At 44.1% G+C, this 121,896-nt stretch overlaps 1 protein-coding gene across 2 annotated transcripts; it reads left to right on the top strand.

The window, feature by feature from the left end:
- The first annotated feature begins 675 nt into the window (after window positions 1-675).
- On the top strand, window positions 676-116,867 carry Rfx4 (regulatory factor X4). 2 transcript variants are annotated; one of them, XM_048349486.1, is made up of 19 exons: window positions 676-731; window positions 4,114-4,130; window positions 7,878-7,964; window positions 22,223-22,283; window positions 35,756-35,879; window positions 53,759-53,820; window positions 57,603-57,816; window positions 59,511-59,588; window positions 64,202-64,365; window positions 69,877-69,977; window positions 72,032-72,090; window positions 76,424-76,568; window positions 80,007-80,101; window positions 80,887-81,004; window positions 89,284-89,403; window positions 89,712-89,873; window positions 104,053-104,215; window positions 106,803-106,941; window positions 115,252-116,867. In XM_048349486.1, the coding sequence occupies exons 1-19, from the start codon at window positions 676-678 to the stop codon at window positions 115,522-115,524; spliced, it is 2,238 nt and encodes a 745-aa protein (XP_048205443.1). In that variant the 3' UTR covers window positions 115,525-116,867. The 2 variants fall into 2 exon arrangements, with proteins under 2 accessions (XP_048205443.1, XP_048205451.1); XM_048349494.1 differs by lacking the exons at window positions 676-731; window positions 4,114-4,130; window positions 7,878-7,964; ... (1 more) ...; window positions 35,756-35,879; window positions 53,759-53,820 and adding an exon at window positions 55,716-56,181.
- The last annotated feature ends 5,029 nt before the right edge of the window (window positions 116,868-121,896 follow it).

Raw genomic sequence — 121,896 nt, 5'->3', positions numbered from 1 at the left:
GAAGTTCTTAGGATGGTCCCCACATACTCAGACCCTTCCTGACCCCCTGACCCATTTTCTGTTCCTCTCTAGCTCCTCCGAGCCCTCCCCTCTTCCACACTGGTTCCCCCTCCCCCCCCCCCCAATCATGCTGGTCTCCTGGCTCCTTCTCACACACTCCAAGCTCACTTCTGCCTCAGGCCTTTGTACACCAACCCCCCTGCTTCAGATAAGGCTTCAGTGTCCCCCCCTCCCCCAACCTAACACAGCATCCCCATCTCTATCCTGTGTTCTGGCATTCATAACACTCATGCTTTCTGAAGTCATCTCACGTATTTCTTTGGTCAGTTCCCACCCTCAAATTTCATCTCCCTGGGAGCAGGGATCTTATGGGTTGTGTTCATCACTAGCTCCTTGAGCCTGGCTAACAGTAGGCACTAAATCAATGTTTGGTGAGAGAGGCAAGAAATAAAAGCAGGGACACGGTGGAGCCAAGCCCTTTGGCAGGGCCCCTTCCTGGAACCCAGTGGCACCTGGGGCAGGGCTTTTGATGTTACCGTGGCAACCCCCTGACCTGAGAGGCCTCTGGAGAAGTCAAAGCTGCTGCCTCCTGGGGCCAGCCTCCCAGCCTCCCGTGCTCTTGTGTATTTTCACCAGCAGGCAGCCCAGAGGAGATTGGAAAAGGGCTGGGGGAGAATGATCAAGAGGAAAGCAGGCCCTGGTGTAAGAGGTGACAGGAGGCCCAGGCCCCAGTGGGGGTGGGGGGGGCTGGAGAGGGAGTGGCTGGTTCCATTTGGTAATGACCCACTGGTGGGGCCCCAGGGGGAGGGAGTGGGGCCAAGCCCTCCTTGGTAACCACCAGTACAGTGTGTCAACTCTTGACGTAGTGTTTCTTACAGCTGTTAGGTTCCTAAAATAGCCCCAGCACAGCGCTCTGACTGTTGATATAAAGAGCAAGAAGAATGCCTTCTATTAAAAACCCAGTGACACGTGATGTCAGGTTCTCTTTAGATAGGGCATAAGACCTCCTTGTTCTCAGCCGTTCCTCAGGAAGAAGACTCTTGCCTCTCACTCGCCCAGTGCTGCAAACCTCAGCTCCCTGCCACTGGCGAGGCTTTCCTGGCCTGGTGGGCGAGGTCTTTGCAAGATTGCTCCTAATTCATTCCTCTTCCTGGCTCCCCCCACTCCTGAGGTCATGGGTCATGTGAACTCTTCACCTTTCCCAGAACCCACCAGGCCTTTCCCAGCATTGGAGCTGTGTCTGCGACAGCAGCCATTTTGTTAGGAATGCCTTGCGTTCCTCCATGGAGTCCTTCAAGGAGCAGAGGAAACACCACCCAGTCTGTGAAGCAGATGGAACCGAGCTGGGAGCTGTCTTCCCTAGGCCCCCACAGCACCATGGTTAATGCCTGGCACTCTTGGTTCTTGGTTTCTGTGCTACAGGACAGCATGGCAGCCTTATAGACAGGCAGACTTGACCTGAGTTGACCTCCTCTCTGGCTGCGTGGCTTTGCATGCGTCTCCAAGCCTCCATGTCCTTCAGATATCAGAGTTACTAAAAGTCTTGTTTTGGTTGGTCTGAGTAGAGATGAGGCCTGTGGAGCCAAGTGACCATTCCATGTCTGTCCCTGCTCTCAGCAGTGGGTTCCTGGTCGATGGAGATGTGGCTCACAAAGCCAAGCACCCCAAGTGCGTTACTTGTATTGTTTTAGTTCATCATTGGAGGAATCTGGAAGGTTGGGATTTCAGAAGGTTCAGAACCATCTCAATGTGATACTGCTAGCAAATGGCCAGGCTGGGATTGGAAATCCATTTGTTCTAGCACCAAACTCCACATTCTTTCAAGGCTGCCTCCGTCTTAATTTTTTTTTTAACCTTGTACTGATTGTATTGCCCTTGATAACTTGTTATCAGCCACGTGGTCCTTAAACAGGTCAAAGGTGATGCTGGGACAGGATAGGGGTCTTTTGCCCTAGTGTTTCTCTTTCCCTGAGTCTTTGAAGGCCTTCCTCCCTCACTAGACTCTTTCTGCTTAAATTCTTTCTTCTCTGAGACCTTTCTGGTAGAGGATCTCCTTCCTGCCATTCTCTGATAATTCCTTCTACTTTGCTTTTCTTTTTGTCCTTAAAATCATGGCTTCCAGCTATGTTCTGGGCTCTTGGGGAAAAGATACTAAACAAAGGTGATAAGGCTATAAAAACTTACATAAAAGTGTGAGGAGAATAAATGATAGAAAATAAATGAACAAGGCATCTTTACGTGCTGTGACTCAGACTCAACAGAGACCTTTTGCTGGAATATGTTAACTTCTTGTCAAATAGTTTTTGTTTCTATCCTTTGTTAGACCTGTATGCCAACAGTACTTTGATAATTCTTTGCAAAGTGAATGAATAGATGGATGGTTTAGGCGATCTCTGTGAACGTGTTCTACCTAACTTTGAAGGTGTACCTGGCTTTTGATAGTCATTTCAGTTGGCTCTCCTTGCTAGACCAAGTAGTTGGTGAAGTACCACTCTGACTTTGAACGACCTTGGACTTGCCACATCCCCAAGGTGGCCACTTCTCCAGGTTCTTTGCTGCTGCCAAGGGAACAGATTTCCTGAAAAAATCTGAGCCCATATGTGACTCTCAACCCCATTCTAAACTGAGAACGCCATTGGAGATTAGTTTCCAAGTCTTCAAAGTTGAGAAGACTAAAAGAAATGCCTATAAGGAATGTCAATTAAGCTACCTAAGCTGACGCAAAAGTCTACAGACATTACCTGTATCCTCCTTCCTGCCCACCACCCCAGGAGAACCAGGTGAAAGGCTGATTCACAGTCCAGGAGCCTATTCTCACAGCTGTTGGCAAATCCTTTTGGGCACTTAGTACAAGTTTAGTTCTTACTAAAAGGTCAGGTGACTTTCGTGGATGTAGAATGAGGCTCTTGGGAGCAGGAAATAATCCAAGTGTGAGATGACTACTGCTTCTCCTGGGTCCTGCGCAGTCCTCAGAAAGCTGTCAATGTCAGAGCCATGTTCACAGCCTGCCTTGCTTTCAAATTTCTTCTTCAAACCCATTTCCATATCTACACATAGAGATAGTAATATACACCCCATAAAACTGAATATTGTTTTTGAAATAAAAACCAAGTGAATGCATCCAACAAGATACATTGTGCACAGTGTCTCTGAGATCAGGCACAGGTCTAGCAATAGAGTTCCAGATGGAGAACAAGCTGGGCTGTGAAGGTTCACACCTAATTAGCCTGCGGAGGCAGGAGGATCACAAGTTCAAAGCCAGCCTGAGCTAGCTACTAAGATCCTGTGTCAAAAACAACCATACCAAAACAACAACCAAAGATGTAGGACAGAAATGAAAGGTCTTGGGCTGGGGATATGGCCTAGTGGCAAGAGTGCCTGCCTCATATACATGAGGCCCTGGGTTTGATTCCCCAGCACCACATATACAGAAAATGGCCAGAAGTGGCGCTGTGGCTCAAGTGGCAGAGTGCTAGCCTTGAGCAAAAAAAGAAGCCAGGGACAGTGCTCAGGCCCTGAGTCCAAGCCCCAGGACTGGCCAAAAAATAAAATAAAATAAATAAATAAATAATGAAAGGTCTTGCCTTCAAGAGCTCAGGAAATAGTGCCTATCTTGCTCTAGATAGTAAGCAAAGAACAGAAGCCAGTCTTCGGTGGTAACCTGTGTTCTTCTGTAGGCACTGGGACCATGGGTGCTTGTTCATGGTTCTACACAAACCCAGATTCTCCTTAGCACAGCTTCTTGCGTCTAGAAAGTGCCTCACAGACGCTTGTTAAAATTTGCTTACTTTATTTAGAAAATTGCCTTTCTATGTGGGGACTTTCTTTGCCACAGCAATGTGCACAGGTCCACTGACATTCATGTATTCCTTCACATCATATGCATCACTACAGTGACTTTTACTGAGGTCAGGCTGTGGGAAATGTTTATACCAAGCACTAAGGGGAAACCAAAGCAAAGAATTCAATGGGCTCAAATCCTAAGATATTTAAGTTCTAAACGGAAGAGGCTTTTATGTGTGACGATGAAAAAGTATGCGAGTGAACTGAGAAAAAATTACCATGTGTAGGTAGAGTTTTCACAGTAGTTCAGGCAGTGATTGACGGTGCAAGGAGAAGGAGAAATTCTAGTTCACAGTTGGGGCAAGAGTGGGGTCATGACCTGAATTTAAGTGCTGGTCCTGCCTTTAGATGTGTGATTTGGGGTAAGTCACCTAATCTCTCAGAACCTTAGTTCTCTTTCCAAAATGTGTCAGTTAATAGCATCTACCTCTAGGCAGTGGGCACAAGGAGCCAGAGCATGATGTAGGTGCTATGTTTGTACAGTACCTTGCTCATAAGAAAGGTCATCCTTCTTATGGCCTTTATTATCATGAACTCACATAATATACAAAAAAACAAGGCAGAGGAACAAAGATTCATCTGAAATTCAGTAGACACGGCATTCTGGTGAAGGAATTCTTGACTTCTGCAAGACTCATATCTGTGATGAAAAACAGCGTTTCATACACACAGAGTTCACCTGACCTATGAGACATGGGCTGCGGTGTTCCTTGCTGAGGGCACCAGGAAGGAAGAGGCAGATGCCACATGTCTCTATGGGCCCAGGGCTTGTGGCTTGCTTGGGTAATGAAGTCAGTCAGGTCTGGACGCTCAGCATCCATCCGGGAGCTAGGTGTTCCCATAGGCACTAGAGGACACCCAGAAGACGGTGAATTGCATCGCAAAGGAGTGGGCGAGATTTCTTCTGGGAGGCACCAAACCAAGTGAGACTCTTGGATCTGAAAAATGGAAACACGAGGGTCATTTTCCTCATCTGCCATGCGCCAGTCAGACCAAATTTGCTTTTGGTTGGCAGTGGAACAAGGATTAGAGCGGCCTATGTAGGGGTTCAGGGTGGTGGAGAGAGTTCCTTGATGAGATGGCTTCCATCTTTGTCTCATGATATTTCCTGCCCTCTTCCCTCTTGAGGCCTTTTGCTTTTTTCTCCCTCCAGTGTTGGGATGGGGCAGCAGGCAGGACAGGCTCAGCCATTGGGAAAGGCCTTACCTGACTTGAACTCTCTGTGGGTGGGTGCTGTACTCTCATGACCCCACCCGACACCGGGAGCCCGCGCCTCTCTGAAATGTTGTGAGATCTTCATTCATCAGGCGTTCCCACCATTAGAACAATGCTTCGAAGGACTCTAATGCCAGCAGGCATTTGCCTGAAAGGAAGTGAATGTTTCCCTCAGTGTCCTGGTCTCATGAAGATGAGTGTGTGTGAGTGTGTGTGTGTGCCCATGTGCATGTGAGAGTCGTCAGGTGTGTGGACCTCTTGATGCTGTGTGGGGTGTGGTTCTCGTTCACCATCTCCCGTGGCTATTGCCAAGGGATGTGCTAGGACAGGTGTGAGAACATCTGAGTGGAGACCTTCTGGATAGTTCTAGAAAGGATGCTAGAACTTTGTAATCAGATGTACTTTTGGATGTAATAAGTTGACAAATGGCCACCTTGCACATCCCAGCTTCAAAAACATCTCAAGCTGCTTGTATCTATGTGGTGCATTTGAGATCTGGCATTTTAATGTTTTCAACTTCTCTGCTCCTCAATGCTTCCTTGGAAACACCAGGATTTCCTTAGGCTTTAAACAAGCTGGTCCTTGTTCCTCCCCTTGGATATTTTCCCCCTACTTATTTACCATTTGGGAAGCAGCTTTTAAAAGAACAGTTTGTTGAAACATGAAATATGAAACAAAAGGAGAATGTCATATTTCTCATGGTGTTCCTGTGGGCTTTGCTCCTCTCTGTATAACAAATTTGGTTTCTTTTTAAAAGTTTTCCCACTAAGGTGTTAGCTGGTTGTCTTTTCTTCAGCTCTTTGGATTATAAGAAGTCATAGTCTTTAATCCTTCTAAGCCTCAGTTACTTTCTAGGAAAAATAGAGGCTAACATCCTGAGAGTAGTGGGGGTAAACCCAGATGAGGACCCATATGGAAAGAGCCTGGCATGTAAAGCTAAGTATGTGTTTAATAAATTCCAGCTCACATATTAGAAAGAAAACAGGCTTGCACCCCAGATTTTTAGGAGGCAGAGAGATAGGTGGGTCATAAATCCAAGGCTAACCTGGGCTACACAAATAACAAATAAAAAAGAACAAGAAAAATGAAAAAATAAAGCAACAGGAAGAACTCCCTATTCGTCCTATTGGTTTTTTGTTGTTGTTTTTTTGCCAGTCCTGGGGCTTGAACTCAGGGCTTGAGCACTGTACCTGCCTTCTTTTTGCTCAAGGCTAGCACTCTATCACTTGAGCCACAGCGCCACTTCTGGCTTTTTCTATATATGTGGTGCTGAGGAATCGAACCCAGGGCTTCATGTATATGAGGCGAGCACTTTACCACTAGGCCATATTCCCAGCCCAAGAATTCCCTATTCAATACCAGAAGGCTATAAATCTGGTTAGTCCTTCCATAAGACTATGTAGTAGGCTCATGTAATAGGGCGCCAGCTGAGCAAGCAAAGTGAATGACAGCAAGAAGCCCCTGAGTTCAAGTCCCAGTACTCACACACACAAACAAACTTAGGAGCAAAATATTCAAAATCCATGTCCGCATCAGTGACATATACAAAGGAGCTCAATAATACAATAGCACAATTCTGCCTGCTCAACAGTTAGGAGATGGACAAATAGGATGCCAATGGCACTTCACCTTGGCAAAGCCCTGAAGGCTGCTTTTGGATCAGGGTGTTAGGAGGGCTGTAGCTTGAGAATCGGTATGAAATGGGAGAAGTAGGTTACCTAGTCAGGCGTAACTCAGGCTGTGACCTGAAGTAGCTTGTAGATACTTGAGCAGGGAGTGTTTAACAGGTTCCTTGCGGGGGCGGGGGGGGGGGGCTGGTTCATCTTGGTGCTGTTTTCTGCATTTGTCTGAAGTTCCTTACAGAGGAGATGGAACACACACAAACGCTGCACTGTGCCCAAATTGTCCATGAATACATTCCTTACATCCGAATACCTTAGTGTCGGTTGTGCTTAGTACTTAATGATTGAGCGATTTCATGGCACAATGAGGTTAGACTTGCTTCATTTGAGTCAAAGTCACTCCAGCTTCCTATCAGAAGGAATAACGGATGATAGTCCCCACACCGCTACCCTACCAAACTGACTCTAAAAAGACTCTAGGAATATTTTTGAATGTATCTGTAAAAGCTGCTTGAGAGGTGGCTCTGGTTCCTATAAATGACATGAAAGCTACAGATAGGAGATTTCCCATCATATTGGTTATAAGTATCTCCCAGTCAATGCCCAGGTGGTAGAGTTTGATGCTTGTCAGATACTGCCTTGTGGGGCTCTATGACCAGAGCGGGAAACTCCAACAAAACTACTCACTTAGCTACGCTTAAGGTGACCGTCCTTGGCTGAATGGATCCCTGAAGTTGGTCAGATTGTCTGTCGTTCTTCTCCACGAGTTTCCCCAAGGTTTCCGATCATTTGGTTTTCTTTTCACTGGAAAATAAGATTCTGCTGTTGATACACAAGTTTGCAAGTCCTCAGTAATGATTCAGTTGATCAATATTTGTTTTGCAAGTTACTTGTCAGAAAGTGCATCTTCTTGGCAAAGAAAGATAACCAATCCTCAGCTGTCAGATTAAGGATACTCCAGAATAGGTAGAATTTGACCAAGAAATGACTCAGGTACGCAGGTGTGGGGTGGCAGATGCCACGTGGCCTCCCAACTACTCAGCAAAACCTCCCCAGCAGTGGGGTTCATGGAGCTTCATGTATAGTCCAGAGCCAGTCTGGGCCCAGGTCCCAGGGTCATGGATGAATCCTGGGGTTCCTGTCTCCCCATAAACATGACACCTCTGTGATTCCTTTGTGTGTTTTGTTTTGTTTCAGAGAGCTGGATTGAAAGATGTCTCAATGAAAGTGAAAACAAACGCTATTCCAGCCAGGCATCTCTGGGGAATGTTTCTAATGATGAAAGTAAGTGCTCGGAACTCCTTCCTGACATCCCGGAGGGGAGGGTGGTACTGATGGATGACTATGCGGGGGCCAGGCCACCTGAAACGAGACCCTGTCCAACCATTCACCAAACCCTCCGGACACTCCCTATAACGCTGTGCAGAATCCAGTAGAATCCAGTCATGTGGGCGAGGAAATCAAGGTCAACGCCAAAACTTGCTGTTGATAGATGTAACCTGGTATGTGTGTGGTGGTGTGGGGGGCGTGTCTGCCAGGCTGTGTCCCACAGTGATGTTCTAGCTGGGCAAGTGAGGCCCTAGTGATAAAAACCGTTCTCCATGGTCACACTGATGTAAGGTCATGAACGTCCTCGCTATTGAGAGGTCAGCAGGTCTTCTTTGGATGAAAGATCTGGAGTCAGCCACAGATGGGAATGTCCTTGGATGCCCTTCCCTGTGCTGTGCGAGGCGGGGCTTATGAGAGCTCAGGATGTGAGGGCAAAAGATCTCTTGAACTACTGTTTGTGTTTTAAGCACTAAAAAAAGGGAAGCGACGTTTTCTTATTACAAATGTCATTTCCAACGGGTCAGAAGGGTCTTTTTCCTTTAGGTGGTAACATATATGGCTTTCTCCAAGTACTAGCCTGGGACTTTCCCTCCACACCCCTAGGATGTTCCCGCCCCTAGGATGTTTGCTAAACAGGGACAGCTTCCTTCTGGCACTATCAGCCTCTCATCCATGTTCTGCTGCCTTTCATAGAAGTGAGATAAACTGAACACGAAGCGCCCAGGTTGGTGATTTCTTTTAATATGTCAGATCTACCTGTGGAATCACCGCCATCCAGAAGAGATAGATAGATAGATAGATAGATAGATAGATAGATAGATAGATAGATAGACAGATAGATACAAATAATACATTTCAGATATCTTGGGTCTCTCTTCCTTGTCAATAACTACTGTCATGACTTTTAATACTGTAAGTGGGTTTTCCTGTTTTTGAAACCTTATAAGGAATTGTAGATGCTATATTCTGTGTGTGTGCGGGGGGGAAGGGGGAGCTCTGTGTTTGCTGGTCCTAGGGCTCAAACTTGAGGCCTAGATCCTGTCCCTGAGCTTTGTTGCTGCTCTATCACTTGAGCAACAGCTACTTACGGCTTTTTGGTGGTTAATTGGAGATGAGTCTCACAGCCTTTCCCTGCCCAGATTGGCTTTGGACCATGATTCTCGGATCTCAGTCTCCTGAGTAGCTAGGATTACAGGCAGGAGCCGCCAGCACCCAACTGTATGTGGCTTTTGTTTTGCACCAAAGTTACATCTTTGTAATCCATTCATAGTTCTGGTTCTGTGCTGTATGGTATTTTAATGTATGGATGCATACAATTTACATGTCCATGTAAATATTAATGGCTATTTAAGATGTTTCAAAAATATTCACATTGTTTTAAGTTTTGTTTTATTGTGGCAAAATAAAACATAATAGAAAAATGTACAATTTAACCATTTTTTAGTGTATATTCCCTGGCATTAAGTCTATTCACCTTGTTATTTGACCATCATCACTATTCATCTCTGAAACTGTTTTCCTCTTTGATAAATTGAAACTCTGCATGGATTAAATCCCCATTCTCTCTTTTTCCAGTCCCCAGAAGCTACAATTCTGTTTTCGGCCTCTATAACTTTGACTGCTCTGAGAAATAAGTGAATTATTACTTATGGAAATAAGGGAACTCACATAGCATTTGTCTTCCTGTGACTGGATTGCTGCACTTCAAGTTGACTCATGTTATATTGTAGCAAGAGTCAGAATGTCTTTGCTTTATAGGGTTGTATGATGATGTATCTTTATCCATTCATTTCTTGATGAACACTGGATTATTCCTTCCCTTTGGTCACTGTGTATACTACGACTGTGAACGTGCAGATGCGAGCATCTGTTCAAGTCCTGCCTTTCAGTTCTTCTTGGATTCTGTCCACCATTCAAATGACTAGGCAAGACACACACACACACACACACACACACACACACACACACACACACTCACTCATTCAATATTCATTCATTGAGAAATGGCAAACCTGTATCCCAGAGTGGTTACACCATTTCACCATTTCATGTTCCTACTAGCAGCACAAAGAAGTTCCAGGTGCTCTGTATCCTGTCCATTACTCACTGTGTTCTGTTTTTTTTTTTTATATATGTTTTATATCAGTTATCTTGAAGAGTATGGTGTGGGGTCTCATTGTGGGCTTATTTGTGTTTCATAATGATGATGAGTTCATGGGCATCTTTTACTGACCATTTATCTATCTCCTTTGGAGAAGTGTCCTTTACTAAATTTTTATCAAGTAGTATTTTTTTTAATTTTTTGTTGTTGTTGAGGTGTAGGATTTCTTTATATATTCTGGATATCTGTTTATTATTGATATATGAAATTATAAATCTTTTTTTTTTCATTTCATGGGCTACTTTTTCACTCTGTTGAGTATGTATTTTAATGTGGTTTTTAATGTTGATACAGTTCTACATCAAACTCTTCAGATATGTATTTTATGTTCCGAAAAGAAATACTTTTGTTTGTTGCCTCTGACTTTTACAACATGCATCTAATATACTTTCACCCAAGTCATTCCATACTACTACTTCTTAACCTCCTTCGTGTTCTTTCTTTTAGCAGTTTCACTGTACTATTTTTATAACACATACCCTTGTCACCCTCTTCTTTGTTACCGTCTCCTCTCCTCCTTTCCCTGATGGTTTCCCCCATCCCCCATCCACCCATCTCCCTTTGATAATCATGTCATATGATTGTCATTTTCAGGTTTAGATTGTTTAACATGATTATCTCCAGTTTCATCTATTTTTACTGCAAAGGATGCATTTTCATCTCTTACAGTTGAATCATACCCCATTTTCTTTATCCAGTCACTGGTTGTTGGCCACCTAGGCTGGCTCCATAACTAGCTATTAGAACTAGCACTGCCATGAACATGGCTGTGCAGGTGTCTCTCTTGTATGTTTACATTTCTTCAGATAACATGCCCGTGGATGGATAACAAGATAATTTTAGTTTCTTGAGGAAAGTCCATACTACTACTTTCCATAAAGGCTGGGCTAATTTCCATTCCCACCAACTGCGCATAAAAATTTTATTTCCCTTACATCCTCACCAGCATTTGTTGTTGTTGTTGTTTGATAATTCCATTCTAACTGGGGTAGGATGGAATCTCAGTGTGATTCTAATTTGCATTTCCATCATAGCTTCCTGTAGCTATTGGTCATTGGTACTTCTGAGAATCGTCTGTCTCCTTCACTTGCTCATTTACTAATTGGTCTGTTTGTATGTTGTTCTGTTTATATATTCTAGGTATTAACTCTGTCTAGTGAATACAACTTAAGAATGAAAACAATGTAACTTGACCCACTGTGGTCATGTTAAAATAGCATCCCACTGCAGGGTCCTACAAGTGAAAGTTTCCCATCTCTTAACCATTCTGCTCGCTTAGCCTGTCTGAGCATATGATCCAGGTTAGGGTCTTGTAACTTTACAAAAGGGTTACAGAGAAGAGGAAATGCAGGTAAGCTTTATTTGAATAGTCTTTATAGAGGGGAAAAAGACTAAAGGAGTAGCTGGGCCTTATCTACTGGGGAGAAGAAAAGGAGGAAGAGGTTGAGAACGTTTAGGGTGGAGAAGCGCTCCTTGCCAGCCCCATCTGGGGAAGCTGACTTGAGCTCCTTGAGCTGGGGAAGTGTCTTAGAATACAGGGCAGATTTTGACTGAGGGGAGTCCTCCTGAACTGCTTTTATTCTAGTAATTCATTTTTTATAATGTTTGTGATGGAACCTGGGCCATGCACACTAAGTGCTCTTTTGTGTGTGTGTGTGCTGGCGGTACAGGGTTTTGAGCTCAGAGTCTTACTAGGCAGGTACTCTACCACAAGGACCACCCTGCTGCTCCCTTTCACCATTGGTTATTTTCAAGATAGGATCTCACTCTCTTCCTCATCCAGTCTGGACTGTGAACATCCTATTCTTGCTTCCCGTTGTCCCTAGCTCCTAAATAGTTGCTTCACACTTTACTAGATACAGCATCGGTAGTCTTGATCTGGTGTCTGTGGTGGGCCTAGTTCCGGCTGGGGTCTGGGTGTTGGTTATGATTTAAGACGCCTCACCATAGTCTTCTTGGGTGCTCTCTTCTGCCTCTAATCTGTCGTCAGGGCTTGCCACTCGGCCCTGAGGTCTGTCTGTCTGTCTGTCTGTCTGTCTGACTGAGCCTCTCCAGCCCACTTTCTCCTTCCCTGGCTGGTGAAGAATGAAGTGCTCCCTTAGTTGTGCTCTGAGCCCCTCTATTCCTCCCTCAGTTACTGTGGGGTTCATAGTTCCCTGGGACGAAGGGATAGCACAGACCATCTCACCAGCATCTGCCTACTGGCATGCACTAGGCACTCGAATTATCCATGAAGCATATGGATTTTAGAGAAACAAGTAGACTATAAAGCTGAGCCGGACAATGGAGATTTACCATTTACTTTCCATTTGGGGCTCCCCATCGCCACCTAACCATTAGCAGTCATTTTTCCTTTAGATGCCTCTCCCTAGTAAGATTGTGTAATTTGCTCAAACTTGAATGTACAATGCATTCGTATCTCTCTGTGTGTGTGTGTGTGTGTGTGTGTGTGTGTGTGTGTGTGTGTGTGTGTGTGCTGGAGCTTGAACTCAGGACCACGTACTAGTGCTTGTGCTTATGCTTGGCTTTTTCCAATCAAAGCTGGTACACTATCATTTGAACCACTTCCAGCTTCATGGTGGTTAATTGGAGATATAAGAGTCTCTCAGATTTGTCTGCCTAGGCTGGTTTTGAACCTTGATCCACAGATCTCCATGTCCTGAATAGCCAGGATTACAGGCACAAGCCAACAGTGCCTGGCTACATTCCTATGTTTCAAAACTCAATATGCTTTAAAAAGAACTCCTTGAGAAGTCTTTCACCCCCGCTTCCTTCTCCCATTCTTTGTCCTACTCTAACTGCCCAGTGCCAAAGACTTCTATTTCATTATATATTGTTCCAGAATTTCCTTATGACAATGAAAATACGTATGTGCCAATCACACTGGCTCAAGCCTATAATCCTAGCTACGTAAGAGGCAGAGATTGGGGAGTAAGGTGTGCCATCAGCCCAGGCCAAAATAAAGAGAAGTTGCTGAGACTCTACCAGTCTCCACCTCTGGTTGTGCACAGTGGGCTAGTCATTTCTGGAGACAAAAGGATGCACAAGGAAGGGGGAATCACAGCTGAGGTTGGCCCTGGCATATAGTAAGAGAATAACCAATATCAAAGTGGACTGGAGGCATGGCTCAAGTGATAGAGCGTTTGACTAACAAGGGTGAGGCCCTGGGTTCAAACTCCACCCCCCCCACTTCCAAAGGAAGTGTTCTCTTTTACTTCTTTCTTATATGCACGCATGCACATACACACAGAGGAAATAGTACACGACATTCATCATGCTGTGACTTGCTTCTTTGACTTATCAACCTAGGAGTGTTGCATACCAGTAAGAATACATAGAGCATCTACATTTTTATTTGTCTTAATCTATTTTTATAGTTGGGTAGTATTAATTGTCCCAATCAAGTGACTATCTGGGCCTTTGGCAAACTTCTGCTGTTAGACCCACCTGCCACCAATAACTATGTGTACATCAGTCCATTTGCATCTAGAAGCAGCCGGAAGACCAGTTCTCAGACGCGAGGCTGCTGGGTAAAGGACATTTGGGGTCTCAGGAGAATCTATCAATTGACCCCTACCTGAAGAGGTAAAAGGATTCCCATTTCCTACAGCTTCCCAGCAAAGTTGTATGGTTGAGGATGGGATTTTTGCCCATCTGATAAGTGGCAGGTGGAATCTTGTTGTACTTCTCTTTTCTTTGATTAAGACTGATGTGTTTTCCACCTTTCAGGAGCATCTGTATTTTTTTCCACATCATCTTTCACGTGTTTTGTCCACGTGTCCCCTGGGTTCTTGGTCTGTGTCCTCCTGGTTTTTTGGGTGCTCTTTCTCTGGTGGATTAGTGAGATCTGTGTGACTCAATTCATTTACAATGAGTTTTCTTCTCCTTCATAGAGAAATTTTGAAATTTTCATGGAGTCAGATTTTATCACCATTTTCTTTTTCAGGTCCTTGCATTTTATATCCAAGTGAGGTCTTTCCCATGGGGGAGATTATGAAGGAATTCACTCAGAGGAGGGGAGGGGAGCAGGTGTGCCCACCCCCCTTGGAGCAATGCTGGCAACAGTACAGTTTTGTTTGGGACTTAGCCCTGTTCCCACGGGGAGAAAGATTGACTGCCAACAGCCAGTGCCCACTGCCAAAGGCCTGGGTGGCAGATACCCTGAGCATCAGCTGGTCCTCTTAGCAGGGGTGGGGATGGAGGTGGATAAGAGGAAATAAAGCCTTTGGCAGCTCTCTCTTCCGAACAGGTGAGGTCTGGCCAGGTGCGGTCAGGTCAGTATAATGAAAGGAAATAGAATTAGAACTTTGGAGTGAAACTCAACACTCACATACACTGGAAGCTTTCCTGGGATTTGGAAAGAGGTAATTAATTTTTAGAAACATTCTCTGTCCACATTAAACTCTGCCAAACTGGCTCAAGGCAGGAAATCTTCTAGAATAGATCTCCGAATACAGTGAAATCAATCAGCATAAAGGTTGAAACATTAGGAAGAAATGATTAGGCAGATGATAGATTCTCTAGAATCTTCAGTCCATCACTATAGAATGAAAAGAGAGAGAGAGAGAGAGAGAGAGAGAGAGAGAGAGACATGAAGAGAGTGAGGCTCAGAAACGTAGAGTTTGAGGATGTTTTGACATCCACTATCCTGGGCCCATGCTTTTATCCCCCACTAACTGTGTGGCCTTGGGCAAATTGCTTTCTTCTCTGGACCTCAGTTTCTTTGTACAAGGAGAACATAGTCATAATCAGAACATAGTCATAATCAGCCCTGATATTGATGAACACCATGCATAAACTGTACTTGACATCTCACATGAGTTAAATCTTTCTAGGGCAGCTGTGGCATGTAAATCCCAGCACAGTGAGCACCAGTGAGCTTTCAATAAATGCCCCCCTGTGAACCTGTGTATTATAACTCCATATACTTGCTGAGGACAGATCGAAAGTGTGTGTGTGTGTGTGTGTGTGTGTGTGTGTGTGTGTGTGTGTGTACACTACAGCTTGAAGTCAGAGCCTGGATGCTGTCCTTTAGCTTTATCACCCAAGGCTGGCTCTCTGTGCTACTTGATCTACTGTTCCACTTCTGACTTTTTTTTGAGGGAGGGTGGTGTAGTTCATTTGAGATAAGAGAGTCATAGACTCCCCTACCTGGGCTGGCTTTGAACCACAGTTCTCAGATCTCAGCCTTCTAAATAACTAGGATTACAATATCCTTTTGGTGAAATCTGCCTACTGAAACTTAACAACCAAGTGATGGTATCTGGAGGTGGTACCTGGGGAGGGGTCATGCTGATGGAGCCCTTCTGGACAGAATCAATGCCCTTGGAAAAGCTTGGTTGCCTTACACATTCTGTCATGGAGAGAACAATAGACAGCTGTCCATGTATGAGCTAGAGTGTCCTCACCAGAGAAGATGCCAACAGCACCTTGATCTTGGACTCTTCAGCCTCCAGGAACAAATTTCTAGTATTTTACAAATAGCCATCCCATCTATGGCATTTTGTTATTGCAACCAAGCACCCCATGTGCAGTGACAACACCCCACAATGAAGAGCAGCCTGGGGGCTATGGGAACCCGGAGTGATTACCCTGTCCTGATTCAGGGCTGGCCAGGCCTGGCCCCTAGGCCATCACTGGGATCTGGGTGACAGTGGTCACAGTGTAGAGGAACACTGCTACAGTGTATATCTTATAACCAGGGGTAGGTCAACAACTAATCCCTTACAACAGCCTGTACTATTGTATTCCTATTGTGCAGGTGAGGAAACTGAAGACTAGAAGTCTGTTCTAGTTCAGGCAGATAGTCATTGATGGCGCTAGGATCTGAGCCTGGAAACTTGGCCCCCAGAGTCTGGGAAGACAGATATAGAGACTAGAACCCAAAGACTCATCATCAGGAATTGGCCTGAGACTTCAGTGTGTTCAGTATCATAGCCACAAAGGAGGAGCAGGAGGGGAGACGAGGCACCGGGAATCACCCCCAGAGAGGGGCTTCCTAAGCAGATGCCAGTTCCCTGGCTTTGGCAGGACCAGCAGGTGGACATTGGAAGGTGACTGTTTCTTGTATGCTGTGGATGAACCAGGAATCCTGCTGGCTCGGGATTGAACTTTACAGGATGAATCTCATTTGGTTTGAGGCATTTCTGCTCACTAAAATGGAAAGGCATTAGGCAGGACCATTCCTGTCAAGTCCTTAAGTGCCTATATCAACCATAAGTCTATGCCACTGCCTCAAATGAGCTCTCTGGCTCCTTTTTTTTTTTTTGTCAATGGCTCCTGCTTCTTCTTCAGATCCCAAACCAGGCTCACATTCCACCTTTGGTGTTGTTAGATCATCCTGGACCTGCCACCTGCAACACTGGCTCCTGGCTTGCACTTTCTTTGCCGATAATTTAAGCTCAGGAGAGCCAAGGCTCTGACTGCTTTTTCTTAGCCACTAGTACCTGGCTTAGAGCTGGGATGTAGAAGACATTCAATGGCCATTTGATGAATGAGAACTTGGAATCATCAATAGAAGAGTAGCTCTGAGAGTGACATGTGTTCCCCCTTTGAGAGATGGAGGCAGGGCATGCAGACCCTAGGCTCCAAGTCACCATGGTCCAGAAGGTAAAAGGAACTCAAAAAGCAAGGGTTCTTACTGGCTTCCAGAAGACCAATTCTTATCTAAATAGCATCAGTAGTCATTTTATTAAGCAAAAGAACCATCAGTCTCCATTTACTTACTGCATGACCTCGTGCAAGTTATTCTGCCTTGCCAAAGCTATAAAAATGTAGAAAACTGTTTTTTGGGGGGAAGGGTCAGTTGTGGGGCTTAAACTCAGGGCCTGGGCACTGTCCCTGAGCTTTTGTGATCAAGGCTAGTGATCTACCCTTTTGTGATCGAGGCTAGTGATCTACCACTTTAAGCCACAGCTCCACTTCCAGCCTTCTGTTGGAGAGAAGAGTATAAGAGTCACACAGACCTTTCTGCCTGGGCTGGCTTTGGACTTTTTTGTTTGTTTTGAGGTAGGATCTTGATATGTAGCTCCAAGTGGTCTTGAGCTCATGATTCTCCTGCCTCTGCCTCCCAAGTGTTATTAGCATTACAGATGTCTACCACCATGCTCAGCCTTTGTAAAACTTCCTGTACTATTGGGAAGAATATAGAGACAGCGTGGGAAACAACTCACGATACCTAGCTTAAGTACTTGAGCAAAGAATGTTTGTGTTACCACAGTATTCTTATAAAATGGTATTTTAAAACTGATAGTGTTATATTTAATCCTCATAAATATGCTAGTTGTAAGGTTTAACGGTCATTTTCTAGAAAAGAGCTCTCAAGCCCTTTTCTTTGGTACATGAATCAAATGGCTGCTCCAAGTCCCACACAGAGTTAGGGACAAAGCGAGAACTCAAGCCCAGAACTGACGGACTGTCAGCCATTTCTCTTTCTATCCTTTGGGTCTGAAAGGAGGCCGTTGCAGAGCAGTCAGAAAAAGATGTGACACAGTGGAAAAGACCATCCTGGCAGAGTGGGAGGACATGGGTGGCGTCTCCGAGCCAGGGCTTCCTCCTTTTGGAGCATGCAGATAGGCATTCTGTGACCTTGAGTTCAGATACCCCAAAAGGGTCGTAAAGCTTCCACAGAGCAACTCAGGGATCAGCCGCTCCCCTCCAGCTCTTCTGACTTAGCTCACTGCACCTTGTGAAGACCTGGGCGCTAGCAACTTTGCTTCTTGGGAAGGTGACACAATTGTCTTCATCCTTGTTTGTCTTTCTCTTGTCTACTCCATCCGACTCCTGGCTTCCAGCCCATTTTCCTGCCATCTGGTTCCCATCTCTGGCTCATACAGAGACTCAGCACCCGTACCACTTCTTCCAGGAAGCCTTCTCTTATTGGCCTGGCTTTCCTCTTTGCCTTCCCCTGCTTCTCAGCACTGTTGGTCTTTCCCCAACCAAACTCAAGGATGAGAGTTTAACTCCTTGATCCCACTGTCTAACTAGCACAAAGTCAGTAAAGACATGCTGGACTAATTAATATGATTACTTTATTTCCTCCTGAGGTGCTGGGGATCAAATCCAGGGCCTTACCCATACTAGGCAGGTGCTCTGCCAATTGACCTACATCCTCAGACCACATGTGACGCTTGTAATAGCAGGGCATGACCTTGTTGCAGATGGAGCAAAGTGAACTCAAGGAAGCTGAGTGGTTGGCTTATTCATTTAGATGCTTATCAGAACCTAGGTTCTTTGGCACCTAGACTTGATTGACCAAAATACTGAAATTCAAAGGAGCAAGAAGAAAATACCCCCCCCCCGCCAACAACCCAGCAAGTTTTAGGAAAAAACTGTTAATCACATGTCAGCAAAGGCTAAATAAAAGTATATTTATCTACTTTTTATTTAAGAACAAAAGTATAGAGCCAGACGCTGATGTCTCATGCTTGTAATCCTAGCTACTCAGGAGGCTGACGTCTGAGGATGGTGGTTCAAAGCCAGCCCAGGCAGGAAAATTCGTGACACTCTTATCTCCAATGAACCTGTAAAAAGCTGGATGTGGAAGTAAGGCTCAAGTGGTAGAGAGCTAGCCTTGAGCCACAAAGCTCAGAGACCATGCCTAGCCCCTGACTTCAAGCCTCAGGATCAATACACATGCACACAAAAATATAACTGATCAATGTTTTATTATGATTTTATAATTAGTACAGTTTCTAGTGGTGAATGGTGAGATCAACCAACTGAATATTTTAGATGGTTTTTAATATTGTTGCCAAATGAATGTACCAATCAACACTGTAGGGGACCCATCTGAATGTCAATTTTACCCTGTAGACACCAGCACTGAGAATTATCCTTATTTAAGTTTGCTTTGATGCTATTTGCTTCTTGGTGGACAAGGGAGATTGAACATTGTTCTATGTGATTATTTGCCTCCATTCTTGTGAGATTCATGAGTTCATGCTCTCTAGGATGCTGCCCTTACAGACTACAGATGGCAGATGTAACTACTTAAGTACCAGGGGTTGGGCACTATGGTAGGCCCTGGCACAAGGTGATAGTTAGAAGAGATGGATGTGTACAGAAGTAATGACCCAGTGGCTAGACTGAGAAACAAACAATGGGTTGGAGAATAAAGCTGGGGTTCGTGGTGCCTGACTTGACAAATATTGGGGAAAATGTCAAAGAGATGGTGTCATTTTGTTCCTAAGCACAAAAGAATGAGATATATTTAGAAGGAGCATGAACAGTGTTAAGTTCATGAGGTACTTTGACATTTTGTCCCTGAGAACACTTGGCATCCGTTTCACTTAGGGAATATCACTTAGTGAGAACACCCAATGGGAAGAGGTATATCTTTATTAGTCCAGGAAGTAGTGGTGTCTCACAAAACAAAAACACAAAAACAGTGTCAGCCATATGGGGGAGGGTTCATTAGAAGCAAACAGGACTTCCGAACTCCCAAGTCTTTCTTCATTTTCTCTTTCTTCCTTTGTCTTTGGATACCCCCTCTTCTCAATGACTGTGTCCTTTTACAGCTAATAGGACGCCCTGGCATCTGCCAACGAACTATTCTACTTCAACAGAGCTCAAACTCTCCATGGAAGCAGACAGAGGGATTCTCCTTAAGTGTGATTGGCCAGCACTAGGTCACTATTCCACCTAATCCAGTCAGTGGCTTGATGACATAAAATAATTACCATAACTGGATTAAATCAATCCCCATGCACCCATTTTTTTCTGGGGCTGAGCAAAGGAGTGCTCCTTAAACACAAGATGTATAATTACTTATTTTTTAAAAAATTATCTTTAAGTGGTTGTACTGAGGGGTGTCAGTTCAACAAGTCTCTTTATACATAGAAAGCATCTTGATCCATGTCCCCTTTGCCCCGTCCTTCTTCCCAGTTTCTGTCAACCTCATCCATTCCTTGAAGTTATCTGGTTCCATTTCACAAATGACATAGAGTGCAATAATAAAGAAGAGGTGAGTACATATAGTTGTTGAATGAGCAGCAGCAGTTCCTGCTCCAGGGTTTGCCAGCAGGATTATTCATAAGAATTATATAAACACCAGTCAATATTACTGGAAGTATTGACTCAACCCTATTGAGCTCATTTAAAATGTTAGGAAAAAAAATGTCTATGTGAGATACAGCATCTTCATTTTCTTCCAGTTTTAGTTTTGATTAATTTACATTGGTTTCATGAGCACTAATTTATTTCTGTATAAATTTCAGGACAGAGATTGAGTTTGCTGATCTCCTTGATGTGCCTCTTAAATTGTGTTGGTCATATATTTTGAGGAGTATTGAGGATCAAAATCCAAGGCCTTGTACATGCTGAGCAAACATGCTACCACTAAGCTGCTATTTCCCTAGACCTTAGTTTCTTTTGAGACAATGTAGCCCAGGCTGGCCTTGAACTCAAGATCCTCCTGTCTTTACCTCCCAGGGGCTGAGATTCCAGGAGTATTCCATCACTCTTGATTAATCATTTTCTTGTATCATTTATCTTGAGCCAAATTTCATGGACCAATAAATTCTGTTTTATGTTAACTATTCTTATCAGTCTTCATTAGGAATAGAGCAAGAAACAGATTATATGTAGTTTTCAGTTCATCCATGATAAAATTGTGAGTAATTGCTGTTCGGTAGGCAAAGATTAATCTATGGTTCAAATTGTTGTATTGAAGAGGCCAGCCAATGAGGGCCCTTGCGGGTCAAATTTGGCCTACTGCCTGTTTTCAGTGACTGAAAGCTAAGAATGTTTTTTACAGATAAGCCTTGTCCATCTGATAATAGGAAACACTAACTGAATCCCAATGAAGAGAGCACTTGCACTACCTTACCTGCTTCACTGGCTCACAAAGAACATCTTAGCCTGTTCAGATTGCTATAACAAAATGCCTTAAAGTATATTTATTTCATACAGTTCCAAGAGATGGAGAGTGTAGGACGGACCAAGGTAGTAGCATATTTGTGGCCTGTCAAAGCCCTACTTCCTGTTCCTAGGAGGCCCTTCTTTCTGTATTCCCACATGGCAGAAGGGTGAGGTGGGGAAACAGAGAGAGAGAGAGAGAGAGAGAGAGAGAGAGAGAGCTCCATGTCTTCTCCTTTGTTTTTCTTTATGTGTGAAGCTGTGTGCTTGGTGGAGTCTTTATTTCTATTTCTTTTTAGGCAGATTCTGGGGGCATGAACTCTGTACCTTGTATCCTTTTTTTTTTTTTTTTTTGCCAGTCCTGGGCCTTGGACTCAGGGTCTGAGCACTGTCCCTGGCTTCTTCCTGCTCAAGGCTAGCACTCTGCCACTTGAGCCACAGCGCCGCTTCTGGCCGTTTTTTCTGTATATGTGGTGCTGGGGAATCGAACCTAGGGCCTCGTGTATCCGAGGCAGGCACTCTTGCCACTAGGCTATATCCCCAGCCCCTTGTATCCTTGGTTGGCTTTTCTACTCACAGCTGGCACTCTGCTACCTTGAGCTACCCTTCCACTTCTGGCTTTTTACTGATTCATTGGAGATGAGTCTCACAGACTTTTCTGCCCAAGCTGGCTTTGAACCTCAATCCTCAGATCTCAGCCTCCTGTGTAGTTAGACTTAAAGGTATAAGCCACTAGTACCCAACTATTATTATTTATTTTTACAGTAAGGGCTCTTACTTCTACTCACAAGGGTTTCACCTTCATAAGTTAGTCATTACAAAGGGCCCACCTCCAACCCAATACCATATTGTTTGGGGATTAAATTTCCACATATGAATTGTGGAAGGTCACAGACCTTCAGTCCATAGTAGTAGGTGAGTCAATTCATTCTTAGGGCGCAAACCATAGATACCCAGTCTTGCTTCACCTGAAGACAAAGAAAAAGGAAATGAGTTAAAAAGTAAAAAAAAAAAAAAAAATTGGTAATAGAAGTTTGATGAGTCTAGCATGTTGGAAAAGCCAAAATATCAATTGTCTCAAAGTATCAACATTTGAAAGAAATCTTGTCTTTTTGAAACTATGGAGAGCTGACAGGCCTTTAACTTGTGCCTTCTGTTTCCTACTGAAGTTAGCTCCTTTTCTTTCCTTTAACAGATGAGGAGAAAGAAAATAATAGAGCACCCAAGCCCCACTCCACTCCTGCCACTCTGCAATGGTAAGTGATGACAGACTCAGAGCCTCCAGAGACAATAGCACTTGGGTATTTTGATGTTATGATAACTCGGCGTGCAATAACCTATGTGAGATCTACTCATTTTATAGCTATATACAAGAATGCTCAATTTAGATGTTGACTGGAGATTTGCATTTTCGTATTTATTTTTATTTGAGGATCCTTTTTTTCCCCCCATTGTCAAGTCATTGGCCAGAACCAGATACTACATGAATCTTCTTGAGTTTTAATAGAACCCATTATTGCAATTAATAATGGGACAACAAATCACAGGAATGGAGATCTGCTCACCCTTACCAATAAGCTCGGAATCAATTCATAATTGATTATAATTAATTATACTGCACTTCTTTTTAACAATAATATAATTAACAAAAATAATCTACTAGAATAGCTCCTTTTTAATAGTTGATGTTCCTAGATTTGATGAAATAGTTAGTGATGTTTGCGTATATGCCCTCATGTTTGATACTTAAAGGTAAATTCTCTTCTAAGATCTTGATTTGGAAATTAGGTTGTAGCTTTGAACTGCAGTGTTCTCTCCTGAGATACACATGGCAGAAGACCTTGGCCACTCCAAGCTCTAGCAGAACAGCAGTTAAAGGAATTTAAAAAATGAAGAGCCAGGGAAAAAGGAACTTCTATCTATTCAATGCCAGCCTCAGGCATTTCCTGTACACATACTTCATTTCAGTCTCAGAATTCAGTGATGACGGTGTGCCCATTTTACAGAAGATGAAAGTAAAGCACAGGCAAGTTAAATCATTAGCCTAAATAATGATTGGCCTGGATCTCTTTAACTACAAATCTCATGCTGAGGGAGAGAGGAAGAGAGAAACCAGCAAGGGAAGACAGAAGAGAGAACAGAGTAGGAAAGGAAATGGCCGGGCAGGCAGAGGTGAGAGAGACATTTCAAAGTCAGCTTGCTCTGCCACAGAGCAACCTTTCCTTCCAAGACTCCATTTCCAACCTTGTGCCTGTTTCCACCACTGTCCCTGGGGTCTTTCTCATGGCATGTGCTGCTTTTGACCTCATTTAAAATTCAACATGGGCCAGGTACCCGTGGCTCATGCCTGTAATCCTTGCTACATGGGAGGCTGAGATCTGAGGATGGTGGTTCAAAGCCAGTCCAGACAGGAAAGTCCGTGTGACTCTTATCTCCAATTAACCACAAGAAAACGGGAAGTGGTCCTGTGGCTCAAGTTGGTAGAACACTAGCCTTGAGCTGAAGAGCTCAGGGAAAGTGCCCAATCCCAGAGTTCAAGCCCCACAACTGACAGAAAAAAAATTGGCATGGACATCCCAGATCAAATCTCCCCTCAGCCCTCCTCAGATACTAAGACCACAACAAATGAGGCAGGAGGCATGCATGGAAAAGACTTTGAAATACAAGGAGATGCTCTGGTTAATAAGCTGAACAAGGTGTTCACTTTAGAATAAAACATTTGAAAGGGATTAGAAGCAAATGACCTGTGGACATCTTTTTTTTTTTTTCCTTTTTTTCCCCATGACTCGATGGCATCTGTCTGGCTACAGAGGTGCAAGTCTTGGGCCTCAGGCTAACTCCTGACTCTCCTACTTACCAAGCTGTGAAACCTTGGGGCAAGGTTCCTAGCTCCTCTGAGCCTCGTTTTACTTGCCTGTGAAATGGGGATAACAACAGGCTTATCCTGAAGATGAAAATGGAATTCTTAGTCTGGCATTGGGTGGATGGTAGGCCACAAACCCCTTCCTTGTGAGCCCTCAGAGAATGATCCAGAGCTGGACTTTGTCCCCTCTGGCGTATGAACCCCAACTTCTCCTTCTGTGGTATATTATGCTCTCCCTAAATATCTTCTTCTAAACACAAGCAGCCCCGATCGTCCCAGAAGAAATTTCATCTTCCAATGCACTAGGTCAGACAGCGGATTTTTTTTCCCCATAACAGAATATTTGCTTTCAATGGGAAATCAGATTGGAAACATGTACAGTTTAGTCTTATTATTATTGAAAAGCATAAAGTTGTTCAAAGAGACTGGGAATGCCTAGTGGTAGAGTGTTTGCCTAGTATACATGAAGCCCTCAGTTCGATTCCTCAGTACCACATACACAGAAAAAGCCAGAAGTGGCACTGTGGCTCAAGTGGTACAGCACGAGCCTTGAGCAAAAGAAGTTCAGGGGCAGTGTCCAGGCCTTGAGTTCAAGCCCCAAAACTGGCAAAAAAAAAAAAAAGTTGCTCAAAGAACATCAAATTGCCCTCTGCTGATTTTCTTTCTATTATGTGTAGAAGTTAATTTTAGTGGTTAATCTGAGAAATGTTTGCAGAGCACCTACTGTTTGCTCTCGGAACTCAGTGGTGGACAAAATAGAACCAGAATGGGCTGATTTGGAAGAATAGGTGAGTGTGTGTGTGTGTGTGTGTGTGTGTGTGTGTGTGTGTGTGGCAAGTACTGGGACATGAACTCAGGGTCTGGATACTATTCCTTATCTTGTGCACTCAAGGCTAGTGCTCTACCATTTGAGTCACAGTTCCACTTCTGGCTTTTCAGTGGTTCATTGGAGAGAAGAGTCTCATAAGTTGTCCTGACAGAGCTGGCTTTGAATTTCAACCCTCAGAGCTCAGATCTCAGCTCCTGAGTAGCTAGGATTACAGGTGTGAGCCACCAGTACCTGGCAGGAGCACATTTCTCAAGGGTGAATAAATAACAGACAGGGAATGCATTCACCAGCAGGGAGCACTGGGCTTCCTTGGGACACTGCTGAAGTGAAATCTCCTAGTCAAGCAGGGAAGGTTTCTCCCAGGATGATGTGACGAGAAGTCCTTCCTGACATCATGACCCATGGAATTCCAGGCCATTCCAGACAGGTTTCAGCTGCCAAAGCCCTGTGGTTGCAGGTTAGACTTCCTACACGTATTTAGCATGTGCAGACACAGGGGAAGATGGGCTGTGAGGAGACTGTAACTCAGGCTTTAGATAATCCTGCAGGGAAGTTCTGAGGTCAAATGATGCTTCAGAGATGAGCTTAAATGAGACAATAGAAACCTTTAGTCTCCCCATCATTATTGGATATAGGACAATGGTGTGGGTGCTATTTGGAGATAGGAGGTTCTCTTGGTCTTCTGCTAAGGAGAATTCCCATGGAGGGACTTCGCCACAAAACCTCATCTCCCAGTCCTAACAGACTAACGGGCTCACACCTCAACATCTATGCCTTCCTCATTCAAGGTGCCTCACAAAAGTGCCCCCTGTGGTCAGAGCATAGTAAGTCAGTATGCAGCTGACCTGGAGGAGGTAGACAGGAGAGGGTTACCGAAACAGGAAGAAGAAAATGTGGTTTTCTTTCAACTTAGATGGGAACAGGGTTATGCTTAAAACTATGCTAGAGGACAAAGGTCTCCTTTGGTAAAGTTCCCCATAAATAATTACTTTAGAACATGGCTTCAGTGTAAAAACTGTTTCTCAAAGGGAACTAAAGGTTCCATTTTATAGGGAAGAGTGACATAATTTCCAATGTACCCCCTTTTTGCTGTGGCTGTCTGGAAGCTCAGAGATCAAGCTGAACTGATTTATCAGCTCTCTGATGGATCTCTTTTTTTTTTTTAACTGTCTTCTTTCTTTGACAGTTGTCCAATTGTCAATCTTTAAACATTTAATTGGCTTTTAAAAACAAGCCAGGATGGAAGCAAATGTAATAAATACATGTTTTATTCATATAAGCAACCTATTTTTATGGAATAAAATTGAAACATTTTGATTAAGGCTAAAGTCCATTCTTCACTGTAGTATTTTTGCTTAACTCTGTACTAATGAGATATGTGTATGTGTAATGTGTACGTATGCAGGGGGGTGCATGTGTGTGGCGTGGTATGTGTGTATGGTGTATGTCTGTGATGTGTGTGGTGTGTGTGGTTGTATGGAAAACATGTATGTATGCATGTGTTTATAATATTTCCAGTGCACTTGCATGCATATATGTCTATAGGAGTTTTTGAGTTGTGTTTTATTAATTTATATTTTGTAGGATTTTTGTTGTTGGTGGTGGTGGTCATGGAGCTCCAACTCAGGCCCTGGGCACTGTCCTTGAGCTCTTTTGCTCAAGGCTAGCGCTCTTCCACTCTGAGCCACAGCTCCAGCTCCACTTCTAGTTTTCTGGTAGTTATTTGGAGATAAGAGTCTCACTAGGATTGCTTCTCTACAACAAACGCATTTCTGAGGAGGCTTCCGTGTGCTTTACCTTGTCTTCTGCCCCCAGGGACAGCAGACCAACTCAGGACAGTGGGAAGAAGTGGGGAGGGCCACGGAAGGACCTGGGCCCCTCCACCTGCAATTGCCCTGGGGGGGATCATCTTGGGTTAGGAGCTTCTCTTCCCCCACCACACCATTCACTCCCTCCCCTCCCCCCTAGAGACCAGACCAGCTCCGAAGACCAAATGATAGTAGCCAAGCAGCCCAAAATAATCAGGGTCACATGATTTGGAGGCCCAATTCAGCAGGAAACAGGCAAGTAGTGTCAAATGCCTCCTGCTGGGGCTGGGAATGTGGCCTAGTGGTAGAGTGCTTGCCTCATATACATGAAGCCCTGGGTTTGATTCCCCAACACCACATATATAGAAAATGGCCAGAAGTGGCGCTGTGGCTCAGGTGGCAGAGTGCTAGCCTTGAGCAGGAAGAAGCCAGGGACAGTGCTCAGGCCTGAGTCCAAGCCCCAGGACTGGCAAAAATAATAATAATAATAATAATAAAATAAAATAAATGCCTCCTGCCAAACTCTTTCCATCACTCTTGGTCATGAAGGGGGTGTAAATCCCAAGTCACTGGGGATGGTGAGTGCTGCAGAAATCCCTGGGGCACAATAACCCCTGTTCACCCTGAGGATTTCAAAATGGAAGGCAGCCTGTTTGGCCATTCTGACTGTGCCCATCCTGCCCGTGGTCTGCCTCCTGCAAACCCCACTGCCCTCTTCCCAAGCCCTCAGGGCCCTTCATGGAGGGGATATCCCCTCTCTGAAATTCCCAGAAGAAACACCCCTTCCCACCCTCAAACAAAGATCCAAGTGTTGGTGTCTCGGTAGAGTAGCTTGGGGTAGAAGGTGGATTTGAAGCTCTGGGTGGTTGGTGTATTGTCAATATCTCAAATGAGCATGAAACCAAATAAATGTGGTATTTCTTTAAAGTGTCTTTGGAGGCCATAGATAGGAAATGAGGCTCGGCCCTGTGGCAAGGAAGTGTGTGGATAGATTAGATCAGGCCATGGACTCTTAGACCAAACTAGCTGGATGTCCCAGGATCCTGAAGATCTGAAGTCACTTCTGACTTGACTGTGTAGTCAACAGCAACTTCGCTATTTGCTTTCAAAATATGAGCCAGGCTACATGGTTCCAACAAGGATTTAAAAAAAAAAAATAGTAAGAAGGACCAGAAAACACCCAATGAGAAGCAGCTTGTGATGGAGAAGGCAACTGAATGAGAACACACAGAGGTCACTAAATGGCTCAGGAGAAGGACCTATATGTGGGAGATTGAGGCTCCTATTTAAAAGAAAAACAGACTGGGTGCCAGTGGCTCATACCTATAATCCTAGCTATTCTGGAGGCTGAGATCTGAGGATTGCGGTTCAAAACCAGCCTGGCAGGAAAGTCCATGAGACTCATCTCCAATTAACCACCAGAAAACCGGAAATGGTGCTGTGGCTCAAAGTGGTAAGAGTACTTCAAGATAATTTTAAAAAGGAAAATCACTTCAGTGTTTTGGGGGGTCACCAGAGCTCCAGGCTGCTGGCCTCCTAGCTCCCCCACAGAAGCGTTTTAACCTTGAGGGTGGGCCTGAAACCCAGCTTCGGGGAGGAGAAAACATCCAAGGTGAGCCTTAGAAGCGCGAAGCATGGCGGTGGAGGTCATCTATAGTGGGAGGAAGGCCGCGGGACATATGTGGGTACAAGGTAGCAAGACAAGTGAATGGCTTCACAGCTGAAGACAGAGGTCTGTGTGGGGAATAGGGTGACAGTAGGCTGGAAGGGTTCTCAGAAGTCAGATAATGGGAGCCATAAAGGCCCAGGAGAGGAAGCAATGGAGGCAGTCTTGCCCTGATCGCTTAGTAAGTCGTTATCATCTTGGATCTCTAGGATAACTCAACAATAAGTTATAACTCTTGGCACATTCTTTTTTTTTTTTATCTCATCTTGGCAAAATAGAGGAAAGGTGCTTCCACTTTTAGACATGTCTGCCGAACAGGAAAAGTGGGCACTTTGCCCTGGCATACGTAAGTCCCAGGCTAAACAGGAGGGGAAATTACACTAGGTGTGAAAGCATTTGTTCTTCATTGGAAAATGCTGGTGCAAAGCCTTAGGAGGCCACGAGCTGACATCTTCTCTTCCCAGGAGGTCTTCTTAAAAATGTCCGTCTCCAATAATGAGCTGGTAGCCAAGTTCATTATCTCTCCTTAACAGGATGGGCTCAATTCAAACATGATCAAATCATTCATGGAAAACAGGAAAATAGACCAAGTTGAAGATTGTGTGTGCTTGTGTGTGTGTGTGTGATCATTAAAAAAAAAAATCCAGGTATAATAGAGTATTGTTCACCATGGCAGACTAATGATGTTCTGTATGAGAGGAGGAAAGGGGAAATTTCATCATTGGATACGAAGAGAGATAATTAAGTGCCTTCTCTCTGTTGTGTCTTGGTTAGGGGAGCTGGCATTCCAATTAGCAAACTTGAGTGCATGGACCGGAGCTCTGGATTTTGTGAGGTGGCTTGTGGACCCGTGTCATGATGCTATTCCTGTAGAAACATATCAAGCATTAAATGTGTCCTTCCACGCCAATTACATCTTTTCATTCATAGAGCCTATTAAAATGCTTCATAGTCATAACTTGGACACATTGAGGCTCAGGAGTTCTGGTCAGTGGGACAAAACATGGGCAGAAATGCAGTCACAGCGCCAGGAGGTGCTGGCCTTTGACAGGTAGCTGCTTAATGAACTCAGCCTGTGTGAACTGACTTACGCCGTTTGAGTCAAATAGTTTGTGGTTGCTAGGAGTTTCTCTAATGTGTATCTGAACCATGATCTTGTATGTTAATCTTGATCTGTTAGTTAGATTTAGCAAGCAATCAAAGCACAAGAACAATAAATAGGAACTCACAAGGCTTTACACATCAGCAAGGAATGAAGAAGCCAGTATTTACCTGGGACTCTGTTCTCCAGTGCCACATGGTGTGTGTTTGTGTACGTGTGCATGTGTGTGTACATGTGCTGCGTCTTGAACTCCGCTCTTGCTTGGCTTTTTTCCTAAAGGCTGGCACTCTACCTTTTTTTTTTTTTTGGCCAGTCCTGGGCTGTCAACTCAGGGCCTGAGCACTGTCCCTGGCTTCTTTTTTGCTCAAGGCTAGCACTCTGCCACTTGAGCCACAGCGCCACTTCTGGCCATTTTCTGTATATGTGGTGCTGAGGAATCGAACCCAGGGCCTCATGTATATGAGGCAAGCACTCTTGCCACTAGGCCATATTCCCAGCCCGGCACTCTACCATTTGAGCCATATCTCGCCCAAGTTGGCTTTTTGAACCTCAATCCTTATATCTCAGCACCCCCAGCTTCACGTTGAAAAGCATTCTTCTGGCTCTATGATCTATGTGTCTTTGGTTATTTCTTTTTCTTCCAGTCCTGAGGCTTGAACTCAGGGCCTGGGCACTGTCCCTGAGCTTCTTTTGCTCAAGGCTAGCACTTTGCCACTTGAGCCACAGCACCCTTCCAGCTTTTTCTTCTGTTTATCTGGTACTGAAGAATCGAACCTAGGGCTTCATGCATGCTAGGCAAGCACTCTACCACTAAGCCACATCCCCAGGCCCGTCTTTGTGCAGAGCTTGCCACTCACCCAATCAGCCGAGTTGGGAGCTCAAGGCTTCCCTGGGCCTCCCTCTCCCCCACACACGGCAATGACACTCACAATCTGGGTGTTATCTCTGCCCCCACGGCTACTGCTCCAGCTCACGCCATCATTTCCTGCTTGAGTTTTTATAGTGGCTCCAGACTGCTCTCACATGCACATCCACGCACTCACACGTTCATTCAACCAGGCTTTGCCAGTCTACTGCGGCCACCCACCATAGCAGCAGAGTGGCCTTTGCAAATTAAAAATGGACCATGCCACTCCCATGCTTACAAAAACAAAAAAACAACAATAATCGAATTGAGCCAGAGACCAGGGCCTCACACCTGTAATCCTAGCTAATCAGGAGACTGAGATCTGAGGACTGTGGTTCTAAGCCAGCCCAGGCAGGAAAAATCCACAAGGCTCTTATCTCTAATAAACTACTCCAAAAAAAGATGTAAGTGTCACTGTGGCTCAAATGGTAGAGTGCTAGCCTTGAGGAAAAAAAAGGATCTCAGGGACTGTGCCTAGACCCTGAGTTCAAGCTCCAGGACCAGCACATGCGTGCGCATGCGCGCACACACCCCCACCCCCACCCTGGAATTGAATATCACTTTATTGATTGGTTGGTTGATTAACTGATTGGCGGCACTGGGATCTGTAGTCAGGGCCTAGTGCTCACTAGGCTGGAGCTCTTCCCCTGAACCACACTCATAGCCATTCTTGCTTTATTTCTTTATTGGATAGAATTTCACCTTTATGTTCTGGGTTGACTTCAGATCTCTTCCTTATCTCTGCTTCTCTTGTAGCTGGGATTACAGGAGTGCACTACCACACTTCATCCTATTTATCATTTTATGGGATCCTAGTCAGGATGAATTTTGTGTAGCTTAAAAGCACATTTGTTCAGTCTATCCAGAGATTTCTTCTGGCCACAATCAACCTTAGGAAATGATTAATACACACAAGCAAAAGGATTCTATTTGCTCTTCTGCACTGCTTATTCTATAGAAATCCCAACAGCCCTGATTATTTGTGTCTCTGCATGGGATTGGACAGGTAGCCCACAGTACTGTGGCCTAAGGTGTTGAAATCAATCCTTTAAGGATATTGCTTAAGGGAACTCTCCAGATCCTAAGATGAAACCTAATGAAACTTGGTAGGATTGATTTTTGTTTTGTTTTGTTTTGTTGTTGTTGTTGTTTTGCCAGTCCTGGGGCTTGAACTCAGGGTCTGAGCACTGTCCCTGGCTTCTTTTTGCTCAAGGCTAGCACTCTGCCACTTGAGCCACAGCACCACTTCCGGCTTTTTCTATCTATGTGGTGCTGAGGAATCAAACCCAGGGCTTCATGTATTCGAGGTAAGCACTCCACCACGAGGCCACATTCCCAGCCCCAGGATTGATTTTTTTCACTTCCTTTTATACTCAATGCATTGATGAGTAATAGAACATAGTAAGCTTTAATTTAGTGTTAGTTTTGTTATCCACAACATCATTATTACCTTTACTGTTGTTGTTAGCTATTATTCCTATGGCATTCCAGAAATAGGTGGGTCTTCTGCAGAACTCTGAGTCTTCATCTTGTCAATCTTCTCTTAAAACCACCTCGCCGTCTTCTGAAAAGCATATTTTGATAGAAAATCCTAAGTGCTAAGCCACATTCTTTTGTGTCATATTTAAAGATGCTCTGAAGGGAATAGAGGATCAAAGAATATATTCTAAAGAAAGATAATATGAGGACACTCACCAAATACTTTTTGAAGAAAGGAGAGAAGATGGGTAGATTGGTTGTAAGTACATGGTGTTTGTGTATAGAAAGATCACAATGAAACCCTCTAGTATTACAAATGTATGCCAACTCAAAATGTACTTATTTTTAAAAGTTACTTCTCAGGCTGGGGACCTGTGCCTCATGCCTAGAATCCTAACTACTCAGGAGGCTGAGATCTGGGGAGCATGGTTCGAAGCCAGTCCAGACAGGAAAGTATGTTAACTACCCAAAAGCCAGTAGTAGAGCTGTGGCTCAAGTGGTAGAGTGCTAGCCTTGAGTGCAAAAGCTAAATGATAGCATCTGACTTTGATTTCAAGCCCCAGAACACCTCCACCCATTACACGCACACCCCCCCCCCACACACACACACTTTGTTCCCTGACCTCCTCTCCCCCACGGGGATCTTTTAGATAGTCATTGCTGTTTTTACCCAGAGGGCCTTTCATGTGCCATGCCAGAATCCTCACAGGGGTTTCCAGTGAGACAAACTTTCTTATTTCTTGGCTACATTAGCAGATGAGTTATACTTTGTACGCCTCAGTTTCCTAATGTAAAAAAATAAACAGGTATAACAATACCTACTTCATGTGATTAGTTATATATTTTTGAGACAGGGTCTCGGTATAGATCCCAGGCTGGTATTAACTTGAAATCCTTTTGTTTCAGCCTCCTACGTACTAGGATTATAGGCATGTGTCACCTTGCCTGGCTTTTATATGGGTATAATGGGGATCAGATGAGATCATGGTCTCCCAGTGCCTGGCACATAGAAGAACTCAACAAATGGTAGCTGTTGTTCGTTATTCCAGAATTCTAATCACAATCCTCCTGGCAACCTTGTCTATTCACTCATCTCTGCTTCCCACCTTCAGCCGTACCTATAGTTAGCAGCTTGTAGTACTGAAATAGTCTTACTTCTTGTATATAAAGTCCTCAGAACAGACTACAAAGTGAATTAGGTCATAGGTCAGGTCTTCTGCCAACACCAAGTGCAGGAGGGAAGACTCTGGCCTGTTCCAGGGCACATCTAACTCGGGCCAATTGTTGTCATGTGGGAATATGGGTTCAGGGCTGCCAGATCTCAGCTTTTTCATAAGAAGCCAGAAGCCTAGATTATTCTTAAAACCGGAGCCAATCCTTCATGCCAAACAGAGCGTGTCTGTGAGACCCTAGCTTGGAATAGTAGTCTTCTTACTCAGATGCCCCCTGGAGTCCCAGCCTAGATTATTGCTATGGATTTCCCAGGCCACTCTTTCAGAACAACAGTGCTGTGGGTAGCAGTTAGGTCCGGGTGAACCTCGCAGGCTGGTTTTCACTCATAATGGACCTGAAGCTTAGACAGGCCCTAGAACCTTGTCTGTAGGAATCTAGTATCCCACAAGGCATGTCGAGTTCTGATTTGTGGAGTTGAGGACACATGCACTAGAACTGAAGCCCTTTCAAGACACAAGGCCTTTGTTTCAGTCATCGCTGTTTACTAGTAGTAATAGTAGTCAAGACTGTCAATACAACACTGCCCGGCACTCAGCAAATATTGGTGGGATTAAAGATCACCCCTATCTCTACTGTCTATCTACCAGGAATTTGTTCATTTGTGCAAGCAAGGACCATCTTGGATCACCTAAATAAATGCTTGCACCAATAAATAGCAGTTGAATAACTGAAGTAATCTATTGAGTGCCTAGGGAGATATGAGACCTACAGGATTCAGAGGTGACTTAGATAGCATCCCAGCCCCAAGTCACTCAGTCACCTGCAAGCATGTTCCCTTTCTCAAATCAGGGAGGAGCGGAGGCAGCCTTTGGGAGTACTCAATACCAAGCCTATCACTTACCAGGTTCTTGCGGGTTGTGTTTATACCTGAGGTTGGACTACGAAGTGACTGTGCTCCTTCCTGTCAATCTCATGTTGGAATGAGCTGACTGAGGGCTGCCCTTTCAAGTGCCCACCTCCGGAGGCTATGTCCTCATTCCACTTGAGTTACGACAGTACTGGGCCACTTCTTTGCCAAGTGCTTTCAGAGTGAGTTTGAAGCCACTTGAGGACATTTATTTCATTGCTGCAGCATTATGCTTTTTTTTTTTCTTTTTACCAAAAATTAAAAAACAAAAAAAGCTTGGTGCGTGGTTACTCATGACCTTACCCCAAACTTGGCTTTGAGTTACTTCCTAAAATAAAACTCATTATTGGAGGAGAAATGTTTTCTGTTGGCTAGTTATGGAGCCGCATGTATGATAGGCACTGAGGGCAAGGCCCAAAGAGAAGTTGCCAATTGGTCAATGTGCCACAGCGGTTCTGTTGGAAAAGGTGTTTAACTTCCCATTGCATCTGTGCACCATGTTGGCAGAATTCATTTGCCTACGGGGCTGGGAATACGGCCTAGTGGGGCAAGAGTACTTGCCTCATATACATGAAGCCCTGGGTTCAATTCCCCAGCCCCACATATATAGAAAACGGCCACAAGTGGCGCTGTGGCTCAAGTGGCAGAGTGCTAGCCTTGAGCAAAAAGAAACCAGGGACAGTGCTCAGGTCCTGAGTCCAAGGCCCAGGACTGGCAAAAAAAATAAATAAATAAATAAATAAATCATTTGCCTACATTCTGGTGTTTCAGGTAAAAAAAAAAAAGGGACCCCAAACTATATCCTGTTTCCTTATATATCCCCAATATGTAACACAGAATCTGGACAGATGGGTGTAGAATCATTAACCCTAATGAAGCAGAGAAACAGGAGATTCTAAAATAATCAAGGTCAGCTCATTCCTGGGGTCATAGTTAGTAGTTGTCTAGCTGAACAACGTCTCCTTGTTTATTTGTTTGCCCAGAGCACCAACATGCTCCTAGATGTTGATACCAGCAATCTTTGGCTTCTTCCCCTGGCTCCGCCAAGACAGCACAGTGGCTCATGCTTGTAATCCTAGCAACCTGGAGGCTAAAATGAGGAAAATCTCAGTGTGAGAACACTCTGGGCAAAAAGTTTGCAAGGCTTCTCATCTTAACCAATATCCGGGCATAGTGGTACCACGCCTGTCATTCTAGCTATGTGGGAAGTTGACATCAGGAGAATCATGGTTCCAGGCCAACCTAGGCAAAAAGTTCCTGAGATGCCTCTCTCAACAGAAAAAAACCCCAACAATTGGACATGATGATTCCCAGCTAGGGCAGGGAATGTACATGGGGGGCGGGGGGGGGGGCGGGGAAATCATGGTCCAGGCAAAAAGTGAGACTTGCTAGGCGCTCCTGGCTCACACCTGTAATCCTAGCTATTTGGGAGGCTGAGATCTGAGGATTGCAGTTCAAAGCCAGCTGGAGCAAGAAAGTCCCCATGATACTCTTACCTCCAATTGGCCACTCAAAAACTGAAAGTGGATCTGTGGCTCAAAATGGTAGAGCTCTAGCTTTGAGCAAAAGAGCTCAGGGATGGTGCCTAGGCCCTGAGTTCAAGCCCCACAACTGACAAAAAAGGGGAAGGGCCTCTACAAATAGATGTGTGCTTTGAAGCTTGGTGGAGTGGCATACCTGCAAGATCCTACATGCTTTTTGGAGTTTGGAGGATCTGATCCAGCTACCACATGGCCAGAGCAAGGACAGCACAGGTAGAAGGACTGAGAGTTGAGCTGGAAAAGCAGCCTGGGGCAAACATGGACCTCTAACTCCATCTATGTGGCCGTGGGTAGTTTTTGTCCCCTGTGGCCCCAGTGTTCCTGGGCCTAGGAGTAGGAATGTTCTGGAGGAAGGTTGCTATGGCTGAGGCCTTCCCAGTGCCGAGGGGGACTAGAGGGTTGGTGCGTTCTCACATGGGGTGCAGTTTTACTAACTGAGGTTTCTTCCCCCAGGCTGGAGGAGAACTACGAGATTGCGGAGGGCGTCTGCATTCCTCGCAGCGCGCTCTACATGCACTACCTGGACTTCTGCGAGAAGAACGACACCCAGCCCGTCAACGCCGCCAGCTTCGGGAAGGTGAGCCCGGTCCCCGCGGGCGCGCGCGCACACACACAGAGCCTCAGCAGGCTGAACCTGAACACACACACACGCACACACACACTGCAACAGTCTGATCCTGGACACACATACACACAGGTGTGTGCATACATACACAGGCTTAGCTCCTGGACACACACACGCATACACACAGTCTTATCAAGCTGAATTTGGACACACACACGTACACAAATGCATACATGCAGTGCCTTAGCAGGTGGATCCTGGATGTACACACACATACACACACACACACACACACACACACACACACACACCCACCCCTTCAGCAAGCTGATCCTACCCTCTCTCCAAACTTCGAGCCCATTCTTTAATCCGTGTGAGGTTGGGGGGTTAAAGGTGTGGCTCAGTTGTTAGAGTGATAGCCAATGAGAGAAAGAGGCAGGGACCCAAGTTCTAGTTTGAGTCTCAGACCTACAAAAAAAAAAGAAAAAGAAAAGAAAAGAAATTCATGTGAGGTTTTGAAATCACCTTAGTTTCGGTTTTAGAAACTACCGGAACAAATGATTTAGTAATCTTGCTGCCATATTTTGCAGCAAACATTTCAAACGACCATAGCAAAGCAACACCAAACCAAATATCAAAACAAAGTAAGGCCAGAATACTTGGCAATGCTTTTCTGGACAAACTTGAACCATTTGAGAAGAATGATCCCGCGTCTCACGCAAGTCTCCTCTGCCTCTAGCTGCAGTGGACTTTTGACTCTGAGAGACAGCTACCGAACTCTTTGTAGTATGTTAAGTGTACGCCTGTGAGCCCGACACAAGCTCTTGACGTGGAAGCCTTGGATCAACTAGGAAATGGCCCTGGTCTGTGACATTGGGGGTTTGGGGTCTTCCGTTTGAATGATCTGATTTATAATATCCTACAGCCCTGACTGTCCTGTAGCTACCTTAGGTAAAAATATTTTCTATATTTAGGGCTATGTGTACCAAACAAAACCAGTAGGTCTGATCATTACTATTAGTAGACCAAAGAAAATGCTTGGAAGATTTTTCTTTTAATCTTTTTCCCCCTGGAACTGGAATTGAACTCAGAGCCTTGTGCTTGCTAGGCAATTGCTCTACGACTTGAGCCTTTTTGGCATATTTAAAGTTTGTTTTCCAGATATGGTCTTGCACTGGGCTAGCTTCAGACACTGAAATACTCCTACCTCTACCTACTAAACAGCTGTGATTATGGCTGTAAACCACTACACTCAGCTTGTGTTTGAAATAGAGTCTGACCTCAAGTTGTGATCCTCCTGTCTCCAACTCCTGAGCAGCTGAGATTACAGGTGTGGAATACCACACTTGGTGGTTGAGGGCATTCTTTATGCCTGAGCGCTTATTTACTTAATTGCTAAAAATCTAAACTTTATATCCCAAATAACCAGTTTAACTTGAGTCAATACTTCTAAACTCTTCCTTCTTTTATTCTTTTTTTTTTTTTTTTTTTTGCCAGTCCTGGGGCTTGGACTCAGGGCCTGAGCACTGTCCCTGGCTTCTTTTTGCTCAAGGCTAACACTCTGCCACTTGAGCCACAGCGCCGCTTCTGGCCGTTTTCTGTATATGTGGTGCTGGGGAATTGAACCCAGGGCCTCATGTATAGGAGGCAAGCACTCTTGCCACTAGGCCATATCCCCAGCCCCTCTTTTATTCTTTTCTCTTTGAAATTTTTACAGTATCTGCTATCAAGAAATAGGCAGGTTTGTTCTGCAGGATAATAACAGTTTTCTAGATGCAGATGTAATAGAGCCTAAGCAGACAAGGACCGGTATAGAAGTCACAAAGTTTTCCTTCTCAGATTCCAACAAGTAATTCCCATAGGAGAAAACAGAGCGGGGGGCGGGGAATCCCCAAAGTTCAGTGTTAGGCCTCAAGAACTGACTTCATTCAGTAAGTAGAGAAGACACTCTATGCTGACTGAGATGAAACATGGAAAGTAATGGTTCATTCATGATATCTCTCCAAAGAGACAAAGAATTTGGAGCCAGGTGTCAGTGGCTCACCCTTGTAATCCTAGCTACTCAGGAAGCTGAGACTTGAGGACTGTGATTCAAGGCCAGCTTGGGCAGGAAACTCTGCAAGACTCCAATTAACCACCCAAAGAGGTGAAAGTGGAACTGTGGCTCAGGACAGCACCCAGGCCCTGATTTCAAGTCACAGCATGGCACAGACATAATTTGTTTTTGAAAATTCAGTGGAGGAATCATCTTGCTATTTCATTTACTTATTTCTTCAATCCCTTCATTTGGCTAAGATGTTAGGTAGTGGTTGGAGGACTCAGAAAGGAGCTTGGTATAGGCTCCACCATGGAGAGGTTCATCCCAGCAGGTGAAAGGAGGAAGAGCTCCTCATGACCATCTGTGATACCAGAGCTACATTAGGTGTCTCTGGTGCTGGACATCTGACAGTGTCACCCACAGTGATGTCACTCCCATGATGCCTGCTCTCTCACGGGGGCCACAGAGGAAGAGACAGATAAGGCCTCCCAGGTATGGATGGAGGGGATGGGCTGGTTGACTCTCTTGAGACTCAGCTGCCCTCACCTTCCTTATGGGGAGTTGCAAGACTCCAGGGAGATGATATTGGTAGAGGAGGAAGGTACTTAGTCATCCAGTACCTCAGATGTTTAATAGTACGCCATCACAACCATCTGTGTTGTGAAGTATCCATGAGATGTGTGTGCACAGACACAAACAGCCATTCATTGGCTTTGATTCTGAAAGAAGGAAATCTCACACCATTTGGAAGAACTCCAATTTGCCCGTGGAAAGATCCTCGACTCCCTTTTTCCTAAAAATACCTCTGTAACCTTGCTGTCAAACCCAGAGTGCCCTTGATCTCATGTTCTATGCAAAATTGGTTGTCGTTTGTCATTAGCACCCACAATCCTATTCTCATGTAAGCCCCAAGCTGGCTCCAATATTTCAGGAGATTCCTGGGAGCTTGCATCTTCAGGGTTGCGTGGACTTGGGGCGACCTCTCTTCACCCCCATGATCTTCAAAACAGTGGTTATCACAACTTTAGCTTACTTGAAGTTTCATAAGACAAAGGTTGGGTTCCAGCAGCTTCACTGACCATGTTTCTGATACACGATAGCCACATGTGACTAGAGGCAGCCATATTGGACAGTGTCCCATGGCCTCATTACAGAAAGTTCTATGGGGCACCCTTATACCACAGTGAGCTAGGGATGGAATCCAGTATCCTCTCTCTACTTTCCCCCAAAACAGCCCCTCAGGAAGTCCCTGGGATCCTGGTAGGCTGAAGCTTGTAGAAGGGGCTTACGTGCCACAGAAAGACAGGGGCAGATGCCCCCTTGAGAGATATTCTTCGGGCTCCCACCTCAGTGCAATGGGTGTTTAATGGTCCTCAGCTAGTTCCCACAACTGGTGCCAGCCCTCTGCCTCCCCTCTGCCATCTCCCTCTTCTCCCTCAGTCTTCCCTGGGACAACCCCCATCAAGCCTTCCTCTCTCCTTAGATCCTTGGTTTCTGCTGACACCTTTGCTCACAGAGATGTCTCACTTTCCCCCAGTGAATTTTTTTTTTTCAAAATAGTTTGCCAAACAGCGAAGTTTCCTCCCTAAGAAGAATTACTGTGCCAGCTGCTTCCAAAACAGTCATTTAAATAGTCATCCAAATTCAGCGCCATCTTTACAGCAAATGCCAGGAAATACTCTACTGCTGCTATTAAAGGCAGAAGTATAAATGCTCTTGGCAGCTGCCTCTGCCATCCGTTTTCAAATGCACTGGAGTTGGGACTGTCCTTCCAGCCTCAGAGGACAGGCCAGGTCTGCGGAGGGTTTGCACACTGAGCTTGTTGAATTGAAATCCCAGACACATTTGCCTGTCCTGAGGCTCCAGCCTGTCAGCTGCCTTCTCCTCAAGAGAAAGGGGCCGGTTGTTCTGCGAAGCCTTGGGTGAAATTGTGGACAAGCTTCCTTTGAGCAGAGCCATCCGCACTTATGATTCATCCATGAACTTTTAACTCACAGCAAACAAGGTTCAATGTTTCAACTTGCTTTTTAGAGAGAGGGGGAAGAACTGATCACAGTCTCTTCTCCAGCTTGTAAGTGGGCTGAGGGGAGGCAGATGTTAGAGATAAGGCCGTCCCCAGGGGGTGGCCTGGCCGAGTGGGGACTGTTCTAGATAAAATGGATGGCAGCAATGACTTTGCCACAAGTAAGATCTGAAATGTAATTCCTCTTCCCACATCAGTGGCCAAGTTCAGCATCACTGGCTTCCAGTAAGGTACTATTGACTGCATCCCGGAATTAATTTACAAAGTGAATGCTAACGCTTCCAGCTGAACTGGCCTGATGCCTGTTTTGCTGCTGGTTGCAGTAATGGAAGGTCACCCTGCTTGAAGCCACTGGGTTTTTCTGAGCTCTTCTTTCCTCATCCTTAGAATATCATCAAATTGTTCCAGGAATAAAAAGAGACAGTGCTTATAGGAGCCTTGTTTGAACTTCTAAAAGTGATCTATCCATGTAAGAAATCTCCATTATCTAAAGTTGCCTCTACTCCATGCCACTTCTTCTATTTCTTTATTGTGTCTGGTCCTTCCCTTCCCTTTCCTCCCCTCCCCTCCCCTCCCTTTCCTCCCCTCCCCTCCCTTCCCTTCCCTCCCCTCCTCTCCCTTCCCTTCCCTTTCCTTGCCTTCTCTTCTTTTCCTTTTCCTTCCCTTCCCTCTCTTTTCCTTCCTTTCCCTTTCCTTTCCTTGCCTTCCCTTCCTTTCTCTTCCCTTCCTTTCCTTTCCTTTCCTTTCCCTTCTTTTCCCTTTCCCTTCCCTTCTTTTCCCTTTCCTTCATTTCCCTTCACTTCCCTTCCTTTCCTTTCCCTTCCCTTCATTTCCCTTCCCCCCATGCCAGTAGTAGGGCGTGAACTCAGGGCCTCACACACTCACTTGCTTAGCTGGTGCTCTACTACTTGAGCCACGGCTCACACCCAGCTTTTGGACAGTTATTCTAGAGATAGAGTCTTGTAGACTTTCTGTTCTAGCTGACTTTGAACCTTGATCCACCAGGTCTCAGATGGTTGAGTAGCTAGGACTACAGGCATGAAGCCCTGGTGCCCAGCTCCATGCTTGGGTCATCACTGCTTGAATCATCCACCATATCTGTGTCTGTGCTTATGTGTACATGGAATACAAATGTATTTATGTACCACACACGGTAGCCATCTTTCTCCCCTGTTGTTCTAGGCTTCTTGGATTGAAAAAAATAGCACATGTATATCATAAATACTGTGTATATTATATAACATACATATATATGATATACATTATATATGATCTCTTGTATCATACTATGTACCTGCTTTGTTTAGCCAGTCTTCATCCCTAGAATGCAGGATCCACGGGAACTTGCTTATTTATCAAGCATCTCCAATTCCAGCACAGTCCCTGGCACTAAATAAATCTTAAGGCGTGTTAGGTGATTTACATTCACATTATTTTTACATGTGTAAACTTGTCTAACCCTCATGAAAACCACGTGAAATTGGCGTTGTACCCATCTTCCAGTAACCATTTTCTGAGTGAGGATGAACTAGCTGAGGTACAAAGATCCGCTGATGTTGGAGAGCTGCCTTCCAAGGTCGCTGCCTTCCTGCCCACCCCCCGCCCCGAATGACAGTGGAGGAAAACCCCACAGGCTGAGTCCTGTGCACAGTCCTCCCCTCTGCCTTGTTTGGATCATTACAACGTGTTCTCAGCTAGCAGTTCAGTGCAATTTCAAAGTTTGATCTGGGCCAGGCACCAGTGGCTCACACCTGTAATCCCAGCTACTCGGGAGGCTGAGATCTGAGGATCAAAATGAGAAGGCAGCCTGAGCAGAAAAGGGCTTGAAAAAAAAAGCTCAAGGACAGCACTCAGCTCCCAAATTCAAACCCCAGTACTGTCATTAAAAAAAAAATGTTGGAGCTTTTCTCTCTGTGCCTCAAGTCTTGCTCTGGAAAAGAGGGGTGCACTTGGTTCTGTCTCTCCTTTTCATGTTTCTCTGGGGTTGGGAGTCAGATGATGAGAAAGGGAAGTGAAAGGGAAAAGACCAAGAGTCATTTGACCCACGGGGGATCTTGGAAGGTTCCTGCCAGCTGTCACCGTCCTTTGCTGGGACTGTCATCTATTTGAGGGAACAGTCCCACTGGGCTTTCGTGAACCCCAGAGGATCTCTTCTCATGCTGGGTGAGGGACCCCTGTCTCTTGCTCATGCTGCGCTGGCCCCTCAGGTGACAGCGAAGTCACCCTGGACTTCTGTTCTTGCATTGGAGGTTGTGGGCCCGCTCACTGCATGTGTGGGGTTCCAAGCCGAGAGATGCTCAGAGGAGCCCCAATAAATGAGGCTGGCAGACAAAACAATCTGAACTCACGGAAGCAGACACTTGCTTTGCTTCCAGGTTTGGTTTCTGCCAGGTCTAAACTCCCTTCCCTCACCTCGTGGCAGATTTGGTAGCATTTTGGTTTTTGATTATGAAAGCAAGCATTTTGTCAACCATTTAGATGCTCCTGACTGTTTAAAGTTCAGTCTAGTCTTCCAGTTAAAATCTACAGGCTCGCATCTACTTCAAAACACTTCTCTGTGCCATCTGGGTTCAGGTCAGCCCAGTGTAGATGGGGACCAAGGAAGAAGAGGGGGGCTGTGTTCTATGCTCCCCAATTTAATTCTGTTTTGGCCTGGGATTGGAAATGACATGATTTCTGTTCTTTTAAATATGTTAAGTTGTGGTTTATAACCTAGAATGCAGTCTCTCTTGAATATTTCATGAGTTTGAGAAGAATGTGTTACCAAGTTGTTGTTGAATAAAATCTTCTATAAATGTCAATTGTATTCAGGAGATTCATGGTTGCTGGTTTTCTGCTGCTGGATCTGTTGATTTCTGAAGGAGGGGTGATGAAGTCTCCAGCTATCATGTAGATCCATAATTTCTCCTTGTTGTTCTGTTAATTCTTATCTTATGTAACTTGATCTGAATTATGTTTTCTCAGAGAATTGACCTCTTTTTCATCATGTATTTTTTCCCTACATAATTTTCCTTGAAATCTATTTGGAATTAATATAGCTACTCCTGCTTTTGATTAGTCTTAGCATGGTATTTCCTTTGCCATCTATTTACTTTTCATTTGTATGTCTTTACATTAATTCATTGATTGTTCTGAGGTTTGAACTGAGGACATGGTACTTGCTAGGCAGGTGTTTTACTTCTTCAAGTACAATGCTTTTGAAGACATTTGTTTTTGTGTCTTGTCTTTGATTCACCCCGTCTAATTGATACAGGGAAGCACAGATGTTAAAATGATTATTACTATACTTGATCAATTTCTACCACATTTGTTACTGTTTTCTGTTTGTTGTCTTTGTTCTTTGGATGCAATTAAGCATTTTATATGATCCAATTTTCCTTTCTTCCTTTCATTCATTCTTTCTCTTTTTCCCTTTCTTCCTCCCTCCCTCCCTTCCCTCCTTCCATCCTTCTTCTTCTTCTTCTTCTTCTTCTTCTTCTTCTTCTTCTTCTTCTTCTTCTTCTTCTTCTTCTTCTTCTTCTTCTCCTCCTCCTCCTCCTCCTCTTCCTCCTCCTCCTCCTCCCCCTCCTCCTCCTCCCCCTTCTCCTCCTCCTCCTCCTCTGCCTCCTCCTCCTCCTCCTCCTTCTCTCTCTCTCTCTCTCTCTCTCTCTCTCTCTCTCTCTCTATCATTTTAGTGGTCACCTTAGAGTTCATAATATATAATCACACAAAAAATTTCTTTTAACATTCCTTGTGAGGCAGGTCTACTGGAAACAAATTCTCACAATTCTTTGTTTGCTTGAGAAGACTTTGTCTATACTTTATTTTTAAAGGGTAATTTTTGTGGTATATACACAGAGATCTAGGTATATTTTTCCTCTCCATAGGTTAAATATGTCATTCTATGTTCTTCTAGGCTTCATGAATTTCAAGGAGAATTCAAATGTATTTCTTATCTTTCTTCCTCTATAGAGAAAATATTTCCCCCCTATTAATTTTTGGTGTTGTTATTTATTTGTTTGTTTGGGGCTGGTCCTGGGGCTTGAACTGTGAGTCTGAGCACTGTCTCTGAGCTTTTTTTTTGGCCAGTCCTGGGCCTTGGACTCAGGGCCTGAGCACTGTCCCTGGCTTCTTCCCGCTCAAGGCTAGCACTCTGCCACTTGAGCCACAGCACCGCTTCTGGCCGTTTTCTGTATATGTGGTGCTGGGGAATCGAACCTAGGGCCTCGTGTATCCGAGGCAGGCACTCTTGCCACTAGGCTATATCCCCAGCCCTGTCTCTGAGCTTTTTTACTCAAGGCTGACACTTACCACTTGAGCCACTTCCAGCTCTTTGGTAGCTAGGGCAGGCTTTGAACTGTAATCCTCAGATCCCAGCCTTCTGAATAGCTGGAATTACAAGTGTGAGCCACCAGAGCAGCCCTACAGGTATTTTTTCCCATGACTTTTGTTCATTGTCTTTGATTTTCTATAGTTGGAAATATGTGTGCCTAGGCATAGGACTTGTTCTTCTCCTCCTTCTCCTTTTTTCCTTCCTTCATATTTTTACCTTTACCCTGATGTTCTTCATGATGATTTATGCTTTTTAAGTTTAATGTGTGATATTTATGATGGTTTATCCTGGTGTTCTCTGAGATTGTGTCTGTCATCAACTTTGGGGAAATGCCTGGCCAGGACTGTCTCAAAGATTTCTTGGGTTCCTTTTTCTCTGCGTACTCCTTCTGGCATTGCTCTTAACGCGTATTTGTACCTTTTATAGTTGCTGCACCGTGCATGAATGTCTTGTTCCATTTTCTAAAATGTAAAGTCTTTGTTTTCTTAGTTATTTATTTTGCAGAGTTTCTACTTGTACACCCCAAGGTCAGAGATAATTTTATAAGCTGTGTGCAGTCTTATTTTGAAAGGCATTCTTTAGTTTGGTTATGGTGTTGCTGTTTTGTTTCTTTTTAAAACCTTTAACATTTCCTTCTGGTTCTTTCTTAGAATTTCCATCTCTCTGCTTACATTGCCCTGCTCTTGTCTTCTGTCCACTTACCCATTAGGGCCCTTCGCAAATTAATCCAAGTTGTTTGAAACTGTAGTCTGATAATCACAACATTCCTGTTTTCTTCCTAACACTTACTCTGCATCTTCAAATTATGTTTTATGCTTTTTCTTTGGTCTGACTTGTACACTTTTCTTGCTCACTGGACATCATGTACCAGGTGAAAAAAACTACTATAAACAGGCCTCTGCAATAGTGATGGCAAGATGTGGGTACGTGGTCAGCTCTCATCCTTCAGTAAGTCTCTACCTGTAGACTCTGAACTCCACAAATGTTTCTCCATATCCCTCTCATCGGCTCCAGTTGAGTTTATAACATGGATAACAAGGATACATAAATATTTATGTATCCTTCATATCCCCTCCCCTGGCCAGTGGGACCCTGATAAGAACCCCCACAGACTGAGTCCTTCCTCACTTCTTAGCATTGAGAAACATGAGAGAATTTTTCTATGTTACCCAGTCTGGAAACCTGGTGGAGCTCCTGGATGTTAATCTCGCAATATCCTGTGAGCTCCCTATCACTGGGTCTCCCTGGTCTTATTTTTAACTCTTCCACTTGTCCACGCTGACCCTCCAGTCACTCCAGGTTGGCTGACCTGGTTGACCCAGTTGTCATTCCCATGGTGGTTTCCATTCACGAGTCTCTGTTCCAGGGAGCTGTGACTCCCTGTATTTGCCTGTCTCCCTGCTCTTGAGGGACAATGGTTTATTCTATGTTCTTTCCTGTCTTAGAGCTTAAAGAATTGTTGTAGCTTTTTAGTTTACTTGGCTTTTCACTCCTTGTTAGGATTTGAGTGTCTGACTTCCGAGCTTCGTATGGTACAGAACCAGAAACTAAAAATAGAGATGTGATTTCTATTCTCATTTAAAGATGAGCTATTCAACTTGGAGAGCTAGGTTGTTGATACCAGATTTCTGGTCGATGTAAAGGAGTTGAATACTGGAACCTTTTCTGTACAGTGAATCTTAGGTAGAAATCTGATGGCATACCAGTTAGTAATTTTGTAGGGAATGTGGATGAACAATGTTCTCCCACTCTAAACAGTGGCTTACATAAACCAGGAGAAAACTCAGCTATGTTGAAACAGCTCCATAAAGGTACTGGAGGCCCAGGTTCCATCTTTATGCTCTGCCATCCCTAACAGACTGCTTCTAATTTCCACGTCACTTCATGGTGTAAGATGGCTGCCAACTCCAAAGGCCTGTTTCAGACAAGAAGTAGAGAACAGAGAGTTGGGAGCTTAAGGTCCTAACCAAGTCATTCCTTTCAGGAACTTTCCCAGTGTTTTCCTTTATCTCTCTCGCTGGCTTCTTATAGCTCTCAGAAAGGCAGGAATATATAATCCACACCCCCCCCCCCCGGGAAAATGTGTGTGAGTATGAGTGTGAGTGTGTGTGTGTATGTGTGTGTATGTATTCCTCCACTGTAAAATAAAATCCAGGATCCTGCAGAATGGACTGATGCTCCTTACTAAGAGTGAGATTACATCCAGATAAACCCATCATAAGTAGAACAGACTGTGAGCTGAAAATGCATTTGCTACACATCATCTATCATACATTACAACTTAGCTGGCCTACCTTAAACACCTTATTAGGTTAGTCTATAATTTAGCACTAGCATCTAACACAAAGCCTATTTGACAATCAAGTACTGAATATCTCACATAATTCACTGACCACCCATATGCATGAAACACTGACCACACGGCATACTTTGGAATCCTAGTTGTTTACCCTCATGACTACATGGCTGACTGAGAGCTACCACAGCCCAGCATCACAAGAAAGCATAGTTTATCTCAAGCCCAGAAGGGGTTATGATGGGAGGCTAGTTTCTATTGCATATATATTTCATTGCACTGCTTTCAAGTCAAAAAAGTGTGAGTTGAGCCTTCACAAATGAGAGCTCACCAGAGTGCTTTCAGATTATGAGTCTGAGGTTCAGTGTGATTCCTACAACAGTGTGAGGATGACGGGACTTAGGGTCCACAAGTTGAACTTTTCAGGAAAGGCAGCTTAATGAATAGGCACAGTTATGGTGTACATCCATGAAGAGGACACTGAACCTCACAATCTAGCTCCCCTGGAAGTTTGCTAATACCTCACACAGCCTTAATTCCATTCACGACTGTAAAACTGCAAGCAGAATAAGAGAATTCATTCATTCTTAGAATTACAAATTCCTGTGGATTTGAATGGATTAAAAGGACTTAGGGATGCGTTAGTGCAATCTTCTCATTTTCCAGATGACTAAAAAAATCAAGACCGAGAGAGGGTAAATGGTTTCTCCAGCTCATGCATTTCCCTGTCATGCAGAGGGGTTGCAAGGTGGGTGTCGACAGACACCTATGAGAGGCAAAAAGACTTACAGGGATGCTGGGTGACAGGTGTTCTGTAGTTGTGTGAGTTAATAGTTTGCCTTTCTTTCCAATGGGGACTTGAAGTCATTGTGGGTGGCTCCTCCTTCAATACTTGGCTCCTTACTCCTTGCTGACACCCTTGAGTGGTGTAAGTATAGGAGCCAAGTGTGTTTGGGGACCTGGATTTCAGCCACTGGAACAGACACAAGGATCATTAGAGTTCTCTCCTTAAACTGCATTGCCTTCTTCCTCGATAGCCCCTCTAACTTGCCTACCCCTACCTCCTGCCCTGACTAAGGTATGTCATCCGGGATGTGACAGGAAAGAAGAGGAGAGACTTCCGCAGGCCTCTTTACGGATCTTCCTTTCTTCATTTTCAGAGGGAAATGATTTATGATACCGTAGTTCCCTCTATACTAATATTTAGCACGCCTTTTCTTATCTTTTAGCCTGTGTCATGGAGTGCCCATGTCAGAACATCTGATTTCACACCAGATTTCATACACTGTTCATTAAGATTTTGTTTTAATGTAGTGTAGTGTGACAACTCTGAGGTTAAACTGTGTGGATTTGAATCTCAGCTCCATCACTTCCCAGCTTCATGAACTCAAGATAGCATCTTAATAGCTCTGAGCCCCAGTTTCCTCATCTGTAAAAGACAGTCATGACCAAAACCACCCGAAGAACATTCGAGGTCACAAAAAGCATTGCTTCACACACTGCCTGGTGAACACAAATCTTCAATGGCTGTTGGTGATAATTAGGGACTTCAGTTCATGCAGCCTTCCGTACAGTGCAGTACTGTTCCTTTAGTACAGCACGCTTTTAATCCATCATCACTAACAAATCAATGTTCCAACCCTTCTAGGTACTCTCCCTTTTGCGAACAATTTTGAGAACAATTGTTCTAAAAATGTCCCACATCATCTTTGCTGCCATCCTCACCCGCACCCTCTTATTACCGTCTGCAGAACGATTCCATTTTAACTTAACCTGCATCTTATGTAACTCACCTCCTTCTAGCTAAATCAGTTTGAAACGACTGTATTTGGGGATAACGTCAAGAAAAGAGACACAATCAGGAAGCTCACGCACAAAGTGGACAGCTTGCTGGCTTGTAGGTGTGTTTGTCAGTCAGAAATGGATGAAAGAAGCTGCAGGAGTAGATTCCTGTAGGTCCTGTAGGACCACTGGCCAGAGTCTATGGATGTAAGCAGCGTCTATCACCTTTGATCCCCGTTCTCATCTATGAAACCACCACCACCACTCTCTCCACCAGTGTGGTTGGGGTAAGACATAATCCCAAGTGTAACACCCATTCGTGCACAGTGCCCGGCGAGGCTGGGGTATGCCAGTTCCTCTTCTCGCTCTTCCCTTCCTCGCCTTCGAGGAGGACTGTTGTTCTGATATATCATTTCAGGAATGCTTGCCTCCAACTCCTATTTCCTTACAAAACTGCATCTACCAAATGACTGGCCATCCTCTAAGCCCGCGAGCCTCAGAAAGGCAACCTCACTACGTTTCCAGCTGCTCCCCGGACCCCGGGAGCCCCCAGCTTGGTCTGCCCTGGCTGAAAGAGAGAAGGGTGGGATTCACGAGTAATTAAAGGGCATTTGGAAGGTTGGGATGTTGCGGAATGTTAGATCGGTAGCTAGAACAGCATGTGGTGTTCTTTAGGCAGGCTTCATTGAATCCATACAAAAACAAGAAAGAGGGGCTGCCTGCCTGTCTGCTCATTTATCAAACAGCAAAGCTCAACTTTCACAGCTCCACAAAAGTGTTTTACTGTTTGCTGAGTCTTGCTCCAGAAATTAAAAGCTGAACGGCTTTTCGCGAAGCTGAACTGGACCGTGTATTTTGGGAGACTCAAAACGAAACGGTGCCAGGCTTTCAGATTCAGACACCAGTTGATTATTTGCTGAAAGGAGAGGAGAATAATTTGTAATTTGCAGCCTATAAGAAACACTTTTAAAAAAAATGAAAAGAAGCCAGCCAAACCCCCTTCCCACAGGGTTTTGTTGAGCCTGTGAGAAGGAGGTGCCATCTGCGCAGCCCTTTCTTTGCTCCTAGTGGGAAAAGTCCTGACCTCCGCGGGGCCAGTGTGATAGAGCTGGGCGGTCTCCCATCCCCCACCTCCACCCCCCACCTCCCACCTACCCCCCCCCATCGCCTTGCTCCATTTTATTTTATTCTTTTGGAGGAGGAGGTGGGGGAAGACTTGGCAATCAAATGTTTGTAGGTTAAGGCATTTTCATAACCAGAATCAAAGATCCTAACCATACTTGGCATGGGGAAATGCATCTAGATGCCACCAACACCTGCAAACTGGAATGAAGGAGGATGATCTGACAAATCCATACAAACCAGATTGTAGAGGCCAACTCTGTGAGCAAAGAAATTGGGCTGGAAGAGGACAGTAACCATAGGAAGAGGTAAGGGCAAGGGAGAGGGTGCTATGGACAGATGCAGACCCCTCCCTCCCTCCTCTACCCCCCTCAGCCTGGGCAGTCCTACTGAGGCCTAGCTTTGTCCTGCTTCTCACGGGCGAAGCCCAGGAGGTAAGCCCCAGTGTGCCCATTCTGCAAGTCCTCTGCTCCTGCTAGGAGCCTAGCACATCACCTGGGCATCCTTTTCAGAGACGAAGAGATCGGGTGCTCAAGTGGGAGAGAAAAAACTCAAAGGTCTTTTCAGCCCTTGCAATTTAGCACATAAAAAAATGTGTAAATGCCCTGCTATACCTATGGAAAGCATTTGGCAAATGAAATAGCAGTCATCAAAAATGATTATTATTAAATGCTGTATTATTATTATTTTGCTAATACGATGCTAGGAACAACTTCAGGGGCCAATAAAAGAGGAGTGGATTCATTCTTGCATTTATTGAGTCAATGACTGAATGTACTTGGCCACATTATTTCCAGCCTGGACTATTGCAGTAGCCTGCTGACTGATCTCCTTGCTTCCATCTTTGCCTCTATGGCCAATTCTCTACCCAGATGAGCAGCTGGGCTCAGGAAGGCTCTGGAAGGCCGACTCAACAAGATTGGAGCGAGTAGGTTAGGACAAGAGGAGTCAGGGGATTTTTCTGTGGTGTTTGACTAACTCAACAGAAAATTGGTGAAGTCATAGAGTTCATTTTTTAATAGTACCCGTTGTGGGCTGGGGATATGGTCTAGTGGCAAGAGTGCTTGCCTCCTATACATGAAGCCCTGGGTTCAATTCCCCAGCACCACATATACAGAAAATGGCCAGAGGTGGCACTGTGGCTCAAGTGGCAGAGTACTAGCCTTGAGCAAAAAGAAGCCAGGGATGGTGCTCAGGCCCTGAGTCCAAGCCCCAGGACTGGCCAAATAAATAAATAAATAAATGTGCCCATTGTATTGATGCACATGCAAGGAGTAGAACATTGTTACCCCCTCCCTTGTTTTTTTTTCTCCCACTTTCCCCTCTACCCCATATTGTAAAGTTCATTTTCAACATATTGTCTTGTATCACTTTTTTTTTTAAATGTAAGTAAATGCAGGCAATAAAGGGAGCCAGGGGCAAATTGATCAGTGAATTCGCAGCATCCATGTCATGGCAGGATAGGGCATCACAAACACACTGGTTATGCATCTTATTTGACTCAGAGAGGCAGGGCGCATGCTTCCGAAGGCTCCTCCCCATTTCCCAGAGACACTGTGGCATGCCTGGGGACACCAGCCCCCAGCCCTGGTGGGAGAGAGGCATCAGGGCCAGCCTGTTTGTTTTGTGGCTGTTGTGGGTTACCACTTGAATAAGCACTTAGCACAGTTGCAGAACTCAGCCAGTCCCCTAAATCAAGTGATAATAAGACTTAGCAACCAAACACAACAATGCTGCTTTCTTTTATGATCTACCCATTCTTTATAGGGAGTGGGGTTAATCTGCTTTCTAAAGAGAGAAAAGAAAAAGAAAAACTAGCACTATAACATTCTGGTAGATCTTTGGTGCTTCTTTCAAGTTTATCTCCAATTCCTTTGTCAGTTTGGACTCATTCTAATAGGAAAATCCTTTCTATTGGCATGCAAAGTGATTTAGTGCACAAATATTACACAAAATCCTTGTAGTTCTGCCTGTACAGCTCTAACAAATAGCCATTTTCGTATTTCCAGGCTTTCTCCTCTCCCCCTCCTTTATTTGTGCCACTCCTGGGACTTGAACTCAGGGCCTGGGCACTGTTCCTGAGCTTTGTTTGTTCCAGGCTAGCACTCTACCACTTGTTAATTGGAGATAAAGGTTTCACAGACTTTCTTGCCTGTGCTGGCTTTGAGCCATGATCTTCAGTTCTCAGCCTCCCGAGTAGCTGGGATTACAGTCATGAACCACCAGCTTCCTGGCCCAGGTTTCCTATTTTTGCACAAACACAAATTACAACTACAACATAAACATAGTTTAAGGTCTACTTATGTCACTTACTATTATGTCATGAATATTTTCTTGTCACCATGTAGGTTTTGTTCCCATCGTTTCAATGTTTGCATTAGTAGTTTCATGAGTCTTTTATCTCATTTTAGAACTCTTATTTTAGACTCTTTCCTTGGAATTAGCAAATTAAAAAAAATATGAGCTGGGAATATGGCCTAGTGGCAAGAATGCTTGCCTCGTATACATGAAGCCCTGGGTTCGATTCCCCAGCACCACATATATAGAAAACAGCCAGAAGTGGTGCTGTGGCTCAAGTGGCAGAGTGCTAGCCTTGAGCAAAAAGAAGCCAGGGACAGTGCTCAGGCCCTGAGTTCAAGCCCAGGACTGGCAAAAAAAAAAAAAAAAAATATATATATATATATATATATATATATATATATATATATATATGAGTTGCCAGTTGCTGGTGGCTGACATATGTAATCCTAGCTACTGAGGAGGCTGAAATCTGAGAATCCAGATTCAAAGCCCGCCCAGGCAGAAAAGTCCATGAGACTCCTATCTGCAATACTTAGAAAAAGCCAAAAGTGACTCTGTAGCTCAAGTGGTAGAGTGCTAGCTTTGAGCACAAAGAGTCTCAGGGACAGTGCCCAGGCCCTGAGTTCAAGCCCCAGGATAAGCAAAACAAACAAACAAAAAACCAAGTGTCCTGCCTATAATCCTAGCTACTCAGATCTGAAGATCTCAGTTCAAAGTCAGCCCTGGCAGAAAAGTCCACGAGACTCTTATTTTCAATTAACCACCAAAAAGAACTGGAAGTGGAGCTGTGGTGCAAGTGGTAGAGTACCATCCTTGAGCAAAAAACCTCAGGACAGCACCTAGGCCCTGAGTTCAAGCCCTAGGACTAGTACAAAAAAAAATAATAAATAAGCCCACAGGAACAGAAAAGAAAAAGACCCTGGTGGTAAAAGGAAATGAGTTATCAGAACAGTGCATAATAACGGATGTTTAAAAAAGTTTATTGAGCATTTTCTAAGAGCCAATCTCTACAGCAGACTATTTACATGTATTTATAAAATTTCACAAGGATGCATTAAGGTAAAGTTATATCCCCATTTTAAAAAGAGGCAAGCTGAGTCATTTGAATGTGAACTGACATGCCATGCGCCGGGGCACGCCACCTAAGTGGCTGAGCTTGGATCAAATTTAGATAGTCTAACTCAGAAATTCTCACACTCAAGATCCACCCCCCCAACTACCCTGCCTCCCCTCAAACACCAAAGATAGCAGCCCCTTGGTGGCTTTCCACTCCAGGGGACATCTCTGTGGTCTCCTCCAAGTTTCTTGCAAGCCTGTGTCCTCTGTACACAGGGCAGTGAAGTCCATGTAGAATGACTTCTCCCCATGTACCTAAGTACCTAGCCCTGTACACAGTCCTGCCTCTCTCAGACCTTGCCTCCAAGACAGGAGAAACCCAAGCCAGCACTCCCTGAGAAAGTGATCAGGACTAAGTGATGAGAAGCCATAAAGCAGGGGCAGGTGAGGGTGGGCAAGATGGAGGATTGTATGCGCTGCTGGGGCAGAGGGACCTTGCTCAAAAGCCTGAAATGGCTTAAGAGAACAGTCCAACCTGAGTGACACTGCAGTTCCCTTGGGAACAGGGCAGGAAGGCCTGGAGGTTCGAAGAGCCCTGTCACAGAGGCTAGGGGAAAATGTGTGTGTGTGTGGGGGGAGGAGTCCAGATGTGTGACAGAAGCCATTAGAGAGTTCTAACTAAGCAAGAAGTGGCATATTCTGGATCAGGTGATGCTTTCCTAGGTTGTAAGGAAGACAGAAGCTCAAAGCAGCCAAATGAGACCACCACCCCTCATCAAAGCTACCATCAAGCCCCCCCTTCCTCCTGCCTCCCCAGCAACCAGGGCCTGACTGACAGTCTCCTGGAAAGTCATGGAAGCAGAGGCCTTAGGCTTTCTTACCTTCTTCTGATTGCTATTTATGAAACTCACAGCATCTGGGCTTTTCCGGTCTGGTAACCAATTCTTGTGTTGACTTACAGATCATAAGACAACAGTTTCCTCAGCTAACCACCAGAAGACTCGGGACTCGAGGACAGTCAAAGTAAGCATTGGACAGCCTGCGACCTGTACTGCCTACATCAGCTGGGCCTGTAGGCAGGTGGCTCCCAGGCCATTCGCCTTGAGCTCTGTCCCAGGCTTGATGGGAGGTTTGTGCCTAGAGGGAATACGGAGGAGCTTTGTGACCACTGGGTCCCCTTTCTCAGGACCCTTGCAAGAAAGATGGGCCATCCAAAACCCCAGGGCCTTTGGACCAGCTGCTTAATGAAGTATGATTTTGTGGGCCACCCTGCCTTCAAGGAGTAGTTGTTGTTTTTTTTGGTAACATAATCTAGGCATCATTTCAAGGAGCACATTGTGTCTTCTTGGACTCTCTCCAAGTTCCTTGGCCTGTTCTGCTGAGCAGACTCCACTCTAGTAGTACCCAGTTGGCCAGAGGGCCAGTACTGATTCCTGCCCGGGAGATGGGTGGGAAGGTCCCGTTCCATCTTTGTGGTAAACAGGGCTTCCCCTTCATTAGCTCCATCAGCCAACCAACCAACCAGTGTTGGCTTTATACTTTCTGCATATCAAGTTATGTCTATTGGGACCATGCTGGTGGGTAAGACAGACAAGACAAAAAAAATATCAGATTTCCAACAAAAAGAGTTGTGGTAGAAACTAATAAGAGGGTTCCAAAGGCCTTCCTGTGGAGGCAAAGGCCATGTGGACACTTGTCTCTGAGGTGTGCCTCAGAGATACATGAATCTCTGCCTATCCTGTGTAGGCACCATTGCCATCTGGATTTCTAGGACTTGCCTCTAGGGATATTTCAGATGCTGTTGGATGTTAATAGGTGTCTTGTGAAAATGGGGAAGTGGCCTTGAAATTGTTGTGAATGTGAAGGTAAACAGCCTGCTTTCACTGCAGAGGACAACCTTTTATTATGTTAATGTACACAGGGACTCCACTAGAGGGTGCCTGATTATGCAGCATTTCTAAACCTTTTGACGGAGTTGCACAGGTCAGCTCATCGATAACTAAAAACCACCCTAGAAGACTTAGAAATCTCTCTGAGGATGTTCTGAAAGTATGCCTATCATGTCACTTTGCCAGCCCTGGACACTTCACTTTAACCCTCTACGCAGTACATTTGCAAGATGGGTTTGGCTTTGGGAAGGTTAGACAAAGAAAATGGGTGATCAAAAGGGGAAAAACCTTTTGTGGTAAAGTTCTGAAAACTTGGTGTGTGTGTGTGTGTGTGTGTGTGTGTGTCTGAAGCTATTGGGGCAAATACCAAAAGGATTTCAAAGAACATCTTGGAATAAATTCCTAATAAGTTCTCAAGGTGACTTATCTATAGAAGTAGCTTCATATATAAAGAAAATAAATCTGCTTTTTGTTTTCAACAGAAGTTTCAACCTTGATAAACTTACAGAGGGGGAAAAAAAAAGAGTCTGCCTTCCTTGTTTGCTGATGAGAAGACAGGCAATTCCAAATGTTGGTTGAACAGATGAAGGGCTAGATGGAAAGGATGGGAAATGATTTTTTTGGTACAGTTTACTGGTCTTTGAAGAATCAATCTCTAATATATTGCTCACTTCCCCCCCCACCTCCCCCCAAATGTGTAGGAATAGTAGAAAGGAAAAAATAAAACTCCATTACACGAATTTGGAGAAAGATTGCTTTTGTCTGTATGAGAGAGCTTGTTGGTTTTGTTTTGTTTTTTTTCTTTAACCTCCTGATTGGCAAATAAGGCAATGCCCTCTTTAAAAGTTCTGTGTAATCAGCGGTACCGATTCCTCTCTACAAGGCCTCTCTGAGGTGATTCACATCTTCAGCTAACCAAAAGGCAGTGAGATCTAGACTCCAGCCAGCAATCTGGCCTTCAGGAGAAACTCCCTCAGCAAATTTACCTTGGCAGAAGACATGTCAGGGATGGCTAGTGAAAGAGTGTTGACAAGCCTGGCAGAACAGAAATAGGAAAACTCAGAGGAGACCGGGGCAATAACTTTACTGTAATTGCCAATTTTAGCAACATTGCTGGCTAATCCAGAAGTAGTCTGGTCTGGATAAATTAGGACTATTTGACCTTAAGAAGCTAGAAAGGGGAGTTGATTTTTTTGTTTTTTTTTAAAGCTAGGGAGGCATGCCATAACTGTCTCCCCATTGGAATGGCATCTCTAGAGCCAATAGAACCACCCCCTCCCCCCTCCCAAAGAGTGCGGCTCGGATGGAAAGGCAGTTATGTGACAGTTGGGAAGTAGAAGGCCCAGACGGCAGATATAGCCCAACACAAAGAACTTTCTGATCACTGTATCCGCTGAAAGATGAACTGGGCTGCCTTTGGAGGGCCTGAGTTCTTCATCCCGGGAGGTGTTCAGGTGGAGGCGAGTTGCCCACTGAGCAGAAACTTCACAGAATGGTATCAGCAGTAAGGGGGGATTGCCGAGAGGGAAGGAGACAGGGGTCCATCTTTTTCCCTTCCTGAGAAAGCCTCTCCCAGGGCTCAAAATGCTTCCTCATTTGCCTGCTATTGTCACAATCACCCCATCCCCATGGGCAGAGAAAAGCAGTTAATGCGCTAGGCAGAGTGTCTCAAAGAGAGAGGACCATTCATTTCATTAGTATTGCCGTGGGACTGGGGAAATCTACGCTGAACCTACTAAATTGGAATCTTGGGGTGGGGGATTGAAGGGTGCAATATGTTCTGCAGGTGATTCTTTTTGTTGGTAAAGTTGAGAACCATTGGTTTTGTCGTTAAATGCATATAACAGGTTCAAATCCTGCCTCTACTACTTATTTACTGAGTCATCTTAGGAGTTTTATTTACATTTTCTAGGCTCTGGTTTTCTTGTGTATAAGTAGGGATAATAATTAGTTCTGTCTTCATGGGGACTTGGTGAAATTAAATAAGATAATGTGCGCAAAGCCCTTGAGTCACCACAGATTTCAAATTGATGTGTCTGACAATTACCTGTGAGGTGATTTTGATACTGATGACGTGGGCCCCATTTGCAGAAGTTCTGAATCAATAGCTCCCAAGAAAGGGCCTGGTAACCTGTATGTTTATTAATATCTACAGGTAATGCTGATCTCCATCCTGCTGTATTCATGTCACTGTAGTCAAACAGACCTACAGCCGAGACTACTATGGTGCTAACTGGCTTTAAGACCTAAAACGAATTAGTTGAGCCTTCTTGCTTCTCCATTTTGCCATCTTCAGAAGGACTACCATATTTCCCATCTCATAAGGCTATTAATTATTATTTTCTTTTACAAATAAATGCGTATGAAGCACAGTTCTTAGCACATAGCAAGGGCTCAATGGATTTCAGCTAAAGTCCTGACAAAACACATGGCTTCCTATGAGAGTATTGCTATTATTAAGCCAGTTTTGAGTAAATACAACATTGTAGTCTTTGACATTCAACAATATGGTTCTATGAGATTTCACATTTGTTGATTAAATGCATCCCATCTGTGGGTATCCACTAAAGGGGCACTCAGGTGCTGTTTCCTTGAGATTGCACTTCGGAGACACGGAGATCAAGTGCAAATGGAAATTCTTTTTTATCCCTTCTCTGCAAAGTATTTGACTTAACATTTTCTGTAGGAGGCAATTTTAGTTATTTTTACATACCTGATTGATGGTTGGCAACCTGGAACTTTGGTTTAATTCTAGACTTGAGAGATATCAAGCCTTATAGAAGAGATATTAACTCTTCAAGCCCTGGATAGGAAGTGTCAACCCTCGCTGGGCAACAACACCTCACTCACAACTCAGGAAACTCGCCAAATAATGGTCCATGTGGACCCCTCTCTCACCTTTTCTCTGTGGCCCAGGTACCATTACTATGGCATAGCGGTGAAGGAAAGCTCCCAATATTATGATGTGATGTATTCCAAGAAAGGAGCTGCCTGGGTGAGCGAGACGGGCAAGAAGGAAGTGAGCAAGCAGACAGTGGCATATTCACCACGGTCCAAACTTGGAACATTGCTGCCAGAGTTTCCAAATGTCAAAGACCTAAATTTGCCATCCAGTCTGCCTGAGGAGAAGGTAACCATGCCCAAACTGACTGCCGGGGTGTGGGAGGGGGGATAGCTTCTCTCTTTCTCTCTCTCTCTCCCTCCTTCTCTCTCTTTCATACAAACATGCACATGTGCTTTTACTACAAAACAGTGACTTTAAAAGTAGAAAGATATAGTTAATAATACTGTATCGGTATTAGTTTAGTAGTTATGAAAAATGTACATACTAGTGTAACATGTCAACAATAAGGGCAACTGGGTGTGAAGTATATGGGAGGCCCCTGTGTTATCTTTACAGCTTTCCTGTCAATCAACAATGACTCTAAAATATAAAAGCGTATCTATCCCTATCCTATCTATATCTACCATCTCTATTTGTAGCTGGCATCTGTCTGTAGACCTTCCTTATACCTGTCCTGGGCTATAGCACTACCTCATTCCATGAGAGATGACTCCCTCCTCACTTGATTGCTTTTTACACAAAGTTCACTTTCCCATGTGCTGTAGGGGAGTTGGTGACAGCTTAGTCTCGCTGATGAAGAAGACTTTTATAACTAGGATAAATCAGGTAGTTTTTTAATCAGGGTATTTGGAGCAAATTAGCAGAAAAACAAACCCCAGGAAGTTTCCTTTAGAGTTGGGTAGCACTCTACTGCACAGAGCTCTCACGCCCTGGGCTTTCTGCTGAGCCTGCCTATTGTGCTAGTAGCCTGGAGGCCATGCAGAAAGACAAGTCCTGCTTTCAGGACGCTTGCAGGCAGCTGCATGGGGGAGGCAAGGTTTGTATGAGCAAACCTGGGAGACTTTTTTTTAAATGCATGTCTAGGGCTGGGGATATGGCCTAGTGGCAAGAATGCTTGCCTCCTATACATGAAGCCCTGGGTTCAATTCCCCAGCACCACATATACAGAAAATGGCCAGAAGTGGCACAGTGGCTCAAGTGGCAGAGTGGCTAGCCTTGAGCAAAAAGAAGCCAGGGATGGTGCTCAGGCCCTGAGTCCAAGCCCAGGACTGGCAGAATAAATAAATAAATAAATGCATGTCTACCTCTGACAGGAAGAAAACGAACCTGTTTCTGTATCTAAGAATCTAAGAACTAGAATAAATCCCCCCTCTTTTTTTTTCTTTCAAATTTGCTTTTTGGGTCAAAAAAACTTCCTTTAGAATTCCTGGATAAATGGAAGGGCAAGAAGTATTTTTCCATGTTCTTTTTTTTTTCTTCCTCTTCTTTCTTTTTTCCTTCCTTATTCCTCTGTGTGTGTCTCTCTCTTTCTGTCTCTCTCTCTCTCTCATTCCTTCCTCCCTCCTTCTCTTCCTTCCTTTCTGTTACTTTCTTTTTTTTCAGGGAATACTAAACAGAATCTAGAGAACTTCCAGATGTTTGTAGTGATTTGGGCAGAAGTATTTCTTGTTATACATAACACCCTGAACTTTGAAGTTTTTAGTATCTTAGCCAGTTAGGGGGATTTCGTCTGCTCAGCCCTCCTAGTTCTATGTTGCCAGCTAGCACGCAGGGTGCTGGACACAGAGCACCATTTGAGCCACCTCTCTTTCCTTGGAGCCCTCAATCTTAGGGTGGAAAACAGGGTCAGGGAGCAGAGGGTAGGTGGAGTCCACCGCCCCCCTCCACAGAGAATAAATGACATGAACACTGAATTCCCAGGGCAGCTGTCATATGTTTTAATGTCTGCCTTTGTTGTTGACCCTCCACCCCCCCCACAGGTTTCTACCTTTATTATGATGTACAGAACACACTGTCAGAGAATACTGGACACTGTAATAAGAGCCAACTTTGATGAGGTAGGTCAACAAAACGTTGCGTTGTGAATACTCTGTATTAAAATATTCCACTTCACACTTGTTCCTGCCAGGTGCCGGGCCTGGTGTCTGGAAGCCCTGGACTCTCATTGGCTCACTTCATCCTGACAAGGATCCCATAAAGCAGTTTCTATCTTCACCCTCACGTCACAGAGCTCTCTCTCTGTGGGTGCCTGGCAGGGAGCTCGGGCTTTCCTCGACTTCACTAGTGAACTGAATCCTGCCCTTCTCAGCACTCCAGGCAGACCATTTTTCCATCAGATCGTTATAGAGTCAGCGTAGCCAAGTCAAAGCTTTCTTAGAGTTGTGACCCCTCCTCTTTCCCCAAGGGCCTCCCCATTGGTGCATTTGGATCTGCTTTCCTTCCATTCCCAAGGCCTCATCCACATTTCCACCCAATCCTGCCACATCCTAGCCTTCATTAGGTACACATAATTTTAAAAGCCCATTTCATTTAAAAATTTTATAGTTTAATGAAAGGAGGAAATGAGAAGGGATCTTTGAGGCACCTGTTCAATAATCTCTTGCCTAAAATGCCTTCCAGCGGGTGGCAAACACATTTTACCCTATAAACCAGAAGCCTTGTGGTGGCACAATGCTTTTCAGGCAAAAACAGCAACAGCAACCACAGCAAAACCGTGAGACTGGACATGGACTTGACTTGAGGGAAGACAGTTATAAAAGCCCATAGTTGTTGGTGGAAAAGATCCCAGAGATTTCCTCTTGTGTTTGTTTTGGGAGAAAAAAGGATGTTGTGAGAGGAAAAGGATATAAGGTACAAAATCCTCTCCTGCCATAAAATTTCGGCCTTTCTCTGGTGGTGTGTCACAGCTACGTATGCTGAGTCCCTACTCTGGCTGGTCATAGACACAGAGCCAGAAGAAATAGCAATGTATTAGTAAAGGATTATTCTTTCTCTAACTTTTACTCAGGTGTCCATTTCTCTGTGTGTGTGTGTGTGTGTGTGTGTGTGTGTGTGTGTGTGTATGATGATGATGATGTAGGGGGATTTTTTTGGTCCTGAGGCTTGTGAATTATGCCCTTTGTCATGTCTAGTCTAATCTTTCCACTCTCTTGGCATGGCTATTTGGCAGCTATCTTAAGATGGCTGACCAACAAACACATGGCTCCTTCTACCCAAACAGAAAAGAATGAAGGGGGATATCTTAGCTAAGAGGAGCATGACTTTCTCTTAAAGCTGAAAAGTCATTAGCAAATGGAGCCATCTGTTATACCTTTATTCACCATTTAAAGGTCTCTATGATTGGTTGCAGTTATAACTTAGTATCACACTAAATTATCTTATTATTAGTCTCAACCACCACAATATAAGCCCTGTAGGCTAGAAACGTCGTCTATCTTGTGTACTACTACATCCTGACCAACCATATTATAGCATTAGGAGTTCAGTATTTGTTGGATGCAGGAATGGTAGGATTGATGGGACATATGGATTGGTGGGTGGGTGGGCGAATAGACAGGCATAAAAATGCCACTGGCATAACATGCAAGTAAAAAGAATATGAATCTCTATGTAGAATACTCTCTGTAAAATTTTCTCCAGACAACATTGTACAATGATCTGTGAAATCCCTTAGTTTCGTGTGTGAGTCTTAAACCCACCACTTACTAGCCTGTGACTCAATCTCTCTGAGCTTTAATTTTTTTGTTGTTGTGAGAAAGACACTAATTATGTTTACCCCAGAGTAAAACTGGGATAGACATGAAATTGTGCATGTAAAGTATCTGATGTGTTACAACATAATAAATGGCACATATTTTGGCAGTTATTTTAATGACAGCTTTCTGACAATGTAGCAGCTGGAAGCTGCTAGATATTTTCCCACAAGTTAATATATTAGCAATAAACTTGGACATGGAAATGAATTAGAAAATTTGCTTAGAAAGCAATTTCCTTGTAACTTTATTGGGCCAAAGGCAAAGGGGCTGAGAGTTTAGAAGACTGAACCAGATAATGCAGAAAACTTTTAAATAATCATTGTCTATCACGTGTCTTTGATTTCTTTCTTTTCCTTTTCTTTTCTTTTTTCCAATTATGCTTGCAAGGAGTGAGGAGAACTAACCAGAATTCTTTCTTCTGTCTAATAATAAGTTTCCATTTATTAAATGCCTACACAATGCCAGGCATTTTACATAAGTTATCTTGTTTCATCCTAATAATAGGTCAGAACCATTATCTCCTGTTTTATAAAAGCTGCTAACTCTCAGGTATTGAGACCTGAGCACCAGACTTGATTGATTTAACATGGCCACATTAGAGCTTTTCATTTTCAGCCCCAAATCTGTTTTTCCCAAGTTGGAGATTGCCACTGCCTGTCACCTGACTTCCCAAGCCACACACTTCCACACTTGCCCTGCACCCATGGACCTTTCCTGTTCCTCAGGAGGTGATGTCAGCCGTCCCTCTGTCCCTTTCACTCGCAGTCTCCACGTCTCAGCTTTTGATCTCTGCATTCTTCTCCTTCCTTCCTTTTCCTTTTTGCCCGGAGAAGCTACACTATTGAACACCAAAGGGCAAGGAGAAGGAAGGGAGGTCAAAACTGGGCAGTATTTTTCTAGAAAATCTGTAATCACACAGGACTGCTCAAGTCTCCCTTTGCAACCCGAAAAGGCTTCTAACACACAGATGACTGCCAAAAACGCGCATCTCCCACAGATTTGTTTTATCCTACACAGCAGCTGATCTTTTCCAGACTTTTTGCTAGAAACTGACGGCTTATATAAAAAGGAAGGGGTAGGGCTGCATGCCAGCAGAGCCAAGAAAGGCAGATAAAATTGGATTCTTCCACCTCTTAAGAATCAAGTGAGCAGAGCTGCTCACTCAGAGCGGGAAGAACAGGCAGGATGATCCAGCAACGATGCTGAGGCCCATCCCAGGGACAAGCTGGGATCGGGAGACAGAGGAGGGTCCTCTGCAAGGCAAGCACCTTGTCCAAGGGTGCTGGCCATCTCCAAGCCCAGGCCAGGCCAATGGTCAGCCACCAGATCTCTTCAATGATGGAGCAGGACTTCCATGGGGAGACAAAAGCATCCCAAATACTTGGGGAAGTATACTGACTTCTTGGCCCGAGTTGTGACAGTGCTTTCCTGAAACAGTGATGATGATGATGATGATGATGGGGGTGGGGTGAGGGGAGATGGTGAAAAAGCAGCTAAGTTCTATTAAGCATTAGAATGTACCATGCCTTGTTTTTAAGTACATTTAAACAATCTTTACCAAAACCTGTGCCTTAACTACTGTTTCTACCCTCATTGTACAGATGAGGAAACGGAGGCATGGGAATATTATATTCTTTCAGTTGATTGTGGGACCAGTCTTTCCCTGGAGTTTCTTTGTTCTGATTTTCCTATCTGGGTGAAAAGTCGACACATATTTTCATTATCTTGGAATAAACAGGGTATATTGGGTATCACGACCTGTAGAGCTGGCTTTCACTCACACACTGGTCAATATTGTGGCAATGATCCTTTCTCCCTAGGAAGTCTGAGGAGCATGCTTCTCTCCCCATTCCTGTCCCACAGATCTGTGTCCCAGGCTTACATGGGGGAAGTGCAGGCAGGCTGGCATGGGGACTTCTATTCACAGGAGGCTGATTTCAGGTGGGCCATGTCAGCATTGGGCAGGGCTCCATCTCCCCGGACAAAAGAAAACAAGACTCTACTCCTAGGAGGGGCCTGAAGGCTGCTGCAGGTCACCATGGCAGGGACAGAAAGCTGGGGAGTGACCATAAGTCAGGGAGAGACATGGGCCTCAGGGATGAGGTAGGATTCCATTTACCAAGGGAAGAACAAATGGACACGAGGCTGATTGGTGGAAGGATCAAGGTAGACATAGACTCTATCTTGCTGATTCCCTGACTTGCTGTTTGACTTTGGGCAATTCACTTACTACCTCTGTAAATGGAAGCAGTGTTAGGAGTTCCAGAGAAGAGAATCTGGGTGAAATATCTGGCAAAGAGAGGACCTCAATAAAGAAATTTCATGAAGTTATTGAGACCAGCCAAGTACCAGACTGGAGACAACAAATTATCCCACAATTGATCAGGAATGATTTGGGGGAGCTGGGATTTGGGAAATGGTACCTATGGGGCTCAAGTGTACCTATCTTGGGGAGAATACATTAAAGTGTTCCCCAGCCTTTGGATGGGCTACTCCTCCATGTTAGCGGAAGTGTATGTATTTGGAGATGTTGTTATATACCTAGTTCACCATGTTCTATTTTCTCTCACTTTGCTTACCTTGTCCCGTTTTTCTATCTCCTCTTCTGCCCTCTAAACACACACACACACACACACACACACACACACACACACACACATGCTCCCCTCCCCCTCTTGAACTACACCACTGCAGTAAGCTTTGAAATGAGCTGCTCCAATTCTAAGCAAAGGAGACCACAACAGCCAGGCCACGAGTGTCTCACACGCACGTGCAGGAGATGATGTGGGGGAGAAGGAGCTCCCTCCAGCACCCCTGGATGGCAGAGGGGAGGGGCCTGTTGCAGCTGGGGGCCCCCTGGTTCTCATTGGGAGGACCCTACCTAAACTCATGGTTCTCTCTGTGGGTCTGTACAGGTTCAAAGTTTCCTTCTGCACTTTTGGCAAGGAATGCCACCCCACATGCTGCCCGTACTGGGATCCTCCACGGTGGTGAACATCGTCGGCGTGTGCGACTCGATCCTCTATAAGGCCATCTCCGGGGTGCTCATGCCCACCGTGCTGCAGGCGTTACCTGACAGGTGGGCACGCTCGTTATCATCTCCCCTTGTGTGGAGACCCAAGCCTTGATGCACTTCCTCTTCTCTTTATAGTCATGCATTGTGCCTTACAAAGATCTTTAATATCGGACATTGGACCACTGGTTCAAAATTCGAGAGGTAGAGTACAGTGCACAATGAACACTCTTCCTGTCCTGTTCCTGTTTCCCGGACAGCTCTGTGCTTCCCAGAGCATCAAATACAATCCTACTTGGGATCAGCCTTACCTGCTATGCACACATAATCAATGTATAGAACACACTATTTCCGATCTCTCTCTCTCTCTCTCTCTCTCTCTCTCTCTCTCTCTCTCTCTCTCTCTCTCTCTCTCACTGCCATCTTTATATTTTGGTGTGTAGTGCTGACCAAATATGCTGTTCTGTGACTTGCTTTAAAACAAGCCCATTTAACACTGTGTATTAAAAAGGATAGTTTCATCGCCACCATGCTATAAGATGGACTGACTCACTGGGACCCTCCCCAGGGAGGGAGGGTAAAGGAGTCAGGAGATTGGGAGATAAGAGTCTTATGGACTTTCCTGCCCAGTCTGGCTTAGAACCTCAATCCCCAGCTCTCATCCTCCAGAGAAGGTAGTATTATAGGTGTGAGCCACCAGTGCCCAGCTTAAAGTCTTGCTTTTTTTTTTTTATCTGATCTGACAATTTTCCTTTATAGTTGCTTTGTCTAGACCTCTACAATTAATGTAATTATATGGTTGAGTTACATCTTCCATCTTGGTGTTCTATTAACTTCATTGGTTCTTTCCTCCTTCCTGCGTCTAGTTTGGAGTTATGTTTTATCCATACATTTATCATCTTATCTTGTTACTTATATTTTTTAAACTAATGGTTACTTTGGGTTTATGCACCCATGACAGGTTAAATATACTTTCAAATAGCATTAAACCTTCATATAAAGGGTCAACATCTTAGGACAGTATACTCTCTATCTGTCAACCTTTCTTTTGTGCTATTGTTGCCATTTAGTACCTGTATATGCTGTAAACTTACAAAATATGATAACAATGTTTGCCTCTGATAATTACATTTGATAATTACATTTCAGAGTGATTCAAGCTATGGAATCTAATCTTTGATATCTATGTTCTTTCCAATGATTTCTGATCTTCTTTTCTCTCTCTCTTTTGGCAGCCCTGGGATTTCGAACACTTGCTAAGCTAGCATTCTATTTTAGATGGAGTCTTGCATTTTTGTCTAGGCCTCCACAAAGCTGGATTATAGGTCTACTCCATCACATCCAATTTATAGATTAAGAAGGGGTTCTTTTTAACTTTTTGTTCAGGCTAGCCTCAAAGCCCAACCCTCCATACCCTCTGCCTCTTGTTTAGCTTGGGATTCAGGCATGAGTTGTTGTGCCGGGCCTGATCTTCATTTATTTAAGGAAATTATTCTTATCTTGTGATATCATTATCCTCTGCCTACAGAATTTTGGTTAACATTTCCTGTATTGCAAGTCTGGTGGTAATGGATTTATTTTTTTTCCTCTGAAACATATTTCAATTCTCTTTCATTTTTGAAAGATACTTTCACAGGGCTTAATATTGTGAATTCACAAGTTTTTGTGAGTGGGTGTTTTATTTTGTTTTCAACATTTTAAAGATTTCACTCTAATACTTTTGGTGGGCATGTTTGTTCACACATCTTTTTTCTCTGTGTGAAATGTGCTTTTTGTTCTTGATTGCCCTAAAAAAAGTTCTCTCTTTGGTTGGCTTCCAGCTGTTTGGCAATGATATATCTAAGAGTTTGATCTTATTTTGAGTTCTGATTAGAGTTTTGTGAGTTTCTTGGATCTTTGCTTTAATATATCTTATTATGTTTGGGAATTTCCCAGACATGTTCCTTATTTCCTCTCTTTTCTTCTTCTGGTATTACAATAACAAGTACTTTAGAACATTTGATATTGTTCCATAACTTGGAGGCTCTGTGTGGTTTTTTTTTTTTTCTCAATGAGTTTAGGTTGGGTAATTGTTGTTGAACTATCTTCTAGTTCACTGATTCATTCCTTGAGAGTCTGGTAATGCTGATGGCTTTGTCTCTTAAGAGTTTTTTTTTTTTCTTTTTTTGCCTTGATTTTGTATGCCTTCCAATTTTGATCGACTACAGAACTGTTTAAAACAACAGACACTGAAGCATTGATGCCCAAAATGGGTATATCTGTTCTCCTAGCTTTGGATGAGAGTTGCTGAGTAACTCTGCTTAAGAATTCATTAGGTTTGGGCTTTGTTGTTGCTCTGCTTGCCTTCAGTGTATCACCAGATTCAAATTCTTCTGAGGTCCTTGTGTTTAGGTGAGAGCTTTCAGACTCCCTGCCTTCCCCTTACTTTTCTTGCTCAGCTTATCTTTCACCTTCTTTGTGTAACCACTACAGTTGGTGCGTGTTGCCTCTTTGTTAGGACTTAGGATGGCACCTACTTCACACAGTGAAAGAAGTTACATGTGAAGTGTTTAGTGATTGGAGCTTATTAACAAGTAATGCTATTATCACATTGGAGCTGTTGTAACAGTTTCACAATGGAGGTCATGTGGGGACCTGGAGTGCTCGGTGAAGATGCAGGAGAAAGTCTGAAGCCAGAGTCACCTTCCCAGAAAGAGAGGAAAAGGAGTGTAAGATGAGAGGAGGCTGGAGGTCAGGGTGCAGGCTGCCCCCCACCCCCAAGGAGGAGGGAAGGTTAAGAAGGGAGTGGCAGTCAACCTGAGCATGGCCCTAACAGGAAGTAAGGGCACTAGAAGGAAGAGATCAGCCAATCAGAGTACAGAGCATTCCAGGAACCAATAACAAGATGTCCCTCTTGGAGTAAGAGACTATTAAGCCATTGAACAAGACCATGTTCTTTCTCTCATATATTATGTGGACATTGTTTGGATTTTTGACTATACCATTGACAGAAATAGAGCAATTTGAACACAGGCTGATTTTTACATGATGTCACAGAATTATCATTCATTCTGCTAGGTGCACAAATGACATGAGGATTTCAAATTTATGCACATCTGGGTGCATGTATACACACACATCCTTAAGCCTTAAATTAAGAATGTACACTAAGCTCCTGTGACTGGATAACACTGTGAGTTTGCTGAGGGCATTCCAGAAAAGAAAAATGTGGCATGTAATACATTTAAGTAAGTAAGCAAGCAAGTCAACTGGCAAAATATTGCTAATTGTTGAAAGTGAGTCATGAGTGTTTAGAGCTTTGTTTTATTATCTTATCTGGGAGTATATTTGAAATTTGATGATAAACAAGTTTAAAAGCAAGCCTTCATGCCTGGTAGAGTGTGGGGTGGAAATAGGGCACACAAGAAAAGAAAGCAGGCTGGATGGGAAAGCAAGGGCTCCCTTGGTCATGTTGAGTCTGACCTGCCCTTGGGAGAAGCGTCATCCACCCAGCCCAAGGTATTAAGGTAAGGGCAGGTTGTGACTGAAGCTGAGGGCAGGAAGAGATTTCTGACTAGTGGAGGAACACACTTTGTGAGAAGCAGGCCCAGGATTAGACCTGAGGAACTGGAAGACATAATGGGCAGCTAAAGGATGGCAAACTCTGTGACTGCAAGAACAGAAGATCGAGGGCAAAAGATGCCAAAGGAAGCCAAGTAGGGGGTTCCCAGAGGAGGACGAGGGTCACAGACTTGAGCCCTGCCAGGATGTCAAGCAAGACACTGCCCCAAAACATTGCTGCGTTGCTATACTGATGGAGCTGGCTTCCCCAGGGACTGCTGTGTAGACTGAGGGACAGAGTGAAGCAAGGAATGATGGGAGTCAAGAGGTGACAAAGAGTGTGGACAGCTCTTTGAAGAAATATGCCTGTGGTCCTGAGATCTGAACTCAAAGCTTCATAGGAGGCTGGCACACAACTACTGAGCCATGTCTCCATCCCTTCTTCATTTTTGTGATAGGCTCTCTCACTTCCTGCCTGAACATGCATCTGGACCGTCATCTTCCTCTTTTTAGCTTCCTACCAATAGCTGGGACGACAGGCATGGACCGCCATGCCCAAGTTGTTACAAATTTCTGTCTGGGCTGGCCTAGCACCACGACCCTCCAAATCTCAGCCACTCTGGTAGCTGGGATGGCAGGTGCAAATGTCTGCACTCAGTTACTGGTTGAGATGTGTGGGGTCTTACAAACATATTTCCTGGGCTGTCTTTGAACTGCAAACCTCTCTAAGCTCCAAAGTAGCAAGGAGAATCATCATAGAGTGCATTAAAATAATGAGAGGAAGGATCCAGTAGAGAGGAAAAAGTCACATATACCACAAGGACAGTTTGTGATGGAATGTTCCCCAGAGTGCAGGAGAGGGTAAGATGAGGTTTGGCCTTGAGACAAGAGGAGGGATTATTGTTTGAGTCTATTGGGAAGAAGGAAGATGATTCTGGAAGGACACTGATGATGATTTTTCCTTTGTGGTTATTCTTCCCTGAGAAGTAAGGGTGATACCATTACTGAAACAGAGACTTAGGGGCTTGGAGGCATGAGGATTTGGGGGATTGGAGAGCTAGTCACAGGAAGTGAATGATTGGGGAGCAGACAAATGGCAGGGATGCCCAGCAGAGCAGATGTTGGAAACCATGATCTGACAGAAGAGAGACAGTGGAAGACTGACCAGGGGTGGAGGAAGGGGTGTTGGTGGAGGGCAAGGGGTGTGGGGATGGTCAATATGGAGAGAGGGCCTGGTGTCCAGCATGATCTCACTGGACCTCAGGCTATGAGAAGTTTCGATGGCAAGAGCTCAAAAGTGGGGCTCCATGTCTTTTAAATCTGAACCCCCCATCTCATGGCACAACCTAATTAGTGCTTCTTACCTCAAGCCCCCTCCACTTTCTGTCTCCAAATGGCTCTTCACTCTCCAAATCCACTATGGTTTCAAGGGGTGTTTGCCAATTTAAATATATGCTATTGCTTTCTAGCTCCCCCAGCCACACTTCCCACAAGGCTCTTCAAGAACACAAAGGAAAATGACCTATGGAACTTGTAGGCAAGGACAGGAGAGGGAAACTGGGAGAAAGCAAAGAGGTGACATTGTCAAAAAAAAACAAAAACCAAAAAAGAAAGAAATGTACTCATTACCTGACTTATGAAATGGCAACCCCTTAATAATAACAATAAAATTATATATATATATATGTATATGTGCATATCTATCTATATCTATCTATCTATATCTATACATACATATATATACATATATATATAACACTTTTAAAAACCCATAAAAGGGCACAGTTTACTTGTGGAAATACTTCTGGATGACACTTCACCTGACAATGGCTTTTCCTCACACAACTGTGTGCCGTAGGCTACCAATTCTCAACGAGGCCTGGGCTGCTGGTTGTGTTTGAGCTGCCCCGCTAGCTATATGGTACAGACCAGCAGCAGCTAAACCCCAACCAGGGAAACAAAAACCCTCTAGGGGCCTTTTAGGAGGAGGGAGCACCCAGAGCAGGTACCTAACATGCATCTTGTCTCTCTCTTCAGCTTAACTCAGGTGATTCGAAAGTTTGCCAAACAACTGGACGAGTGGCTGAAAGTGGCCCTCCACGACCTCCCCGAGAATCTACGAAACATCAAATTTGAATGTAAGTACTACATCTGGGAGCAGAAAGAACAAGAGAGCAGCACCAATTGCCAAGTATTTTATTTACATAGGCCGCAATGTCCTGTTGGCCTACAATGACCCAAGTATTGTGCTTAGGAGTTGACAGGCATAAACTCATTTAATCCTTACGGAATGTTTATTATGGGTGGCAAACTTGAAGAGGAATTCAGACTTAGAGAGTGAGTTAGGTACCAGAGATAAGATTTACTCCCAGGTTATCCCATGTCAAATTTTCTGCTTCATTCAACTCCCTTGCTCTGAGAGGCAGAGAAATTTCTCCCAAGTCACACAGTCACCCCAAACTGGTAACCAAACTCCTGTCTAAGTGACCTCAGATCTGAGATTTCCTCCAAGCTCCTCCAAGCACCAAATGGTGGTGGCAGTTTACAGAGAACAGCTTAAAGGATTCACCTATTCGCTTGTCTAATTAGGAAGCCAAATTAATATTTCTCCTGGGGGTGGGGAGGGGGGGAGTTCTCTCTGCGCTGAGCTTCCCCTCACTTCTCAGATTTAGTCACGTCTGAGGAAGCTCTTGGCTGTGATTTTCTGACTCTATGTGTCTGTGCCTATGAAGCCCTGTGTCTGCTCATTTGTTGCCATTAAGCAAGAGGGAAATGATTTTTAAAGCAAAAATGGGATTTACATGTAGATAGGTTTGTGTATATATACACCTACATGTATATAGATATATGTTTCATAAAGGCCTATTTTAATACAGCTTGCTATTCTTACCCAGCGTAAGTGGCAAGAGGAAAGAAAATAGGGCGATCAAATTACCCTCTCTCTGCAGGCCAGGGAACACTTTCAGACTTGCTTTGAGGCCGCCCCGCCGTGCCCATCACCTACTGATAAAGCCTGCTTTATTTCACGGCTCTCAGTTCTTTTCTTTTCTCCCACACTAAATTCCACATCACAAAGTTAGAGAAAAAGTAATTAAGGAGATGGATTAACGATTGATCAGCCTGGAAAATAAGAAGTTCATCTGTTCCACCCCCCCCCCCCCACCCTCTGGCCTCCGCCTGTCCTCCCGTCCTCATTCCTCTACCCCACACATTATTTTTCAAACCAGGCCAGCCCTGAGTACAGATTAGAATAATCCTAGGGAAATTTCAGAGTTGTGTGTGTGTGAGAGAGAGGGAGCAGTTCAAAAACGAAGAAGAATGCTCCATGCCCGGTTTAATTACACCAAGCAAACAAACCAGTTCAAAGTCAGCAGTGAGGCAGTTCCATGGCCTTCCTCCTGTGTGTCCCCCAGGGAAAGTGGCTCTTCCCAGGGATCCCACAAATTTGGAGAGTTTTGAGAGAGACACAGAGAGAGAGACAGAGACAGAGAGAGACACAGAGAGAGGAAACAAACACTCTCCAAGCTCTTAAGACTCAGTAAGAGTGAAGACCTTGAGCCCTCATCTGTCTTATCTGCTCCCAAATCCACAGATACAAGGTCATTTCACTTCAAATGACCAGCATGTTATATTCACCTAGGAAATGAGCCCCTTTCTTAAAGGTAGCTATCATCAAAACCCACAAATAGGCCATAAAGATCACTGGTAGAAATGACAGATGATGCACGCAAAGCCACATTTGAAGTGCACCCTGGGCCCCACCAAGATTCATCAAGGGTCCTATTAAACATACTACTTTTTAAAAGGGGCTTCTTTAAGGCTTTCATCTGATTCCTGTAATTATTGATGGGGAGAAGAGACTGGGCTTGCAATTAGTGAAATGAAAGACAAGTAAATAATTGCTTTTACTCACAGTTGATTAACACCACCATTTCTCACACCTGCCAGTGTGGGGAGTGTGTGACTTTGAAATCAGTCCCCCAACCCAAATAGGAGAGCAAAGAATCCAACACAGGCTTTTGCCCTGGGGTGGGGGTTGGGGGAGGGGCTGCTTACAATGGCAGGAGAGGAGGAGAGACAAAGTCAGGCCAAGTAGGGAAGCTGCTGTTTGAAATATACCTTTGGAAAATCCAAGGTAAGATCATTACACACACAAATATCTCCAACTACTACTACTTTGTTTCTTTTGCAGTGTCCAGAAGGTTCTCCCAAATTCTGAGACGGCAAACCTCGCTGAACCATCTCTGCCAGGTAGCTTTCTTCTAGCATGCATTAAGCTACTGCCAACACATTGCAACATAGTGGGACCTGTAAGCCCCCCCCACCCTCCCCCACCCCCCGCGCCGGTAGCATCTGCCTGGTGCTTTCACAAGCACCATCTCTATAGTTTCGGCACATACAGACAGTCTTTTCTTCTTTTTTTCAGTACTGGGGTTTGAACTCTCTGTTTAACACTTGCTAGGTAGGTGCTCTACAACCTGAGCCATGTCCCCAGGCTCTTCATTTAGGGTCTCCTGTTTATGCCCAAGTTGGCCTGATTGTTATCCTGCTATTATTTATACTTCCTGTGTAGCTGGGATGGCAAGCATGCCCCCCCCCCCCGCCCCCAGCCTTTACTGGTTGAGATAAGAGTTTGTAAAACTTTTTGCCTGGGCTGGTCTCAAACCTAGAGTTCTTCCTGATTTCATCACCCTGAGTATCGAGGGTTATAAACATGAGCTACTTACTGGGCCTGGCTGTATAATCTTATCTAATATCAAGAGTCCCTTAACCATTTTTAATTAAAAAAATTTGTGGTACAAGGGTTTGAACTCTGGACCTTATACTTGCTAGGCTGGCACAACACCACTGAGACATACCTCCAGTCCTGTTTTTCACAGGTTGTTTTTAGGATAGGTCCTTGTTTCCCATAGGGTACACGGGAGCCACGATCTTCCTACTTTAAGCTTCCTGTAGACTCCAGGCACTCATCCGCCTTGTCCAGCTTCCTCCATGAAGAGGAGGTCCCATGGACTTTTCAATCCTCCAATTCTCAGCCTCCTGTCACTTGAGATGACAGGTGTGTACCAATCTGGCCTCAAACCTAGATCCTTCCAAACCCAGCCTCCCAAGTGGCTAGGATTGAAGTATGATCCACATCATTTCTCACATCAGTTGCCCATAAGCCTTTTGGATATCTTCTAAGCTCACAATTTTGTGCTTCTTTGAAATAATAAACTGCAGTTTTCAACCACGATTGACATTTTGAGGGTGCACAGTTTCTTGTGGTACAGCTGCTTGTGCAGCCTTCCCTGTCTCTACCCACTAGATATCAGTAGTTCTATCCACCCAACTTGAGCTATGACAGGCAAGAATGCCATTGCTGCCTGAGTAGTAAAATTGCCTGGGCTGTGTGCCCTTGAGTCATAAGAGTTTTAAACAGATAACAGGATGATTTGCTTATTGTGTCATCTGAAAGAGTTGAAAGCCAGTCACCACCAGTATAATGCATAAAACATATGTTAAGCTGGGCACCGTGGCTCATGCCTGTAATCCTAGCTACTCAGGAGGCTGAGATCCGAGGATTGGAGTTCAAAGCCAGCCCAGGCAGAAAAGTCTGTGAGACTCTTATCTGCAGTAAACTACTCAGAAAAACCTGAAGCAGGCCTGTGGCTCAAGTGGTAGAGCACTAGCCTTGAGCACAGGAGGCTCAGGGGCCAAGCCCAGGCCCTGAGTTCAAGCCCAGCAACAAAGAAATGTATATGTATATATGTATATATACAATAAACTAAATATAATAAACAATATAATATATCATACTAAATATAAATAGTATATGCAAATAATATAATAAACACTTACCAAATTGTGTTGAGGGTATTTTTTCCAGATCAGAACTATTTTTAGCACAAAAATACAAACCTGGAGTATCTAAGGTAGAAGTGGAGGCTTCCACCCTCTTTGTAGTGGAAAAAAGATGGCATTTAATTGTGTTCCTGGATCTTCACAGAGGGCACCTAAGTCCATTATGGCAACCTACTAACATTACCCTTCGACCACTAATGACCTTAAAGCAGCAGCAACTAACTAGTGGCCATAGGCCAAATCTGGCCCTCAGACATGTAGTTCTTTTTGATTTGCATCTGTTCAAAAATGTTGTTTTTGTGTGGTCACTAGCAGTTGAAACTAGGATAACAGCCAGACACTCCCACTGGCAGACTGCCCCAGAGTGACACTGAATTTCTCTCAGTGGGCACCTCCCTCTTATCCTCCCTCTTATCCTCCCTCCCCCCCTCCCCCCCCGTCTCTCTGTCTCTCTCTCTCTGGCTGTCTCTCTGTCTGTCTGTCTCTGTCTCTCTCTTTTTTCTCTCTCATGGTTGACCCTTCTCACTCACTGTGGGGCTTGTGTGGATAGGATTGTAAGATTGCTGATAAGGTGCTGTTAGGTTGTTGGTTGGTGCTAGTTATTCAAGGTCGAAGTGGGAGGGAGGGGTTTCTGGTTAGAGGAGCCTCCTCCTTGAAGGCTGCAAGTCAGGATCCCCAAAGCATGAAAGAATACCTCCTCACACACCTCCCAGTTCCTGCCCCGCCTATAGCACAAAGCACACAGGGATGAGTTGTGGATCAAAAGAAACCCTTCCAGATTCCTGCCAGCTAAAACAGTCTTTGCACCTTGGTGTTGTCCAGAGAATGGGCAGAGCCTGGCAGATTAGTGGGAATCAGGGAAGAACGTGACTCTTAGCCTAATAAAGAAACGCAGCCATACTTTGGTTGTGCCTGCCAGCCTGGCCCTATGGTTCTCCTCTCCATCCTCCATTGTAGAAGGAGGAAAAGGAGGAGACAACAGGGAACACAGACCTGGTTTGGGTGACCCCCCTCTGGGGCTCAGATAGTTTAGGAACGACTTCATCCCTATATTTCACATTTAGGCAAAAGCACCCACCCCCACGCCGTAACCATGTGTAGGGCAAGCATAAGTATGGGAACACTAGCACAGACACACATGCATGAGTGTGTACACACACACACACACACACACCAGGTCTATCAGCTAAACCGCAAAGCCAGGGTATGAACTAGATGTGCTTGAACCCAGAACACTAACCTGTGTATTCTGTTGCTTTCATTACCATGAGAGACTCTATTCATATATTCTAGGCCTCTGACCTTCAAAGACTTCTGCAATTATTTAAGTAGGATTTTCCTTGTGCTTGGACAGTCTGGGCGTAGCAGTAGTTTGTCAGTATTTACCTTTGTCTGGAAATTCATGAGCCTTAGCAGAGTTACATGTCCTCATGTATTGTAAACCCTTTTAACTTTACATTAACACATTTTGAAAACATGCCAAGTCAAGGGAACAATCCTGGATGTGTTTTTATTTGTTTTCATTGGTATTGTTCCAACTTGGCGATGTTGTTCCAAGTATTATTCTACTTTTAAGTTTAAGTCTACTAATCAGGATTTGCTGTGGAAAGTCACAGCTTTAAAAGGTAATAATGTCTCTCTTCCTCTGTCTCTGTCTCTGTCTCTCATACACACACACACACACACACACACACACACACTAACTACTGGGTCTTGTGGCATAGACTTTTTTTTTCTTCATCTCAATTATTCATATTTGTTTCAATCTCTCAAGTTACATAAGAGGAAAACCAAAAAACTAAAGACTAAAATGCTTGACATGGTCAGGCTACTAGTGGCTCACACCTGTAATCCTAGCTACTCAGGAGGCTGAGATCTGAGGATCAGCCCAAGCAGACAAATCCAAGAGAGTCTTATCTTCAATTAACCAGCAAAAAGCTGAAAGTGAGATTTGGCTCAAGCTGTAAAGCACTAACCTTTAGCAAAAAAAAAAAAAAAAAAAAAAAAAAGTGAAATTGAGAATATAATGCCCTGAGTTCAAGCCCCAATATCAGCACAAAAGCTTTAGAATGCATTTGTATGAAATTTCTGGGGCCAAATCTATCAATAGGCCTAGAGATTCACAGGAACATCTCTTCCACCAGTTGCTTCTCAGATACCAGAGGCACATGTTATTTATACAGGCATGCACACAACCCCAACCCACAAGCTCACCCAGTCTTTGAGTTTCATCTCACTGTCTATCCTCTGGCAGGATGGGCTGAGAACAACAGCATTTGGTCTGGCCTAGGCCATCTTAGTAGTCATAAACACTCCATGCAATCCACGGGGCCTGGATTTTCTTGAATTCCAGCATCATCCCTTCCTTTCCTAGGACTGAGTTTTCCTGACTTTCCAAGTAGTTTACCGAACACCACAAGCAGAGCCATTAAAAAGGCACAGAAGAGGGGCTGGGGATATAGCCTAGTGGCAAGAGTGCCTGCCTCGGATACACGAGGCCCTAGGTTCGATTCCCCAGCACCACATATACAGAAAACGGCCAGAAGTGGCGCTGTGGCTCAAGTGGCAGAGTGCTAGCCTTGAGCGGGAAGAAGCCAGGGACAGTGCTCAGGCCCTGAGTCCAAGGCCCAGGACTGGCAAAAAAAAAAAAAAAAAAAAAAAAAAGGCACAGAAGGAAACAGAGGGGAGGGGTTTTGACCTGACATCCCACATACTAATGAGTGGATTGTCCCGGTGACAGGCATCTCGCACGGTGATCCACAGTGCCGACATCACGTTCCAGATGCTGGAGGACTGGAGGAACGTGGACCTGAGCAGTATCACCAAGCAAACCCTCTACACCATGGAGGACTCTCGAGACGAACACCGAAAGCTCATCATCCAGCGTGAGTTCCCGCCAGGGACCAGGGTCCTTCCATTTTGTGTCCTTTCTTTTTAAAGAAAGGAAACAAAAGCATATCTCGGTATATAGTTAAGTGGTATTTCCACTCCTTCTCTTTCTCCTTGGATCTTGCCTTTCTTTGTTATTCCTGCTAAGTGGGCGGATCCAGGTCAGGAGGTTCATTGACCCAGAGGACACATTATCAACATGCCTGGCACATGTGAGCACCATGCAATATCATGCAAAGGACCCTACACACGACCTGCATGCAGGCATCTCCTCCACAGTGACACACAAAGCACGAGAAGGGAAACTTCATGGACTGTCAACCTATAGCTAGCCACCCCCATCTAAGGTTGAGGTGCTTAGGAACAAGATTTCCCTGAGGGGTTCCTGTTCAAGAACGCTTTCCCTTGAAGGCCTCTTTCAAGGCAAATGGAGCATCTGAAATATTTGCCCCCCCCCCCCAATCAGGGCAGAGCTGCTTTGCCCTGTGAGCTCAGCTCCCTCCACAGCAACACACAGCCCACTTTTTCCCTGTGAGGAATGTTAGAGAGGAAAAAAAAATCATTGAAGTAATCATGGCAATTTGTCACCTGTCAACTCTGCCAGCTCCTGTAAACCCGCCGTAAGAGTGATCTCATTTACTCTACACATGAAACCCAGGAGGGCCCTTCTCCTGTCACCTCCTGAGAAACATTCATCCCTACGAGAGCTTTGCCCAGGTTCAAAATGGCGGTAAAGTAGCAGAGATGGGCCTTGAACCTAAGCCTCGTCTCAGCCTCATCCCCAGTCAATAGGGTTGCTTCTGTTGGGCAGAGCAGAAAGGGACAAAAAGGAATGGAACGGAGGCGAGTTTCAGAGTTTCCGGGATCTTTCCAAGTACTTTCCATCATGCTTCCTGTTCTGTTCTGCACTGCCCATTTCCAGTTAGGAAGACCAAGAGAACAACATGGCCCCAGCACCCTAGAAGCATATGGCCACCTCTGATCCACCTGTCATCAGGACCTTCCACTGGGCCAGGCAGGGAGCAGGCATCCAGGAACAAGGGGAAGAATAGAAAACAGCGTCATCCAAGTCCAGTGCCTCTTTTCCTGAGCACCTCTCCTAGGGAAGGAAAGGGTGACACAGCCAAAGGGAAGAATACAATCCACCAAGCTAGTTGAAGGGACATGGGTGGCAGCACCGTGAAGGTCACAACTGCCTCTTTCTCTCCATGAAAGAACTTTCTGGATGCTCTCTTAAAGTTCTCTTCAATTCAGGGCAGAATGGTGACCTAGGAAGTTCTTTTCTTCTTCCTCACTCCTAGCAGACAGATCTGCCAAGTCACCTTCCCATCCCATCTGATCTAACCCTGCCCTGTCCATTTTGTCCCATCCCATCCCTTCTATTATGCACCACTAGCTTGAAATGCATGACGTACCTTAAATTTAAAAGAGTACTTTGGTACTTGCACATGCTATCAGAATGGGTGTTCAGGGATTCTTGGGGCTAGGGTGCCCAACATACCTTGATTTGAGCCTTGGCTCCAGTGTACCTTGGCCATGTTTTCTATCCTTTTGGTGTTTTGTGGGTTTTTTTTTTGTTGTTGTTGTTTTTTTGCCAGTCCTGGGGCTTAAACTCAGGGTCTGAGCACTGTGCCTTTCTTCTTTTTGCTCAAGGCTAGCACTCTACCACTTGAGCCACAGCGCCACTTTCTATACATGTGGTGCTGAGGAATCGAACCCAGGGCTTCCTGTATGCGAGGCAAGCACTCTACCACTAGCCCATATTCCCAGCCCTGTTGTCTATCTCTTGAAGTGGGAGAAGTGTAGAGGGATTCAGTGCTTGTGCACAGTATAGTAGCTCCAGACAGAGTGAAGTAGTTAGGAAGGGGTGCCAGCACGTGGGTCCGGCTATGGCTTGAATCTTGCCTCTGGGCTCCACTGTGAAACCTTTGGAAAGTTACTCATCTTTAAGTTGATCCAGCTATTTCTTTGCACGATATGGAATAATCATAGTACTTCATTTCCCTCAATAAACATCTGAGTGTCTGCTCTGTACTAAGGACTGTTCTAGGTGCTGGGATCAAATAGTGACCACACACACACACCTGGTGCCCTGTGACATTGGTACACCTGGACACTCAATGCAGGACATTAAGAAGAATGTCTGGCACTTGGCAAGCACTCAGCCACATTATCTGTGGGTGTTTATACTGCACCACTATCATTAACCAAAGCACAATAGGCCGGACCCAGCCAGCATTGTGAAGCAAGAAAGAATCCTAAAGAGACATCTAGAGACCTGGGTTCTAGTCCCTGCCCCAGGACTCCTTTACTCTCTGACTTTGAGTGGGTTGGTTAATCTCATTAAAACAAAGCTCCTCATCTATAAAATAAAAAAGATCAACTCAATGGACTTTTGAAGCCCATCCTTATCTAAGCATTGGGACCTTCTGTAGCAGACATGAACGAAGTAAAGCAGAGCAAAGTGGCCTGGCCTCTAAAATGAGAAAGAAACTGTTCTGACCAATAAAAAGAGGAGACGTTCAGGAGGAGATATAAACCATGGATTGAGATCCACTGCTTGATGTATTTAGTATTTGCATTTTTAGTGTATGTGTGTGGGTACCTAGTCCTATGGTTTGGTGTATGTAGCTCCACATAAAATAATACACACACACACACACACACACACACACACGTAAGAAACAGATGTTTCTAATTAGAGGCAATCACCACCGCGGTGTCTTATTTCCTGGGATGCTTTGCTGATTACAAAGTGTTCCACACCCAATTTTCTGACTTGAAGATGCAGACAGGTATGAAGTGGCAGCAGAAATGTTTTCATCTACTCAACGAACATTTATTAAGCACCTACTACATGCCAAGCATTGAGTGGCTGGCTGGCTCACCTGTACTCACTCAGTATGGTTGTGGGTCCAGAAATAATTGAACGATATCACACTTTCCCCATCACCGGGCATGGTGCCCAGCCCAGGCAAGGACTTATGGGAAGAAAAGCTGTGTCATAGATAACGCGCTAGATAATAACGATACCAGACAAAGAATTAGCAAGGACACTTAAACCTAGCTATAGGTAAGAGTAGAGATAATAAGGTAAGAGTAGAGATAATAAAGAGCTTAGAAAGTATAGAAGAGGAATGATTAAGTCAGATGGCAAGGGGCCATATCACCTGGGTCATAAACTATAATCATCAGGATATAGTAACATGAAGAAGGGACAGCCAGATCTTCAAAATGTTCACAGGCACAAGGGGATGAATCTGGAAAGCAAATTTGAATGTTTACTTATTTATAAAGCCCTGAATGTCCAGCTAAGTCTTTGGAGTCTTATTTTTATTTTGTTATAATTAAAATTAGGTTCCTCTGTTCCTTTAAGATGCACCCCTCTTTAATTCCAATGGCAGTGAGGTGAGGTGCTTGTGCTTCCTTTACAGTATATCAAGAGTTTGACCACCTCTTGGAGGAACAGTCACCCATCGAGTCCTACATCGAGTGGTTGGACACCATGGTGGACCGATGCGTTGTGAAGGTTGGTGAGTGGGAAGGGAAGGGACAGCTTTGGGTCTTGCAGTCCCCCTCCTTGGTCCTTGGGAGCCCCCAGATGACACAGAGCCCCCACAATGAGCTGGCTGATGTTCTGTAGCAGCCTAAGGATCTGAGGGTGAGCCTGATTCCAACTCTGGGAGATCAAGGTGGGCCAGGACACAGAACTGTCTCCTGTCTGATTCAGGAGTCAGCATTTCCTTTATGGGCTGTGTCCATTCAGTTGTAGAATATGATTTCATTTTTAAAGTATATCTTTGTTGCTAGAATCAAAAAGTCAAAACCAGGGCTGGGAATGTGGCTCAAGTGGTAGAGTGCTAGCCTTGAGGAAAAAGAAGCTCAGGGACAGTAAGGCCCTGAGTTCAAGCCCCAGGATTTGCAAAACAAAAAAAACAAAAACAAAAAGTCAAAACCATTTTCTTACAGTCTTAAAGACCCATAAATCTTCCTGATAGTCATGGGGCTTGAACTCAGGGCTTGGGCACTGTCCCTGAGCTCTTTTGCTCAAGGCTAGGGCTCTACTACTTGGAACTACAGCTCCACTTCTGGTTTTCTGGTGGCTAATTGGCAATAAGGGTCTCACAGACCTTCCTGCCCAGACTGGCTTTGGACCTCAATCCTAAGATCCCAACTTCCCGAGTACCTAGGATTTCAGGCATGAGCCACCAGCACTGGATTTTTCCTATTATTTTTCAGAGACATTGATAAATGGAAGATCAAAACAACCACTATTGTTTGTTGTTGTTTTTTTAATCACTTGCTTTTTTGTAGGTAGCTGCCAAGAGACAAGGGTCCTTGAAGAAAGTAGCCCAGCAGTTCCTCTTGATGTGGTCCTGTTTTGGTACAAGGGTGATCCGGGACATGACCTTGCATAGCGCCCCCAGCTTTGGTAAGCCCCCCCCAGCCCTCCCCACATCTAAACACCTGTTCTCTGGGCTCCGTGGTGTCATCCCTGGTCTCACTTGCTGTCTCTGAGGCCACATGACACCAGTGTGACATGCACCTGTTCTGGGAGGGATAGTGTTAGGAACTGGAGAGAGACAATGATGGCAGTGCACACTAACGGTGAGGTGGTGAAGTATTCTGCCTGAAAATGACAGCTCTGCACCCAGAAATGTGACCTGAGTTTTAAAAGGAGTCAGTAGCAGTGGCCATGCACCCCTGTCACTAGACGTGCCTCACGGGCTCTGCTTCTATAGGGCCATTTTGCAGACTTCCACGGTTGTAAATGTCTCAAGACTGAACGTGGGGAGAGGCCATGATTTTAGACATTTGCAGATGGACCAAACAGCACTCCTTTGTAGGTTTTGTTTTCATTTTCCACAACTGACATTCGCTTTTTCTTAAACAAAACAAAACAACAACAACAACAAAAAACGCTGTGCTCTAGCTTGATCTCCCTAGAAGAGGTTTGTTTGTTGCCAGTCAGGGCCTGGGTGCTGTCCTTGAGCTTCTTTAACTCAAGACTAGCACTCTACCACTTGAGCTACAGCTCCACTTCCGGCTTTTTCTGTGATTAATTGGAGGTAAGAGTCTCACAGACTTTCCTGTCTGGTCTGGCTTAGAACCATATTCCTTAGCCTCCTGAGTAGCTAGGATTACAGGCATGGGCTACCGGTGCCTGGCTTTAGAAGAAGGTTGTTGTCTTCTATTTTGTTTTGTTTTTGCACACATTTTCCCCATCATCTTCCTGATCCCCGAGATTTTCACTCTTAAGTCGTCACCTTACTTCTTTCTAGTGGAACAGGCTGAAAATGTCCACCCAGCAGTTCTATCTCTGGAGGCAGAAATCCAACCACCAACCTGCTAGAACATGGTTTTCTGCTTTTCAGCAGAGAAGGAAGGATGGGTGTTGAGTCCAGGTCACCATCAGCGAAGTGAGATGTGGGGCTTTAAAGGCATTCGCTGGACATTTGAAATCCTAGGACTTAGCCTCCATGTTTGAGGCATTTCAGTAAAAGGCCATTAGTAAACTTTCTGGCTGATTGTTTCAATTCTCTATTTTACTCTGCAAAGTGGAAATGTGGTTTTGCTTCTCATTATCTGCAATTAATCCCATCAGCTGTAGGTTTTGCCCTAGGCTTAATTTGACACTTTTCCATCTAGGTTTGTTGTTGTTGTTTTTTTTTTTTTGAATGGTGTTGTCAACCCTTTCTCCATTCTGCTGTACAATGAAGTGACAGTACAGTGAAACACACACACACACTCCAAGAAGCATTCTGTTGTGGACTTCTTTCATCTCAGCTCTGAAAGTTCTCGAAACCTTTGTGCCCTGGCTACAGACGGGAATTCTCTTTGAGCTGAGTGTGGAAATGTGCTGGTCCCTGCTACCTGGGCAGTGCCATCAAGGATGGCATTTTGATGATTTCCAGTTCACCACAGTTAGTGTTAGCACATGTTACCTCTTGTTCTGGAAAGATCATTCCTATGTGACTGCTTTCACTTAGATGAATGGTTGAAAAAAAAAATCTTGAGATTCCTTTTTTCATTGCTTCAAAATCAAAGATACACACAAATGCACACACACACACACACACACACACACACACACGCCCGCCACGTGAACATATGCATGTTGCTTTATCAAAACCCACTTCTTCATTTTGCTGATATAAACTAAGCATTCTACAAACAACCTTCCATCAGACCAGGAAAGCACTTCCCTTTGCATTACTCTGGGCAATTCATTTTTACAGAGCTAACAGTCAAAGGGGGGGAAAAAAAAGGAAGTTTGGGTAGTAGAACAATGAGAGTTTTTGCCTGGGTTGAATATATGACTAAGAAACATGGTTCCACAAAATGGGCTTATCTCTTTTGGAAATACACACTGTTTTCGAATATACTGCCAACCCAGGCAAATGGCAAGGAACAAAAATAAACAAACAAACAAGAAAAGGAGAGATATCAATTTGATTTCAGTTCTGTGATCGTTTTCAACCTTGAATGAGTTGAAATAATACCTGTCTCCAAGTCTATTTGGCAAACTATCTGAAATGGCCCAGCTCATCTGCCTCATTGTTGGGTTTTGCAGCTTGGGGTGCTAGACAAGTTGAAAGAATTTGCGGCAGACAAAAGCCCAGCTCCCCCTTTCTCCCTGTATGTGTCAAAGACCCAGTTGGTGGCTGTGTTTGGGTCATGTGCTCCCTGTATGAAAACAGCTAATTAGGAAAAAGAGCCCTCTGTTCCTGGCCCCCTCCCCCAGCCAACAAGGGTCGGGCTCTAGGCTCCATGTATCTCATAACTCCCACATGGCCCTGGGCCGGGTGAATGGCTTGGAGCCTGGGTTGCCAGCATGGCGGGCTGACCATCACAATGGTCCTGTGAAAGACGGCAAGGAGCCCAGGGAGAGATTCGATCACCTCTTCCCAGAACAGCCCCTTTCAAAGGTAGCTGAAGCCTTTCTTCTCCTTAATTCCTTTTCGCTAGTTTCTCCCTAATTCCCTTTCAGTGAAAGAGCCTGCGCTGTGAACTAAAGTAGCCAGACTTTCTCTCTTCTTTGTAAGCAGTGATTTCTAGCAGAATTAGTCGGCAAAGGTAGCAGGGAGTGGACTTTTAGTCTGGATGGAGCTGAGTGAATGGAAGTTTCTATTTAAAAACACACATCACATTTTCAGTTGATTGCTTTGATTTCAGTTTATAGGCTACCTGGGTCATAGCCCTTCATTTGGGATTTTTTTTGTTGTTGTTGTAAAATCAAATGTCCACTTATTTCACTGTTCTGAACATCTGGAAGGGACTTCAGTATAAAGCCGTTTGGGAAGCAACCCTAGCATGGCAGCTGAGGGCGCATGTCTGCACATCACTTCTAGGATTCATTTTTTTTCTGCATGCTTTGTTTTCCAGCCTAGTATCAAAGCTCACCCACTTGGGCAGGGCCTAGGTGGTCTTCTAGCATGCTGCTAGAAGTTTTGTTTTTTGCCAGTCCTGGGGTTTGGACTCAGGGCCTGAGCACCTTCCCTGGCTTCTTTTTTTTTTTGCTCAAGGCTAGCACTCTGCCACTTGAGCCACAGTGCCACTTCTGGCCGTTTTCTGTATATGTGGTGCTAGGGAATTGAACCCAGGGCCTCATGTATCGGAGGCAAGCACTCTTGCCACTAGGCCATATCCCCAGCCCTTCTAGCATGCTTTTCTGTACTCAGATGTCCTGATCTGGTTCTCTATTACGCAGAACCAGCTAAGCTGCAGGGCCTTTCTGTTTCCAACGTCACTCAGGGCCTCACCAAATACCAGGAGGCTGGAACTGCCTTCCCTGTATTCAGGAGAGGAAGCAGAGACACAGGGAGGAGAGAAAAGGGGCACAGTGTTGTGGGTGCTCTTTCTGTTCCACTACCCGGCCCCTTTTGCCTTTCTTAAGCTGAATAACAATTCTAACAAGACAACACTTAGGAAGGGCCTAAAAGACTTTGGACATTCTATTAGACACCTTTTCATTTACTTCTGCTATCTATCACGAGTCCCATTTCTGCCCTCCCTGTGTCAGATGAGGATGTTAAGTTGGTGACTTGCTTAAGATTAGACACACTAATGAGCCAAGAAAGGCTAAGAATAATTATAACAAATGTGTATCAAGCACATACTATCATTTGAGCCTCATGATCATGTTACCTTTGCAAAGCAGGTAAAAACAGGTTATCTTTCTGAAAAAATATAAAAAGGAACTTGGAGAACTTTATTTCCCAAGATCAAGGTGACAAGTGGAAGAGCTCTGTTTTAAGATCCTGACCACAAAGTCTATGCTTATTTAATTACCACAATGACCCTGGTCTCCGATCAATGACAGACAATTTTTTTTAATCCACATTGGTGGTTTTAAATATATGGCTTAAAATTTAAAACTGCAAAGCGATGAAGGAATAGATTGCCACAAGCAATAACAGATGCCAGAAGACAATGGAGTAATATCTTTTAACTGCTGAGAACAAAAACTGTCGACTATAATCCAAGAATGAAGGCAACGGAAAGACACAGTTATACAAAGACTAAGAAAATTTAGCACCCACAGGTCTTCATTAAAAAAAAAAAAAATCCCAAGAACTATTAAAGGATGCATTTCAGCAAGAACAACAATAAAATGATATAAGTCTGCTATATGATTTTCTGGTAATTATTGCTGTGTAACAAATTACTGCAAAGCTGAGTGGAATATTTGATTATCTTCGTGGATTCTGTGGGTTAGGACCACATGACTGTTCTGACAGTGAAGGCACAGGTCTCAGATATAGTCTACCTTCCTTTATAGCCCCTGTTGGCTCAACCAGTAGTCACAGGCCTACCAAGCTTTAAAGAGGTGGCACAGATCTCTCCTTCCCTGATTTTCAATGTAAGAAATGTAAAGGAATTCAGGGGTCTATTTTTCATATGAGAGAAAAATGTGAAATGGGTAAATAACTTTAATTGACTTCTGATTGTAATTTTTAAATGAACCTTTATGTGTGTTTTAAGAAGGTAAAACCAATTTGTAGGAAAAAATGTAACACAATCATTGAAGAGAATGCTCAAGGAAAAGTTAAAGCATGTCAAGGTCTTTGGTTTATGTAATACTCAATAACTTCAGACTTTGTTGGGAACTTTCATTATTTGATAAATCAAGTGATCATCACTAAAAGAATAGAGTCATACTCTACAGAGGAAAAAATAGAAGGATATGAAAAGTTAAGTGATGGCAAGAAGTGAAAAGATAATGGAAGTTTAGAAAATAAATGGTACATCAAAAACTCAAAATACAATGGTAGCAAAAAATTAATAATCACAGCAAATGAAAAATCGTCTTCCCTCAAGAAACACTGGATAAAAATATTTTTACAGGTACATTTTCTTAGACTTACAAGAAACATAATTCTTAGTTTTTTAAAATAAACATGAAAATGTGAAAAATCAGTGTTTAAGAGAATAATAATGAGGAGTGAAAGCAATCATTCTTGCTTCTTTATGTAGCTAGTCTCAATTTCAATACTGCCAAGAACAGTAAAGAATAAAATTGTGACTGAACCAAACTTTTTTTGATGGATGAAAGCTTCTAAATAAAATACTTGCAATGTTTTAAAATAAAATACAGTGTCAACTTTTAAAAATCGTGATTTAATAGGGCTATGCTAAAAATTTAAATATGATTCAAGATCTGAAAAGCTATGAATTAACATAGTAAATTAATAGAGGAAAGTATAATCTCTCTAGGTACAGAGGAAAAAGCATTTGATTGCCATTTAGCTCTCAAGTATGACTTTTTTTTTAGAAAACTCTTAGCAAACTAGGAATAGAAGAGGATTTGTTTAATATTAAAGAATATTCTCAAATCTGTAATATGCATTATTTTAACTGGTGAAATTTTATCATATTTCCCATTTAAGTCATGAAAAAATGAATTCCTTCTATCTAATAAATGAACAAGTACTAGAGATCTTGGCCAATCAATAAGATAAAGATTGCTAGGAAAACACAAAATTGTTTATGCATAGATGTTTATGCATAGGATTGCTGACAAATGAAAGCTAATTTGCAAACTAGATTCACAATAGCCATTTCCAATAGCAACAGAGACTAAAAGGTATGGAGAAATAATTCTATCAACACGTACTTTAGGATCTTCAGGATGAAAATGTAAAGGCTATTGAACTATTTCATGTTCATGTTTGGAAAACTTGACCTCAAAAAGATGTTGATTCTCTTCAAGCTAATTTATTAATTCTATGGAATGTCAGCCTAAATTTTAGGGGTGTTTTTTCCCTTTGATTTCAATAATCTCAAAATACATATGGAAAAGCCAAAGTAAACAAGCAAACACATTATGGATATAACAAAGAGCAAGGTATAGATCTTGCTTTCTTGGCGGTCAAGTTTATTATTCAGCAATCAGTGCGGTATTCTAGCAGTGATGGACAAGGTTAATCACCCCTACTCTGCTAGATCATTTCCTTGTTGTTCTAGATTTCCAAATAATGTCCTCATGCTGCTATTGCTCAATTTGTCATTTGCAACTTAAGTTTTCTCCTTGTACCAATTCAGCTCGGTGGAACTGCAACTATCCTAGGGCTGACAACATTCAGGTTTTAAATTTCTGTCTAGCAAATAGATCATAGATAAAGCAAAAATATAAAAGCAACAAACAGGGAGAATGGATTTTACAATGCATGGGAGTATCAAAGAGTAAAAATACAGAATGCATAATATACCAAATACCACCAATGACTGACGTATTTCAAAGACAATGACTCCGATGACTGGGACTATGGCTCCTGTGATAGAGCACCTGCCTAGCAAGCACAGAGATCTGAGTTTGAATCCCAGTATCACCAAAGAGAAAAAATAAAAAAGACAAATACCCCAGGAGAAAAATGAGGAATGAGTTTGAGTAAACAGTTCACAAAAGAGGAATTCTGAATGGACAACAATTACATGAAAAGATGAGTGATTAGGGCAAATTAGAATGACAATAGTCTATATCCTCCCAACTGTCAAGCATTAATTGTATATAATTGTATATAATACTGGTAAAAGCATAAACCCCTTTGCTGAACCATTTGGCCCTATCCTCCTAAGACTAAGGATGCAAGTTCCCTTGGACCTATCGACTCTATTTTTAGCCCTAGACCCTAGGGAACAGAATTTTTAAAATACTCATTGCAGCCACGTTCCAATGGTGCAGTGTGCCTCCAACCCACATTTGTAAACAGGAGAATGGATAAAATGTGATCTATTCAACGAGTGTCTATTGAACTAGAGTTCTATGAGCCCACGTGGGTGGATCTAAAACACGCAAAGATGTCAAAAGCAAGTTGCAGGATGCTGTTTAAACTATTATTCCATTTCTATCAAGTTAGAAAACAATGGCATATGTTATTTGTGGCTCAATAAATACCTGTAGTGAGAGTATAAAATTCAGGATAGATTTAAGGGATTAAGGAAGACAGCACTGGACGGTTTTGTCATTTCAATGAACATATCTGATGGAAATGAAGTGACATGTTAAGATATTATAAAGCTAGATGGTAAGTATATAGATGTTTATTTTAAAATCCTCTAGTTCCCTATAAATGTTTGAAATTTTTCATAGGAAGAAGGACATTTTCAGATTCTGTAAAACCTAGTCAACTAGGTTACCATATCATAAGAAAAAGTCTCTTTAGGCTTTATCCTGATCTCTTTTTGCTTCACAGGTTCTAATGATCACAAGCTCTGTGACTTTTTAGGAAAGTTATTTAAAACTCCTGAGCTTACCTCATTCACTTACCTCATTTTATTAACTGAAAATGATAATGCCTTCTTCTTAGTATTGTTGGAAAATTCAAAGAACTTCACCCAGTACACGCGGTAGAGTTAGTCAATACTCTCTCATTTGACTCATGCATCTGACAAATGTTCACTGAGCTTCTACTAGGTGCCTGGCACTGCTTGGTACGGAATGGTGGACAAGACAGATAAAAAAAAAAAAAATCCCTGCATGTAGAGCTTACAGTCTGGTGGAAGGAAGCATGCAATAAAGATTTTTTTGAAAGTGTTAAGTGCATGGCTTAGTAGATGGTAACAATGCTAAAAACAGACATACAGCAGAAAATGTTAGCCTCTCTCTCTCTCTCTCTCTCCCTCCCACCCCTTCCCTCTTTCTTGCTCACCAATCTTTCTGTATCTCTTTTGCATGTTCCTTTCTTCTACTTGGCACTGCCCCTGCGGCCATGACATGCTGGCACTGAGCTACTTATTGCCCAATAACGTTGGTGATGGATTTCTGTTCACTAAGGACACTGTAGCTACTGTGAAGTCAGGGACTGAGCTTCATGCATTCTTCATGCTCAGAATACACAGAACAACAACAAACAGGGGACAATAGCTCTGTAAGCACTTGTTCAAAGGCTGATTGCAAATTAAGGGATAGATTGGGGATGTAGAGGATTTCCAAAGTAGCTGCCTGTACTAATTAGCCTGACACTATTTTTTTTAATCTTCTAGGGTTTTCTGTTCTTATTATTTCATAGTTTGTTTCTATCCATGTCAGTTTAGAACAACACCCCTAGCAAATTATTTCTTCATCATGGATACCTATCACATGGAAATCATTCACAATGGAGTAAACAAGTGAAACTCTAGACCACATCCCTGGAGAACACAGGTGCATGTGCTGTTGACTGAGTGAAGAGGGACATAGTAGTTGTCATGAGTTTCTTTTCTCACCAGGATCCTTTCACCTAATTCACTTGATGTTCGACGACTACGTGCTCTACCTACTAGAATCTCTGCACTGTCAGGAGCGGGCCAACGAACTCATGCGAGCCATGAAGGGCGAAGGAAGCACTGGTAAGCCAGTCTTTCAAAGGGAGCAGCACCATTTGTCCATCTGCATCCTTTACATCTGCACTGTGCTTCCTTAACGGCTGTAGCCCAAAGAGTTTCATTATGGTGGCATGAAACCCCAGGATGTCTTTTTCCCTCTTGTGCCTATGGCGATGGCCTTCAGTGCAGTGATGGTCACAGGAAACCATCAGAGGCTTGAAGCAGAGAGGGACTGACAGGACACAGATTACAAAGTATTTTCAAAGTCCTTTAAAGACTCCTTTCCTTGACACATGGCTCTAAGAACCCACCGTTTTCTTTTCTATTCGTAGCAGAAGTCCAAGAGGAGATTATCTTGACAGAGGCTGCTCCCCCAACCCCATCCCCAGTGCCATCATTTTCTCCAGCAAAATCGGCCGCATCTGTGGAGGTGCCACCTCCCTCCTCCCCTGCCAGCAACCCGTCCCCCGAGTACACTGGCCTCAGCACTACAGGTAATGCAAGGGCCTCAAAGCTGAGGGTGGGGAATGGGTATGGAAAACAAGACCAAAGGGTAATGCCAAAACTTAGTATCATCGTGGATTTGTAGATGACTTGCTGATACTGATTTATTCACTGTTATATCTTCCATCTGCTGCTATTTTCAAGTTGGTAGATTAGGTACATGATAAAATCTGTATACTGAAATGATCAACATGATATGAAGTTAATACACAGGTGTTCTTATGAATAAGAAAGAGAACTCATCATGAACCAACAATTGAGCAGTTTCTCTGGGAGGATCAGGCACAGACAGAGAGCCACGTGCTAAGACATGGCAACCCTGAGCGGGGCAGGGATTGTGAACAGAGTTGGTCATGAGCCAAGCTAGAGCTGTTCTACCCTTGGCTATGAGACTGATGCTTCTTTGGGGCTGCTCTGACAGGAAACCTACATAGTCCAAGGTGTGCACAGAATTCCTAAGGTTAGTTCATAGCCCAGAGTCACCCAAGTCTATGTAGGAACCCATATCCAATAGAACTGAAAATAGAGACCCAGATATTTGTATGTGTCAGCATTCACACCACCACTAGCCAAAAGATGGGACGATCCTGAGTGTCTGTTGTTGGGAAAATGGATATACAAAATGTGGAATATTTACTCTTAAATGACATCCTGACATATACAGCAATGTGAATGAACCTTGAAGGGCTTAGGCCTTAATCTAAACACAAAGAACAAATATTGCATGATCCCTAGAAAACTCAAATTTATAAAGACAGTAGAAAAAGAAGGAAAAAAAAGACAGTAGAATGGTGACTATCAGGGGCTGGAGGCAGGGAATACAGCAAAGAAGAGACACCACTGACAAACGTGCATAAGTAGACAATTTTGTGTTTTCCTAACACAAAGGAGCTAGCATTTCAATTAGTGAAGATAGAAAATTCTGGAGATAGATGAAGATGATGTCTGCACAACACAGCAAATGTACTTAAAATGCCAATGATCCATACACTTAAAAGTGGTTAAAATGGCCGGGCATGGGGGCTCCTGCTTATAATCTCAGTACTGAAGATGTAAAAGCAGAAGTATAAAAAGTTTAAGGTCACCCTGAGCTACATTGGAAGACCCTGTCTTAAATATGCAGACACAATAGTTGAAGTGGTATATTTTACACGACGTGTATTTTACAATAAAAATCACCAGAGTGATGGGGGAAGCCCAACGACAGGAATAACAAACTCAGTCCTAGGAGTGTTTCTGCCCAGAGGAATGATTTTGACCAGGCAACCTGAAAGAACTGGCATGATGAGAACTAAGAAAGGAAATCGGACCCACAAGTCAAAGCCTTCATGAAGAAATACATCATTCTTGAAATAAATTGAACAGGACACGAGATCTAAGTAAAAGAAAAAATTAGTGAACCAAAACAGTAACTTGGCTGGCTCACACCTATAATTCTAGCTACTCAAGAGGCTGAGTGAGGTCTGAGGATTTCAGTTTGAAATTTGCCTGGGCAGGAAAATCTGTGAGACTCTTATCTCTAATCCATCACCAAAAAGCTGAAGTAGAGCTGTGGCGAAAGCAGTGGAGGGCTAGTCGTGAGTACTTAAAGCTCAGGAACAGTGTACAGGGCGTGGGACTGGTACACACGAAGAAAAATCTCACCAACTGGAGGAATAGCCTGATACAATAATACAAAGACATAAAGAAATACTGAGCACAGAACTATGGATATAGTGGTAGAGTGCTTGCCTAGCACATGCAAATCCCTGAGTTCAATGCGTAGGGTGGAAAAAAACATGGCCAGAGTGTCTATAATACCAAGTATGACATAAGCAGATACAATCAGAGGTTCCAATGTTCATTTCTAATTAATGTTCCAAGAAAGAATAGAGGGAAGATGGAGAAGTAATGGCTGACAGTTTTACAGAATAGGAAAATCACAAGACTTCTCAGACTTTCACAGAATAAGTGGCAGGGGATGGAGGAACAAAGCTCATCTCTAAACTAAGAATACCTAAATAAATCTTGTTAGATCGCTCAAAAGAAACACAGATAATCTTCAAAGACACCAGACTGATAATCAGACTTCTTAACAGCAACCTTTTATTCAATAGCTGAAGCAGTTATTATTTAAATACATTGAAGACATTGAATCTATAACCCTACAAATGTATACATTTTATGTGAACATACAGAGATTACTATGCCAAGGCCTTGCTACCAGGAAGTAGCACAAGATAAAAGAATTACAACAATCATAATGGAAAAGAGAATGTGGCATGTGCAATCTGCAAGGTATGAATTAAGGCTGTAGAGCCCCTAAGGAAGGAGATTCCATCTGCTTGGTATCAGAACAACCCCCACCCACACCCCCAAGACTCCAGTCTTCACAGAGTAGAGGGTTTGGTAAGGCTGTTATACTTAATGCATTATTTTCTCATCCAGTCCGACTGTATTATCGTCCCATTGCATAGGCCTCAAATCTGGGAGTCTGCTTCAAGCCTCTCATCTCCCTCAATCCCTTTCTTATGCATTATTTAGGATAGGCTAAGGTGCTATAACAAGTAGATCCAAATATATAAGGAATTAAGGAACAGAAATCTATTTCATGGTTGAACACAGTACTGGCAGAGTACTCTATCCAAACAAGCTCTCTTTAGTGCAACTATTGAAGTACTCCTTCCTTCCAACAATAGGCTCCACCCACACCCCAGGATGGGCTTCTCAAAGCAGGGTCAACAGACCAGTGTTGCAACCTCTCCTCAGATCTATGAGAAAACCTTATATAAGTGCCTCTTTACCTACTGGTCTGAAAACTCTAGGGGCAAGTGATTCTTACTGTCACCAGGTAGACTACTATCTTCAGGTTGTATAAAGTCTGCAGCCACCTGGCAGGGCAGCAAGGGTGGTATGGGGGAAATCCCATTCTCTTTCAAGCCTGAGGTGATACACATCACTTCCACTTACTTTTCATCAACAAGAACCTAGTCATGTGGTCTCACATAGCTGCAAGAGAGGCCAGGAAATACAGAACAGGGGCACCAGCTAGCAAAGGGAAACAGATCCCAGGGAATTCTCCATCAAACCTCCCAAGTCTAGCTGTCTAAATCTAAACCAATCCATTCCTTCCCATCTCACATGTGCTCTCCAGTTCAAGCTCTCCTCACCTCTCAAAACAGCCATGGTGACTCTCAGCCTCCAGCCACCAGCTCACCTCAATCTGTCCAACTCCAAACTGCCCACTAAGTTACGTTGGTGACACTCCTTAGAGTGCTGGTATCGCTTACCAGGCATAAGAAGAGGAATTTTGATGAACAGACTGATTTTATTCACAGGAAGCAAAAAGGGAAAAGAATTTAAACACTATTTGCAGCTCATCAGCCACTCAGGGGTTCTTCTGATCTTGGAATTGTCCTGGATCTCTTACTTTCCTCAGGAAAGATCCAGAAGAGTGAGAATAGCCCAGAGGCATTTACTTGAATAATCCTAAACATCATTAGGGACATTCGCTATCTTTCTTCCAAAATAAACAGGGACATTATACAACTAAATAGACATTATGAAACTGGAAACAATGTGAGTCAAACTCTTCTCACAGTGTGGTAACATATCAAACAAGGAGATTCTCCGGAAATATGAGAGAGGATGGAATGGGTGTTCAGGAAGGTTCTCATCCAGCCCAGTGAGTGAGTCTGGCTTTCTTCATAGCAATTCCGAGGCCTCAAGGAGGTATGGCAGGTGGGATAATAGTAAAGGCCACAGGAATATCATAAATGTGCATTCAGAGATTTCCATGCAATGTGTTCGAGTCATAAAAGTAGCTTCTTAGAAATACAAATGTGAAACAGGTTCTCGTCAGATGATTGTAAGCTTTGAAGATTTTGGCACATTCCAGCTTTGTTCTCAGACTATCTCCAGGGGGTATTAAAAATGTCATCCTACATAAAAAACTATGTATAATATTTTTCTCAAGTACCACTTGTGAAATAGGCCATGGCTAAATGAACCTGGATCTTGGCATGATATGGGTCACAGTCTTCCAGGAAACAAAAACATATATAGTTTCTCAGACATGTTACAAAGCACAAATTATTTATTTATGATCTATACCTAAAACTAGAAAATGTATTTTGTAGTAGACTTCTTAAATTTGGGGATTTGTCCATACCTTCTTGGGACAATACTGTAAATTGGAAAATGATTATATAACTCTTACAAAATGCATTTACCACACTTCCTTATTTTCTCAAAAGAAAAAGTTAACATATGGCTTTCATGCCCAACTAATTTTTATTTCTACTTTCAAATGATTGTTTGACTTATATCCCACTTACTTTCCAAAAAGTTTCTAAAGCATTTTACAATAAAAACAGGAAAAGCAATGTTTTTTTTTCCCTAAAGGATCCAAATCAGGAAGCAAGAAATATAGAAAAAGGTAAAGAGGAATTAACTTTAAAAAACTGTTGCTAAAAATGCTTTTTAAAACTTTAGGTGAACTTTTATGGGATCTAGTTTGCTTTGTTAGGTGTCCAGCATACCTCTGAGCATGATCAAATGATCAAATGATGTATTGCCAGGTTTGACTAGTTGCAAGTCAAGGCCAATCAAGTACCTGTGACTCTTCAACAAATCAATGTCTCCCTTTGGATAGACACTTCCTTATTTTTCAGTTATGAAAAGGAGAACACTATCAAGTCCACTTGGTGAGCACAAAGCAAACCTTAGTCAATTGCACATAACCTTTTTGGCATCCTTTGATACAAGGACTAGGGAATATAAATCAGTACCGATAATGAACTGCAACTCATTAGGAAAACAGCCACTCTGCTTCTTCATAACTATGTCTAGTATGTCTTCATGGTGTACTTTTTCATTGTTTTTAAGGGAACAAGGAGGAAAGAAGGGGGAAAGTAAGGGAAAGGGAAAGGGAAGACAGGAAGGGAAGGGAAGGAAATATCAGGTACCTAAAATTGAATCCAATATATGGTCAATATTGATTGGATTTACTAATGTCCCATGGAAATGCAATGGTAAGAGACCAGTTCAGGGAGTCTGAGTTCAGGACCAGTGGGTTCACATCTGTAATCCTAGATACTCCAGATGTTGTGATTTAAGGTCTGCAGTTCAAAGCCAACCCAGGAAGGAAAGTCCATAAGACTCTTATCTCCAATTAGTCAGCAAAAAGTTGCAAGTGGAGCTGTGGCTTATGTGGTAGAGTGCCAATCTTGAGCAAAAATAGTTAAGGGAGAGCATTCAGGCTCTGAGTTAAAGCCCCAGTACTGACATTAAAAGATAAATAAAAATGAGACTAGTCAAGGGATTTAGACAGATTTCTACAAAGTAAAATCCACCATTATTTTCTCTTCCTCCACCCCCCCCCACCTTTTTTTGAGCTCGTCACCAACCTCCTAGCCAGGCAAAGTTCAGTCACCTTAACTGTAGGGGAAATGGTCTCTTTTTCCTCCTCAAGAAGCTTGTCAAATGGGCCAAATGAACATGACAGAGGGCATTGAAAGCAAAATGTTAAATTCTGTCTCTCTCTGGGCTGGGCAGCAGAAAGGCTCTAAAACTCTAGTTTATGATGTCATTTTAAACATTCCCTCCTTCAGCAATGACAATAAAAGTTAACTATTAAGCTCGAGGCTTCAGCTTCCCACTGTGGGTTCCTTGCCACACAAAACCAGCAAATTAAAGGATTGAGATGTTAGCATGCCTAATGAAACAGAGGCAAATTCCCCATAAATGGCCCTAACTGTAGAACATCTGGCCGGCCCAGCTGCCATTTCCCTATAGCAGTGGAGGATGTAACAAAGATAACTGACCCCTGGTCTTTTCAAATAACAAAAGCTCAGTTATTCCCAGGGTGGCTACTCTGAGTGGCCATGGCAGACCTTAGTGACTCATTTACAGTGAATTCCTCCCCTTTCCACCCCAGCTTCTTCATCTTCCTCAAAGGAACAGAATTAGGAGAAATAAGCAGGGGCTTATTGTCCAATGAACCCTTTGACTCTACACCATCAAGTCTTGGTTTGGCATGAGACCTTGGAAGTACTCCTTCATTTGTTCATTTATTCAGGAATTACAGATTTTTTTTTGTCTAATCTGTGCCCTGCCCTGGGAGTCCAGAGACAAAAACCATAAATAGTTGCTGCCCTTGTGGTATTTAGATTCCAGTGGGCAAGAGTCAATGCAGCTAGAAGCCAGTGGTTCACGCCTGTAATCCTAGCTACTTAGGAAGCTGAGATCTGAGGATCCTAGTGTGAACTCCGTGTGGGCAGGAAAGTCCATGAGACGCTTGTTTCCAATCAACCACCAAAAGGCCAGAAGCAGACCTGTGGCTCAAGTGGTAGAGTGCCCACCCCAGGTGAAAAGGACAGCACCCAGGCTCTGAATTTAAGTCCCAGTTCCAACACACACACACACACACACACACACACACACACACACACACACACGCACACAGAGTCAATGAAGAAATAAACTATCCTGTAAATATGTAATTTTTAATATTCACAAGTGCTATAAGTGAACACAATAGTGTATTATGAAAAGTATAAAATGGGACCTGCCTTGGTTGGTGGTCACACAACACCTTTCTAAGGGGGTTTACCTAAGGTTTGAGGAATCCCAAGGAGCCAGCCATATGGAAGCTGGGGGTGGGGGGGGAGGGGAGGGGAGAAGCACACTCTGGGGAGTGGGGACAGCACAGGCCTGAGGCAGAAGAGAGCTTAGCACAATGAGGACTGACCTGTGTACATACCTAAGGGAACAGGAGAGGAAGTTGCAGAGATAGGTGGAGGTTGCACCATAAATCCGCTCCCGCCCCCGCCTCTGGGAACTGATTCAGTCTCCACTCCTGGCCAGTTTTGTCCATCAGATTTTGCCCATGGAGCAATTGATGTATGCTCCTTAACCCCAGCCACCTGAGAATCAGGACAGACAGACGCTGGGACCCGTGAAGATGCAGGTATATATGTATAATATATATTATATAATGTACATATACATATATAATGTATAAAGATGTACACACACATATGTAAAAATCTTTCCCTGTCTCTATCTTGAAGGCTGCAGGAAATTACTTAGTATCATAAAAATCAAACATTTGTTCCAACAGAGCTTTCTACAATGATGGAAATGAGTATTTTTGTTGTTGTTATTTTTATTTTTGTCTAAATGCTAGCTATTCAAAACAAGCCCCCAGCCACATGTGGCTCCTGATTATTTGAGAACTGAATTTTCCACTGTGTTTTACTTTAACTTCTTTACGTTCAAGTGACCTATTAGTAGTCACATTTGGCTACTATATAGAATAGAGCCAACTGTATAATGTAGTCTCAGGAAAGTAAAAATGAGGGCTTAGGTGAGCTAGAAACTTGAGGGAAACATCTATGATGGTTCATAGAATCCCAATGGGAAAAGGTTCAATTTATTTTGTTCAGGCTATGAAGGAAGAGGTATAGCCAGATAACTTAGAAAGTACCGTCGTTAGCAAAAATCTCACCACTTCTGGGCTAGGAATGTAGCTGAGTTGTGGAGCTCTTGCTTAATATGTGCAAGGCTATGTGTTTAATTACCAATACTGTGCACACACAAAAATCAGCAACAACTGGCGATATATGACCAGATCTTCACTGATAAATGCAAGCCATGAAAGGCATTATTATTCCAAATCTTGTTATACTAAATGCTCCACTGCTCCAGAATCTGCACCTTAACATGATCTCCAGGAATTCAAATGCATATATATGTGAAAAATGGTTGTTGTGGAAAAGACTGGAAACTGGGCAGATCTGAGCTCAAATCCTCACTCAACAATATGGCCTGAGCAAGTCCTTTAACTTTGGGGGAGAGGTCTCAATTTTCTCCCCTGAAAAAGGAGGTGACACTATTACCTATCTCAGAAAGTTTCTCTGAAGATGAAATGAGTCAATATATGAAAAGAAACAAACTCCCCACTGCCAGTAGCTCCCCACCTGTAATCCTAGCTACCTGGGAAGCTGAAAATAGGACAATCACAGTTGAAGGCCAGCTCAGGCAGAAGAGTTTGAGAAACCCTTTCTTGGCCCATCACTGGAGGCAGTGATGGTGTTATGGAGTTATCCTAAGCTGAGCTTGAGAGGATCACAAGAAGTCTAAAAGACTTCATCCCAAAAAGGTGGCTAAGTGTGGTGGTGCTTGCCTGCTAACTCAGGTAAGAGAAGCCTAAAGCAGGTGGACTGCATTCCAGGAGTATACATGGCAGAGAGTTAAGTCCCTATCTCACATACAACCAGTGGCACAAAGGGCAGGAGGTACAGCTCAGTAGTAGCATGCCTACCTCCTCGAAAGCATGAGGCCACCACACACGCACACAAAAAAAGGGAAGCTAGCATGAGCTCTGGTTTATGTTGGATGATCATTAATTTAGACAACAAACCATTATTGACAAGCTGTTCCACTTCAAGCTCCTTTCTTGTTCCGTGTCTAAAAACTCCTTCCAAAACAAATAAACCCTGAGGATTAAAAAATGTTTTGTTGAGAAGGTGGGTAATTGTAATCCTAGCTACTCTGGAGGCTGAGATGTGAGAATCAGAGTTCAAAGACAGCCCTAGCAGATTATTCTCAACCCACCAAAAAAAAAAAAAGCTGAAATGGAGCGGTGGGATTAAGTGGTAGAATGCTCAGCCTTGAGCAAAAAAAGCTAAAAGACAGCTCCCAGGCCCTGATTACAAGCTCCGGTACCAGCACGCACGCACACACACTACTTTGTTGGGGGATGGGAAGAAAATGATCCCCTGTTCTCATGTAGCAATTTTTCAGGGCCACAAGCAGCTTCCCATTGGGTATATTTATAGGATTCTAAAGGGTGAAGGGCATCCACCACTATCCTTAGACTTTAAATGAACATGTGGTGTCTAGGAGATTGGAGAACATATGGGAATTAGACAAATAGGAAAGGGTTGTTACTGTCCCACCAGCAAATAAAAAGCATTAGAGCCATCTTAAAAAAAAAAAAAAAAAAGCAGAGATTTTTCTCTCAATGGTTTCCTTCAAAACGCTGCAGTAGCAGCACAATTCTCACTGGAGGTCCCAGGGGTAGGGGAAGGAATGCAAGGGGTGTTCTTTTCTGCTCTCCAGGCAAAAAGGGTTTCTCACCCAAGCCAGTAGGTGTTAATCTGCTTAAGCTTGCCTGAGTGGGCGCGTTAGATTGCTGGCACATGGCCATTTAGGGGTTTTGTTCCCTAGACCACAGGGGCCCATTTTTCTAGGCGTTCCACTCACTTTTTGTTTGATAACGTCTATTTCTAGCCGCGTTTGTCCCTGCAACAACAAATTCAGTAGAACAAAAACTTTACTGAACACCTACTATTTGGCAGACCCTCTGTTGGGAATACAGGGATGAATAAGGGGCAGTGGTTGTGCTCCCTGGGTTCCTCCAGCAGTAACTTCTGCATTCTCTCAGGTGATGCCTGAGATCATTGTGCTATCTTCCCTACTGCTCAAATATAAATTCTTTGGCTTCCTTAACTGCTCCTCTTTCTAAAAATGTGCTGATCTTGCCTACTCCCCTGGGGCTCCAGGGGCTTCAAGGGTTAACTCCTTGCTTGTTATGGCTGGCTCATTGTTTTTCCAGACTTCACACACATGCATATGCGCGTGCGTGCACACGCACTCCAATTCCATTTCCAACGGTGAAGTCTATAATGCATTTCATTAAGGTTTTTTTTTTCTTTTTACAGAGGCAGTGTACATCTAGAATAGAAACATACAGATAAAGAAAACATTTTTTAAAGCATCCTTCCACCCAAAGATAGCCTGTTATAATGAAAGCTATTCGAGTAATACAATTTCACGTGAGGTTTAGGACACAGTCACCTGAGTCATTTTTCCAGTTTCCCTTCTGATCTTCTGGAGCCCTAATACAAGATGCCCAGCACATCAGCCATTATCTTTAGTGAGAAAGGACATGAAGCAGAAGCTAACAGCAGGAAGAAAGGGCACCTTTAGCCATACTGCCAAAGGAGAACAGTGGCTTTGGGGGGGGAAAAATGTATGTTTAGAAGTTAACTGTAATGGACTAAATTACTGTTGGTGATGTTTCCTCCCTATTGTGTCAGTCAGCTTCCCAGTACTGTAACAAATGCTTGAGATAATCAACTTGTAAAGAGACACTGTTTACTTTGACTCAGTTGTAAAGATTTCAATCAGTCCGCCCTATTGCTTTGAGACTGTGCTGGAACACCATGGCAGGAAAGCATGGAAAAGCAGAGCCATTCACCTTGTGACCCAGAGTAAAGAGAGTCAAGAGGACCCAGATTCCCACAGTCCGCTTCAAGGGTATCCTCCCAATGACATAAAAGCCTCCCCCTACCTCATCTCTTTTTTTTTTTAACATATAATTGTATTGTTATTATTAAGGTATTATACAGAGGGGTTCCCATTTCATAAGTCAAGTAATGAATTTCTTTCTTTGCACAATGCCACCCCTTTGCTTTTCCACTCCTGCCCCTGCCCACAAGTTGCATAGTTCATTTTCCATGTAGTATATACTACATACCATGATTGCATTTGTTCACCTGTAATTCTCTCCTTTTCTGTGCTCTCTTTTGCCCCTACCCCCAAAGGAAAAAAACAACCCCAAAATAAAAACAAGCACTACCATCACCACCACCAACAACAAAAACCCGTGTTTCCGTTTCCTGGAATTAATTTCATCAAATACTATGTTCAGTGTTCACAGAACTTACACCTTTGTGTCCCTCCCCTAATGGTATCTATCCTCCTTTAGTTTGACTGTGACTGCCTCGAGTTCTGTGTAAGTTATTATATCCAGTTATATTTTCAGATCTAGCTTCCATATATGACAGAAAACATGCCATTTGTCTAAGCTTGGCTTACCTCATTTAACATGATTTGTTCTAGACCCATCCATTTCCCTGCAAATGACATAACAATGAGTAAAATCCCATTGTGTATATGTACCATGTTTTTATTGATCCACTTATCTACTGAAGGGCATATGGGCTCTTTCCATACATTGTGAATACTGCAACAATGAATATGGATGTGCAAGTGTCTTTACCGTATCCTGACTTGTAGTCATCTGGGTAGATGCCCAAGAGTGGTATGGCTATGTCATTGGCAATTTCTATGTTTAGTTTGTAGAGGAACCACCAAACTGCCTTCCAGAGTGGTTATAGTAGTTCACATTCCCACCAACAGTGCCATAGGGTTCCTTTCTCCTCATATCCCCACCAGCATTTGTTGTTGTTCGAATTCTTGATACTGGCCAATCTAACTGCCTTTAATCCTCTGTTTCCTCATTTATGAACAGGGGCTAATGCTTCTACAGATGTCTATGAGGCATTTAGCCTAGTACCTGGCCTACAGTAAAAGCTTAACAAACGTCATCTCCTCTTCATGCTCTTGGAATCCATCTGTCACTTCACTGAAAGGGAGCATTCCTTACATCTCAAAAGATCTTTCTACAAGGCTCTTGTTAATAACCTAACATAGGGTGCATATTTTCTCTCATACGTAGATCTAAAATTACACACATACTTGAAAATATATACAGTCATAATATATACAGGGGAGGATCTCGATGATCACACTACTGATTGAACAACTAATTTGCTGTGTTGTTTCATGGGGTGGGGAGGCTGAGCAGAAGGGAGCTGATGAATGGAGAGGGGAAGGATGGGTGAATGCAGTCATAATATTCGATAGTACATATGTGAAGATGGAACCAGATAACTGGAGAGGATGGATGGGGTTGAGAGGGGGCAGGGGGAAAGCAATGGAAGTGGTGACACTGATCAAGATGCTGAATTAAAACCCGATTGTACACCTACTTAAAAATAATAATAACAAGCATAGCGAACTGAAAATAGGATTCTGTATCCACATTCCTTCAAGATACCCTGCCGTGTAATCAACCCAGCACTCACCTCCCAACTCTGCCATGTTCAGCGCTGTTTATGGAGCTACCCCTGGTGCTATTTGCAAAGTCTTAGCAAACCATTTCTATTTTAAAATTCATCTGGAAAGACAAAGGAAGGATATGCTGCAGAAAACACACAGAAGCCCGATTTTTCTCTTTTATGTCACTGTGCAATGGCCATCCTTAGTGATTCCTCCAGTTTTCCACATAACTACAAGGGGATGTTATATATATCCTGTTCCTTCCACCCTCCTGAAATGGGTTTATTACCACTATATCAACTATATGTGTGTGTGATTTATTATACAACATTTGGAGAAAAGTGTTATCATTAAATACTTTTTTGAAAATCAAAAGAAAGTTCAAAAAACAACTATTTTAAATTCCTGCACCTGGGTCACATCACCGTGATGCACAGAAGTTGCCAGTCTGCTCAGAGTTTTCATCAGTTGTGTTTAAAGATATTGTGTGACCGACTGAGGGCTTGCCTGCCCTACATTTTGTGGAACAACTGCCTCCCCCAAAAGCAAATGGATCCCCCAAAAGCAAAGTAAATGTGAAATGTGTTTAAGTGCTAACGTGAACATTTGAGATTTGTTGGAAGGTGGTTTTTCTTTAGTGGTGAGTTGTGAGAAAAATGTGGGGATTTGTGATCAAGATTATGTGATAGATCTGGCTTGGGGTGAGCAGTATTCATGCGTACAGCAGTGTTTTTCCTCACAGTCACATAGGCTGCTTCATGCCGATTCAGGTTATGGGTGCTCAGACCTCCAGTACATAAGGTAAACGTGAGTAATTTTAGATGTATCCTAAACATCCATGGTTTTCCCTCAGTGTCTGTCTTCTTGAGACATACACCTAACAGATACAGTTTCTTTTATTTTAAATTTTATCAAGAATTACATTGTCTGATAAGTTTATCTTATTGCTCTTAACAATCTCTTAAATTTATATATAAAAAAACACTTTAACATCTTATAAAATTCTAACCATCCTAAGAGCCTTTAATTTGGTCAGTTTTCTCCTCCCCCCACCCAGTCTTTAGCACTTTTGAGATACCCAATTAAAAGGAAATAAATGGAATTAATAATATGTATGGAATAGGTCACAGCCCAGGTCACTGTCTAATAATCTTCAAAAAGGCCTGGGTAGGCAGAGCCCAATAATCTACTTAAGTTTGCTTAAAGCAATTTGTTGGATCCTTAACACCTGTTGAGTTAAGCACTGAAAAGTTAATTTGCAAGGCTGGCCTAGGCTACCTTGTCCCAAGATGTTTTTTGTCCTTCCCTTTCTCCCTTCCCCCTCTCCCTTCCACCCTCCACCCCCCCCCCCCCCCATTTTTCCTGTCTCTCTTTTTCATTTTTTTCCTTTGGAAAACATCTTTTGGGAATGGTACTAAGGGTTGAACTCAGGACACAGTGCTTGCTCTAAGTAATGACTCAACCACTTACATTGTGGCTCTAAACTTTCTTTGGCTCTAGTTAATTTTGAGATAGGGTCTTTCTTTTTTTCCCAGGCCAGACTGGACCCTGATCTTTCTATTTATTTTTTTCGCCATAGTTAGGACATGGTCCCTCTAATTATTCTTTACACCATAGTTAGGAGGACAGGTATATGCCACCATGTCCAGCTTTTCCACAAGATTGGGCAGGGAGAAGGGGGCGTCTCGTGAAATGTTTTGCGTAGGCTGGCCTTGAACCATGCCCCCCCCCCCCAGTTTCAGTCTCTCACGTAATTAGGATTATAAATACTCATGAGTCACTGGTGCCCACTTAATATTTTCAGTGAATGTCTTTGGGCCAACAGACTGTACTGAGTTCTGAGGAATCCAAATAGTGAGCGATACAGAGAAATAACTCCCATCTTCATGGAGCTTGCAATCTGTGGGATATGGGCATGTATCCAATCATATTCCATTCTCTGTGTAGGATCGCAGATTGCAAGAGGCACCACGAAAGTGCACCCATGTTTAAAAGTCCTGTGGTGTAGAGGTCCTGTGGTATTCTGGAAATAAATAAATAAATAAATAAATAGATAGATAGATAGATAGATAGATAGATAGAAGCTTTTGCGAATAGACCAGCGATAAGGAAGGCAGAGGAGCCCGGAGGACGCTTTCGGTGCCAGCAAGCAGCAGTGCCAGAGAGACGCAAGCCTTATCAAGATGTTGGCTTTCCTCTTCAGGCTAACGGAAAGCCGCTGCAGTATCATAGGGAAAACGGTATTGGTGAGCAATGCCTCTCCATTTGTCCCTGCAGGAGCAATGCAGTCCTACACGTGGTCTCTCACATACACGGTGACGACAGCTGCTGGGTCCCCAGCTGACAACTCCCAACAGCTGCCCTGCATGAGGAGCACCCACGTGCCTTCGTCCTCCGTCACGCACAGGATTCCAGTCTACCCCCACAGAGAGGAGCACGGGTAGGTGCTGCCCTCGGATGCCCAGGGACCCGGCATGCCCAGCCCTGCACATCATAGCTCCATCCCATCGAATACCCCACAACACCCAGTGGTGGGGGAAGACGGAGGGAGGGAGGTGGTAGTGGTCCCATTTTTTTTACAGATAAGATAATAAGAGACACGGTTGAGTAAGGGTGGAGCCCCAGGCTCATCTCACTGCAAAGCCCAATGTTCCTCAGACTTCACACACACCCTCCCCCAACACCTCCCCTGCATGGCCTTCGGTTCACTCTGTGGCCTTCCAAAGCTTCACTCGGGCTGTGCAATGGTGGCTCACACCTGTAATCCTAGATGCTCAGGGGGAGGCTGAGATCTGAGGATCACAATTCAAAGCCAACCCGAACAGGATAGTCTGTGAGACTTATTTCCAATTAAACACGCCCCTTAAAAAAAAAAAAAAAAAAGCTGAAAGTGGAGTTGAGACTCAAGTGGTAGAGCACTGACTTTGAGCAAAAAAAGAAAAGCAAAAAAGCTCAGGGGCTATGCCCGGGCTCTGAGTTCAAGCCCTAGAACTGGCAAAAAAAAAAAAAAAATGTCTGGGCTGGGAATATGGCCTAGTAGTAAAGTGTTCACCTCGTATACATGAAGCCCTGGGTTGGATTCCTCGGCACCACATATATAAAAAGAGCCGGAAATGGCACTGTGGCTCAAGTGGTAGAGTGCTAGCCTTGAGCAAAAAGAAGCCAGGGACAGTGCTCAGGCCCTGAGTTCAAGCCCCAGGACTGACAAAAAAACCAAAACAAAACAAAAAGTCTTTCCTCAAGTCTGAGTCTTCTGCAGCTCCATTTAGAAGTGGCCTCTCTGCCTTTGGGTAGTGAGTCTCTACTCAGGGAATGCTTTGTAACCCTGGATACATAAATCAAACTTTATTTTTTACAAGTCTTGGTAACAAAGTTGCTGTGATGAATAAAGTACAATCCATTTTTTAAAAAGAAAGAGTCTTAGTAGCATTTGCCATAGTGTACTATCTTTATCAGAAGGCACAGGCTTGACCATGTCTAATAAGCATTCTTTTTTTTTTTTCATGTGTGGGTGTGTGCATGTGTGTCCTGGGGCTTGTACTCAGGGCCTAAGAACTGTCCCTGAGCCAAGGCTAGCGCTTTACCACATAAGCAACAGTTCCATTTCTGGCTTTTCTTTCTTTCTTTCTTTCTTTTTTTTTTTTTTTGAGGTAAGAGTCTCATGGACTTTCCTGCTTGGGCTGGCTTTGAACCAGGATCCTCATAGCCTCAGATCTCAGCCTCCTGCATAGCTAGGATTACAGGCGCCGCCAGGGCCCAGCTCTCTAATGAGCATTCTTTTTTTTTTTTTTTTTTTTTTTTGGCCAGTCCTGGGCCTTGGACTCAGGGCCTGAGCACTGTCCCTGGCTTCTTTTTGCTCAAGGCTAGCACTCTGCCACTTGAGCCACAGCGCCACTTCTGGCTATTTTCTGTATATGTGGTGCTGGGGAATCGAACCCAGGGCCTCATGTCTATGAGGCAGGCACTCTTGCCACTAGGCCATACCCCCAGCACCACATGCTCTAATGAGCATTCTTGATGTTCAGAAAAGACGCTGCCATGTGATGCAAGAAGTCTCACCTGCACTCCCAGGCCAGGTTCCAACAAGGCAGCAGTTGGAGAGGGGGAAACAGGAAAACTTCTCAGCTTGCTTCTCACAGTGGCAGTCTGGCATGAGGAAGCAGGGTTGTAGACAGATGCCACAAGTGGATAGGCTGATGTGTGTGTTCATAATTTCCATGTTCCTGAGCTGTCAATAGGCTAGACATTGAGAGCACTTCCCGCACATTTAAAGGGGTTTCAGAGATGTTTGCATCTGCAGGGGTGGTAGCATAATCACCCAAGTGGCCACGGGTCCCTTTGCTATAAGATGTTAAGAAGGATGGTCATGATAATACTAGGCTATGGTTTTAAAGATCTTCACCCATAGGATCCCCAGAATCACCCAGCCCACCATGGTTGGAAATGCAAGGTACAGGCTGTGAGTAACCCGAGATCACACAGCTAGAAAGTGGGGGAGCTTGGCTTAGAACCAAGGCAGCCCCCACAGTGTTTCCCCTAGAACGGGGGGGGGAAAGGGGGGTTCTCAAAAACACACATCTTTCTCCATAGTGGCCAAGCAGAGCCCCCAGTAATGCAAAACAAAACAAAACAAAACCCCACAAATCCCAGAGCGGTTTCTTCTCTTCTTTCCTTCCTTGACTTCAGGATATAAGGTGGGGCCTGGGACTGCAATCGGAGGGTTTCCACCACGAGTTCTGTTTTGCTCGGGGCTGGATTCCATCCCCTGGGCGCTCCAGCTCTGTCCCCGAGGGTACTGAGGGAGAAGGAAAGTCAACCTGGGGTTTAAAAACTTGCCACAACAAGGCCACAGTGTGGAGATGGAAGGAATCAAAACAAAGAAGAAACATGGAAGTTGGGGGCTGGGGCCGGGTGAGGGTGAACAAATAAAGGAGGGAAAGATATGAGGTTGATTTTTGTAAAGTTGTCAAGCTGACTTGTTCTCCCTGTTATGACTCACGCTATGCAACATGCTTGCTGCGTTTTAGGTACACGGGAAGCTATAACTATGGGAGCTATGGCAACCAGCACCCTCACCCAATGCAGAGCCAGTATCCGGCCCTCCCTCACGACACGGCCATCTCTGGCCCACTCCACTACTCCCCTTACCACAGGAGCTCTGCACAGGTGAGTGAGTAGTCCCATTGGCACGAATCACTTGTGGTCCAGTCTGGTTAATGGAACACAATTAATAAGTCCTTTGGGAGACCCTGTGTGAGCCCGTGGTCCCCAAAGAAAGCATGGTGATCTTTTTTGTCAGCACCCTCTCTGCCCTCCCAAGGGGAGCCCTGGCTTAACCCCCAATGGGAATCCTCAGTGGCTGGCCCAGTGGGCGCTGAGCTGGCCAGGGACCACAAACCACCACCTCTGGCTTATCTAGGTAGCTTAACAGGTCTCTGTCAGTCCTCTCCTGTGTTTGCCCCTCCTCACTGATCTCTCTCGGTCTTTTCTACCCAAACCACCCAGAATCTTATCCAGAAGAGTCCTCCACAAATGGACACCTATCCAATAAGTTGCAGCTGAGGTGTCCCTAATTCAGGGTTGCACCTGGGACACAGCGTTGGGCCTTTTCAGTCTTAGACACCAGCCCCTAACTCCCTTCAACTCTGCATCCTGAATGACTCCCCTTCCTGGCTGTCCTTGCCTCAGCACAGGCCTTGGGCTTTTCTGGCCCATTTCTAGGCTCTGTCTCTAAAGCTTGCCCTGCCTCAATCCTCTACACTTCAGCACCGACCACAGCAATCCCTTTCTGGCCCATCATTGCTTTCAAAGTCCAGATCAATTCTTTCCCAGGTTTCCCATTACCTGTGACCTCTCAAGCCTACCCACTAACCTCTGAGGTCCCTTGTCCTTGCTGCCCCAGCCTATGTACAGTTGCCCTGTCAGCGTGGAGCCTTCCCACATCTTTGTAGGCATTGTTCCCCTCTACCTGGGACTTTTCCCACTTATCATTGAAGACAAGCATCTCATAGTTTTCATGGCATTTCCTGTGCCTCCTCCTGTGCCTCCTGTGCCTCTCTCTGGGCTTCCTCTGTCACACTTTCTGTAATCAGCTCACTTTCCTGTCTAGAGGAGACCCCCAAGCTCCTTGAAGGCAAAGAGTAAATCTATATCCCCATGTCACAGGACATGGTGCCCATCACAAAGATCAGCTAACTTTCCCTGGCCACTTAGCATGTGCCAGGCTCTGCACCAAGAGCTTTCCACATCATTTAGATAAGGCTTACCAAAGAGGAAACCAGACTCTGAATAATTTGCTAGAGCACTGGGACCTTAGGCAATCTGACTCCTGTCCAAGCTCACAAACACCCCCTCCATGGCCTCTCCCATGTGGCCTCACGGCTTACTGGGCAGATGAACGTATGGAAGGAGCCATCACCACAGCCCATGGTGTGATAAGCAGAGGAAGCTTGTTCTAGTCTATAGGCACAGGAAGCCATGGCAGGTATTTAAGTCAGGGAATGGCAATGGCAGAAGCTACGTTTAAGAAAGAGAGCTCCCAGGAAACCCCAGTAGGATGAGCCAGAAAGGGACTAGCAGTGACAGGGAGCCCTGGTCTAAAGCGCTTGCAGGAGGTTAGGAGAGAGAGGCTGTAGGATGGAGGCTAGGCCCCACATTGCATCAGCTGTCAGCATACAGACCTGCCTCACCGGAAGGGCGCAGGGGAGAATGTATCCACAATACTCAGGCACTCAGGGCAAACAGGCATCTGTGTTGATTTCCATCTCAGTACCAAGGGGAGCCCTAGTTGAATCCCCAGACAATCCAAGAAGTTGATTCCACTAAATCATCACCTAGGGCATTCATTACAGATCTCCACCTGCGTCACACATAGATGCCAGCTCCGTAGGTGCCACCTCTCCTGAGAGCAGAGTCTGTGCTTCTCCCCTGGATCTGCTGAGTAACTTAGAATGATTGCCCTGGCCCTGGTCATGTGTTCATTTGCTCGTTCATTCATTCATTCCTCATATGGTTTCTGGGTGCCCACTGTATGCAAGTATGGCTCCAGCCCCTGAGAATTCACCAGGGAAGGAGGCAGAGGTAAGCATACTGTGGGAGAGCCTGTATACAGCAAGGGACAACAGCAGCAAGCCAACCACAGGACTGGGCATTATCTTTTCTCCTCAGCCCAGGAAATTTCAAGAGCTGGTTTTCAGGGATGGTATTTTTAAAGCCATTGCCATAAAAAGAATCAGAGGTCTCCCCGAAGCCCATGCAGACCCTGGTGATCAAAGATAGGCCTGCAGTTGTGGGAGCCACAGTAGACTCTAACCGGAACACTATCATTTAATAGTTGGTCTTAATGGCAGGGCTCAAAGACTAAGCCATGTAAACTGCATGTGAAAGGCTCCAGGGGCCTGAGACAGCTTCTCCACCATCATGTCTTGTGACTCTCAGTCATGGGCCTCTGACACCATCTCATACCATCACACAGAGAGAGAGAGAGAGAGAGAGAGAGAGAGAGAGAGAGAGAGAAAGAGAGAGAGGAAGAAAGGAAGGAGGAGGACGAGGAAGAGGAGGAGGAGGAGGAGGAAGAGAGAAATGCTTGTACATGTTGTATTTTATGGTACATGGCTTAGTCTCCATCTATAAAGTAAGGTGGACAGAAGTTAATGAATTTCATCTCTACCCAAATCAGCGAATGAAGTCAGTGTCAAAAATGTCCCTTTCCTAAGGGAGGTCCTGTCTAAAGACAAGCATCTTTAAAAAAGCAAACACTCATACAGCAAGCACTGTTCTAATCATTTTGAAATAGTCTTACTCAATTCCCATAACAACCTCAGGAAGACTGCATTTTTCCTCCAGTTGTTAAACGTGAAGCATAGCCTTAGACGACAGTAAAGCCGTGTCATCTATAATCTGCAATGCAGATTCAAACAGAAATTCTCCAATTTTGAACCACAGCCCCAAAGCTTGTGACCCTGAAACTACCCTGCCCTGGAGGGCAGAAGCTAATCTCTATTACTACTCTAAGTTTCAAGTTATCAAAGAGATGAAGCGTACATCCCCGATAGCTTATTTCCTTCTTCATGGGTGCTTTGGTCTGAGGGGGAGTGCACAAGGGAAAACCCACTGCAGGGCTCATTAGTTTTAGCTCTACAGAGCAGACGTCAAGTTGCCCCATCCCAAGTAAATGAATATCATACTCTACTGTAGAAGACTCCCTGGGGAAAACCATCAGTCTGAATTGAAGGAGGAAAAAAATCACGGACAGGTGGTTAAAGAAACACACTTGTCAATCACTAAATCAACCTCTTATATTGGGTCTATAGACAAGACTCAAGGAGCCTGAAGATGCTAAAATAAAAAAGAAAGGAGAGATACAAGAAAAGAAGTCATTCTTTTTAAAAAATTTATTTTCCTTTTTTTAAAAGTATTTTGTTATCTTTAAAAGGAAGTTTTAGTCTTGCTCTGTTTAAATCAGAGTGCTCATGTTGAACTGTGCTTTCCTCTCTTTCTCTCCTTCGAGAGAGAATCATTGAGAATTACATCTTAGAAAGGCCAAATTCAAAGACTTTTTTAGGCCACACATCACAATAACTATATGAGTTTTGTATACCAAAGAATTAACTTTCTGGCTAAGGGAACATGGATAAGAAAGAGACACAAACTTGCCCATTAAATCTGGAGTTTTCTGCTTTAAATCGGCCATCCTTTGTAGGACTGAAGGGGAAACAAGTTCTACTTGCTTCTGAAGTGTGGCATGACACAGGGTATGGGCTGTGTATACTATTACAATAAAGAACCAAGACTTCAAAAAAGAAAAGAAACGCACTTGTTCATCAGCACCAGAGTAATGTTTGCAAATTATTTTCTGTTAGGTTGCCTTAAAGAAAGGACACATACATCTATGGAATGCAATAACCATATGCATCCCAGGTTTATATGCTGCAAATCATTTTAACTTGTTTTTCAAACATAGAATATCTCTATGTCCTAGCTGATCCTACTTGTTTGCATAACACCAATGACTTCTGGGTAAGACAACGGTATGCCTCCCAGCCCCACTTGAACTCTTTTCCCTTCTGAACTACTGGTGGAAATATTTCTGAGCCACATGTCCATGGAACCTCAGCCCTTTCTGCAGACATGAATGTGCATTGTAACTCTAGAGTTCAAGGCCATTTGACCAACCGGAAGTTGTATAGCTAGGAATATACTTAGAGTGGACCAGACGGTAGTTCTTCATTTCTCATCTTAATGGCCTGGGTCCAACTTCATCAGCCAATCACCACCTCTCCCAGGTTTCCCAACTGCCTGGTCTAAACTAGTCCAGGGCCAGTGGGGCTAAATGTGTGCTTATGATACTATACTTTGGGGATATCATCTTGAGTCAAAGGGAAAACAAAACAAAAACCAGCCCCATTAATCAACCATAATGCTGTAAGATTGCAGAGTATGGGAGTTTGCTGGTTCAAATCCCAGTCATGCCTCTGATTAAATGTGCCTCAGTTTCCTCATCTGAAAAACAAAGATAATTACCGTATCTATTTAATGAAATCAAATAAATTCACTAAGGTTAGACAAGAACCTTGCTCAGACTTCACACTGCTTGCGTATATTATCAAACTTTGTCACAATTAAAATATTATATCTTGTGTGATTATATAATTAATCTGTGTCCCCTCACATACTGGATCTGTGGAGGCAAGGACTAAGTGCTTACCATTAATACTCCCATGGCCTAGCACAGAGCTCAGTGGTTACTCACTAAGTCCTTGTCAATGAAACCAAAGAACAAATAGTTCTTTATTTTGACACCAACTTGCTCTGTGACCTCAAGCAGGTCATTTCTCTTCTTTCAATCTCACCTGTGAAAGGAGAGGCAGCACTATCAAGTCTGTCACTAAGGCCTTTCCTGTCATTAATGGACCACCAGCCTATCTTCGGAAAGGAAGCGTATTAACAATAGCCAGCAACACCTTTTTGAGACCTTACTATATGAAAATTTTTAAGTGTTTTGTTTTTTCATAAGTAGTCATTCTCTTCACACTGACCTTAAAAAAGTTCAGCAGATGTGGACTCCCTGACAAAAGAGTTTTGGAGAACTATGTCCTCTTCTAGAAGAGGCCAAAAGGAAACCTGCCTGGGGCAGCCCCCTGGTAGGCCCTGCGTGCAGTGAGAGCCGCCTTTCATAGGAAAACAGTTTGTACTCTGGCTTGGGCCACCTTTCACCCCTCACTTGAGTAGAGGCCCATTTGGTAAGGGGCAGGGATAAAGGACTCATTCTTTCCTCTCTGACTGTAGGAAAGCCAGCCCCTGGTGTAGGGAGTCAGTTCCCAAAATAGACTTCCTACTAGAGCTCCAAAGAGGCCAAGAGGCAATCGCAGCTGAGATGGACTTATGCCATAGCCACTTGGCGGCAACTTTGACTGTGCTCACACTAATGCACACGTGCATACACGCACAGGCTCACAAGCACCCCTTACACACTGGTCTCAAGCAGTGGTTAACTAGTGATTTTAAAATCATCAGCAACAGCTTGTGATCTGACCCACAGAATAGTAACTTCCTGTCATGGGCCCTCAATAAAAAGAGCCTTTATTGGAACAGGGGACCCCAGGGTGAAAGCAGATGTAAAGTGTGAAAGGTGAGGGGGGTGCCACAGGCCTGCCTCTACCACTCTCAGCAGACCAAATAGAAGCTCCATTGCCGGTGTTAATCACCAGGACAAGGCAGCAGGCATTTTGACCATCTCGCCTTTCAGTAGTCTCCTCACCATAGGGAAAACGAGTCACTGACTCATTTGCAATTAGCTGACCTAACAGGACAGAATTTTCCATGCCGGATTCAGTAGTAACAGAATTGTATTGTCACACTGGAGATATTTTGAGCCCATCTCATTTCCAGGCAAATTGCTCTTTAGAGTCTATGACACAACCTCTGCACACAGCTGCATGGAGGGTCCTTGACAAGGCACAAAAAGAGCACTCTCTTAGCTTTGGTGGGAAGGAGCTCCCAGCGCTGTTACATTTTACCAACGCAAGCGAGGGCCAGGAGGACTGGGTCAGGCAGACAGCAGGCTGGGATCAAATTAGCATTACAGGGCTTGGCTGCATAGGGGAGAAGGGAGTTTGCTGTAAAAAAAAAAAAAAAAAGATAGATGAAAGTTTCTAAGGACGCCTTTCCGATTCAGGAGTGACAGATCAACGGGTTTAGGTCAGTTGATTGATGCAGGAGAACTGCTACCCTGAGAGTGGGTTCTTCTGCCAGCTCCTCCTCCAGTTGCTCTGTGACTCTAAGCATGGGTTCTAGTGTACTCATTTCTACACTATGAGGTTGAAGGACACAATCTGGACAGTTGTCTTTCTAGTAGTCCTGCCCCCCCCCACCCCTGTATCACTCATCAAGTATGGCTTAGCACCTGCTAGGTGCCAGGCAATGTGCCAGTGCTGGGAACACAGTGTGAACATGACAGAGCCCCACTGGGAGCCGATGAATATAAACCAGTGGAGACAGCTGCCAAGCAGGATGCCTAATGAGGACCCAACCGCACAACTGGAGGGTGTGGGGTGTTTGGCTTCCTAAGACAGGATATCCAGAGAAGTCTCTCCGATGAGGTTAATGCTTGGGCTAAGATCACCGGGGTGGCGAAAAGGCAGGTGTCGTGGTCCCAAAGGGTTCCAGGCAGAGGAAGCAAGTAGAGACCAGCTCAGGATGCCACCAGGCCAGAGGTCAGCCAGAGCACTGTGAGGAGAGGTGACATGCACCCAGGCTGTCTTGCCATTTTGTAACCATCAGTATTCCTTAATGTTATCCATTCAGCCCACCTGGGCTCCTGTTTTCTTTGGGACTTAGAGAACCCCCTCTCGCAAGCCTGAGGACCCACCACCATGCCACCCAGCCAGTGCTTCTGATCTGATCTGAGATTATGAAAGCCTTGCTGTGTTGTCCGCCGTCTCCCTGGCAACAGCCCGGGGTCCTTTTCCCTTGAGTCCCCAGACACCACCTACGCCCTTCTCCCTCACTCCTCGTGGTGCTTTTGACTGCAGAGGGGCCATCCTTTGCTATGTGAGGCATTGGGTCATTACCTAAGGGAAGATCCTTCTCTTCTGAACCTCTGCATAGCTGATTCTCTTCAAATACTTCAGGCCCGCCCATGCACTTTCCCCTGCTTCCTTTGGGCATCTCTTCCAAGAGGCACCATGGTTCCCTATCTCCTGACAGGGAGCTGCCATTGTTGTCACAAAGCCCTTCTCCTGCTGTCTAGCCTTCAGCCTGTCTGTCTCCCTCACAGGAGGTGGCCTCCCACCTAATCCCTCGGGGCTCCACTCTCCAACTGTCAGGGAAGACAGATGGAGAGCAGAAGAATTCACACATTGACACACACGCTCTCTTCTTCGCTGCCCTTGCCATCCTTGTTGATTGGTTCCAGCCCTCACTGGGGTGGCCCTGGGCACAGCAAGGTCCATCTTTGCACAGACTGACCTGCACATAGGGAGTTCTCACGGGGGAGTCCATAGCTCCTCCCCTTCCTCCACTCTGAGCAGGCTACAAGGGGCTTATTTGCATAGCTGTCTTGGTAACAGGGAAGAATGTGAGAGCAGCAGCACCCACAGGCACTTCATTCACTCCAGAGTTGCTTCTTTTACTCCTAATCCTTTCTAGAGCTGCTTCCCCTCTTCTTGTCCACTAACACCTGTTCTTCTGGCGGGAACGGAAGCACCCTTTGTCCCCTGCCTCAGCTTATCTCCACTCCTTCCTCCCCATTTCACACCTAGACGAGTAATTCACCATTTCCTACTCACATACCTTCAGGACTTCAGTGAATCTGAACAATTTTCCTCTAAGTGATAGGCACTAATAATAACCTTTGAAGCAGCTGGCTTGCTTGCTTTCTTACCCCAAAGCCTGCTTTTCAGGCTGCAGTTCCTAACTGAATCCGCTGTGAAAATGCTATTTTTAATAGTGACATTGTGTGTTCCTTGGCAGTATTTTCTTGAGTTAATGGGCCAGGACCTATAACACCTCCATAAGTAAAACTGAAACCCACAACCACCTAGCCACACCTCCATATGTGTGGGGCCATAATGTGGACCCGTGTACACACATGCATGCAAGCACACATGTGCATCCATGCATGTGTACACACAGAAGCATGAACACACACACACACACACACATACACACACACACTGCAATCTCCACTGAGGCTGTTTCTCCTTTTGGGTTTGTCTCAAGCCATTGCAGTTAAGAAGCAGAAAGCTAGCGTAAAAGCTTGAGTCCCCAGACAGAGTTGGCCATGAAATCCCACGCATTTCTCCTAGTGATCGTTTCCTCAGACCGAGGTTTAACCTTGCAGAGATTCACTGAGTCCGCCCATCAATTCTGTGACTACCACCTTAAGACAATGAAACTGTGAACATGGTGGATAAAGTATATGTGCAACTTCCAAGCTCATTTTAACTCTTGTGAAATTTCTTTCCCCTCAACAAGTACCCTTTTAATAGCCCCACTACCCGGATGGAACCCTGTTTGATGAGCAGTACTCCCAGGCTGCATCCTACCCCGGTCACTCCCCGATGGCCAGAGGTGCCCACGGCCAACACGTGCTACGCAAGCCCGTCTGTGCATTCCACGAGGTATGGAAACTCTAGTGACATGTACACACCCCTGACCACGCGCAGGAATTCCGAGTATGAGCACATGCAACACTTTCCTGGCTTTGCTTACATCAACGGAGAGGCCTCCACAGGATGGGCTAAATGACTGCTATCATAGGAATCCATATTTAATATTAATAATTAATATTAATAATAAACCCAATACCCTCCCTCCAGAAGACTTTATCTCTATACATCATAACTCATGGGCTGTTCCCAGACATCCATTTTTTTCCTCATGGAAGGGAGGATGTTCAATATGGGATGAATAAACTTTAGTTCAGAAACAAGACTTACTAAAAGTCAGTGGGACTGGGTTCCCATAAGCCAAGCCAGACTGGATTGTTTGTATAGAGCACTATCTTGGGCAGGCCAATCTGTGCCTTTTCCCTCTGTTCCATGACTTTGTGCTGGCAACCATTCCCTATAGGCAATTTATTTCTCCCCTTGACAAAAGCTCTTTAGTCTTGAAGGAAGGATAGACACTGGAAAAGGAATCTGGTTTGTGTTCTCGGACGGGCACATAATTTACCAAGAACATTCACCTGCACGCCACCTTCCCCCCGTCTGTCATCTCACTGTACAACAAACAGCCCTCAAACAATGTTCCCCTGCCTCTCTTCTTCCTGGTGGTGACATCTCTGCTTCCTGGAGCACCAGGACTCAATGGAGGTTTCTGGAAATGCTAAGCTCCCTGCTATACTTAGATTAGCTGTAGCACCTACATTGTAACTGGACTGTAAGCACTGTTTTGAGGGAAGGAACAGGCCTGTTCTATATTGCCTTAAGTCAGTCAAGGTCTGTAGGGGACAGGTTCTTCTACATACAGGGATTTGTCCTAAGTTTGCACAGTCATTTGTGGCCGCAAAAGGCAGGAGAGGGATTTGTTTTTGTTTCAAGTTGTGTGAGAATGTGGACTTAAGGCACGGAGTACCACACTTCAGCTCTGTTGTGTTAACTTTGTAAAGCTGGATGGACCAAATTTTCACTTACCAAGCACCAAGTGTGAATATGACTTTCACGGTTCCTTCATAAGACTATAATAATTTCCGACACTTTGATAGAAAAAAATTCAAAGTTGTGCCTTTGAGCCTATCCTATATTGTGTATGTGTGGAAATAAAAATGTATTGTACTTTTGGAATTTTTTTTCGTAGGCATCTTTTTTGTCAGATATGTAGCAATTTGTGAAGTTTGTTTAGCAATTAACATAGGTTTTCTTTCTGTATTATAAAATGCACCAAGCAATTATGGTGGACCTATTACCCTATGGGTAAGAAATAAATGGAAATATGACATCGGATGTTTTAGCAATTGTTCTGTAAATAAAATCTTTGATCACACCACTCAGTGTGATAATCATGTCTACAGCTAAAATGGAAATAGTTTTATCTGTACAGTTGTGCAAGATATGAATGGTTTCACACTCAAATAAAAAGTATTGAGATGACCTGTTTCCCTTTCATTTTGCACTTGATATGACTTCCATGTGTGTATAAAATACAAATAACAATCTTAAGTACTCAGCGTGTAAGCAGAACAAAACAAATTCCATCTTGTGTAACTGTGCTTACCTAGTTCCCTGTCATCTTTCCTGTCATAGTTATCAATAAAATTTGGATAGGCCATACTTCCTGTCCATGGCCAAAGGATTAAGTATCGTACCTACCTACAGCCTGGTGAAGGTTTGTAGAGTATCTGATCTTGTCCTTACTGGAATTTTTCCTAAGTTTGCATGATGGCTAATGTTAGCAAAATGCAGGTGCCGCCAAGCTCTTCCAGAGAATGTTATTCTTAAACACCAGCATCATTAAAAGTTTCCTTGGTACTTAGTTTATTATGCTTTGATGATCACGGAATGTAAAGATAGTTCAAGTGCAGTGCTTTAAAAGTTCTAGAACTGAAGAGTTAACCCTACTGAAGACTTAGTAAGTATGAAGTTCCTCTCTAGCATTGTGTTGATTCTGTGGTTGAAAGGAATGGGATACAGAAATGAAATGGCTATATTTTGTCTAAATGTTAAGAATTCAGTACCTAAACCACCAGGGAGCAGTGGCTCATGCTTGTAATCCTACCTGTTCAGGAGGCTTAAACCTGGAGGACCAAATTCGAGGTCAGTGTGGGCAGAAAAGTTTGATAGACTCCATCTCCAATTAACCAGCAAAAAGTAGCACTGAAGACATGGTTCAAGTGGTAGAGCAACAGCCTTGCAAAGTATAAATCCCTGAGTTCAAATCTTATACTACCAAAAGATTAAAAAAAAAAAAAAGAATCTATGAGCTAAGAAAAATTCAGAACCATAGATTTCCAGAAATGGCAGTAGGGATTGTATTAATTTAAAGGCATATGAATTTGAAAACTTAAATCTGCATTTTTAAAGATTTTTTAAAGCCAAGCTCTTATGTGCTCTTACATAACATATTAATTGCTGAAAAGTATCTTAAGATGAAAATTATTTATATATCACGCACAATATCCCTTTAAATATCTTTAGCTGTACTGTTCTACAATAATAAATTTTGAATTTCTCTTAATGGTGAATCTTTTGTCCACAAACAATTAGCTGGCTTCCTGGTATGACTAAAACAAGGGAGAGAAAGAAAGAAATTTCAGATTTAATCATTGAATAAAAGGGAACACCCCCTCCCCTGTTACTCTCACATGGATCTCAAAACTAATGTTCTACAAATAAAAAGGTGTAGTAAGTCTGACTTCTGTCTTACTACACACACAGACACACACACACACACACACACACACACACACACACACAAACCAACCAAATTCTCTAGCCAGGAAGCAGGGACACAATAAACAACACCCACTCACAAGTGACAGTCACAAGCTCATTAAGCGCACAACACATTAAGCAAGCAATAGTCACAATTAACAAGAGTCTGAGGGTGAGAAAATAGAGAGGTAGCTCCAGGAACTTTTACAGGGAGAGAATGTATGTATGTCTCATCCCCGCAGCACAACCAGGAATGGAGTGACCAGCATGGCAGAAAATAAGACAACTTGAAGGCAGATATGCATAAGAATCTTCTCTAGAGTGCAGGGTGCTTGTCTCTCAGGAGCTGACACAACAATCTGTGTGTTTTAGAACCTTCAACTTCAGAACTGGGAAGGATTTGATGAGGCAAAGTCAGCGGCTGCTGTGAGCATACGATTCCAAGCATCTTTTTCTCTCTGATGGTTCCTGGGCAGTCACCAGAATGGGAATGGGCAAGGTCTGCAGCTGGGAGTAGGGCCAGTCAGTTGTCACAGGAAGAACAGAGGGGTTTTGGCAATAAAGGAATACTCCTCTCTTACGAGTTTTTTCTGAAACAGATCTGCCAGCTTGAAACTGGCTGAAGTCATGAACAGCAGCTAGGATAGCTCGCCCACGTTGAAGCCTGCGGTGTCCTTCGTATCCACCCTGCTGTGTCTTTTGTCAGGCCTCTAGTGTACCCCAGGTCAGGATAGAAAGGGAGTTCGTGGCCCCTAGAAAACGGCAACCCAGCCATAGATTAATCAAAATGGTTGGCATCGAGTAAACCCAACCTAAAGGGGCTACAGCCTGAAATCATGACAAAACAATGGCCTCACCATCCTGTAACCCTTGGATGGGTTACTTCCCCACGCTGGACCTCAAACTGGCATGTTACAGGATACTGACATCCCTAATCATACTCTGTGTGCACATGGACCAGCACTGGCAGACCTGGATGAGAAGGAATGGGCTGGATTGACAGAGGGGCAGGATTCAGGGAGGTAATCACAGAGAGCGGGGGCTGGCTCCACCAGCCAGTACCAGTATGCCAAGTAAGGTTCATTCCTGAGAGTTCAGCCAGTATATCTGACCATCACTCAAAAGCCCCATGCCCTTCTTGCCACTCTGGAGTGTGATCGTTTTCAAATTTGCTGTCCCTTCAGAGTTGTCCTTAGTATCCTTAAAGTCCTTAATTGTCATTAACATCCTTCAAGTCCATCCAAATAGCCAAGGTATAGCTAGAGAAGGAAGAAGAGCTCTACCTCTCGAAGGGATATTATCTGTCCCAACTTCTTAAAGTTCTCAGATGTGCAAGATTTTAAAAATATTAAACCCTGGAAAGGTAGGGAGTATGTTGATTTAAGTGGAAGGGTCACAGGGAGGGTTTGCCATGGGTTTTCTGCAGGTCAGAGGAAAAGATGTCTGAAGTTTTACTAAAAGTGGAGGGTTAGAATTCAGATCTAGGCTGGAGCATCAAGTATGTAAATCATCTCTCTCTGAAGCTTAAAAAATAAACTAGAAGTTAAGTCAAATTCAGGTTCCACCAAAGATATGCTGTAGGAGAGACATTTCTGCTCTAAGTAGGATAGGACCTAAGAGTGAATAATTGAGCTGGGCCCCAGTGTCTCACATCTATAATCCTAGCTACATAGGAGGTTAAGATCTGAGGATTAAAGTTCAAAGCCAGCCCAGGCTGGAATTTCTATGAGACTTTTACCTCCAGTTAACTATCAAAAAGCTGGCAGTGGAGGTATGGCTCAAGTGAGTGCCTGCCTAAAGCAAAAGAGAAAGCAAGCAAGCAAGCAAGCAAGAAAGAAAGAGGAAAGGAAAAAGAAACAGCACCAAGCCCTAAGTTCAAGTCCCAACACCAGTATACACACTAAAAAGTAAATACTTGATGTGCATGTGAGCTGGACATCAGTGTGTGTGTGTGTGTGTGTGTGTGTGTGTGTGTGTGTGTGTGTGTGTGTGTGTGTGTTCTTTTTCTTTCAAGCTCCCTAGGGCATTGTAACACATAGTCAAGGTTGAGAAATGCCTTAAAGCTCTCCAACTGTGAAATGCCTCCTCTCTGAGCCTGTACCCCAATATTTCATTGTACTAACAGGGGTGCAGTGTGTCCAGAGTGAAGGGCAGTGTGCTCTGTGCAAGATGGAGCACTGCACAATCGTCCGCCCTGGGTTTCCTTAGCTGATGGGAACCTTTCCCTGTTGGCTCTCCAGTCACACCATCTCCCTGCCACTTTGCCGCCTGCCCTGCTAACCTGGAACGTCTCTGCTCTGGTTCTCTGGCAGCCTTCCAAGCTCAGCCAGCTCAGACGCAGTTCCTTGGGCCTTCCTCTTCTTCTGAGGAGGTCAGAACCTTTTGTGCTTTCTCAGCTTCCTCCCTGAAGCTTCTCCAGCACCTCAGCTCACCCTCCTCCACCCCATCCAGATCTCTCACCCCCATATTTTACTGCTGCTGGTGTAGGTGAGGCGGAAGACGTGGGCCACAGAGTTGAAGAAAGAGCTGTTGCTAGGAACGGAGTGTGGGTGATGAGAGATGGTGGGTGAGAGAAATAGGACTCCCCAGTTTTACACCTCCTTTGTCTCATCATAAATGCCTCAAGAGCTAAAACCAGTTGTTTTAAGATCGATTATGGAAGAAAAAAAAAAAAAAAAAAGCATGAGGTCTGGCCATGACAGCAGGGGTGAGGATGCAAATTCGCTCCAGAAATAGATGTAGAGCTGTTCTTTGGTATTTACAATAGTCTCCTAATAGAAAAGCAAAGCCGGAAGTTTAAAAGAGTGAATTCTCCAAGAAAGGCCAAACTGTGTCTAGTCTAGAAGGTATGATATCCAAAAGTGCCCTGATCCGTGCTGCACCTCTTCAGAGACAGGTAAGGCCACAAATGGCCTCTTCAGGACTGCAATGCAAAAAGATAATCTTTAAAGGAGGAGCCTGCAACACCTGATGAGGAGTGATTTGTGGCAAGTTCCTGAAATCTGCCTGCTCTAAGGCATGGAGAGCCCCAGCTCCTGGAAGTTAAGGATGCACTGGGCATGGTAATTACCATCCTCATTGCCTGCCGGGTCAGTGGTATAGTCAGTCACCTGAGTCCAATTAAGAGCCTTGCTCAAGGTCACAAGCATTTGAGACTTCCAGTTGGTCCATGCTCTTTCTACTACAGCACATTGTCTTCTTCCTCTTTCCGACTTCAGTTCCCACAGCACCCTACCCCACCCCTCGTTCCCCTCTCCTAAGCAGCTTTGCAGTTCTTTTAAATCAACCTTGACCGTGGTAATAGAACTTGCTGGGATCCAAGAGACTTTCAGAAGTTCTGAGAAAAGGTTGTACACATTCAATCAAGACAGTTTTTCTGTGCTAGGCACCAGATCTTCACCCCAAATGGCATTCCACTGGCTATAAGTGAATGGCAGATTTAGCTCTCTATAATTTCCCAAGCTATATACAAACCAAAGCATTATCAAGTACCCAGATTCAGTTCTTCTCTAGACAAGCAGGAACAAAGAAAATCAATAATAATGTAAAAAAAATACCAAGTCACAGGAGGAGTTTTATTACCAGGTTACAAAAAAAAAAAAAAAAGCCCTGCAGGGGAGGAGCAATGAGCCAAGCATTCACTAGAATGAAGTCATTGGAGTGGGGGGTGGGGAGGTGGATGGGGGGGGGGGGGAGTCTGGCTACCTCTTGCTGTTAAGGTCACCACCCTTTGACAGAGGTAGCCTCT

Source organism: Perognathus longimembris, chromosome 1, assembly GCF_023159225.1.
Source record: "Perognathus longimembris pacificus isolate PPM17 chromosome 1, ASM2315922v1, whole genome shotgun sequence".
NCBI lineage: Eukaryota > Metazoa > Chordata > Mammalia > Rodentia > Heteromyidae > Perognathus > Perognathus longimembris.
The sequence above is the reverse complement of the archived record's forward strand: the minus strand, read 5'-3'. Positions and strand labels throughout refer to the sequence as shown.

Excerpts from the sequence above, each read along its gene's own strand:
- Rfx4 (XM_048349486.1), top strand. The coding sequence starts at position 676 with ATGATCAAGAGGAAAGCAGGCCCTGGTGTAAGAGGTGACAGGAGGCCC. Across the intron at positions 57,817-59,510 it reads CCAGTCTGCCTGAGGAGAAG|GTTTCTACCTTTATTATGAT; the intron begins GTAACCATGCCC and ends CCCCCCCCACAG. Across the intron at positions 81,005-89,283 it reads GCATAGCGCCCCCAGCTTTG|GATCCTTTCACCTAATTCAC; the intron begins GTAAGCCCCCCC and ends TTTTCTCACCAG.